We start from the raw sequence: 144,179 nt of genomic DNA on the forward strand, positions 1-144,179 counted from the left end.
AGTAAGACATGAGGATAATCTCATTGCTTCAAAGAAATATGTGTTGCCATCAGTAAAATTACACCACATAAATTTTTGGGTACACCCTTGAAGAAACTCAAAACCAAAATATTAGTTTGACTGTAAAGGATGTTCAATTAATAAGACTAAGTAGAGTTGGTTTAGTGTTGAATTTAAAAATCTTTTCTTGGAAGATTGTGGTTATCCAGTTTAAATGATTTCTCCATGGGTAAGCAGCCAATAATGACAAATATCAGCAGTGTACTGGTCTAAACCTACTCTAGTGCTATGAAAGGAATCATTGATCATTGATTTTTGTGTGTAACTCTTGATAGTTATGTTAGTTATTTTGGGCTGTAAAGATAACATACACTATGTGATGTACACAACAGAAATTTCTTTTCTCAAAGTTCTAAATCTGAGATCAAGTTTCCAGTATGGTCATTTTCTGGTGAGACCTCTCTTCCTGGCTTCCAGATACTGTTTTCTTGCTGTGTTTTCCCATAGTGGAGAGAAAGTGGAAAGCAAGTTCTCTGGCATCTCTTCTTATAAGGGAACCGATTTCATCATGAGAGCCCCACATTCATGACCTCATATAAACCTATTTATCTCCCACAGGTCCTATCTCTAATTATCATCACATTTGCTTCAAAATATGAGTTTTGGGGGGCACACAATTCAGTTAATAGTAGTAGTGCTCCTATTTTTCATACATTTCAATTTTATTTCTGCCTCAGAGAGTCTGCCTTCATTCCCTGAGAAATACATCTTTATTTATAAATGGAGTGTCTCACTATGCATTGGGGAGTTGGCTATTAAAAGAACAAATCTTCCATGTATTATTATATGTTCCTCCTTGTTGCCTTTTCCCCACCTTTTCAAGCTACTAATGATATTTTGGCTTATGTATTTGAGCTGCTATGTATTTCATTTTTTGTTACTCTGTTTGAATCAATTCTACCTACTCCTAGAAATTTCCCCAATAATAAAATTTAATCATTCAGAAAAGAGCATTAAAGTGAAAAATATTAATAAAACAGTTAACATTCATTTCAGAAAATTATTTTTTCCAAACTGTCTTTTTCAATGACAAGTATTTTTAAGTGTGTATTCAGTTGAAAGCACGATGTATTTTTCAGTTAAAATATTATGAAAATTATATAATTTATAAATAGAGATTGACTATATAAAATGAATGTCAGGATTTATTGATACCATATATTTTTTTCTTTTTAATGATTTTTATTTTTTTCCATTATAGCTGGTTTACACTGTTCTATCAATTTTCTACTGTACAGCAGTGTGACCCAGTCACACATACATACATTCTTTCTTTTTTCTCACTTTATCATGCTCCATCACAAGTGACTAGACATAGGTCCAAGTGTTATACAGCAGGGTTTCATTGCATATCCATAACAAAGGCAATAGTTGGCATCTTTTAACCCCAAATTCCCCAGTCCATCCAACTCCCTCCTCCTCACTATTGGCAACCACAAGTCTGTTCTCCAAGTCCATGAGTTTCTTTTCTGTGGAAAGGTTCATTTCTTCCATATATTGGTTCCAGATATAAGTGATATTATATGGTATTTGTCTTTCGCTTTCTGACTTACTTCACTTAGTGTGAGAGTCCCTAGTTCCATTCATGTTGCTGCAAATGGCATTGTTTTGTTTCATTTTTATGGCTGAGTAGTATTCCATTGTGTACATATACCACATCTTAATCCATTCATCTGATGATGGAAATTTAGATCGTTTCCATGTCTTGGCTGTTGTGAATAGTGCTGCAGTGAACATATGGGTGCATGCATCTTTTTCAAGGAAAGTTTTGTCTATCTTTATCCAGGTAACTTGAGAAATAATTAATCTTGATATTCATAGAAAATTTAAATCAATAACTATAAACAAAAGGCAAGAAGCATTAATACTACCATTTTGTAAATTACATTAATGTTTTAAGGATTTAGTCAAACTCTGACATAAAGAGTAACATCACTTACAGTCTTTTAACCTAACTAAAGTATGTCTTATGTGATGTTCCAAGATTATAACCTTGTGGAGAAATATTAGACAAATGGCCAAATCAAAGCCTAAAGATGACAATATATTTAGACTTTTTAAATTTAATCAAAAAATAAATTTTAATAACAAATTATGATTGCCATGTACTCATAATTTTCACATGTACTTAAAGTTGGGTTTTAAGTAATAGAGTCTCTTCATTATATTGCCAACAAATTTTCATGCTAGATATAACTATGCCATATAATGGGGTGAGGTGACATGGTTCTGATACTTGCCTTTTCTCTGTGACCTGGGCATTGCAACTTAATAAAAATAATAATAATAATTGACTTCCACCATCAAAGCACTGAGTCAGATGTTGCAGGGATAAAAAGCAAAAGGAAACTGTCAAAGTTCTCATCATGGTCAGTGGAAATGAATCTGACTAGTATCCATGAGGATGCAGGTTCAATCCCTGGCCTCGCTCAGTAGAATAGGGATTAGGTGTTCCCATGAGCTGTGGTGTAGGTTGCAGACATGGTTTGGATCTGGCTGTGGTTGTGGCCAGCGGCCACAATTCCAATTTGACCCCTAGCCTGGAAACCTCCATGTGCCATAGGTATGGCCCTAGGAACACTGTCCTCACACTCAGGGAGTTTATAATCCCCTTGGGGACAAAATATAAGAAAAGTATACAAGTTACTGCAATGCAACATAGACTTTAAATGCCTTGGAAGAGGTTATTTTAAATTAAAAAAAGGAAAACTAAAGAAAGTAAATATTACATTGAAATAGTATTCAGTGTCAGCTTTCAAATTTGTGTACAGTTTCAAAAGGGAAATAGAAAGTTGGGTTAAAATGCACCAGAGTCAGAGAAAACAGCATGAAATATTGAGAAAAAATATGTAAAAGAAACATGGTCAGAAAGAGCAAATCTTAAAGCACTCTTCCAGAGTAAGCAGATATAAAAGAATAATATATATAAAGCCAGAAAAGTGGTTTAGAGTCATGTTCTAGAGGAATTTAATGGCCAAAAATTAGCTGATTAATCTCAACAATTTCAGAGACCATATTACACACTAGAAATCCATATTTTACTTTATGAGAAATGCCAGGTCTTTGGACTGTATAGTCTATAAGAAAAATAGGAAGAGATTATATCATTACATAAAAATACCTAAAACTACAATAATGTGAGTCTCAGAAGCCTGTGATAATCACACAGTTCTAGAAAATATATGGTATGAAATCTAACTTCATTGGATAGATCTACAAAAAATTCTCTGAAGAAAAAAATGAGTTCAGGAGGACAGAAGTGATAAGAGGACAAAAGTGTATTACGTGCATGTGAGAATGTGTGTGAAATGGAAGTCAGTGTAGTTGCAACACAGATAGATGTTGCCAGTTGCAGGGGAGATAAAGGAAAGATAAGACAGTCCCTTTTATTTTTTTAAGTGAGTTTGTTCTTTATTCTAAAATAATGGATAATTACTTAGGTTATTGCTAAGAGAAAATTTTATTTTTATCAGAACTTTTTTTAAAATATAAAATACCCACTGCTGAGTGAAGTAAAGTTGGTAGGGACAGAAGAGTTGGAAGGAAGGAAATGAAATTTTGTTACAGTGGACCAGTTGAGAGCTAACGATTGCTTCAAATAAGTACTTTAGAGATAGGTATAGTCATAGTAATTTAAGAAGTATTTAAGATTTAGGGGAGTTCCCGTCGTGGTGCAGCAGAAACGAATCCGACTAGGAACCATGAGGTTGCAGGTTTGATCCCTGGCCTCGCTCAGTGGGTTAAGGATCCAGTATTGCTGTGAGCTGTGGTGTAGGTCGCAGATGAGGCTTGGATCTGGCATTGCTGTGGCTCTGGCATAGGCTGGCAGCTACAGCTCTGATTAGACCCCTAGCCTGGCAACCTCCATATGCTGTGGTGTGGCCCTAAAAAAGGACAAAAATACAAAAAAAAAAAAAGGAAAGAAATATTTAAGATTTAAAATGGAAAGTACATTGTGGAAAATTAGAAATTAGAGAGACAGGAGTTCCCGTCGTGGCGCAGTGGTTAACGAATCCAAATAGGAACCATGAGGTTGCAGGTTCAATCCCTGCCCTTGCTCAGTGGGTTAAGGATCCAGCGTTGCTGTGAGCTGTAGTGTAGGTTGCAGATGCGGCTCGGATCCCGTGTTGCTGTGGCTCTGGTGTAGGCCGGCAGCTACAGCTCCGATTCGACCCCTAGCCTGGGAAACTCTATATGCCGTGGGAGCGGCCCAGAAATGGCAAAAAAATAAAAAAAAAAAAAGAAAGAAATTAGAGAGACAGAGTTTTCACAAATTACTCTTTGTTTCTAGGTTATGATACTCATTGAATAATGGTTATATTCACAGTGATAGAAAATTTAGGCAAGATTGGACAATAAAGTTCTTTAAAGAGGGAAACTATAAGCTTATTTTTCAATGCCTATGAGATTCCTTTGAAGTAGACATCCAAGCATAGACCTAGATTTGCAATTTCAAAGAATGAGGATAGACTGGATATAGAAATTTGTGTGTGACCTTTACAGAGGTTGGATTGGTAGTGGGACTTTGCTAGGGAGTAATAAGTAAAAATTTACCTCAAAATACTGACCATGTGTCCTGGGATAAGGCTGAAAAAAGATCAAGTCGGGAGCTTGGGCTTATCAGACACAACTTAGAATAGATTTACAAGGAGATCCTGCTGAATAGCATTGAGAACTTTGTCTAGATACTCATGTTGCAGCAGAAGAAAGGGTGGGGAAAAAATGTAATTGTAATGTATACATGTAAGGATAACCTGACCCCCTTGCTGTACAATGGGAAAATAAAAAAATTAAAAAAAAATAAAAAATTTTTAAAAAAATAAATAAATAAATAAAAGAAGGAATCAATGATGTTTAAGAGAAAGTCTAGAATGTGATGCCACAGAATTGCTTTAATAAACAGTCAACAAGAGCAGTAACTACTGAGACAGCAAGTAAAAGTATATTGAGCACTAGCTTTCCAGGTAGAGAAAATCGTGGACATTTTAGGAGCCCTATTTCAGAGAAGTTATGGGAAGAAAACAGATTGTTCTGGGTTAAGGTAAGAAAGGTAGTGAAGAAATAGAGCCAGTGTTCAAAGGTAATCATTTCAAGAAATGGTTTGTACAAGGAGGTGACAGAGCATCCACTGGAGAAGTATATAATTAAAATGGAGAATTTTTTTTAATGGCCTATTGAATGGAAAAGTGCAGTCAAAGATAAATGGGATTATATTACATTAGGTACATGAGGTAAATAGTTAATTTTTCCTAATAAAAATGACAAGATAGAAAATGTCATTTTGAAAATTAATATAACTAAGGTAAAATGATGACTTAGAACTAAGTACCTCTTGAATGAGATAAGAACAAATGCAAAGGCTGATATACATGTGTTTAAGTGGACTTTTTGTCTTGATGCACATTGATGAAAGACGAGAAAGGAAGAATAAGGAAACTGATGTGATAGTTTTGAAAAGGTAGAATCTACTGCAACTGGTAAGTGGTTTTACCTAGAAATTGGAGCTACTAATTGAGAACCATAGGCAGATATCAAGGATATAATTGTTGGCATCTGAAATTATCTGAAGAAATTATTTATAGGATGGGTGTGGTACTTCCTCCATATTGCTAAGTCCAGTGGTCAGTTGCCTAACTTCATTTTGCTTAACCTGGTGGCAGCATTTGGTAAATGTTATCAGTCCCTTAAAATCTTTTATTTATCTGGCTTTAAGAAAACTCCTGATTTTATCCACAAGTATTGAAATTATTTTCTGATTTCTTGACAAGATATCTGGAGAGATCCAGAGCTCAGTTCTTGGAATTCTCCCTTTCACTGTTTTTCTATGTGATATTTTCCATTAAGTAGCTTGAAGTGTTTTTGATAGGCTAGCAATTCTTAGATTTTTATCTCAGTCCTGAACTCTAACAATATATCTAAAATACTATTTGACTTCTTTGCTTGCATCTTAAATAGGTGTCTCAAAGTTGACAGGATCCAAACTTATCTCTTAGTTGGAGCTCCCCCAATAAGAGCCTGCCAATCTTGCAAACTTTCTTCCTTAAATTAATAAGTACCCTACCCTTCTTGTTCTTCAGTCCATGATGTTGAAGTCAGCAGTCAGAGCTCAAATACATTCCATCAGCAGGTGTTTTTGTTTCCTGGTTCAGAATATATTCTATATCTGAACACTTCTCACTGTTTCTACAAGTCTCCTCCTTACTTCTGTTACTGCTCTTCTTCAGACACAAAGACTCTATCTTCTTTTGGGCATCAATTAGGCATGCTCATCCCTTGAAAACTTTACATTTGTTCATCTCTCTGCTTGCAATGCATTTGTCCATCATATCTGCATAGCTTGCTCTCTCATCTTTGTTGCTACACAAATATATTTTAACAACATTCTCCCTGAATGCCATTATAGAAGAGATTACACCTCAACCCCACATTTTCTGTATCTTTTCCATGTTTTATTTTACCCTATGGTAATATATCATGCAGTGTACGGTTTAATTTCACTACTTATTCGTTACTTCCAGCTTGAGCAGTACTATCTAATGGAACTTTCTGCATGATGGAAATATTCTGTATCTGGGCTTTCTGAATTGGAAGCTGCTACTATGTGTGAATTTTGATGGTATGAAATATAGAGTGACTAAGCAAATTGATCATAACTTTATTTAACTCACTTTAAGTTGTAATTTAAATTGCTACACATGGCCAGTGGCTATCAACTTGAACAGTGCAGATCTAAAATGTTAAACTATTATGGCAGTTGTTTTTCCTCTGTTTAGCCTCCTCTTTTTATTTTGCATAGACCTTTGTCTAAAGCACAGTAAATGGCCAATACACATATGCAGTAATGAATGAATGAAAGTAGAAGACCAATGATTTGTTGATAATATTATGTCTGGATTACAGGAGAGAGAGGCAATAAAGATAAAACAGAAAGTTCATTAACAAGATTTATTTTAGGGAATTACTCTGGTGGCTCAGTTGGTTAGGAACCTAACTAGTATCCATGGGTAAAGATCCCACATTGCACTGAGCTGTGGTGTACGTCACAGACATGGCTAGGATGTGGCTTTGCTATCGCTGTGGTGCAGGCCAGTAGCTGTAGCTCCAGTTTGATCCCTAGCCTGGGAACTCCCATATGCTGTGGGTGTGGCTCAAAAAAAAAAAAAAAAAAGAAACAAAGAAAAAGAAAAAGAAAGGAAAGACAGAAAAGAGTATGTGCTCTAGTGAAGGGTGAAAAACTAATCAGAGTTAAAAGTTTAGGGTGCTGTTCGACTAGAGAGAGTTAGGTAAATTAGGCAAATCAGCACATTAGCCATTTATTAAAGACTAGAAGGAAAAAGATAAAGTTATAACACTGAGGAAATATTGTACTTATTTTTTTAATAACAATTAACTAATCATGTGACTATTGGTGCAAAAGTAGTGAGAGATATTTGAAGTAGAATATAATTGGTAGAAAGGCTCTTAGAGGAGATGCCTTTAGATTTACTCAGATTTCACAGATCTAAACTGGCAAAGAAGAGATTTCCTTTCTTTCTCTCTCTCTAGAGGAGGAAAGGGAATGTTAGGGAAGTAGTAAGCAGAAAGGATAAGGTTAAGAAATGCCTTTTCAGTCTTTCTGCATCATAGCAGAACAGAAGGAAACTACTTAGTTTAAGTAGAGGGTAACACTGCTCTGGAAAATATGATAGGAATTAATAGAGTGCTATTGAGTAACCCTGCAAGTCCAGCTGAGGTTAAAAATCATGAAAAAATCACGTTTTTGTGAATATTGTCAGTCATATTTGGCAGCTCTGGTGTTAGAAAACAGAAAAAAGCTGGGGAAAACAAGAGAAGTTTTAACTATGTGATGTTGTACATAATGTTAAAATTAATCTGTGGCAAGATGACAAAGAATTAGAAAACCTGTACAGAGAAAGATGAATATATTCTGATGATTGAATTTTCTGGAAGAGATAGTACAGTGTACGATAACATGTCTGAAGGACCCTCCTAAAGTGCTACAGTGTAAAGCAAGCTGCATGTGTTCCTGTCCATTGACAGATTTAAATGTAGAAGTAAATTTAGCTATTGCATCTATAACTGCCTTAAATTAAAAAAAATACCCAAAATAACACTGATTACAATAAGCTTTCAAATTGCTAATCTATTTTTCACACAGTTCACAGTGAAATATAATTTTTTATATATTACTCATCTCTTCCATTATAATATGAATTTTTTTCAGGGCATTGAGAACAGTTCATTACTCAGAAAATAAATCCCTTTCCATAATCAGTGAATGCAATTTAATTTCTCAGTACGATTCTTCACCTATTAGAATGGAACCTTCACCCTTAAACCCAGACTACATTCTCTGCACATTTGAGAACATCTTGATGTTTGAATTTTCTACCTATCCTGTGCCTGTGTCTGCCATTAGGGGTCTCGACCTGGCTTAATCCTCCCTTTGGCCTCTGAGGATGGTTCTGGTTGTTTACAGTCTAGTCCTTATAACTGTGAGACTACAGGGTAAGTTTAAGTGTAAAAATTCACTGAGCTAGTTCATGGTAGCACCAAGATTAGCATTTTGGCCTCTGTACTGCCTTGTCTGATGTACCCTTTTTGAATTTCTTTGCATAGAAATGGTAAACTCAAGCTTTCTGATCTGACATTTCCAACCACTCAAGAACACCTCCCTGCATAGATTGATGATTTATACACCCCAGTATAAAATTCTCAGACCAGTTTGAATGCTTTCTTCTTGGGCCTCATATGTTCCTCCTTGGTTTCATAATTGATTTTGTCACAACCCATCTGCAATGGACTGAATGTTTCTGCCCTCTGTCTCCTGAAATTTATATGTTGAAATCCTAACCTTTATTGTCCTTGTGTTAGGAGGTGGGATCTTTGGGAGGTGACTATAATTAAATGAAGTCATGATTGGGACTAGTATCCTTATAAAAGAAACATAAGGGAGATCTCAGGCTCCTCTGCCACATGAGGTTTCAGTGAGAAGAGGGCTGTCCACTGAGGAAGTAGGTCATCCCCAGACACCATATCTATTGGTGTCTTAATCTTGGACTTTGTGGCCTCCAGAACTGTGAGAAAAAAATGTTTATTGTTTATAAGCCACCTGTTTACAGTATTTTTTATAGAAGACTGAATGCACTAAAATATCACTTCAGTTAACCTGCCCAAAGCAGTTTTAGTGATAGATTTATTAATATTTTCATACCTGAAAATGTCTTTATTCTACCTTCTCCACATTTGTTTGTGGTTTGGTTGGACGCTGATGTTTGTTCTCAATTCTGTTAACTTCATTATTTGAAACCACTCTTTCCACATTCAGTGTTCTGGATGGTAGTTTGGTGACCATCTTTATTGTCCCTGCTTGTTTATTTGGTTATATTTCTTTCCATCTATTTAATTTTCTCTTCAAGTTTTCAAAATCTTATCTAAATTGAAAAGAGCTTATAATTTTATTGGTTTTGGTCACAAACACCTTTTTTATAGATACAATTTCTTCTTGAGGAATGCTTCCTCCATCAGTTAGTAAACATGATATGTCTCTATGTTGGATTTAATTAATTTCTAGGGCACAATGTATAGTAATATTGACACTTTTGCTCCTGAAATTTTGTTTTTAATTACTTGGTCAATTCTGGGTGGACAAAAAGAGTCTGGAAAAAGATGATTAAGAATGGATACCCAGAAGATAATTTGATGTTGGTAAATTCCCCATTCTTTCTAGATACATCCTACACATTCTGTACACTATCTTAGTTCATTCAAACTGCTGTAGCAAAATACCATAGACTGGATGGCATATAAACAAACAGGAACTAATTTCTCACAATCCTGAAAGCTGGAAGTCCAAGATGAGGGTGCCAGCACGGTCAAGTTCTGATAGGGTACTCCTCCAAGCTGCAGAAAGCTGACTTATTAAGTATCCTCACAGGTTGGACAGCACAGAGCTGAAAGCTATTAATCCTATAATCTTATATAATCTTATTCATGAGGGCTCTGCTTTGACTTTATCTAATCCTAATCACTCCCAATACCTTCACCTCCTAAAAGCATCACAGAGTAGGGGTGCAGTTTCACACATGAATTTAGAAGGAACGCAATCATTCCATAACCCACACACACAGAATAGGGAGAGCTAGGAGGAAAAAAAGGGAGAAAGAGATTTCTGGAAGTTGGAAGAGATGAATAAAGAAAAACAATAGCTATAAATTCTGAATACATGTATTTTTTGTATAACTGGAATCTCTATAATCACTTTTACTGCTTCATTCTAGTTAAAAAAAAAAAACTTGATTAGTCATTTTGTCATAGTACTTTTGAATCCTGTTTATAACAACTCATTCTGTTATATCCATTTCCTAATACAACTCTATTTATGCAAATGAGACCATTATTTGCAATAATGCTTGGGCTTACCTTCAAATGTTCTCATTCTTCATATTATAATTTTGTTTCAAATATATCATACCTTATTTTTCAAAGAGAAAGTTGCAGACTTTGAAACTGTATTCTGATTTATGATTAATATGTCATTGCTTTATTATCTATTCCTCAAAAGTAAAAACATACTACGTAATTGTGGGAGCATGCATATGTGTGTTCTTTCCTATAGCACCCAAATTAAATATTCACATTGTTAGAAAATGTATTTTAAAAGAAGTAATAAAATTATATGGCATCCTTTAGACTTCCATAAATGCAAAATTTCTTCTGGAATGATTATGAGTTTACTTCCAAAAATCGCTTTTATAATTTTGCTTGCTGGTCAAAGGGATTTGGGATCTTAGCCTTATAAATATATTTTTTTCATTAGAAAAAAAGTGATTAATGAAATATAATGATTTGATAGCTTTCTGTTGGAAAGTTCTGCTTGTCCCTTTGGAAGAAATGAGTTACACATTGGGAACAAGGTAGTGAAATGGCATCATATAATGTTTTTTTTGAAATCTTACATTTTTAAATGGCTTTCCAGGAAATATTTTCTGGTTATTTTCCATTTTCCACTGTATTTCTTCCCTGGCCCTGTGGTCAGCACTAGAGGCTGCCCTTAACAGCCATATTATCTAAATCCCCATTGTCATCTTGCTTCAGTGGGCTTGTGAGGAGAGATAGTTTGGGTCCCCGCTCTTCTTGCTCCTTGCTTGCAGAGAACAGGTCTCCTCCTGGTGGAATTTCCCCAGCTGCTGGTTGTGGGGGTCTCCCTCTCTACCTTTCTTCTTAGATTACATTAATAGCTTTTCCCCCTTTGTATCCTCAGAATTGACATGACTTCCCTCACCACCATTTCCTATTGCCGGTTCTGGATAATTTACCATGTCTTGTTGGTTCCGTTCAATAAACCTTTAAAGAAATTAGCATGATCATGACTGCATAAAATCACTCACAGTTTGTCTCTATTCTAATAATGGCATAAAGGATAAGATGTGTAATTATTTTCCTTGAAGTTATTTCTAGGCTGAGCAGGGTCCTGAAAGAATCATTCAAATGAAGTGGTTTACTTGAAGCAACAAATCTCAGCAGCAGAAAAACTAAGATCAAAAAATATATGTTTAATGGTGTGTAAAATTGAGGTTGAGAGAAAAAATAACATTTATTTTGTTTCTGAATGTTCAAATTCTATTGTTCAAAATGAAATAGATTAAAACAAAGAGTAGGATATTTTTAATGATCTGAGAATGACATATGGCTAGAATATGTTTATATTGATTTAGTTAATTCTTAAATAGACAATTCTCAATTTTTCTTAATATCATATCTAGTATACTATATGTTTTCAATTTATATAAAGTCAATGATATTTTATGTAACATTGTATTTGGCATTTACTGTATAGTCATACTAAGCCCTTCCTAGTTCAATTAGGGACAGTTATTAATCCCATAGATTAGAAATTATTAACAACTAAAATTTATTGCCCAGAAATAATTTTAACAGTCTAAGGCAATATAAACAAATTTAGGAGGATTTTTTTTTTTTTTTTTTTGTCTTTTGTCTTTTTGTTGTTGCTATTTCTTGGGCCGCTCCGGGGGCATATGGAGGTTCCCAGGCTAGGGGTTGAATCGGAGCCGTAGCCACCAGCCTACGCCAGAGCCACAGCAACGCCAGAGCTGAGCCGCGTCTGCAACCCACACCACAGCTCACGGCAACGCCGGATCGTCAACCCACTGAGCAAGGGCAGGGACCGAACCCGCAACCTCATGGTTCCTAGTCGGATTCGTTAACCACTGAGCCACGACGGGAACTCCCCAGAAGGATGTTTTGATTTGAGATCCTTGACTTCAAAATTTTTCAAGTAAATTCCTTCTTGACACAAATTGGATTTTTTTTAAATTTATTTTTTATTTTTATTTTTTGGCTTTTGCCTTTTCTGGGGCTGCTCCCATGGCATATGGAGGTTCCCAGGCTAGGGGGTCTAATCAGAGCCGTAGCTGCTGGCCTATGCCAGAGCCACAGCAACGCGGGATCCTAGCCGAGTCTGTGACCTACATCACAGCTCACAGCAATGCCTAATCCTTAACCCACTGAGCAAGGTCAGGGATCGAATCTGCAACCTCTCGTTCCCAGTCAGATTTGTTAACCACTGACACAATGGGAACTCCACAAATTGGATATTTTATGTTTCATTGTTTTACTGCAGTTTACTAATATTTTATCAAAAATTAACTAAATAATATTAACAAGTACTAATAAATATGTTTCTTTCAACATAATCTCAAATTTTCATATTCTGACTAAAATATTGAATATTTGTCATTCTTAAAATATTTTGTATATTTCAATTTTTAACTAAATAATGGAAATAACATTTCCATGTATTTTTAAATGTCACATTTCAAAAAACTAACTTGGAATATCCACTCAATTTCTCAGTCTTTGATTTTGCAGTTATATTTAAATGACTTGTTACAAATGTCTGTGAGTTATCTACTCCATTTTTAAATTTTTTCTTTCTCTATAAAAATTAGGACATGCCTCGCTCACAATTTCCTTGTAAATTATTTAAACATGAAATAGATTAAATATGACATTCTGTCTTTGAAATTCTATTTCAGAAACTTTGACTTATGTTCATTTTCAGTCAATCATCAAGTTATAGCAGTTCAAATTCTCTTATTTGCAATTCTTCATTCATAAAGTAGCTAGCAAGGAGTTCTTGCTCTGGTGCTGTGGGTTAGGAAACTTATTGCAGCGGCCTGGGTTACTGCAGAAGCATGGATTCGATCTTTGGCTGGTGCAGTGAGTTAAAGGATCCGGCATTCCCTCAGCTGCAGCTCTAAGTCAGTCCCTGGCCCAGGAATTTCCACATGGCATGGGCATGGCTATAAAAAATAAAAAAATAAATAAAGGAGCTAGCAAATGCTATATACCTGTTTAATTACCTAAGTAACTCCTGCTGAAAGGGTGAGTTGGTAAGTGCTACTCAGGTGACATAAATTTTTTTGAACCCTTTGAAAATTCTGAGATAATACCTACACACAGAAGTAACAAAAATTTTGTGGAATTGTAAGATAAATATCATGGGCTATCTGTACAAAGTGAAGATCATTTTTATCAGTGTAGAATAAACATAATCATTGCTTGCATCAGAGCTCATTCAATTCTCTGTGTTCTTTCTTTTTCTTTTTCTTTTTTTTTTTACCTTTTATTTATTTATTTTTCTATTGTATGGCATGGTGACCCAGTTACACATACATGTATATATTCTTTGTTCTCACATTATCATGCTCCATCATAAGTGACTAGATATAGTTCTCAGTGCTCAACAGCAGGATCTCATTGCTAATCCATTCCAAAGGCAAGAGACTGCATCTGTTAACCCCAAGCACCCCATCCATCCCACTCCCTCCCCCACCCCCCTGGCAACCACAAGTCTATTCTCCAAGTCCATGATTTTCTTTTCTGTGGAAAGGTTCATTTGTGCCATATATTAGATTTCAGATATAAGCAATATCATACAGCATTTGTCTTTGTCTTTCTGACTTACTTCACTCTGAATGAGAGTCTCTAGTTCTATCCATTTTTCTGCAAATGGCATTATTTTGTTTCATTTTTATGGCTGAGTAGTGTTCCATTGTGCATATATACCACATATTCTTAGTCCAATCCTCTGCCAATGGACATTTGGATTATTCCCATGTCTTGGCTATTGTGAATGATGCTGCAGTGAACATGTGGGTGCATGTGTCTTTTTTAAGGAAAGTTTTTTCTGGCTATATGCCCAAGAGTGGGATTGCTGTGTTCTATGCATAGTTTTCTAAGGTACCTCTATACTGTTCTCCATAATGATGGTACCAGCTTACATTCCCATCAACAGTGCAGGAGGATTCCCTTTTATCCACATCCTCTCCAGCATCTATTATTTGTGGACTTGTTAATGATGGCCATTCTGACTGGTATGAGGTGGTATCTCGTGGTAGTTTTGATTTGCATTTCTCTAATAATCAGTGATATTGAATATGTTTTCCTGTGCTTGTTGGCCATCCATATATCTTCCTTGGAGAAGTGTCTATTCAGGTCTTTTGCCCATTTTTCAATTGGGTTGTTGGTTTTTTTGCTGCTAAGTAGAATAAGTTGTTTGTGTATTTTAGAGATTAAGCCCTTGTCACTTGCATCATTTGAAACTATTTTCTTTCATTCTGTAAGTTGTCTTTTTGTTTTCTTTTTGGTTTCCTTTGCTGTGCAAAAGCACTGTGTGTTCTTACTTTCTAACGGTAATAATAAATCTTAGATAAAATGGATTCCATATCTCAGAATTTTGTGGTTATTAATTTTGTTAAGTTGGAAGGTTTTTTTTTAAATAGAAGTTAACATTTATATTGGTGGATTTTGAGTAAGCAGATTGCCTTCTATAATGTGAGTGTGCTTCATCCAATTAGTTGAAGGCCTGAATAAAACAATACCAATATACCTGAGCAACAGAGCATTTCAGCAGGTTGCCTTCAGCCTTCCTCTGCACAATTGGCTTTCCTTATTCTTGAGCCTGCTGACCAACTGTGCAGATGCGGACTTGTCTATCTCCACAGTCTCTGAGAAATCTAATAAATGCAGTTGCACTGCTCCATATACAATTAATAAGAAATTTTGATACGAGTGTAATTCATATGAGTCTATTATTTTTAGAGAACTTGCCTAAATTTTATTTGTCATTATTAATGAATGTATAAATAAGAAAAAGCACCAAGTTAAAATACAATTAAGTTTGGAGGATTCCACTAATGGTGGTATGGATATATTGGGCAATTTCTCTCTGAGAAAACATTAAACGATGAACAAAAATGTTAAAAACATCTGTTTGAAAATACAGTAAGGCAAATAGAAACTTGAGAAAATTTCACTCTTAAAAGAGTGCTATTATATCTACTTAGACATGAAATCTGCCAGCTCTTTTAGCCTTCCTTCCTTAGCCCCCATGTGATACTCCACAGCTCAGGTGATAAAAAAGAACAGCATTAACAACTTGAGGAGGCTGATGATGGATTTCAAAGCAGCAGAAAAGCTAGCCTGTGAAGAGGAATAACTGAATCAAAAATGACATCCTAAGTATATAAGGAAACAAAGACCAGATTAACAGTTTACTTCTTATCAGAAACAGCGGTGGGCAAAAACTTTGTACTCAAAATGTGGAATAAAATTACTTTCAACAAACCCTTCTATAGTCAGTAAACCTATCCTTCAAAGGAAAAGTTGAAATAATGGCATTTTAAAACTCATTGTTACCAGAGCTGCACTTTAAAAATAGGTAAAATACTTGTGGCTGAAGGAAGATTATACTGGATTGTAAATTTAATACATAAGAATAAATATATAACAATATATAAGATAAATATAGGGTGGATTACACACACACATTATAGGTTATATAAAATCTACTATAAATGTATAATCAACTTAAACTCATTTTAACCTAAAAAATATATATATAATCCATTCAGTTGTATAAAGAACATAATACTGTAAAGCAAAAAAAAAAAAAAAAAAAAAAAGGGAAGGAAGGGGAAAAAGAAAAATAAAATCAAACTCCTTATATGTTGGAGGAATGAGAAAATCATTCTGAGGTCAGAGGAGTTAGATAACGCCTATTAGTTGGGGATGGGCAAAATCACTGAGAACCCTTCTCTCTTGAGACACAGAGACAGGATCTGCTCCAAAATGAGATTGCACCAGCAGAGCAGAAGCCCTGCAACTGCCCTCTATCACCAGGGGAGCAAGCACTAAAGATCAAGAAATCCTAGTCTACAACTGGGAAAAAGAAAAAAAAAGCATGAAGAGATACTCCAAGTATAGTAGTGTAGGGAAGACCTAAAATTGAGGACAGTGTAAGAATATTGGAAAACACCTTCGAATACTGGGAAAACGAATTAGTCCCCACTCCATGCAGAAGCAAATGCTAGGGAAATTTAAGGATAGTGTTATATTGAAGTTGTGATAGTCATAACAAGATTAAAACCCACATCAACTTCTGATTAGATTGTTTGCCTCCTCCCCTCCCCACCCAGTAATAGCCTAGCTTAAAGAGGCATGCTTATTTTTTCAAAGAAAAAATACAATTTATTTCATTCATTGCCATTCCACACACAATATCCAGTATTCAATTAAAAAAAGACACAAAAAATCAAGAAAGAGTATACAATGTCTAGAAACAAAAATTCAACATTACTAAATTAGGTTAGATGTTGGAAATATTAGGCAGTAATTTAAAATAAAAAGAATGCTGTGTTAAAATCTCAAGTAAGAAAGGTTGGCAGCACACATAAAATATGGGAATTTCAGCAGAGATGAAACTGTGAGAAATAATTAGATGAGAATGGTAGAAATAAAAGACACACAAAGTCAAAAATCACTGAGAAATTTGCCCACTTGAGACACAAAGACAAGACCTACCTAGGAGCAAGGCTGCACCAGTGCAACTGAGAACATGCCTACTGCCCACTCCCACCATGTATTATACACATTAATATGAAATAAAATAGATTTTAAGTCAAGAATTTTTACGAAAAATAATCAGGGATATTACACACACACACACACACACATACACACACACTCCCCCCAAATGGTCAAAGAAAATGGAGTTCTCTTGCTGTGCAGCAGGTTAAGGATCTGAAATTTTTATTGCAACGGCTTGAGTCCCTGCTGTGGTGTGTGTCCTTCCCTGGCCCAGGAACGTCTATGGGCCACAGGCAAAGCCAAAAAAAAATTAAAAAAATAAAAATAAAACAGAAGAAATATATGAAAGAATATATAACCTTAAGATAGTGTTCAAAATTGATGAAGAAAAACCTAATAGGATTAGACGTAGAAACACATGTTTTTAAATTATTATTTGGAGGTGGTTGAAGATTTCCATGCTCTTCTATAAGAGAAAAATTACATACATATAAATTATATATGTATTTGTATACTATTAGCTAGGGTTTCTTATTAGTCATGATGACATCCGATGGCTCCAACATCCCTGTGTTCACAATTTCTTATAGCCCTCTCCAGTATTTTGTCAGAAATTGTCTGTATGACCAATAGCATATGCAGAGGTCATGGTATGTTACATCAAACTATAATCAATGCAAATGTCCTTCAACTAGTGTATGGCTATTAAAGCCTGCTCTTCTCTCTGTATCTTTGTCTCTGTCTGTCTGTATCTCTCTCATTTTATTAATTGGTCAAGACTTAACAAACTAATTTTCAAATGTATAAATTTTATTTTATGTAAATTATACTTAAATAAAGCTGCTAAATGTCACTCTTAAAAAAAGATAAATTAGACTACACTGAACTTAAGATTTATTTATCAGAATACAGAATTAAAGTAACGAGTGAGTAAGACAAGCCACAGAATGATGAAAGATCTCTCAACATCTATACCTGGAACAGATACATATCCTGAACAGGTAAATCATTCATACAAATCATTAAGAAAAAATAGAATCAACCTACTAAATAATTTAAGATGCATTAGTGATATTTAAAAGAAAGACAAAAATCAGAATATTTAGGAGTTTCCCCAAGGTGCAGTGAGTTAAGGATCCCACATTGTCACTTCTGTGGTTCCGGTCACTGCTGTGGCACGGGTTTGATCCCTGGCTCAGGCACTTATGCATGCTACAGGTGTGGTCAAAAAAAATAAAAAAGCCCTAAAAATTTAAATGTTCAATTAGTGAAATATTATTGTTATTATTAGTCATCAAGGATGATCAAATTACAACCATGATATTATCTTACTGCATACTTCCAGCAAGTAACTAAAACTAAAAGGGCAGAAAGGCCTGATGTTATAAAAGATGTAGACCAGCTTGAAGTCTCATATATTCCTGGCTAAAGTAAAAACTTGAACAACTATTTTGGAAAACTTTTTTTCATAATTTTGAAAACTTTTGAGCAAAAGATATCAGACATATCATGTGACAAGATTTTTAAAATGTCAAAGACAAGCAAATTAATCTATGGTGATAGATCTTGGAGAAAGTAACCAAAAAGGTGCATGAAAGAATTCTGGGTCACAGAAGTGGTATCTTGTGGAACACAGTGATTTTCTGGGTCTATAAATTTGTAATACATAATCAAGCCCCAAAATATGTTTTACTCAACAATAACAAAGTAAATAAACATTTTATGTTGAAAGAGTAAATATAAAATTACTCTATATGAGAAAACATCTTTTATCCAATTTTGTACTTTCCTTAAAATAAAGAATAAAGTGAATAAAAAAGGAAAATGAAAGCCTTTTAAAAAATTGTTTCCCTTTATACATAACATCTATGTTTAATGAGATAATATTTAGAGTACATTCTGAAAATGAATATATAGTCATCTGATTATAATTTTCATGTGATATGGTCAGATTAAAATTTGAGAAAATTAAATTAAATTGAGAGTAAAATATAAATGCATTATAAGTATAGCTATAAGTCCAGTTTATTATAGATAGTATCAAAATTAATATCATTTTAGAAGAAATTCTGACATTGAACCAGGAAATCATTTGGCTTTTTTCTGTACTGCCTGGTATTCACTTGCTTTGATTAAGAGCTGATGACTGATAGTTATCTCCTTTAATTAGGTTCACATACTACATCCATTATTTTAAGATGTTGTTATTGTTGTTGTTTTGCATCTGATTATCCCTATAGAATTTATCTTTATTACAGGTACATTTCAGAAATTTAATGTAGATTATTGAAAAAGCTCTTTCCTCTAAATGTTTCCTGGAATCAATATTTCTATCATAATCTTGGTGTCATACAATTATGATAAATGTACATAAGAATAGCCTTTTAATCAAGCCAAATTTGTAAAATTTATTCTGAAATATATGAGCCATATTTTGAAATATTTGGGAAATGTTTAGAAGTAAAAATAAGGTGAAGAGCAGAACACATTTTCAACTCTAATGATATTTTTCTTTTATCAGTAAGTGAGCATATTGGTTGGAGTTATCAAACAAGTAAATATGTTAATAATAGAATTGCATTAAATAAATACGTTTTTGATTCAAGACTAAAACATGTATTCATAGAATAATTCCAATTAAAGTGGTGATTTTACTGAGCAAGAAAAAAGCTTATGCATCATACAAAATCTTGGAACATTTCATTAAATTACCAACTCATTTTATAATCCCATAGTTGGCTTCCTTATCTTCTATACTTTCAAATTCAATACAAATTTTGACTTTGGAAGAAATATGAATATTAGATAGATCGATATGATGAAACTCTGTATTTAAGGAAGCACTAAGCAATATAGTACTATGGTTACTTTTTTTGAATTCTTTGTGACAGAAGATAAAGGAAAAAAATTACAGATGCAGGTGAATAATAGCCTGTCAAAATGAACATGGTAAATGAAGATGCCTGTGAAGCTGTGTTTTAATTTGAATTATTTACATAAAAAAGGAATAATGAATTTGTTACAAATGGTTTATTTTAACACACAGGACAAAATATGTTGCAATTTCTTTAACTTGTGGTTTATATAGACAGGTAGACTGTGTTATTACTTTATGTCCAATATGGAAAGAATAAGAATCCATTTGTACTTCAGAAATTCTTCGAAGAATGAAATTTGAGAGCGAAATTTATACACACTTAATTGCGAGAAAAGGGCAATAGCAGTTCTGTCAACTCTAGATTGTCTTCAAGGAACAATCAAACTACCCATACCCATTTCTCCTAGATCACAGATTACAGTTTATTTTCAGCATGTGATGGGGATGAAGTGGTTTAATACAAAGGAGGTAAGATAAAGTTGAGTGAAAAACCAAAACCTTAGGGCTTATTCTGCAGGACACTTGAGGCATTGCCTTGGGAAATATTATGAAAGAGCTATGTGGACTTGATAAAAGAACCATTTTTCAGCTATCAGATTGACAGAGATGAGAGTCCTTTTGTGTGTGCAGTTACTTTTTATAGTTATTTTAGGTAATAACTATGTACAATAGTTATAAAGCAGTAAAATTTAACTGTTACATTTATTTCTTTCTTTCTTCAAACTTTTAATGAAAGCCCATGGTGTTTATATTTTAAATTTTTGGAAACATAAAAAAGAGCACTGATGTTTTACCAGCATAATTATCTTTTGTGAGTAAATATTATAATTTACCTTTAAGGTATATCCTACCCACCCACATACTAATTGTACAGATTTAGACATTTTTTCCCATAATTCTAGTGTTCAAATACACTACACATAAAACTTATTTTTCATACTTGAGAAGGGAATGGAACTCTATGAGTACGTGAATTAATTCTTTTCTGGACATTTCCTCATAGGAAATTGAAAATCAAGAGTAAACTGTGACTGAAGGATGTGCAGGTCTCATGTGCTTTGAAAACCACAAAGAATCTTATACATTGACTTGGGAAAATGACTACTTAGTAATAGCCATTGTTTCAATTAAATTCATACATTGGAGACTGCTTTCCAGATCAGTTCAAATTCAGCCTATAACTACTTCTCTTCAAGGTTTGCTGATATAATTAATGGATTTTACCTCCTAGAAAAAGTTCTTAGACTTCATTAGATCACAGACCACTCTGCGTATCTGAATAGACCATTGAGCCAACCTTCTAATAAATGCAGTGACTTACAAATGTGATTATATATACACTTTACAGTGTTTCACAAACTTTTTATACAAAATCTCTATGAGTTAGGGTTATCTATGGAAAGATAAATAATGATAGATGATAGATAGATAGATAGATAGATAGATAGATAGATAGATAGATAGACAGATAAAAGATGTTTATTTTATAGAAGTGGATTGGCTGGAAGATCCAAATCTTGATGAAGGCTGCAGGCCGGAGGCCCAGGAGGGCTGCTATTGCAGTTCACACTTGGAGGCCATCAGAATTTCTATTTGATTGATGGAGGTCAGTCTTTTTCTTCTACTCAGGCCTTCAACTGATTGGATGAAGCCCACCTACATCATGGAGAGTAATTTGCTTTACTTGACATTACAGATTTAAATGTTAATTCCATCCAAAAATAGTTTCACAAAAACATCCAGAATAGTGCTTGGTCAAATATCTGGGCAACACAGTCCAGTTAAGTTAACACAGCTAATTAATGATCAAGTCCAGCCCTTGTCCAGTTGTCACTCATATACATTTTCTTAAGCCATACCTAATCACTAAATAAAGATAATAATATGGTTATACTTTGCCTAACAACAGTAAAATTATCCTGCACATGACCAAAAGCATACTAGTAATATTTAAATATTATGAGATAAAGTCAAAACATTTTATGTTACATGGTTAGGAAAAAAGAAAGGGAGGAGAACAAAGCTATTTGCTTAATGTACATGAAATATATACTAGTAATAGAATAAGAAAGACATATTCAGGACAGTTACACTCCTCATTTCTATAGCTGGTAACAGATATTTATACATTTTCTACTATCCATTTTGTATCTTTTGCCCTCAATATGCACCTCAGCTAGTTGTGCTTTGTAACACTAGACAACCAGTTACTTTCCTCAAAAAAAAAAAATTCCCATGTAAGTATAAGAATTAAATATGATAATGAATGTAAGACATGTTTCATGCTCTCATTCAGCCTCTAGAGTAGTAAAATTAAACATTAAACACACAAACATATAATATATATAATAATTACATGAAATGGTCTCTATAAGAAAAACTTGTTTTTAGAAATTATAAAAGTCAGTCCGTGGTTGCTTTAGAAAAGTAGGATATGAGTGTTTTCAATATAGAAGAAATGAGGAATGGAATTGCATCTTATTAAGGCAGAAGAAAGATAGTCTGTCTTCAGCTGATTGCTCTACTTGGAAAATAAGGGACAGACTAATATGGATACAGAAAGTGATACAAGGTGTGTGACAAGTGGACATTGAGAAGAGAATTTTGAACATGGTGGGGACCATTTAGAGTATATTTGAGTAAGTTAACTTTAAAGTGATGCCATAAATCATACTGTTCAAAAGGACATAAGGTAGCTTTCCATTGCATGCTGACCAAGGCATACAAATGTTTCATAACCAGCCAGAGAAATCAGAAGAATCATATGAGTTACCTGTGCTATTATAAAATCTAAATGTTGTATTCCTGATTGTTCACAGAATGTGTCTAATTCCCTGCTAGATCATCATCAGTAGATTCATGAGCTGTCAATCCAGCTCCAGTTTTTGGAGCTGCCCTGTGGAACCCGCTGACCTCCTCCTCCTGGTGAAAATATTTCTTTGAGGTATCCAAAGCAATGTTATCAAAGCCCACTTGACCATTCCATGAGTGGAGACCTAACTGCTTTCCCCTAACGACGCCCCTTTTCAGCAGGAAGAAGTTAGAGCGGTCGTCGCCCCTTTTCCCACAGTTAGAGTCTCCAACTCAAAAGGGGGGGAATTAAGGTAGATTTTTAACTCAGGTAGTCAGTGTAGGGATATGGGCTTTGATGCATTCTTTGTGGCTATTTATTAACATTTGTAAACTGAGGGTCGCATAGCAAGCCCAACTGCTATAAAGGTTGCGGGTATTGCCCCATGGATCCATCACATCAGAGTGAAGAAGGTTGCATCCGCTGCTGACATGGACACTGGGGAGGCTGTACAGCACCTCGAGAATCTCTTCATGGTCAAGTTCCAGAGATTCCCTTCGCCATCATCAGAGTGCTAAGCCCTGCTCTGGCCACCCGTGGAAGCTGGTCAGTCTATGCACAGCAGAAGCCTGAGGAGTTCCACGTGAGACTTAAAACTTGAACTCTGAGACTTAATTTGGACTGTGTACTAAGCGAATAATTCAAGAAGAAATGAAAAAAGGTCGCAAGACCTATTTTTGTCTTCCCACAAAAACAAAAAGGGGGAGATGTTGCAAGACATGTTTCCTTGAAAACTCCATCTTGTCCTTCTTTACTTTATCCCATCTTCTTGTCTTACTTTATCCCATCTTCCTTCTTGGAAAAACAGTCACAGTGCTGATAAATGACTTAAGCTTAAGAGCAAAGACCTAAAGGCATAAGTGACTTAAGCTTAAGAACTGTTATGTGCCTAGAGGTCAGAGTAAGAGCTTAACCCTTTACCACCTAAGAGGCTTTTTAAATAGTAAAAGAACTTATATAATAGTAAACCCTGTATGATCCACCCATAGCCACTCCTCACTTAATCTCACAATAAAAGCAGTGTGGTTTCTTGAGGCAGGGCTCTTGGTCCCTGAGATCTGGAGTTCCCAGGCGCTCTTGGTCCCTGAGACCTTGAATCCCCCGGCTCCCACCTTTACTTAAGATAAATGTCTCTGTGTCTTGTTTTATGTTAACTATTTTTCCTTAAGTTCCACAGCACCCGTTCTTCCCCATCCTGCTGAGCTGGCCCCGGCAGTTACACTCCTCATTTCTATAGCTGGTAACAGATATTTATACATTTTCTACTATCCATTTTGTATCTTTTGCCCTCAATATGCACCTCAGCTAGTTGTGCTTTGTAACACTAGACAACCAGTTACTTTCCTCAAAAAAAAAAAATTCCCATGTAAGTATAAGAATTAAATATGATAATGAATGTAAGACATGTTTCATGCTCTCATTCAGCCTCTAGAGTAGTAAAATTAAACATTAAACACACAAACATATAATATATATAATAATTACATAATTAAAGTATTCTTAATAAAAATAAAATGAAGTGTCTAATTAAACAGAGAGTTGGAGAAATTGCTCTGAGCAAGTAATGCTTAAGAAGAAATAAGAGTTGAATGGGAATTAGGGAGAGAGTTAAGAAAACCATTAGAAGTAAAGTGAGCCATATATAAGGTCCTAATGCAGAAAAGAGTTTAACACATTCAAGGAACTGAAATGTCTCATTCTCTCAATAGATATCTTGTGAGAGACACAAGACTAAAATGATTCTATAAGTTACAACAACACTAGTTGGTTGTGATGGTTAACTTTATGTGCCATATTGGATTGGCTATAGGACACAGTTATTTAGTCAAGGCCAACTTTATATTTTTCTAAGGAGGTAATTTGTAGATATGCTCAATATGTATAATCAGTATCTTAAACAATAATACCCATGTTATTGTAGCTGTGCTGAGGCACAAATGTGGACTACTGTTTACTACTTTTAAAATAAATAATCCATAAAGAAAAGTTTACTGAATTGGGAAAGGGTATAATTTGATAATTTTAGAATTAGATATTTCCACAGTTCTCTTTATGTTTACCTTTAACATATATTATAATGCCAAATCTCTTTATAGAAAAAAAGTTACAGTCTTTATATCTTAGTAGTCTTGGAGGTTATAATCACTCTTACTTTTCCTAAACCTGGAGACATTCCCAAAGCTTTAGCAGGGTCTTTATTTTATACTTGTGGAAGATACTGTCCAATATCTACTATACTTATTTTCCCTGACTTTTTTTTACCATGCAATGGAATTCCATTTTACTGAGGAAAAATAAGAGACACTACTGAGACCAGCTCAGCAGGATGGGCCTGAAGAACGGGTGCTGTGGAATTTAAGGAACATAAAACAAGACACAGAGACATTTATCTTAAGTAAAGGTGGGAACCGGGGGACTCAAGGTCTCAGGGACCAAGAGCCCTGCCTCAAGAAACCACACTGTTTTTATTGTGCTCTTGAGGATTACATCAAGTGAAAAGGGGGTTGTAGGAGCAGGATATAGGTTATTTTTATTATTTTATAAGTTCTTTTATTATTTTAAAAGTCACTTAGCTGGTAGATGGTTGAACTTTTACTCTACACTTTAGGCATTTAAGAATCATTAGATTTGCATCTCTCTAATAATGAGTGATGTTGAACATCTTTTCATGTGTTTCTTGGCCATCTGTATGTCTTCTTTGGAGAACTCTCTGTTTAGATCTTCTGCCCATTTTTGGATGGGGTTGTTTGTTTTTTTGGTATGGAGCTGCAGAGGTGTTTATAAATTTTGGAGATTAATCCCTTGTCAGTCGATTCACTTGCAAAGATTTTCTCCCATTCTATGGGTTGTCTTGTTTAGGGTTTCCTTTGCTGTGCAGAAACTTTTAAGTTTGATTAGGTCCCATTTGTTTATTTTTCTTTTTATTGTCCATACTCTGATAGGTGGATCTGAGAAGATGCTGCTGTTGTTTATGTCAGAGAGTGTTTGGCCTATATTTTCCTCTAGGAGTTTGATAGCGTCTGGTCTTATATCCAGGTCTTTAATCCATTGGGAGTTTATTTTTGTGTATGGTGTTAGGGAGTGTTCTAATTGCATTCTTTTCCATGCGGCTGTCCAGTTTTCCTAGCACCACTTATTGAACAAGCTGTCCTTTCTCCATTGTATATTCTTGCCTCCTTTGTCATAGATGAGTTGGCTGTAGGTGCGTGGGTTGAATTCTGGGCTTTCTATCCTGTTCCACTGATCTATATGTCTGTCTTTGTGCCAGTACCATGCAGTTTTGACGACTGTTGCTTTGTAGTATAGTCTGAAGTCCGGGAGCCTGATTCCTCCAGCTCCATTTTTCTTTTTCAGGATGTCTTTGGCTATTCTGGGTCTTTTGTGCTTCCAAACAAACTTTAAAATATTTTGTTCGAGTTCTCTGAAAAATGTCCTTGGTAATTTCATAGGGATTTCATTGAATCTGTAGAGGGCATCTATCCAGAGAAAACCATGACTCGCAAAGACACTGATGTACTCTGATGTTCATTGCAGCACTATATACACTAGCCAAGACATGGAAACAACCTCAATGTCCATCGACAGAGGAGTGGATCCAGAAGATGTGGTACATATACACAATGGAATATTACTCAGCCATTAAAAAGAATGAAATACCAGCATTTTTTGCAACATGGATGGACCTCAAAACTATCATGCTAAGTGAAGTCAGCCATACAATGAGACACCAACATCAAATGCTTTCAGTGACATGTGGAATCTGAAAAAAGGACAGACTGAACTTCTTTGCAGAACAGATGCTGACTCACAGACATTGAAAAACTTATGGTCTCCGGAGGAAACAGTTTTGGGGGTGGCGGGATGTCCCTGGGCTGTGGGATGGAAATCCTGTGAAATCAGATTGTTATGATCATTATACAAGTACAGATGTGATAAATTCATTTGAGTAATAAAAAAAAATGGAAAAAAAAGGAATCATTAGCATTTGAGTTAGCTATCTATGCATAGCATTTCAGAGAATCCTCACTGTGCTTCAGCAAACGGCATGCCTATTTGTGGCAACCCTGTGTGCCTAGGTTTGCACCTTGGTTCTCTTTGCTAATGCCTATTCTGCTAACGACCACTTCTAAACCACTTGGCCATGAGTTTCCTCTTTGTCTTATTCTTTAGAGGACATATCATGCTTGTGCAAATGGCGTGCCAATCTGCTCAGATCCGGCGTGCCTAGACCAATGTATTATGTCCTCATTCAGCTGACCCCATGAATAACCCATGCCCTTAGGTCTTTGTTCTTAAGCTTAAGTCATTTACCATCACCGTGACTGTTTCTCAAGCAGGAAGACGGGACAAAGTAAGGAAGGACAAGATGGAGTTTTCAGCAAAGAGCCTAGGAAAATATTATAAAAACATGTCTCGCAACAAAACACTAGTTCTTAGAGAAAATAAATCCCTATCAGAGCCCTAGGGGATGAATCATGATTAGTTGAAGCCAGTAAAAATGATCTCATTCTACATTTACAGTTGTTAGTCTAATGGTATATTTATTTATAATTCAGCACTAGTCATCAGAAGTCAGCTTTATTACTATTGGAAAACAAACAAACAAACTTCCCAAGGCAAAGCTTCGAAAGCAGTTATCTGTATAAGCTATATTTTCCTTACTACTATCTATCTAAAATGAAGGTTTAAATCCAGTGTTTTCTGAGAGTAGGTCAAAAGAATGACATAGATATGATTGCTGAGTGGCTGATTCAACAATGTAGCTAACTTTCAGACAGGTTCAAGGGACAACACATCTTATTTTGACTTGTGACAATGCTAGCTTGTTATTGAAAGTTCAAAGAATTTACAAAATTTTATATCAATACTGACAAAATTAAAATGTTATTCAAGAATTATCGAATCCATATTTCAGAATTATACACATTGATGACTAAAGATAGTAAAGATAAAAACTTGGTTTCAAACTATGTCTTTGGAACTATGATCAGGAGAAAAATTGTCTAATGTGTTTAAGCTATTCGCATATTATCTCAGAATTTTTAAATCAGGTTTTTGTAGAGCAAACACATTGTTATGCCAGAAAAAGTTGTAAAAAATTTGGCTGCATTATATAAAGCTGATTAGGGAATTTTTCACTTGAAAGTATCAGCTAGAATTCTTGCCTGGTGATGTGGAAGTTAGCCATAAACAAAAAAAATATATAAGTTCCATTGCAGGCAGCATGCCCTGACAAAAGGATCTAATTTTCTCATGGAAAAGGATCAAGATTCCTTGGTTAGAGGGCATGTTAATTATTTGGGATCTCATCATGCAGAGATAATTGAGTCCTTCACAAAAATGACTTCTGTGTTCCATGTAAAGCCCTATGGCAGCAATGATAGTTCCATATCACATAATGAATTGGAACAATATCTGAGCTGTCACTATTGCCCCACATCATTTCAAGTCTGCTTTAAGGAAAGCATGAAAGCTGAGGTAATCCAATGGTGGTTTTTTGTGAAAATTTGACAGCAGCACCCATTAAGTATCTTATTGTTCATCATGTATGGAAAAGTCTCTAGATGGAGACTACATTTTCCTGGTCCATTGTTGTATCCCCAGTGTTTCAAACAAATTCTGATGCATCGTAAGTACTGTTAACTGATTGCTAAGTCAACATAGCACACCCTATTTAAAATGTTCTTGATGTGCCTGCATAAATAATGAGGTAGGTATGAAGGATATAGACAGCTAGTTATGAAACAAAGAGAAACACCACCGTTTTTATAGGCACCACCCTCCATGGCTCTGTTTTGCTTCAGCTTTTTCTTGAACTGTCAAATTGTCTAGATTGGACTTCTCACTCTAAAACAAAATAGAAGTCATTTATTTCATGTTAAAGAATACACAAATTGTGGGAGTTCCTGTCATGGCTCAGTGATAATGAACACAGTTAGTATCTATGAGGACACAGGTTTCATCCCTGGCCTTGCTCAAGGGGTTAAATATTGCTGTGAGCTGTGGTATAGGTCACAGACACTGCCTGGATCTTGCATTTCTATGGCTGTGGTGTAAGATGGTGGCTACACCTCTAATTTGATTCAGCCTCTAGCTGGGCAACTTCCATATTCCTTGGGTGCAATTCTTAAAAAAAGAATACACACATTGCAAATACAGTACGTAGGCAAAGCCAACAAATAAAACATCTACATATTAAAAATATATTAAGTAATGTCAAGCAATCAAAGTAAAAATAAACCACTGGGAATACATAGAATTAAAAAGCTTCTGAACATCAATGAGACAAATGAACAGAGAAAAAAAGTTACAAAAGGGATAATATATTTGCATACTATATATCTAACAATCAGCTAATATTCAAAACATAAAAGGAACTCCTGCAACTCAACAGCTGTGTGTGTGTGTGTCACAAACCTGAATTTAAAAAATGGGCAAAGGACTAGAACAGATATTTTCCAAGAAGAAACATCCATTGCCAAAGGATTAAAAGATACTCAACATCAGTAATTTTCAGGGAAATGCAAATCAAACCACAATGAGATATCACCTCACACATGGGAGGATGGCCATTATTTTTTACTTTATATTTATTTATTTATTTTTATATGATGATTTTTTCCAGTATATCTGGTGTACAGTGTTCTGTACAATTTTATGCTGTACAGCATGGTGACCCAGTTACACATACATGTACACATTCTTTTTTCTCACATTATTATGTTCCAACATAAGTGACCAGGCATAGTTCCCAGTGCTACACAGCAGGATCTTATTGCTAATCCATTCCAAAGGCAAGAGTCTGCATCTATTAACCCCAAACACCCCATCCATCCCACTCCCTCCCCCTCCCCCTTGGCAACCACAAGTCTGTTCTCTAAGTCCACAATTTTCTTTTCTGTGGAAAAGTTCATTTGTGCCATATATTAGATTTCAGATATAAGTGATATCATACAGTATTTGTCTTTGTCATTCTGACTTACCTCACTCCCGATGAGAGTCTCTAGTTCTATCCATGTTGCTGCAAATGGCATTATTTTGTTTGTTTTTATGGCTGAGTAGTATTCCATTGTGTATATATACTACATCTTCTTAATATAATCATCTGTTGATGGACATTTGGGTTGTTTCTATGTCTTGGCTATTGTGAATGATGCTGCAGTGAATATGTGGGTGCATGTGTCTTTTTCAAGGAAAGTTTTGTCTGGATATATGCCTAAGAGCAGGATCGCTGGGTCATATGGTAGTTCTAGTTATAGATTTCGAAGGTATCTCCATACTGTTCTCCATAGTGGTTGTACCAGGTTACATTCCCACCAACAGTGCAGGAGGATTCCCTTTTCTCTGCACCCTCTCCAGCATTTGTTATTTGCGGACTTATCATAGGTATCAAGAAGTTGAAGGATGGAGTTCCCTGGTGACTTAGCAGTTAAGGACTTGATGTTTCCACTTCTATAGTGTGGTTTCGATCCCTGGCCTGGGAACTTCCACAGGCTGTGGGCTTAGGCCAAAAAAAAAAAAAAAAAAAAAAAAAAGACATTGAAAGAAAAAATAGGACTACATCAAAATAGGGCTACATCATGACTCACTGAAAGCCTAGAACCTCTGGTTCCTCGACTAAATATTTTGATCTGCAGTAGTGTAATTAACAAAGCAAACTATAAGTTACAGCTGCCAGTATAAAATGCTCAAATTTTGGACAATCACAATCCAATCCTTTCATTTCTTTATGTATATTGCTCTGGCCAAGGTCAAAGAGTGATATTCTTTATGATTCTAAATTCAATGTCGCTTTTGGGTACTTACATCATCTGAATTTTTAGCAACAATCAACAATGTTTACAACTTCTTGCATCTTAAAACACTCTCAGTCCTGTAAGTTTAAAAACCTAAATATCAGTTTTTCACTCTGGAGGACAAAGATGTTCCTCTCTGAATCAATTCTTTCTCTAATGCCAATGCTGAAGACAGTGTCCAGACACACAAAAATGTTAATCAATCAATCAATCAATTCATACATACAGGCATGCATACGGCAGTTTCTGAATGAATGAATGAATAAATAAATGAATGAATATAAGCAACTCTTTGACATCTACATTTGGACAGATGGCAAATATCTTCAATGTTAGTCTAAAAATATCCATAGATCATACTTTGTAAAACATGACTTTCCTCTTCTAAAATTCTACCATTTGGAACCACCATACATTCCAATCCTAATAAAGAAACCAAAGACTCATCCTTTAGCCCTCTCTGTCCTTCATGCTTATATACACTTATAGCCCCCATGAAATATTATATATTCCACTTAATGTACACTATTTTTCAATTTTTATTTTAGTACATTTCTGTAGCTATTGCAGTTAGAACACTTAGGATGATATTTACTCTTCTAACAAAATTTTAATTACACAGCACACTATTATTAAGTATAGGCTTAATGTTGTTCAGCAGATCCTTAGAACTTAATCATGCTGGACCACTGAAACTTTATACTCATTGAATAGCTATTCCCCCATTTCCCCTTCCCCACTGCCCCTGGCACCCACCATTCTACCCTCTGCTTCTATGAATTTGACTATTTTAGAAATAGAATCATACGATATTTGTCCTTTTGTGACTGACATTCCATTTAGCATAATGTCCTCCAGTTTCATCTGTTCTTATCACATATTGAAGGATTCCCTTCTTTTTTTTTAAGGCTGAATACCATGCCAATGCTTGTTTCTACCATATTTTCCTTATCCATTCATCTGTCAAAGGGCACCCTTTAGGGAGCCAACTTTTCTCAGCAAAGAGAGAATATTATGAATAGATAAATTATATAATCAATCAATTGATATTGATTAAATATATAATATGTGATATAGAAATATATTGTTGCATATACTTCATTTTATATGGCAAAGTGTATACTATATTAAATATTTCTTAACCTAAATAATGTATGTGTGAAAATATAAAACATAATCACCAAGTTTTGACTAAGCAATTTATATCTAGTAAAGATAACTTTTTTTTTCCCTAAAGTAGTTTAAAATAGGATATAAAACTGTTTGACTTGGTTAATTGATTAGTTTGTTTTGTGAAAAGCAGCTTAAATTCTAAATTTTCATTTCTTTCATTTTCGTAAAGCGTTGTGTATATGTAAATGGATAGAGCAAATATTTCTCCTGTTTCTACAGTTTATTCTGACTATAGTTTTTAAGTATGAATACTTCTTACTACATAATGTACCCTTTATTGGCCTGTAAACCTTCTTTCAATTATTTCAATTTTTTTATTATTAAACATGTATTTCTTATTTGTCAAACTCAGTGCTAGTTGGCACATTCCCCTTTTTTCCAAAATAATGTGACAACCATGAAAAATTTATATCTAGTTCACTCTAAGTTAGTATGTCATCATACTGAATTTCAGTACTAAATATTTAATTTCTACAGAATACTACTAGGCAGTCATAATTAATTTAAATTTATTGACATGGTTACCATTTCCATTGCCATCCATTCCTTTCTGTTGTTTAATTCCATCCTTAAGATGTTCTATCTGCTTATCTCTGCCTTTAGGATTCCTACTGGTGCTGGCTTGCTCTCAAACTTTCCCACAGACTTCGTTTCTATAAACATGTCTATTTCATGATAAGAGTTTGTATTATTAAAATCAAATAATTCATCTTTTAAGATGTTGCTATGCTCTTTTATGTTTTAGTCACCTAACAAAATCTTCATTTCAAATTCTATCTCCTTTATAATGCCAGTATCTGAAAACCCTGCAGGTCTATTTCCACTATCTGTAAAGCTTGCTTCTTGTTAGTGAAAATTTCTTTCCTCCTCATAGGCATGGTCACTTTGATAGTGTATGGAAAATGCATACAAAGCATGTTTCCAAATATTAAGTACCAATAAGATGTTATATTTCTTCTGATACAATGGATTTGCTCTTTCCAGACATCTCAAGCCATTAATAATCCAAATTCATGATATTTTAATTTCAAGGGTTAAAATAATTCAATACTAGCTTTTGGTTAAGTGGAAGAAAATTTGTGCCAGATTCTTTCAGGGTCACAAAATAAAGGTTTTGGGGGGAAGTGGTTAGCGGAACCCCCTTGCATGAGCAAGTCTGGTCTCCAGATTTTGTTCCTGTTAAAGACATCTCATGTTGTTTGCTGCCTTCTTCTTAAAAGGCAAATAAATGTATGCTAGGGAAAATAATTCTGAAGCTAGGCTGAGATCTCAGAATATATGCTGATTTGTCCCCCAGGAAGATGGCCGAGACATTCTTGGAAATTTTGTCACCTCATTGATGGCTACAAGCAGATTTTTAAAGTATCTATGTTGTACAGTTTTATCAATTGCCATCAGTAGGAAAATTGGGTCTCAATGATCTGATCCACCATTTCTATACCAGATATAGAAATCTTACATATTCTTTGAAGGATAAAAGAATCTGCTATTTGATTGTATGTAATAACAGGGCAAAGAAAATAAAAGAACTCCAATAAAAATAACTTGAAAAGAAAACTCAGAATCTGCTTTTTTGAAGTTTTTCAAGAATTCGTCTGCAATTGAACCATTTTCTTTCTTTCATGATATCTAATAGAGTGTTTTACATGCAGTAGATACATTTCATGAAAATAGACAAGTTGAAATACCATATGTTCTAATGTTTTAAAATTTTTGTGCATTATTTTTATTTACATGGGAAAATTCAGTCTATGAACTTTCATTAAATGTCTTGATTTTATTTAATAAAGAAAATATGTTAGAACTTAGAAAAAGTAAGAACTTCCATAATTCAACCTGCAGAAGTGTTAAATGAATTCTGTGTTTTTTTGTTTTTTGTTTTTAAATCTCTGTACGTCTAGTAGCAGCATAGCCTTCAGGAATGTTATATGATTAACATTTCTTTTTTAAAAAGTCAAATAAAGGAAAAAAGAGGTCATTCAAATTAGATTAGTTTATTCCAATGATCTACTTCATGAATTTTGTGGCTTGAGGTGAATATATAAGAATTAGAAAATTTAAAAGAACAATCCCACTTCAAAGTGCATACCCAAAGTGAAATAGTGAAATATGTGAAAATTAAGTATTCCAGATACCACATATAAATGAAATCATATAATATTGTATGATTGTAGAAATAGTGAAATATTCACTTTGCATGAATAAATATAAAAATATTCTCTAGAAAATTCAATAAGGAGAATTAGCAGAATTGTATTTTCACATAAAGGAGGAATCATGTAACATGTAGCTACCCTCACAGTATTGGTTCACAGTTTCAGATCCAAATGCCTGGTCTTGCAGCATCACCTACACCTGGGGACTTCTCTGGCCTTACTCCAAATCTACTGAATCAGAATCTCTAGTCAGAGCTCAGAGATCTGATGACTTTTCACTGAATATATTTTGAGAAATATTGCCATCCAATTTCCAATAAAAGCATAAGTAAATCAAGTATTCATTATGGAGAGAAATTCAACTTATATCAATAAATTAATTTCAGAGTACATTTTATTTGAGAGCAAAGCATTATTTCATTCACCATTCTAATGTAATGTTATAGAAAGAGATTTAGTCACATATCACATTCTTAGATATATTAGAAACATAACATCATATTGTGTCTTTCTCAGAAAATTAAGAGATTTGAGATGTTGATGACAATAAAATAACTTCGAGTGCTATATCCACACATCAAAAGTATGTTTTTTTAAGTATATATTAAAATGCAAGATTGAAAATTATGGAAAATAATAGAATCTGCAACCTTTATTTCTAAAAAGTAGAAACATTTAAGAAAGTAACTGAATTAAAAACTGCATTGTTTTGCAAAATGATCTAATAAAAATATCAAGGTTGCTAATGGAAAAGACATTAGACTCATTTTTAGGCATATGGTCAGATTGTTTCTTGCTCTGTTATTTATCAGGTTATGAGTTTGAGCAGGTCTCCTAGACTGGAAGCTTTATGTGACTAGAGAATCTCACTATAAAATTATGCAATTAGTTGATCCACAGATTTTTTTTAACACAAAATATTTGTGTAGGTAGAATTTCAGGTTAAAGAGAATGATATCACTGTAAGGCAAGATTCCAATTTAAAGCCAGGTTTTATCTGGAAAAAGAAATTACTCTGGATTAGAATCTCTAACACTGTCAGATCTTAGAAAGCTAAAATCATGGAAGATCATAGAAAAAATAGTAAAAATAAAACCAAGGAAAAAAGGAAAGATGGAAGAAGATAGGAAGGAAGGAAGAGAAGGAGGGAGGGAGGGAAGGAAAGATGAAAAAAGAGAGAACAGTTTAGGCAGTGGGTATTAAGAAGAGTCATGCCAAGTTGTTCTGGACATGGTAACAAGTCCAAATGAAAACAGGTATGAACTAAATAATTGAAAGAAACAATTGGGCTAATAAAAATGGAAATTTCTATATGGGTAAATAAACTGGTAACTATATGCAATAGAGGGAAATAATCATTAAGTTATTGAAATATAGAAACAATGTGAAAAAAAATTCTTGTCTGTAACTGACTTGTTCTCACTCATTGGCCCCATCCATCCAAAGGCAGAAGAAACCTAACACATATATTTAGGATAATAATTTTGATTTAAAATGACTTCCACTTAATTTACGGTTTTGAAAGTAAATATTTAGTTCATTATACTTCAAACTTAGGTCAGTGCTTTTCATTCATCTCCCTAAAAAGGCATCTGCATGCCGATTATGTAACCACTTATTGATCTTGGGTGAATGAATGTGTTGCCCTTTTATGCTCTACTAGTCTCAGGTTTACGATGATACTATTTTAAGATGATCTGGTCCCTAGGTGTCTAGGATCAATGCTCTGAAACATTATTTGTGCCACCAATTTGCGTGTTTTTTTTTTTTTTTTTTAACATCTCTACCCATGCATAATATTTGAAGTCTGTACCTACCAGGATGCAGTGGCCCACTGTGATTTTCTTATTCTTATCCTAAGTCATTTCTAGTTAACTGGTTGCTTCACTATTTCTACATTCCCATATTGAGGTACCTATTTCATATGCCACCTTTAGTGATTAAGGTCACAACTTTCAGTCCATCCTTTGTTAAGCCCTACTAGATGCTTTATGTATCTGGTGTGATGTATTCCCATAGAGGTTGACATATTTGAACTGTATCCTCTAGGTTCTCTTTCCATATACTTTCAATTTGTGATCATCCAATGAGGTGAAAAATGAAGTATTATTATATAACTCCGATAAGATCTCTACTTTAATGAGCATGCACTAACTTTAGGTTATTCTTGGGGGAAAAAAAGAAGTAATCCCCATTAATTGGAAGGCCATTCAAACCTATGTAATATGTTTACCAATCTTGGCTCCTCATTGGGGATTTTTACTTAAGGTGAAAGCTAAGATCATAAGTTCTAAATTCTCCTATGTTTCTTCCTCATCCTCACTTCTCCCTCCCCTAAATATCTTTCTAGTCTGCTCTTTTCTCTTAATGGAAGATGTTCTCTCATATTGTTTTGTAGGCATCAGTCCTCTGCTCTTCTCTGATGAATGAGATAAGGAGTCAGAAAAAAAAAAAAAAAGGAAAAAAGAAAAAAACAATCCCAGTGGAAAAACAAAACATTGTGATAAAAATATTTTTTAAAAGACCAGCAAGATACAAATTTTGAGGTCCAGCATTCATAGATGTGATGAATAATTTATTGTCTTGGCCAGGTCATTACAGGAAAAGTTTAAATCACTGTACTTGATAAGATTGAGGAATTATAAGATTAGAGTGTTTTATACATTTAAATGTGGATTACAAAAAGTAAGAAAAGGAAAATGTGGGCCAGCTGCTTACTTTCTCAAAGATATTGAAACATTGTGGATATTTAAAAAAATAACAGAATTCATACTATTTCATAAAATTATATGGATATAATTCAAGCACATTATGAAGTTCACCTACTTAAAGTGTATAGTTAAATTGTTTTATTATATTTTTAAATTTGTGAAATTACTATGTTATTTTTAGAACACCTTCATTTCATAAAGAAACCTCATACCTATTAGCAATCATCTCCCAATTTTTGAGTCTCCCTAGCCTGGGTGACTTTTAGTCTACATATCTATACATTTGCCTATTCTGCATATGTGATAAAAGCAAATAGTGTCCTTATACCACTACAAAGACACTGTATAGATAGAATGTAACTTATACATTATTAAAATTTAAAGCATACAACTCAAAGAGTGTGAAGAGAGATAAGGTAGAGTATAAGCATAAATGAATTCATTAATTGAAAATTCCCTATATGGTATACATTTTGATTTTCTTACTTTTTTAGAATAGATTCAGGATATGTTATCAATAATTCCCATAGTCAGTCATGTTATTTAGATGCCATTTGTCCATATTCTCTCACTTCTACCAGTTAATTTCAAATATGTGTATAATTGAATATTATATATCTGCTATTTGCATTTTATATGTAAATAAAATCTTATTTGGATGACATGTTTCTTACTCATAATATCTGGCATAGAATCAGTAAGTGCTTTGTTTAGTTGTTTCTTCTAACCATCAGTTTTGCAATTGAATTTTGTGCAGAGTTCTTACTATCTGTATGTTAGTATCTACATATTTTTTGGTCTCTGTCCCTATCTACTTCACACTTATTATCTATAAAGATGAAAAACAAATAAAATAAAAAAATCAATAGTTATTCTCATACAAAGGTAAAGAATATGCAGTGTGTAGCTTTAAGAGATTTTTCTACATCACTGAATAGTTTTGATTCTACTGCTTGGTATAAATGTCATCAGCAAAATCCAGTAACACTAGATTAATTCTTGCTTTAAATTATTTTCAAGATGCATTTAAAAACCCTAGCTGAATATGATATGATTCCAGTGAAACTCTGATAGAGATTTCAATTTCTAAACCAATCATTTGCACTAATGATATCCATTAAAGAATATAATTTTCTCACTAATATTTTTGTGAAAACAAATTTCATAGCAAATTCCTATATTGAGTTAATTTTGCCTATGTGACAAGGTGATATAATGAGAAGAGGATCAAATGTTTAGTCTGGTCAGTTTACTTCCACAAATATTTTTGAGGTGCCTGTATTTGGTTGGGCATTTAATGCTAAGTGCTATGAGTTAAAGAACATGGGAAAGAGAGTCCTTACCTTGGAAGTGATACAGTGGAAGTTCTTACTGTACTTGAGGAGTGCCTAATACTTGAACAGATGTCACCATGATGTGATGAAGGGTATTCATGCTGTTAGTGAGGCATAAAAGAAGACATCTCTGTCTTTTATTTTCCCTGGTGTACAATATAATGATTCACTGTTTCTATACATTCCAAAATAATCACCACCAGCCTACTCTTTGAACTTATAAACATATTAAATAGTTATTAGCTTTACTTCCCATACTGTACAGTTCATAACTGTGACATTTATTTTGTAACTGATAATCTCCCTCACCCATTTATCTCATCCTCTTAGCCCCCTCCTCTATGGAAACCACATGTTCTCTTTGTCTATGACTCTGTTTCTGTTTGTTATATTTGTTTATCTTTTGTTTTGTTTTGTTTTTTTTTTTGGTTCCACAGTAAGTAAAATCATACAGTATTTGTCTTTCTCTAGGCCATCTCTGTGTTACCTATGCAATTGACTCTTTAATAATAATTCATTAACTATATTTTGATATACATGTAATAACAAGGTGAATATAGGTGGGAAAAGTATTTTTTTTCTGGTAGAAAAATAAGAATGGACAGAAAAATAGACTTGACAAACAGCACAATGAAGGTGGGAAATTACATTGTTTTGTTAGTGACCATTAAAATGTATTTTAGAGAGTGAAAGGTAACCTGGTTTCTGGCTTGAATTTTGTCTTTATGAAATTCAGTTTTTCTCAATTAAAATTATGTAATTGATGTGTTTTTCATAATTCCAGAGTTATTTTGTTGTAAAATGAATAGTGTGGAAGTATTTCTTCATTAGAAAATCCCCACTTATAAGTTCTTAAAACTACAACTGTTTATTGGACATGAAGAGTTATTGCCTTAAGCAAAATCAGTGGTTTTATGCATGATATATATCTTTCTCATATATATACTGTTATAAATTGTAAAATCTCAAACTACTCCATAAGGTAGCTGAAATATGTTACATATAAAAGGAAATTTCATATAATCCCTATTTATTAATATCTACTACCAACCAATTTTGGGGGCGGGGGACTGTGAATATTTCCAAATCACTTGTCACAATGGAGGTTATCTCTTAGCAAGTGAGATAAAGTTAATAAAATAACTGTTTTTTATAGTAATTCAAAGAATAGTAATTCAATGTAGAAAATGTCATGGAGAATAAAATTTTAAAAAGTGCTAGGGGAGATGGTTCAATTTTTAATGGGAAGGATAAGGAGAACCATCCTCATTGAAAAGTGATTTTCATACAGAAATTGGAAAGATATGAAGAAGAAAACTATGTTTTTCTGGATTCAGTACATTCCAGGCAAAAAGATAAGCAAGAGCAAAGACCCTGAGGCAGGAATGAGTGAGTTGTTCTGAGGCCCATGTGACTCTCTTGGAGGGAGTGAGACAGAGAGTAGCAAGAAAAAGAAGTGAGAAAAAAAGGGAGGATAGTTTAATGCTTTCTTGGCCATTATGGAAGTGTTGCTTTTTCCTTTTTTGTGGAGAGAGGAAACAACAAGAGAACACTGAGTTGAGAAATGCATGACAATATATTTTAAAAAATCAGAGTGTTGTATTTGGAATAGCATGAAAGCAGTCAAGGGTAGAACTAAGGGCACAGTGAGAAGACGTTTTACTAACTCTGTTGGAGAAGCCCCAGGGTCTTGGACCTCAATTCATGATCAACTCATGAGAAGAAATAGGATTTACTGAGCACCAAGTTTGTACAGCTAAAGAGTGTAGGAATAGAGCATGCTTAATGGCAGCCTGGTGGGAGATAGGGGCCTCTACCCTGGGAAGTATATAGCCAAAGGAAGATGATCTCATCTCTGGAAAGACGTCAGTGTAAATGTTACTTCTGCCTTCATGACTTCCATTGCCCAATGCAAATGAATTTAATCAGTTTCAATTTATTTTCAATAACCTGTACTCATCAGTTACAGATAACTGAAACTAATCAGTTTCAATTTATTTTCAATAACCTGTACTCGTCAGTTACACATAATGGAACTAATCTCTATTAGATACACAGCTACTCCCGACAGTGCCCATAGTAGGGCTTATCTTGGAAACAGTACACTAGCCTTAGGCTCTCCTTGAGTTCATGTAGCAAAGATTCCACCAAGGTTTAAAAATCCAAATGTTGTGAAGCTGGAAGAAATATTATAGATCTTAAATGATACATTTCCCCACTCAAAACCTATCTTAACCAAATTTAGGATAGACTGTCAGAAGATTTTTGGTAAGTTAGTGATCTAACTCATAAAAGCCAAGTGGCTTGGTATTTAAAGTCTTCCTCGATGGGAATTTTATGGAATCTCTTAAGAAGCTGTCTTTTTTGGTTAGAAAAATATTTGTTATTTTTCTCCATTTCTTTTTATGTCTAATATGGCAGTCAAGGCAGCTCATGGGCAAACAAAACATCAACAAGAAAACAAGAAAAACATTATCCAAGTTTCCATTTCAATATCAGTACCAAGATATTGTAAGCAAGCAATTATCATGCTGGAGAGTAAAATGCCATTTCCCTTTCTTTCAGCCAATTCTGGTTTCTGTGAATAATTTTGTTCCCACTCTGGGGAAGAGATTTCTTCAGTTGGGGAGGTACATATTACTGCTACAAATTCCTTTTATGAAATATTCTGTTATGTATATGTATTTGGCAGGTAAGAATTCTGGACAGCTTTTGCTATCTGAAAATATCCCGTATAGTTATTAAAAACTAGGAATAATCATTTCCCATTGTCCTCAACTTTCAGCTAAAATTCTGAGGTTATAAAATATAACATTTTTGATGTTCTAAAATACTACCCTTGACTATACTTATAAAGTAATCCCATTTTCTAACTTTTCAAATCCATGTAAGATACTGCCTTTCCCTAGCTGTTTGGAAAATACACAGGATGAAAGATAAGTAGGGTAAACTTGCCTCAATGATGAATGTTGTGCTTCATCAAACACTTATTCAGCAGAATTAAAGACAAGAAAGAGAAGTCAAATTATTTGCAAATTTACCAATGTAAAATATTTTTCTTATAAAATATGCAGTAAAATATCATACTTCAAAGAATATAATAAATTATTTTCCATTACTTTTTCTCAGCACTTGTAAATGACACTTTATTCTCTCAAAAATCTCATCATCATGACTCACACAAATCTACTTAGTTAAATGATAAATCACTCTGTATAAGATGAGAAACTGATTGTCAGATTGCTGTTTGTAATTTGTTCTGTAGTAGACTTTCTAGCACCATTCTCAATATTTGTGCCAAGGTTTAAGGACTAGATTAGAAAAGATATGTTGGTACTTTTAGGTAATTGGCTCTTCTACAATATACTCTTTGGGAATGAAACATTCAAATAGAGATCTACAAAATCAATACCTCTATTAGTTTTTGGAATCAAATCTCTGATATGTAAAATATAAATAATGGCTAGAGTTGTGTTCATTAATGTGTCCATTTCACTGAAAAATAGAAATTGTTTCTAAGAAAAAAAATCCCTATAAATATTAGAAATTTTATTCAGTGTGTCCATATTGAGAATATATTAGTTTTTTATATTTAATTGTCTTTGAAAAAATTAAAATTTAGTTATGCATGTAATTTATTAATTGGGATGACAGTTAAAGGGTATTTAATTACTATATAGTGAAAGGTACAAATAATTAGTTAATTAAGAAAAGAAAAAAGAAAATGACATGAACTTAAATCAATTAAATAATAATTTTAAAGTCTTTCTTCAGTTTCTACGTAACTCTAAATTATCCCTACTCCAGGATCAGGTTTAACTGGGGAATAAAATATGAGTAAACGCACATTTCTCCTCAAAGTCCAAATGATTATATAACAAAACTATTTCTTTGAATTTTCACATAGTTCCTATTAAAGGTATTTTATTTTATTTTATTTTATTTTTGAATATAGTGATTTTTAATTTTTTTCCATTATAGTTGGTTTATAGTTAGTATTTTATTAAAGACATCCTATAATGTGACTAATAGTGTACAAGTATTATTTCTGTTTTTATTTGTCTAAATTACAAGAAATCTATATGATTAAAGATGATAAGGATCAGCTGTTTATTACTAATGAGTAGGAAGGTATCTAAGTTATGGTGAATTGAAACTCTTCATATGTTTGAATCAAATGTGTGCATATTTGCTTGGAAAAATGTGGTGTTGAAAAGAATCACGGCAATACCATTTCCACAGACAAAACAGCATCTCAGTGAGGAGAGGAGAAGACTCTATCCAGAGACCATAGGGAATACTAGGAGAGTGGAGGATATTTGTTTTTTCTCTGTGACTCAGACAGTAGATATCACAATTTTATTTTACACTCTTATCACACACACACAAAAAATCTATATGCAAATATTCAGGGACAGAAAATAGTTGCATTGCAAATAATTTTTTAACTATATTGACTGTACTTCAGTTTTAAAGTTTAAAAAAAAGCATATGCCTTATAGCTAGCTATTCAGCACAAACTTATTGATGTCAATCAGCAAATTTGTTACAGGGACAATGCTTAATGAGCTTTATTTCAGAAGTCTTTGGATTAAGTTTTCAGTATTGGATTACTAATTACTATGTGTTATCAAAATGTATTTTAGAAATTAAGATTTTCAAGATTCTGTTGATAAATCATAACTAAAATATATTTAAAGATTGCAATGGGTCAGGAATTTTTGTAGGAAATGGTGACAGAAACATTTTTATAATATGGTTTGCACTGTAATGAATATCTCATGTTAATAAAGAGAATAATATTAGTAAGTATTTGCTATAATTAACATAGTATTCAATTATAATTGTGTTACAAAATAAAAGGATTTGGTATCTTTTAAGTAGTTGAAAATCCAGAAGTAGCCTGTATCAAATAAACTATTGGCTCAAATAGAATGCCTGAAAATTAATTTTTATTCATTTCACTGTTATAACTGAGAATTTTTGGAAAGCAAGGGAGATACAAGGCAACACAACGAGCAATGGTTAACACCTATTTTTTTAGGTAGTAAAAATAAAGAAATAGCCTAAGAATGAATTGATTCTGCTTAGGAGGATCAAGGATACAAAGAGAAAAAAATATTTGGGTTGAGTAACTGAATAAAGTGAAAGAAGTTGTGTAATCATAAATACAGTATTTGTGTAATACACACTCTCACACACACATATATATACACCTATGATACTACATATGCTGTGTGTATGTGTTTGTGTATGCTGACAGAGGTAGGGATCCTTAATAAAACTGTGCTAAAAGTTAATTCATGAGAAAATTCAATGTTGTTAAGACATAAAGTTAAAATTAAATTCTATTATTTTCTAGCTGTGAGTGTTCAATGAGTTAAAGTTTGCATTTGTCAGTTTCCACATTCATAACACAGTATTAATAATGGATAACTTCCTCAAAGAGTTGCTGTAAAGAGAAAATGAATTAGTATGGCTAAAGTTCTTAGAATAGTGACTGGCAATAATAAATGTCATGTGAATGTTTATTAACATATCAGCAAATACTTTTAAATGACGTTTATTGAATATTCTTTTATTGCATCTAAGGAATATGATCATATGTTAAAAAATAATTTGCAAATTGATATTTCAATGTTGAAGTACAAAATGAATAATCTGTTTTATTTTCATTTTCCTTTCAATATTATGATTTAATCTCATGGATTGATAAGTAATGTAATGTTTCCAAAAAAATAAGTTGTGTCTCAATATGTATAGATTTATTTAAATGTTAATTTGACCATTTGGAAGGTCAAAATTGTATTTTGCATTTATTGATATTACATACAAACATCTTGGAAGAAGCCATCTCAATTAAGCAAAAGTGTTTGACATTTTAAAATGTTAAGCCAGGTGCTTTATTGTCCAATATAATGAATAGATTGCCAAAATACTCATTCGATTTTGAATTATTTTAAAAGAAAGAGCACAGCATGAATGACAGTGTTTTTCTTGCAATTTATAAAGCCCAAGGCAATTAAACAAAACTATTTTATTACAGCTAAAATGAGACAACCCCATTTTTCTAAGGCTTAGAGATCTGTTTGTCCTGAAGCAAAGTTTAATTGTTTTTAGAAAGTAGAAGTCAGATATAATTGGGGCTGTTGATTGTAATTCAAATTTCTTTTTTCTCAAAATTGATGTAAATTTATAATGAAGAAGAATAAAACTATATTTAAAACATTAAAATTTGTCTATAATCCAGACTACTCAAGCCCTTTTATTTACACGAGTTATAAATAAAGCTTCCTTACATAATTACTTTTAAGAGCTTTATTGAGGCATAATTAATATACAAAGAACTCCTAATATTTAAAGTGTACAATTTGATAAGTTTGTACATATGCAAACATTCATGATGTCATTGCCACAATCCAGGTAGTAGGCATATTCAACAACTCCAAAGTTTTCTTGTATTTGATTTTGTTTTGTTTTGGTGGTAAGAACATTTAACATTAAATCTACTAACCTAACAAATTTTGAAGTGAATAATACTATATTTTAATTACAAACATTGTATTGTATAGCAGATATTTAACAATTATTCATCTAATATACCCATTGACCAATAACTTTATACCCATTGACCAATAACTCCCTATTTCCTCCCCTCCTTGCAACTACTATTATATTACCTACTCCTGAGAGTTTAATTATTTTAGATACCTCATGCAGTATTTTTCTTCTGTGACCAGCTTATTCCACTTAACATAATGTTCTCCAGTTTCATCCATGTTGTTGCAAATGGCAAGATATCTTTTTTTCATGGCTGATAATAATCCATTGTACCACATATTCATCCTTTCATCTGTTAATGGACAATTCAGTGCTTCACTGAACATTAGAATATAGATATCTTTTTGAGATCCTGATTTCAGTTCTTCTGGATGTATATCCAGAAGTGAGTTTGCTGGATCATATTGTAGTTTTATTTTTAATTTTTGTGGCACCTTAATTGTGTTTTTCATAGCTGCTGCACTATTTTACTTTCTCCATAACAGTATCCAAGGGTTCAAACATCTCTACATTCTTGCCAATATTTGTTAACTTAAAAAAAATAGTCAGCTAAACAGGTTTGAGGTGATAGACGACTGTACTCTTGATTTTCACTTCCCTAATAAATAATGTTTTAGAGCATCTTTTCACAGATGTTAAGTCTTTTACCCATTTTTAATTTTTTTTAGAAAAAAAAATCTCAATTCACAGATCTATAAAAGACCTAAGCCACCTTGATAAAAAGCAAAGCAGGAGGCCCCACACGGGAAAACTGTGGTGTAGGTCTTGTCAACGGTGTCTTGGATAAGATACTAAAATCACAGATCATGAAAGCAAAATTAGAAAAGTAGAACTATATAGAAATAAAAAGCCATGTACAGCAAAGAAAACAGTCAACAGAGTGAAAAAGCAACCTATAGCATGAAGAAACTATTTTACTTGTACAACTTATATCTGATACAGGGTTAATGCCTAAAATATGTAAGAAATTCCTATAATTAATTGCAAAAAAACCCCTTCAAATAAACCCATTTAAAATTAAATTATTTATTCAAAGAAAAAAGTTTGGAATGGAATCAGCTATATTGGTATTTCAGAGTGGTTCGGGGCTGACATTAGTTATCTACAGTGCATTTTATACAGCTATTAAGACTATATCTTTCAAGTACACTGTATGTACAAACGTGTTTGAAAGTGAGGGAGAAAGAAAACTATATCGTAGGTCCTAGAGGAAAAAAAGTAACAGATAACTGATATATCTGACAGCCACTTTTGATTATTTCCTGGACTCTAGATAGCGTATTGTTATGTTTTAGTTTCTTACACACATCTTCATCTTGACCATGGCTGACAAATAATATAAATTGTGGTAGTTCTCCTATCTATTAATGGAACCTGATCAATCCCAACCCTCCAGGCTTCTAATCCAAAAACTGGGGAGCAGAACCCACCCTTGCCAGGGCAGTGACAGCCAAGGAATAAAGAGGCACTCTGTCCTCCTAGGCTCTAGATTCCCCAATACCAATCGCACCTCCTGTAAAGCGAATAACACCCAGCACACCCTGAGGAAAGATGTGGCTGGTATCCACACCAAAATCAGCCCTCACGCCCAAAACCCTGAACACACACAGTCTACACAGGGATGCTCTTATATTAAAAATACCTCTTCAAAGCCGCAGCAGATAACTCCTAAATTCACAGAGACAGAAAAAGTTAAGTAGAATGATAAGGCAGAGGAACTACTTCCAGTTAAAAAAATAAATGAATGAACAAATAATGAAACAGACATTTTTCTCTAAATATTTCCCATATGTATTAATTAGTATTTAATTTCCTTTGGTTGCTTTTCATTTGAATATATAATTAAATGTGAAAATAGCAAATGTACCACTTGCTATTTGGCAGTCATTTGAATATTTTATTTTGAGAGGAAACTTTCATGTACGTTGCATCTTTTTTAATGCACACACACATGCACTAATACAAATATATTTGAGGTATGATTTACATACATGAAATGCATGGTCTTAAGTGTACAGTTTGATTTGACAAACGCATATCCCTTGTAACCCAATGCAAATATTAAAATATCATTTCTATAACCCCAGATAATTCCCAAATTCCTTACCCCTCAATCACTGAATGCCCCCCAATGAGTCAAATGCTTTGCTTTTTTCCACCAAAATAGTTTACACTCTAAAAAAACTTTACATAAATGGAGTATAGACATTTGTATGTACAGAATCTTAATATTTTTTAGAATTACTCATATTGTCTAGAAAATATGTTTTATACTAGAAATGTGTTTCTTTTTATTGCTGAGTAGTGTTGCATATTGTGAATACGCCACCATTGTTTATGTACTTATTACCTTTTGATGGAAATCTGGGATTTTCCCAGTATTTGGAGCTATGACTAAGGCTAATGTGAATATTCTTGTAGAAATGTTTGTGTGGGGGGGATGCATATGTCTCACAAATACTTATGAGTGAAATTACTGTTTCATAAGGTAGGTAGGTTGTAAGTTTAAATTTCTAAGTAAAGGCTGAACTATTTCACAGAGTACTTTAACAAATTTACACTCCCACAGGCAATCTATTTTAGAGAAAATATCTTCCACATCCTCATTAGCTTTTGATTTTATCTTCATTTTGTATTTTATTTATGCTATTGAGTATGTAGTGTTAACCCATTGTGGATTTAATTTACATTTTCCTGAAGAATAAAGGGAATTTTTAATATAATTATTGAGAATATTTATATCTTGTTTTGAGAAGTTATCTCTTCAAGATTTGCCCAATATTAGTGGATGGCTTATTTTCAAAAATTATTATGCGCACATATACATAAATGCAAACATGCATCTATAAAATATTCATTCTGTTCCTTATGAAAATATATACAAATGTTATAAATACTATTTATACATCCATATATGAATGAGCTCATATTTTCATATATGTGAGATTACATTTGTTTAGACTTGTCATTTATAACTTATCCTTAAACAACACAGTTTTGAATTGTGCATGTCCACTTTTATGTGACTTTTTTTCAATAAGTGCTATACCTTCTAGAGGGTTGGTTGATTCTGTGGATACAGAACCTTAAATTTGAAATGCTGGACTATAAGTGCTGACAATAAATGCATTTTCCACCATATGGTGGGTCAGGGCCCCTAACCCCTGTATTGTTCAAGGTCCAACAGTATTTTGTTACTTGGAAATACATACTGGAGATAGTTTTATACCAGCACACATATTCTGTTAATAACTATAAAGGGGAGTTCCTGTCATGACTCAGTGGAAAGGAATATGACTAGTATCCATGAGGACGCAGGTTCTATCCCTGGCCTTGCTCGGTGGGTTAAGGATCTGGCATTGCCATGAGCTGTGGTGTAGGGATCTAGTGTTGCTGTGGCTGTGGTGTGGGCTAGTAGCTATAGCTCTGATTCGACCCCTAGCCTGGGAAGTTCCATATCGTGCAGGTGCCTCCCTAGAAAGACTATATATATATGAGAATATTTTCTTCATTAGCTCATCATTATTTAACCACTCCTTTATTGTTGGAAATTTTTACTTCCAGTATTTTGCTGTTACAAACAAAGCAATGAATATCCTTAATCTATTCCCCTTATTTTATAGATTAAATAAAAATTTGATAGTATAATGTATCCATTTTTTTTCTGGTAGACTTTAGGGCATTATCTTTGTATCCTTTTTAGTAACACTATAGTTTATTGACTGCACCCCTCTCCTGTCCCCACAAGGAATTTGCACAGGGACCTGTCAACTGGCTTTCCAATGTTTTCTATTCAGCATTTCTGCTAATCAAGAACATATCCAGAACACATCTGAAGTAGGTTATTGTCTCATGATACTTTCAAATATTATTAACTTTGAAGTGGTCAAAAGGCATTTTCCTTTTTGGCCTTTAGTGCAATGATGTCATAACATGGTTCAAATAGAAATGGGAATGATTTTCTATTTAGGTTTCATAACTAGATTTTGGTTCTTCTCTCAGAAGAATATTTCTGCTTTGGTCTACATTTCTGAATTTCTCTTGTCTTTGACTCCATGCGAGAGTGATTTTCCAAAGTCTGTATACGTTTCCACTGATTATGTGAACCAGATACCTAGGGTTCATCGCTTTCAGTATAGGGACAATACAGATGAAGTTTTAGAAACATTTCTGGATCTTCATTTTCCACATTAAAAATGCCACCACGCAATGGAACAGTAAATATTATCATTTTTATGTTAACAGAATTGATTTGCAGTAGAAAACCTGTGGATATATGGTAAGGAGTTTATCTTATTTCAAATTCAAACTTCCACATGTAGGCAACTGGTAAGGATGTCTGGTTTGAAATCTATTATGCATTTATGAATATTGTGATGAGTGATTTTCAACATTTATGTTTGGTTGCTAAGACCAGTGAGTGGGAGAGGTTAAAGGTAGGTAAGGAATCATTTTTATTTTACTTGGATATGTTTCATTTTTTTGTTTGTTTTTTGAAAGTTTGCTTTGATGTCTGAGAGGTTACTTGGTTCCTCAGGACAAAAGGACAATGGCTCTTTCACAAGTAGTTTAAGATAACAGAAGTCTACTATTATTATTTATAGCTTGGGAGTTAAGTTATTTGGTCTTTCATCACTGTACATAGAGAAGGAGGAAGAAATGTAAACAAATGTGTGGAAAGAGGGCAGTTTAAAATTTGACATATCAATATGTAAGACACATATCTTGTCTAAGGAACATGAATGTGGATAGAATCATTAGATATTGATGGCTATGGGAATATCAGAAGAGATAAAACCTCCAAATTTTAAATATGGAGTCATAGAAGAACCTCGGTAGGGAACATGTTCTAATACTTAGGACTTGAGGTGCAAACAAGAATCCAAAGACAAAAAATTAAGAATGTCATATTGATAGGAACCATTATTTTTATTTGCATCAGAGAGGTCTGGAAAATCAATATATTAACATAAACATTATATTACAATTAAAACATTATTGATTCTTTGGGAAAGAGTAGCTTCAGTAGAACAGTGGCATAGAGCTGCATATGTTGCAACCAGTTGTCAAAAAAATAGATGGTGAGAAAATGGGGATTATGCATAAAAATCATTTTCACTTTAATCTATACAGAGAGCAAGATGGTGTAATAGGAAGTCCCAGCCCTCGTTCTGCCACAGAAACACAAATTTAACAACAATATATGGACCAAAATCCCTTTATGAAAGGTCCAGATAGTTAAAGAAAAATTAATACCAATCCTTCTCAATCTGATCAAAAAAATTGAAACAAAGGGAATACTTCCAAACCCATTTGATGAGTTCAGCATTACCCTAATACCAAAGGCAGACTATGATAAAATTGTAGGCCACTATCTGATGAATATAAATGCAAAAATGCTCAACAAAATACTAGAAAACCAAATTCAGTAGTACATTAAAAGGATCATACACCATGATCAAGTGCAAGGATCTATCATTACATGCAATTCAATTGATATGATATACTACATTAACAGAATGAAGAAGAAAATTGCATGGTAACATCAAGATATGCAGAAAAAAGGATTGACAAAATTCAACACTATTTCATGATAGAAAATTAGCAAACTAGGTAGAGAGGAATTTATAACTGACATAATAAACATAATAAAGGAAAAACCCACAGCTAACATCATACTCAGGGTGGAAAACTGAAAGCTTTTCCTTTAATACCAGGAAAAAGGCAGGGAAGCCCAGTCTCACTACTTCCACTTAACATAGTACTTGAAGTTCTAGACAGAGACATTAGGAAGGAAAAAAATTAAAATAATCCATTTAAAAAGGAAAAAGTAAAATTATCTCTGGTTCCAGATGACATACATTAAGAAAACAACCAAATTTATATAAAAGCATCTGAACTTAACCAGGAGGTGAAAGGCTTGTACACAGAAAGCTACAAAACAATTATGAATGAAATTAAATAGACATTCTTTGTTCAATAATTGGAAAACCTAATATAGTTAAAGTGTTGTTTATATCCAGTGAGCTACAGAGTCAAATGCAATCCCTGTCAAAATCTCTCTTTTTTTTTTTTTTTAGTATTTCAAATATGTTTAATGTGCACATAGTTTTTTTTTAAATACTTTTAATGATTTTTATTTTTTCCATTACAGTTGGTTTATAGTGTTCTGTCAATTTTCTACTGTACAGCAAGGTGACCCAGTCACACAAACACATATACATTCCTTTTTCTCATTATCACCCTTCACCATAAGTGTCTAGATATAGTTCCCAGGGCTATACAGCAGGATCTCATTGCTTATCCATTCCAAAGGCAATAGTTTGCATCTATTAACCCCAAATTTCCAGTCCAACCCACTCCTCCCCCTCCTCCTTGGTAGCCAAAGCCTATTCTCCAAGTCCATGCATTTCTTTTCTGTGGGAAGGTTCATTTGTGCAGTACATTAGATTCCAAATATAAGTGATATCATATGGTATATGTTTTTTTCTTTCTGACTTATTTCACTTAAGTATGAGAGTCTCTAGTTCCATCCATGTTGCTGCAAATGGCATTATTTTGTTCATTTATATGGCTGAGTAGTATTCCATTATGTAAAAATACCACATCTTCTTAATCCATTCATCTGTCAATGGATATTTAGGTTGTTTACATGTCTTGGCTGTTGCGAATAGTGTTTCAGTGAACATGAAAGTGCACGTGTCTTTTTCGAGGAAAGTTTTGTCCAGATATATGCCCAAGAGTGAGATTGCTGGGTCATATGGTAGTTCTATATGTAGTTTTCTGATGTACCTCCATACAGTTTTCCATAGTGATTGTACCAATTTACATTCTGACCAACAGTGCAGGAGGGTTCCCTTTTGTCCACACCCTGTCAGCATTTGTTATTTGTGGACCTATTAATGATGGTGTGAGGTGGTATCTCATGGTAGTTTTGATTTGCATTTCTTTAATAATCAAGGATAAGCATTTTTTCATGTGCTTGTTGGACATCTGCTTATCTTCTTTGGAGAAATGCTATCAGGTCTTTTGCCCATTTTTCAATTGGGTTGTTGGCTTTTTTGCTGTTGAGGTGTATAAGTTGTTTGTGTATTTTAGAGATTAAACCCTTGTCAGTTGCATCAGTTGAAACTATTTTCTCCAATTCTTTAAATTGTCTTTTTTTGGTGTGTGTGTGTGGTTTCTTTTGCTGTGCAAAACTTGTCCTTTTGATTAGGTTCCATTGCTTTATTTTTATTTTTATTTCTGTTGCTTTGGAAGACTGACCTGAGAAAACATTCATAAGGTTGATGTCAGAGAATGTTTTGCCTATATTCTCTTCTAGGAGTTTGATGGTGTCTTGTCTTCCGTTTAAGTCTTTCAGCGATTTTGAGTTTATTTTTGTGCATGATGTGAGGGTGTTTTCCAGTTTCATTGATTTACATGTGGCTGTCCAGTTTTCCCAGCACCACTTAATGAAAACACTGTCTTTTTCCTATTTTATATTCTTGCCTCCTTTGTCCAAGATTAATTGACCATAGGTGTCTGGGTTTATTTCTCGGTTCTCTTTTTTGTTCCATTGGTCTGTATGTTTGTTTTGGTACCAGAACTACACTCTCTTGATGATTGTGTCTTTGTAATATTGCCTGAAGTCTAGGAGAGTTATGCCTCCTGCTTGGCTTTTGTTCCTCAGAATTGCTTTGGCAATTCCTGGTCTTTTGTGGTTTCATATAAATTTTTGGATTGTTTGTTCTAGTTCTGTGAAAAATGTCCTGGGTAATTTGATAGGGATTGCATTGACTCTGTAGATTGCTTTGGGTAGTATGGCCATTTTTACAATACTAATTTTTCAAACCCAGGAGCATGGAATATCTTTCCATTTCTTTGAATCCTCTTTAATTTCCTTGATTAATGTTTTAGAGTTCTCAGCATATAAGTCTTTTGCCTCCTTGGTCAGATGTATTCCCAGGTCAGATGTATTTGACTTTTTGGGGTGCAATTTGAAAAGTTATGGTTTTTTTGTATTCTTCTAATATTTCATTGTGAGTATACAGAAATGCAACTGATTTCTGAATGTTAATCTTATATCCTGCTACTTGGCTGAATTTGTTGATCAGGTCAAATAGTTTTTGGGTTGAGTCCTTAGAGTCTTCTATATATAGTATCATGTCATCTGTCTCTTCCAATTTGGATACCTTTTATTTCTTTTGTTTGACTGACTGCTATGACACCTATCAAAATCTCAATGGTAATTTTTACAAAATGAGAAAAAAAAAATCTAAAATTTATGTTGAAACACACAAAAAATAAGAAAGCAATTTTGAGAAGTAATAACAAAGCTAGAGGCATCACAATTCTTAACTTCAAAATATAGGAGTTCCTGTCGTGGCTCAGTGGTTAACGAATCCGACTAGGAACCATGAGGTTGCAGGTTTGATCCCTGGCCTTGCTCAGTGGGTAAAGGATCCGGTCTTGTTGTGAGCTGTGGTGTAGGTTGCAGACGCGGCTCGGATCCCATGTTGCTGTGGCTCTTGTGTAGGCCAGCGACTGCAGCTCTGATTAGACCCCTGGCCTGGGAATCTCCATATGCCACAGGAGAAGCCCTAGAAAAAAGGCAAAAAGACAGAAAAAAAAAATTTACAAAGCTAGAATAATAGAAACAGCAAAATATTAGCATAAAACAGATATATAGACCAATGGGAAAGAAGAGAGAGCTGTTGGGCTGCACAAGACCAAAGAAACAGCCCAGTCTCAGCCATAGAAACATTCATGCTTTAATGAATAGGAGATCTTATAAAGCCAAAAGGGTTTTAGAACAACACCCCTCTGTGGACAGTAGGGGGCGAACAGGAAAGGGCAGCAGTCTTCACTACCAGGGGAAGAAGGAGGGTACCAGTGGTAGGGAAAATTGTTATCAGATTAGCTCATGGGTTACCAAAAAACCAGCTTTGGAGGAGCATGCCCTTCACTGCCTCTTTGAAGGTGCTATCACAGTGGAGATAAAGATTATGTTAAATATTAGAACAGTCACTACCTGGGGCCTGAGGCAAGTATGTAGGCACTTACTGATTAGGCTCTGTGATTAAGAAGGAAGGTCAGTAGTGTGAGGAAGGTGTGGTTGAAGCAGGGACAGGTCCAGTAGGGGATATACAAAGAGCAAGAGAACAACCATCATGGGGGTTGTGCCTGCCTGACTATATAAAGCGTGAAATTTCTTTCTGACATTGCAGTCTCTCTAGCAGATTGCCTGTGATTTCACATCAAATCCTGCTTTAAATCTTATTCAGTGATGAAGCTGTTTTATTTCTCTTCTACCTTTGCGGAGAGGTTTTCCTGAATTGGTAGGAGATTTTTTTTTTTTTTAATTCTCCATGAATAATCTACACATTCCAGAGTCAAAGAGAAGGATGATGTTTTCTCTCACCTTGGCACAGTAAAAGTTTGCATAAAGATGTCATTTTGAAGTCTATGACAAAAATCAATCTCGTTTTAAAGTTTAATGCATTGCCTTATGTGATAAGATTGTTAGAGCAATGATAAGATTGTTTTGGTAGAATGAAGTTTTAGGAAAAATGTGCATTGACCTTTTAAGAATCTTATGTATTATTCTTTATGTGTGAGTATCTTCAGATAGAATATTAAAGACAAGAAGGAAAGTGGCAATTCCTAGAGATATAGTAAATTTTTAAAAATTAGCTAACAAGTCATGCAAGTAGTGGAGTATCTTGGAACTAACAATGAAAAGGTCATTATCTCAGATATCTAATTAAACTGACCACATTTCTGAACTGACCAGGCTTAATTAGTTAGAAAAAGCACATTTTTTTAACCAGCTGGATCAAATTTTAAAGACAGAATATCACTGAATTAGGCCCCTATCATGTATAAAAATGTTCCTGAAAACATCTGGTAAGTGTAAAATTGGACAAATCCCATGGGTTTTATTGTGGATTAACAGAAGATTAATACAATTATGCCTACCTGAAAATTGTCAGCAGGTGGTAAAAATATGTGTAAGATGTGGTTAAGCAAATACATCAATGATGTGATTTTGTCTTCACTTTTTGTTTTATTGTAAATTTCATATGCATTTTCTAACATAAGTCAGTGATTATTTAGAATTTGCAAAATTACAGCTTTATGCATTCTCCTTGATGAGAAATCTCTGAACTGATCCTGCCTACCCTTCAAAGGCAGTATGAAGCAGAAAGCAGGGATGTGAATGATAAACCAAAGAGAGAAAAGAAAGTAGAGAAATTATGAAAACTCAAACGTATTTAATGGAAGGTTGAGTACGGGGGTCTGGGTAATTGGTCTGGGGAAAGTGATATGTAATTTAGTTTAATAATAGGATACTCATATATTCATATATGTATGAATAGTGACCCCCAGAGAGTTTAAAAAAATTGCGTGGAATTTTTTTTCTTAGTTTAGGCTAACAGAAAAGGGAATAAAACTTGTGATCATCCAGTGCTAACTGACTATACCATTAAGCAGGTATGACAGTGAAGTCATCATGCTATAAATAAAAGCCATCTGCTATAAATTTAAGGCAGATTTCATGCTTATGAGACTTAGAGAACTAGGGAAGATAGCAATATGTGTTTAAAGCCATTGGCAGATCTTTTTTTTTTTTTTAAGATATGAGAAGCAGGAGAAAGAGACATTCTAGGAATGCACGGCTTCCAAATACAGAGGAAGAATATTTGTGAAAAAGCATTTTATAGATGTTTTATTTGAAAAGGGCCAGTAAAATACTCTTGATTTAATAAAGTAACCCAGGAAAAACACCATATTAAAAATGGTCCTCCTGTTTATTTATTTTTTTTTAATCCAGGTAACTGCTTGTGTTTTTTCATCAGCTAGTAAGAGAATGAGAGAGTTATGGGGCCAGAAAGCAGGGAAGTAAAACATACTGGACATCTGTGTCCAGAAAATAATTTCAGGTGACAGTAACAAACGGATCAGTAGTTTCTGAAGTTTTTACAGATTTATCAAAGAGACCATTAATTCATCCAAAAAAGACTTTGAATCATTAAGATTTTTAGGAGAGGGAGACCTCTTTATAGGCCCCTCAAGGAGTACCTAGTCTCTGTCCCCCAGTTCAGATATGGAAAAAGAGAGACATGAACAAGGAATTTTCAGAGGTCGGAGGCAGGGTTCAAAAAGGACAGTGGACAAGGGGTTCCTTCCAGGGAACAGAATCAGAGTGTAAATCTGGGAGCTTTATTAAAATCTCTTCCCTGTGGAATATACATTACTGTTTTCCAGTTGATATTACACACCTCCATTCTTTCCCTTCCCAAATGGGAGTGATAGCTGTGCGTACCCTGTGCCTGCTCATTCACTGCATGTGGTGTGTTTCCCCTGGAGAGGGGAGATAATTTGCGTTTAATTGTGTAGGTCTGCAGACTACAGGGAGTCATTTCTGGACCTGATGGCACCTAGAAGCATGGACTCTGAGCAATAATAAGTGGCAGACGGGATTTTACATGGTCTCTCTCAGGAAAAGGTGAGAGTGGTCTGTATGTGAAAGCAGAATGAAATGATCTGGGAAACAGAATGCTCCATTGAAAATAATAAGATATATTCACACTCCTCTCTTCTTGGGCACACAAAAATCTGACTTTTCAAATCTTTCTTGCAGTTAAGTCAGAGACTATATAATTAAATTCTGACTAGTGGAATACAGGCATATGTAATATAAAACACTTCCAGATTTGGCTCTTTGTATGATAGTCTCCTCCCTCTTTTTTGTGCATTAGCACAGAGTTTGGATTCTAAGTGTTCCAGATCTACATCTGCACAATGGAATGACCTGATTCCTAAGTCACCAGTGAGGAATGGCTGGCCTGCACCAGACTTTGTTATGAGTGGGAAATAAAACTTTACTGTGCTAACCTGACTGATATCTTGAAGCTTATTTGTTATAATAATATAGCCTACTCTTTCCTCTTTAATAAAATTATATAAAATATTGATTTAAAAATGCTAAACAAACAAAAGGACAGCATGTCCTAACAAGAAGATGATGACAAAAGAAAAATGCCCTCAAAACTCCATGTAATGGTCTTCTGCTGTCACTAAAACAAAAACCAGCTTTTGTTTTGTTTTGTTTCTATTGTGTCTATTTTGAAGAGAAAGAAGCACAGTTTCTGGTTGCATGTTGGCAATGGGAGGATACAACTATCAAATAGCTTATAGCATTGGCAAAGGCTCAGGAGTGCATCCTGAATTGAAGGATTATACAGTGCTCTTTTATTGAATGGAATAAATCCTTATACGGTCCTTTCAGTTCAATAACTAAAAAAATGTAGAGAGCAAATCCAACAATTGATATTACCAACAGCCCAGCTGAGCCCTGCTTTCCAAGGCCATGGGAAAACAAAGAAACAGACACCAGTTACTCTCCTGAAAAATGAAGGACTGATGGGAAGGGACACAGTGGACCATCATGAGTGGGATGTGAGATGAGAAAGAAAGGAAGGAAATGCAGAACACATGGCCAAAGATGATATAATAGGAAGGGTCTATTGAGTTAACAACCCAAGGAAAAAAAAAAGTGGTAGAATAAGATAATAGCAATTGAGATACATCTTAAGGAAATAATTTTAATGAGGCATATTCATTTAGATAGAAAAGTCTATTTAGCTATTTCACATGTATATGCAGAGAAAAATGGCTGAATGAAAAAGTTAGACCAAGTGTAAGGAGAGACATTATTAACTTCAGATAACATCAATTGAAGGACAAAACATTTGACTATAGAAACATAAATGTTCAAATGTTATAGAATAGATTCTATAATGCAGATATAACTTGTAAGAATATATACTAAGTAACATTAATAACCAAAAAATACATAAATTAAAATCTTCAAATAAAAGGCAGAAGACACAAAACAAAGACAAAACTTAGTAAATGAACTGTATCTATATCAGAACATAAAGTAAAATATTCGGAAAAGAAAAAATGAACTAAATAATATATGTAATATCTCTAAGCAAATATACATATTTTACATATGCCATAGTTAAAACATATCTTTTCAAGTATACATTGTATTGAAAAATTAATCATAAAGTGCTCCAAAAACCTTAGGCCCTTAAATTCCTTAAAACAAGCATCAGTAATTCCAGTTATATTTTCTGAACATACTGTAATGAATTCCACAAGATATTTGATTTAAGGGTTTGGTCTTTATTGTATAAAAAGTTTATTAATGATTTATACAGAGTTTTATAGCACATTCAATATTATTTTAATATAATGATATCATTTATTTTCAATTTCTAAAATATTGAGGTTTTTTTTTTCACTTTTTTAGAGCTGCATCTGCAGCATGTAGAGGTTCCCAGGTTAGGGGTCTAATTGGAACTGTAGCCACCGGCCTATACCACAGCCACAGCAATGCCAGATCTGAGCCATGTCTGCGACCTACACCACAGCTCACGGCAACACTGGATCCTTATCCCACTGAGCAAGGCCATGGATTGAACCCGCAACCTCATGGTTCCTAGTCGGATTAGTTTCCACTGCGCCCGGACAGGAACTCCCTAAAATATTTGTTTATAATAATAACTTTTTATTGATTAGATTTTCATTTACAAAGTTAGAACACATTCTTGACTGTAAAGAAATTCTTAAACTTCAAAAATTTGAAATCATGCACAGTATGTTTCTGACACAAATTGCATTAAGCTAGAAATCAGTTACAAAGGATAACAAAAAAAGAACAACTGCTTGGAAATTAAATGATGTATCATAGATAATTGGCTAATAAAAATATCAAAAATTAAACAAAAATCATTTACATTTATATATACTTTTCCTATTGGTGTAAATAATTTCAAAGATTGTGGAATACAGCTAAAAGAATAAATTAAGAAAATTTATAGCTCTAAAAGCATATATAAAATATATAGTTTTGAATTTTGCTGTGGCACAATGGGATCAGTAGTGTCTCTGAAGTGCTGGGACGCAGGTTTGATCCCTGGCCCAGTACCGTGTGTAAAGGATCCAGCATTACCACAGCTGCAGTGTAAGTCACAAATGCAGCTCCAATGTGATCCCTGGCTTGGGAACTCCATTCACCCTGGGCTAAAAAAGGAAGAAAAAATATACACACACACACACACACATTTACATAATATATGTATATAATGCCTATGTAGTATAAGATATATAATATACAAAGTATATGATATAAGGATGTAATACATATTTTCAGAAATATAATACATACATATGTCTAAATACATATTATAGAAAATATGCAAGTATGTGTGTGTGTGTATACACCATCAGACACATGATTTAGTGGAAATTTTTTCAATATTTTGCTGTCATGTCACACATATTTTATGCATTTGAAGAGTCACATGATACTCTAACAATAATTTTTAGCATTTTATTTGTTCACAAATAATTTTAACTCTGAAATTCTTTCAGTGACTAATTTCCTCCTGAAATATTTCCTTTATATTTTCTTTTAAAGAAATACTGGTCATAATGAATTCTTTCACTTTAAGTTACTTGCAAATATTTCATTTCATCAATAATATTAAATGGTAGATTTTCTTCTACGTATACTTTTCTCACAATTATTGTAAGATATCATTTTACTAGTTTTTTGTTTCCATTTTTTTCTCTTAAAAATGATTATTTAATCTCATGATTCCTCCTATTTAGACAGTCATTCTCTATGGCTGATATTAAATGGCCATTTCTAGTGTTTTGCAGTTACTTTTCAGTTATAGATTTGTTTTCCACCTGGAATACATTGTGAGTCTTAATATATGGATTCACCTCCTTGTTCAACTTTGGAAATCTCTCACATTATTTACCCTTTGCTTCTCTTTCATTTTTCTATGGTCTCTCTCTATTACTAATTAAGCAGATTAGGTCTTTCTATAACCATACCTCTTAAATCTCTTACATATTTTCTGTGTCTCTCTGATGATCTTTAGCTAAGTCAATAGCTTGAGTTTTAGATTTCCCACTCAGTGCTCACGGAAATTTTTACTCATGATTAAACACTGCTCTAGGGTCTTTATATCCCTGGCAATGTTGTTCTTACCCATGCTGATCCTGAAGAAAAAGTCTTTAATCAAGAGTTTCAGAGGCTTACAGTACAAAAGAGTGAGTAGATACAGAAGAAGCCAATGCAACGAAAAAAATGGGGAGAGAGTTCTGTAGCCATAATTATAGTTGCTCTATATAAAGTGAAGTTTCAGAATTAGTCAGAGTAAAATTGCACCCTATTGTTTCTACAGGAATGATTCAAATGTGAAATCATTCTGGATTGCAGAAGGTAAAAGGATAAAGTGAAATTAGAACAGGCAATTTCAGTCCAATTACTAAGAATACAATAAGTAATTTGACAATTCCAGAAAGCTACTTTCATAATAATTTTAAAAATCATATAATTGTCTTATATGCCAAATAAAAAAGCTTTTGATTTTATAGAGGAAGAAATGCTGAAAGTTGTGGAAAGAAATCTTTGTATACAAAATAAATATTTACTCATTACATTGATAAATTAGGCCCATGAAAATAAGCATAGATATAAAATAAGTGTGCTACACTGGCAGTACACATTTTATTTGAAATCAATCCATGATGATAAGCACACACATTTATCCCATTACTTTCATTATTTCATATTATTTTGAATTATCACATTTTACCTATTCTATTTTTATTGATGAATATTTAGGCTAAAATATAAAATGGCATGCTTTTCATTACTCCAAAACAATTTATTACATAATTCATGAATTCCTCATATTTGTAATGTGATTGCTACCGCATGAATAGTTCAGGCATATGATTCTTTTATCCTCTGATTATTATTATTATTGTTTGCTTTTTTTTTTTAAGGGCCGTACCTGCGGCACATGGAGGTTCCCAGACTAGGAATCCAATCGGAGCTACAGCTGCTGGCCTACACCACAGCCACAGCAATGCCAGATCCGAGCTGCATCTGTGACCTACACCACAGCTCAGGGAAATGCCAGATTCTTAACCCACTGAGTGAGGCCAGGGATCAAACCCACAACCTCATGGTTACTACCTGGTTTCGTTTCTGCTCCTTTATCCTCTGATTATAATTCTACTGCAGGGATTGGTTTTCTACTCTTTAAAAATTCTTGTATTTTTTGCAATAAACTTCATTTAGTAATGATGCATTATTCTTTTAATACAAAGCTTAATTTTATACTTCCTAAAAAAAGCATTTTCAAAAGAAAAATTAAGGACCCTAAATTTTTTAATTCCTCATTTAGTAATGATGCATTATTCTTTTAATACAAAGCTTAATTTTATACTTCCTAAAAAACATTTTCAAAAGAAAAATTAAGGACCCTAAATTTTTTTTTAATTCCTCTCCTCCTTCTCATTTTCCACCATGGATATACAATTCTTTTAATATATGTTTCGTTACTTTCTTTTCTTTTTGTCTTATACTCTCTAACACCATTCAAGTGTGGAGATTTTTTTTAACCCCTATTTTATTTCATCCTCCTCGGGTGCTAAACTCCTTATCTAAATTAATGCTCACATTGTTTTGCTTTCTATAGTGACTGTTCTGAAAACTGATATGGACTCAAGGTGGAGTTACTTGAAGGGATGGTCCTCCCATATCCCCCTACATCCATAACTCTCATATCACTTTCAGTGCCAGTGACCTTTCCTGATCCTGGTACCTGCCTTCTCTTAGCTTCAGACAGCCATGGATCAGATTCTTTGTTTTGCATCAGACATGTCTAGGGCTTGTCAACTAAACATGTCAAGGCATGTCTTTGATTTAGTTCCCTTATTCATTATTATATCAGTGTTTTGGGGCAAGTGTCAGTATTTTGACTTTAGGTAGAAAGATAAAATCTTAAAAACATTACCAAATTTGGAACAGCAACAAATATACTTAAATCTTCAATGAAATGATATGTCAACCATGAGAAGTAACCACAAAATGTGCACTAGTATAGTACAAATAAGTGTTGAAGCAAAGCAGAAACCCATGTTCTTACAAATTTCTTGAAGTGCAGAGTTTCTGAAAATAGAATATGCTTTATGAGGGTTAAAAATCAAGAAATCTTCCTTGATATGTCCAGATATATGTCTACTGAATTATTTTGTAAATGATAGCAGCACCAGATGAGAAAAGAGGCAAATATTTTTTTTTTTTCTTCCAGAAATAGATGTTGTGGAAGACAGGATATAGAGATTATGGTCTACAGTCTTGCCATTGCAGATTTAACTAGCTGAAACAATGTTCACCATGCAATAATCACAAAAACATTCTAAAACATACATCTACTGTAGGAAGGAAGCCTTCTCTACTCAGAGCAATACCTGTAGTATATGGTCTGGCTTAGAGTAGAGGTGATATGTTGGTGAGGAAATTTTTGTCCCTGACCTAATGCCTGGAGTGATCACTGGAAAATGGTCAGTATAGAAATTAAATAAATCTATTGCATGAAAATAAGTAGGATAAGTTGATAGCATAGGTGAAGAAGTACAAATAAAGATAATTACACCATGAACCATATGAAAATTGACACGCATTCTGAAAATAACCAAATACATAAAACAATATTTAAGCTTATTAAATATGGGATAAAAGATGTTCTTAAAAATTGTCACTAAGGATTTTCCTTGTGACTCAGCAGGTTAAGGATCCCACATTTTCATTTCTGTGGCTCTGGTTATACCTGTTTGGCTAGTTCAGTCCCTGGCCCAAGAATGTCTGCATGCAGTGGATGCAATCAAAAACAAAAACAAACAAACAAAATACGTATTAAGGAAAAAGTCAAGAAGAAGACAGAATTCATACATATACTGAATGTGAGACTTGGATGAGGAGATTAAAACAAATAATAATAGTTAAAGAAATACTAATAATGCAGATCTGGTTCTTAGTTTTCTTTGTAAAGCCATGGAATATATGGAATACTCTATTAATGACTGTCCTAGTAATGTAAGTTTTTTCTTTTTTTTTTTTTAACATTTTCCCAAGGCATTATCATACATGACATCTTATAAAATTGAGCTTTTAATATATTTGATTCATATATTAACTCTGTCTCTCTTCTTCTGCAGGCTAAACTTGCTTGTTCCTTCAATTAGTTATAATGAGACATGAATTTCAGGTTCCTTCCTCAGAATAGGTATCACATGTTTTATGAATTTTCTATAGGTATTATTGTTATAATTGAGTGAATAAGACAGAACACAAATATTTCAGGGGTAGTTTTATGAGACCATAAAATAGATAGACTTATCATCTCTTTAACTCTTAATATTGTACAGCTACTAATGCCATATCTCACACTTAATCACAGAAATTTGAAATCTTCCACTCTTTTGATACTTGTGGCTGCTAAGTAATGTCTTATGAATCCTAAGCTTCTGGATTTTTAAAAAAATTAAGCAGAAAGGCTTTTTTTGTTTTGTTTTGTTTGAACCCCCCCTAAGATAACTACAAAACTATTTATAAAGTTTTGCTCTGTTAAGGTCTCCATTTGCTCTGTGCTTAAACACGTTTTATCATTTTTGGTTTAACTCACTCTTCAATATTCATTTCATTATTTGGTTAATGAGGGAATAAATGAAAAATTTTAAACTGAGAGCTCCTCACAACTCATTATACCAAGTAAAAACAAAATGTAAAACTAACATTCATAAAATTAACATTTTTTTCATATTATGAGTCATATGCTAATTTTAAGTTGTATCATGTAATAACTTTAAATGTTCCCCCATTGTATTCCAGATAATTTCCAGAACATGTTTTAATCTAAATTAATCATTACATTTAAAAAAGAAAAAAACTTATAAAAAATTGTTTATACAAGCTCTGTTCCTTCTCCAGTAATGGACAGTGGTAAGGTATTTTAAACACCATCCACATTTATTGTACTTGCTGGTACTCAGTGTGGTGGTCTGTGCATGTGGGTTGGAAAAAGAATTTTCCAGATATAGTGGGGTGAAAAGAAAGAAGAATTTATTGGTATTAGAGATTCTGCTAGTGCCGTGGTGTGACTTCTTAATAGTCAGGGAGAGCCCACCCTGGGTACATGGTCATGTCTGTTTTCATAGCCCAAATAGAGGTCTCAGGGTACACATGCTCACATGCTGATTGGTTGGAGAAAGAAAGATCTTAAGGTACACTTGCTGATTGGATTGGGGGCACATAAGGCCCTTATAGCAGTGTGGTGAGGAGTGGGACACATACCTTTCCTAGTGAGGGATAAGAAGGAGTAGGCCAGGTTGCTCAGGTGAGGGAGGGGGCATTACAATGAGACAGGTGGGGTGATGATAAGGGTCTGATAATTCTTGTCTTAGCCAGACAGAGACTTTGAGTTCCTTCTCCTTGGAGAGGCCTTGAAGTCCAACACTCTGGCTTAATTTTTATCTCATTCCTGCAAACTCACAGCTTTTTTTCCTCTTTCCTTTCTTTACCTGTGTATATATTCTGAATATTCTGCATAAATACACATATATTTTTTGTGAAGTACTAAGTACATAAAGACAAAATTAAAACATTTTTATTGTATATGTGTTGAGCTATCACCTCTCAAAATTCTTCATTGATCTTTTTAGTCTCTAGGTGGCATTCATTGTGCCTGTTTGGTGAGGACAAATTAAGATTTACAAATAGATAATAAATAAAAAAGAGGGAAGTATCATATAATCACACCAAAATAAATATGATTGCGGTATGAAGAAATAGTGAAAAACTTAGGATAGCTGGAAGTTAGAGTATCTGTTAGCAATTTGTGTGATGCATCTAATGTCACGTATAACAGATGGTGAAATCATCTATAGGATAAAATTTGTTTCTTTATTCCAACATATATTTTTAGAATCACAACTTATGGTAAAATTCTGGAATAACACCTTTTAGGAAAGAAGCAGTTTAGAAGGAACATTATACAAAAGAGTATACAAGAATTATGTTCCTTGATGGCTTGATTTATGCATACACTGTGAAATAACAACCACAGTTAAGGTAATTAACATGTCCATCACCTCACACAGTTACATTTTTCTATTTTTTGTATTTTTTTCTTTTTTGGCGGTGAGAACACTCAACATCTACCTTCTTAGAAAATTTCAATTATACAATACAGTGTTGTTAACTGTTACATTGTTGTACATTAGCTCTCTAGAACTAATCTTACATAACTGAAACTTTTGCCCCTTTAAAAAATATTACAGTTGATTTACAATATTCTGTCAATTTGTGCTTTACAGCAGAGATCCAGTTACATATATATTCTTTTTCTCATATTATGTTCCATTATGTTCCATCACAAGTGATTGCATATAGTTTTCTGTGCTATACAGTAGGATCTCATTGTTTATCCACTCTAAATGCAAAAGTTTGCATCTACTAACCCCAAACTCCCAGTCCATCCCACTCCCTCCTCTCCCCTTTCTGGATCAACATTCTATCCCTGCCTCCACCCAGCTGCTGACTACTACCTACTCTTTACTTCTATGAGTTTGATTATTCTAGATGAGAAATAAAATGCTGCTTGTCATATCAGTAAGCGAAGGATGTCACAGTCATCAGTGATTGCAGCCACCTCCAATGGTGAGCTACTGAGCCCTGAGGGAACTGAGGAAGGAAACAAAGAATACCTGCCATCCAGCAGCTATCAAACTGCAGCCATTCCAGACATGATCCCTGAGGAAACTCAGGCTATGAAAACACAGGATACTGGATAACAAATGAATGATTTCAGTGAGCCCAGTCCTTCACATCTTCCCATAATACATAAAGAAGCACAAAATTCCTTAACTTGAGATATCTAGTTTTCTGTTATTAACAATAATCTTTTCTTCCAAATACCTGCCCTTTGTTGGAAAACTCCTGTATATCTTAGTTCCCCTGGCCTCCTCAGAGCAGTTTTCTCAGGGTTACTTAAGATGCTACCTCCCAGGCTTAAGTCCTCAGTTTTGTCTGCCAAATAAAACATAACTCTCAACTTTTTTAGACTGTGCATATGTTTTTTTAGTTGACATAGATTTCATGTATAAGTGAGATCATGGAGTATTTTTCACTTAGCCTAATGTCCTCTAGGGTCATCTATTTTGTCACAAATAGCAGGAAACAACCTAAATGTTCATCAACAGATGAGTGGATAAAGAAATGAAGAATATATACACAATAAAATAACATTCAATAAATTAGCATTTTTAATCTATACTGATGGTTATGAGGTGATTGCAACAGTTCTTAGCAGCATGAATTTACACAAAAATATGGAAATAGGATAACAAAATCTTTAACCTTTTTGTTAGTAAAGAAAATGCTATCCAGAGTATTTCAGATAGAATTTCATTTTAGCACTGAATGTGATGTGAGTTCTATGTGCAATTACTGATTTTTTTCCAGTGATTATATTTCTAGGCTGGAAATCAATCAATAAACTATCAAAAGAAAAAAGCAAGACTAAGACAAAGGAAGGTCAGTTTAATTTTAATATTGATAAAAATGATAGAGTTTGAAAATATAATGATCTTCTTATGACTGCACCCCAAAATTGAACATAAATCACTCATAGTCAGTGTCATCACTGTTGTTGAAACTCGGCCTCGGCCTCTGCCCTCTGGTGCCAAATAGAGCTTTAACAACAGAATTTTGGGTGAAGGAGAAAAAATACCTTTTATTGCTTTACCAGGTAAAGGAGGCCATAGCATGCTAATTCCTTAAAGATTGCGCCACCATTTGGGGAAGAAGTGCAAGGAGTTTTATAGTAAAAAGGAGAAAAATAGGGTTTCAGATAAGAATAAGAATTAGGGCAAATATACATTCTTCTTTTTTTGGGGGAATCTTAGTCATCAAAGCTGGTGTCAGGAGATCTCAGCATGATCCTGGTGGAGGTCTTCTGTGTTACTGCCTAGTGTAACAGTACTTGCAAAAAGGGCATATTGATCAGAGATTAGAACAAACTAGGAAAGTTCCTGAACTTGTCATATGCTAATAATCTTTAACCCACTGGCACCTGTGCTCAGGGTGCCTAATCTTTAGCTTACAAGTAATTGGGATTAGGGTGCAATCAAATGAGGGAGAAGTACAGGGAAATGCTCCAAGCTGTTTGATTCTGAAGTATTCATTTTGAAAAGAAGCATAGGGATATAAATCTTCTCTAAGGTGTATAAGATGCCTACATCATTATGTGTATCCCTTGAGAGGGAACCAGGATCTTGCCCCAAGGCTGTACTATTGTTGCATTCTTTCCTTCACTTTGCATCCCCTTCATTCCCTGATCAACGACTGTCTAAACCTCCCCCTTGGCACAAAGACAGAAATATAGATCAGTGGAACAGGATAGAAAGCCCAGAATTAAACTCACGCACCTACAGCCAACTCATCTATGACAAGGGAGGCAAGAATATGCAATGGAGAAAGGACAGCTTGTTCAATAAATGGTGCTGGGAAAACTGGACAGTCACATAGAAAAGAATGAAATTAGAACACTCCCTAACACCATACACAAAAACAAACTCCAAATGGATTAAACACCTAGATACAAGACCAGACACTATAAAACTCTTAGGGGAAAACATAGGCCAAACACTCTCCGACATAAATGATACAAATATCTTCTCAGATCTGCCTCTTAGAGTAATGACAGTAAAAACAAAAATAAGCAAATGGGACCTAATCAAACTTAAAAGTTTCTGCACAGCAAAGGAAACCCTAAACAAGACAACCCACAGAATGGGAGAAAATCTTTGCAAATGAATCAACTTACAAGGGATTAATCTCCAAAATTTATAAACACCTTCTGCAGCTCCATACCAAAAAGACAAACAACCCCATCAAAAAAATGGGCAGAAGATCTAAACAGACGAGTCTCCAAAGAAGACATACAGATGGCCAAGAAACACATGAAAACATGTTCAACGTCACTCATTATTAGAGAAATGCAAATCAAAACCACTCTGAGGTACCACCTTACACCAGCCAGAATAGCCGTCATCAAAAAGTCTTCGAACAATAAGTGCTGGAGAGGGTGTGGAGAAAAAGGGACCCTATTGCGCTATTGGTGGGATAGTAAATTGGTGCAACCACTGTGGAAAACAGTATGGAGATTCCTCAGAACACTCAAAATAGAACCACCATTTGATCCAGCAATCCCACTCCTGGGCATCTATCCAGAGAAAACCACGACTCGCAAAGACACATGTACTCCGATGTTCATTGCAGCACTCTATATACACTAGCCAAGACATGGAAACAACCTCAATGTCCATCGACAGAGGAGTGGATCCAGAAGATGTGGTACATATACACAATGGAATATTACTCAGCCATTAAAAGAAACGAAATAATGGCATTTTTAGCAACATGGATGGACCTAGAAATTATCATGCTAAGTGAAGTCGCCATACAATGAGACACCAATATCAAATGCTTTCACTGACATGTGGAATCTGAAAAAAGAACAGACTGAACTTCTTTGCAGAACAGATGCTGACTCACAGACTTTAAAAAACTTATGATCTCTGGAGGAGATAGTTTGGGGGGTGGGGGGATGTCCCTGGGCTGTGGGATGGAAATCCTGTGAAATCAGATTGTTATGATCATTATACAACTACAAATGTGATAAATTCATTTGAGTAATAATAAATAAATAAATAAATAAAATAAACCTCCCTCTTAGAATTCAGGGAAGGCTATGGAGGCTGATAGAGGCCCATTTCCTAAAAATAAGAAATGTGGGACCAGAAAGTCTTTTGTGCCCAGGAGCCCCACAAGGCCCTGCTGTTACATGACTTACAAACTACCTTACAGGCTGAGGATGTGACTGTAAAAGCTTTTAAATGGAGTACCAGAAGGAATCTCTCTAGCAATCAAGTAGATTTTGCAAAAGAGAACAGGAGGGATTGCTCTCTTTTCTCAGTTTACCCTCACAGATTCATCTACTGGAGCCATGACACCATTCTGGGACAAGATCCACCTGTATTTATTTAGTGCAGACAACCTTGCTGAAAATATGAAGCTAGGAGAAAGAACTATTTTATGATTAAAGAATGAATTGTATTTATATGTACCTTTCAAACATTCAGGTAATGCTGACAGATTTTTTCCACTGAGATAGCTTGTATATATCTTGAATTCCTTGCTCCAAATAAGCATATTTTATAGAAAATATAAACATTTTTCATACAAATAAACACAAGTCACAACTTATATTAATTCCATCTTGCTCACAAAATATTTTACCCCATGGGGAAATATATTTATATAAGCCCTCACTTATTAAGTACATTCAATGTAATATGTATGTATACACACATAAAATAAATAGGATTTCTGATAAGTATGTAAATTTTATAATGAGTTTTCAGTGAACTATCTGACAACTTCTTTTTTCTTTATGAAGCAGGAAATGAAGTCATCTGCTAAAAACAGACAATGAGGGTGAAATCATAAGTTTGGACACACTAAGTTTTTAAATTTCTTTCATTTTTTAAAATAATTTTTGCATTTTAGGGCTGCAACTATGGCATATGGAAGTTCCCACACTAGGTTTCAAATCAGAGCTATAGCTGCTGGTTTATGCCACAGCCACAGCAATATAGGATCCAAGCTGTGTCTGCAACCTACACCACAGCTCACAGCAACCTGGAATCCCTGACCCACTAACCGAGGCAAAGGATCAAACCTGCATCCTCATGGATACTAGTCAGATTCATTTCCACTGAGCCACAAAGGGAATTCCATTTATTTCATTTTTTATTCTGATGATTATTTAATTCTATAAACCTAAAGTTCTCATAAGTAACATAACAGTTGTACACACAAAATATTTTAACTTTTGAAATAGATATTTTAATCTTTTATTAAAATATACCCAGTTGAATACATTAAGATTTTTCCTCTAAATTATCAAATTCTAATAGTATGTCTCATGGAAGTCAGTATATTGTGGAAAGTTTAGCTTGATGCAAATAATTAAATCTAAGGTCCATCATATACTTATTTGTAACTAATTGCTTTTTTAGAAACATGTATTCCTAATTTCCTTTTGTTTCAGAAAACAAAAGCCAATCCATTTTGCCATAGCTATATGAGTCTGCCAATTTTATAATTGCCAAAAAAATAAAAATAAAAATGTAGGCAAACCAAACTAAATTTCCAAACCTTTGATGGAGTAAAAATTATGTATATATTTCATGGCTCTTATAATGCCATTTTATTTCATTGATTTAAATTATGCTTTCCTGGCAAATAACATTGCTATTAAAAGAAAAATAAAATAAAAAAAAAACACATACTCTTGCATGCACTACAGTATTTTGCTAAACTAGATTTCTGATCAGAATAGGTTTTAACTTAGGAGTTTCTGGAACTTCCATTGTGGCACAGTGGAAACAAATCCAACTAGTACACATGAGGATGTGGGTTCAATCCCTGGCCTCGCTCAGTGAGTCATGTATCCAGGGTTACCATTGCTGTGTCATTGCCCGGTGGTTGTAGTTCTGATTCAACCCCTAGCCTGGGAACTTCCATATGCCACAGGTGCGGCCCTAAAAAAGCAAAAAAAAAAAAAAAAAAAAAAAAATATATATATATATATATATATATACAGTTTTAACTTGGAGTTCTCTTGTGGTGCTATAGAACTGCCGGTAAGGATCCAGCATTGTCACTGAAGCAGTTTGGGTCATTGCTGTGGAAAATGTCTGATCCCTGGCTCAGCAACTTCCACATGTCACATGAGTGGCCAAAAAAAAATAGGTTTAACTTTTTATTTTAATTTAAATCCTAGTGAATTATAAACCTTTAACAATGTAAAAAATATTTATACTTAAGTCTGTACACCCCATTTCAAAATTTAAATATATACATGTATGGTTTAAAAATGTACCTATATTTGATATGGTTCTTGCTTTTGTATAACTTTTAAACTATTCTTAGCAAAATTAAAAGTGTTGTTATTAGATTAGTAGTTCCCATTGTGGCTTAGTGGTTAACGAATCCAACTAGGAACAATGAGGTTGAGGGTTCAATCCCTGGCCTCACTCAGTAGGTTGAGGATCTGGTGTTGCCATGAGCTGCGGTGTAGGTCACAGATGTGGCTCGGATCCCACGTTGCTGCGGCTCTGGAGTAGGCCAGCGGCTCCAGCGCCAATTAGACCCCTAGCCTGGGAACCTCCATGTGCCCCAAGTGTGGCCCTAGAAAAGACAAAAAAAAAAAAAAAGCTTTATTATCAGATTAAAAACAAGCATCTAATCCAAATATAGTTATTGATTATTACCATTATATGTATTACACAGTAATATACTATGTTCTTGATAATGATGAGACTATAACTGTGTCATTTGTTGAAAATGCTCACAATGTATTTGTAGATGTGTGACAAAGGCAATGGGATAAATAGGTGACATATGTCAACTATATGGTTTACATAGAAATTCAGAAAATAAAATAATTCCACTCAAATGTAAATCCTTGAGAGATAAAATTATAGTTGTCTATTATACTTTCAGGGCCTAGTTTGACATCAAGTACTCTTAGGTATACCATAAACACATAATAACAAAATAATGGTAAGCCTATGAAGTTAAGATTGATCTTAATCTAGGCATTAATCTAGGCATTTGAACAGCAGACTTCATACAGTCATAATATTGTTTATAGAAATGCATATTCAGAAAATAGTTTATAGAAACATATGATAAGTATAATTAGACACCGTGTTTATTATGGTGGTCACCACACTTATACCTAAATTTTAGATTTAGCCATATTTTCAGTACAGGAGAATAAATTTTGTAAGTATTCCATTAATTTTTAAATGCCTATTTTAAAACAAATCAATTAATCATACACGTAGATTAGAATATATATGTAATTATTTAATAATAACATTCATGTGTATTTCAGGGAAGAATTAGATTTGTTTTACTTTTATTTTTTATAGAGAGATAAATATTATAAACACCAATGAAAAAGTATATTTTCTCCCAGATAGTAGATATAGCCCAGATGAGAAAGCAAGATGGTAATAATAAATTGAGCACAAGTAACTGTGCAAAAGCCAATCAGTTTTTAATGCTGGAAAATTACACATTAAACTAGATACTTAAGATGTTTACATTTGATATAAAGTAAATAAATGCTATTAAACTGGCTTTAGAATGTTGTACTATATGTAGCAGAATGGACACTGAATTGGGTGAATTATTCTACTCACTACTGGCATGAACTTTGGAAACTCTTACAAATTTTCCATGCCTCAAGATTCTAAGATATAAAATGGGGAGTGTGGATTCGACTATGTCAAGGCTCTTAGACTTTATGAACCAGATTCATTCAGTTCATAAACTGTTCTTCACTATTAAGAACAGTGCCTTTGGAAGCTGCATTAATTCTTTCTAGCTAATTAGTTTAATTTACGTGTAAGGCATAATTTTATATGCAGGGATATTTGGCTTCATTGAATTCCAATTATTTTCCCTTATGCTAAACTAGTTACTTTCCACTCATTTTTTTGGCCTTCTTCCTCAAATGAGCTAAACTCATCACAACATTCATAGCAAATGAGATGAACCACTTGTATGAAAACCATTTGAAGGGCACTAATCAAGGAGTCATTCTATAATGTATTATTTACATTTTCTTTGCATTGACTACTGGTTTCCAAATATCATAGGAAAGAATGGAAATAAATTATCCCAGATATTTAGCTTAAGCTCTACATTTGGTCTTCAATTTCTAATTATGCTTAGCCTTGAGAAAATCCAAATTTACTTCATTATCACCTTATCTTAATTTTTGCACAATATAACAGCAACATAAGCATCCTGTCTTTCAAGAGGGCCAACCATTTATTAAAATGTATAAATAAAATCCTAATTTTGTTGTCAATTTTTTTTTGTATTTTTCACCTTGTACCCAATTCTTTATTGTTCTTTTTGCTTTAACATTTATTTCCTTTTTTTGTGCTTGTTTTTTATTTGTTCACTAATTTCTAGTTTCTGAAAATAGAATTATAAAGTGTAAGGATTCTTTTTTTTAAAATAAGAAAATTTTAAACTTTTCTTTAACATTTCTTTAAAATTTAAAACTTTTCTTTAAACCCTTAGCACAACTTCAGCTGCATTATACTAATTAATTTTGATATGGTATGTTTTCATTAGCATGGACTTCAAATTTTTGCAAACTACCTCATAATTTCTTCTTTGAACATTAGTAGCTGACTGGCCAAGTCAGGATGGGCAGAAATGCAGCAGCTCTTCTTCCATAAAGGGTAGACTTCTTTAAGAAGGAAGGGCAAAGACCCATTTATGCCCACCAGCCTTGTCAGTAAAAGTAACAAACTCAGCTGGAACCTAAGGGAGATAAAACAAAGCCTTAAAATCCTGATCAGGGTCCCAGTTAGGAGAACAGGAGACTAGCCCGTGATTTAATGAGGATATTCTGGAAATAATGAGAGATACAAAGGTTTTAAATGAGCTTTCTACATACCTCTGACTGACCAGGAATTATAGGCAAGCACAGGGGAGTAGTAAGAGTGAACAGAGGGAAGCTAAATGTGAAGCACACTTTAAACTCTCCTGACTTCGACTGCAACATAAACTCAGATCCACTGGCAGTGACAGAAAACTTATGCACCTACAGTGTTTGCATACAAATTTTGCCCAGTCATTGGGTGGCCAGAAACACAGGCAACTCCTAGGGCATGAAGCTAAAAAAATCAAATAATAAAAACAAAAAACTAGAAATGGAGCAGAAAACAAACAAAAACCCCAAAACAGCAATGGGGACTTCTTAATTTTTTTTCTTTTCAGGGCTGCACCCACGGCATATGGAAGCTCCCCAGCTAAAGATTGAACTGGAGCTGCAGCTGCTGGCCTACGCCACAGCCACAGCAACGTGGGATCTGATTCATGTCTGTGACCTATACCATAGCTCGCAGCAATGCTGGATTTTTAAACCACTGAGCAGGGCCAGGGATGGAACCCAGTTCATTACTGCTGAGCCACAATGGGAACTCCCAATGGAGACTTCTTAAAGAATAAGTTCAGGAAAGTTATAAACATGTAAATAAATAAGTAAATAAAAACTAATTCAGAATTCAGAGTTGCTACAATATGCTACCTAAAATATCCTAGGAAAAAAGAAAAGAGATGAAAACAATATTTGATGTGTCAATGTTTGATGAAAAAACTAGTCATAGTTTAAAAATGCTAATGAACCCTAAGTAAAACAAATGCAGAATGTCCACACATACTTAACTACAAAGATTAAAACATCGAAAGTCTTAAAAATAGCAGGAGAAAAATCTTATTGTATAGGGAAACAAGAGTGCTATAAATAAGTGTGTTCCCATCAGAAACTACGGGAAAAGAAACAGGACAATGGAATAAATGAACTGGAACTGGAAAAGTACAAACAAAAGCTGTCAACCAAGAATTCCATATGCAGCAAAATATCTATTAAAGTAAAAATTGATGTGAATAAAAGACATGCCCAAAATAGGAAAGACTGAGAAAAATTGTTACTGGAAATACCTACCTAATTTACAAGAAATGCTCTAGGTAATCCTTCAAATGGAAAGAATATGCCTGTGAAAAATATTGCAAATGTATATGAAGAATCCATAAATGATAAATATGTGGGTTAGTATGAAAGATACATACATACATCTTTCTATGTCCTTTTTAAAGTTCTTTAAAAAGTTACTTGTATAAATCATTTGTTGTGATGCTTTATTGTTTAGTTTATGACATGTATAGGTATCAAATGTATAACTAATATATGACAAGAATTGCTAAAACCTGGGGAGGAGAAGGAGCTATATTTTAGCAAATTATATTTTAGTCCTTGGAGGAAACACACACATACACACACCTATCTCAAACTATCATTAAAAACTGTCAATATATGGAAGTATGCTTCATTCTCTGAAATGTCAATGTACTATTACATATTATAGACATCATCATTTATATAATCATTCCTATATTGATTAGAGCTATTTCTAGTGTTTTTATTTTACAATAGTACCACATTGGACATGCTTTCTACATATTCATACTCTTACTATTTCTAACAAGAAATACATTTTTAAAATAGAATTGACATAGATAATGTTTAAACATTTTAATTTTGAGAGGAATTTAAAATTGCCCCCATCAGTAACACTAGGAGAGAACCATTTTTCCTGTTCTTTCCAATATTGATCATTATGAAATTATTGTTTACTGTACCTGTGAATATAAGAAATATATTTCATGAAACATATTTTTTAATTCCCCTAATATTAGGTTTAAGTTAAACTAGTTTTCACTTTCATCAATTTTTAGTTTTTTTTTATCATGAAATTCCTGTTTATGTTTTTTTTTGGCTATTCACTATTATTAAATTATTGGTCACACCTCTTTTCATTGTCTTTTACTTCAGTTATTGGCCTCTCATTGTGGAATGATGTTACCTTTTTCTGTAGTTAAATATGTCAATATGTATCTTGTGGATTAGTTACGACAAAGGGCAGTAGAAACATCTGTGAATTAATGTTTCCAAAAGCCCAGAGCTATGCACTATCACAATGAAGAGAGTGGCAGAAATTGGAGAAATACACAGGAAAGGATTTTAATGTAACAACAGTATCCAGGGTCAGGATAGTTCAGCTGCAATAGAAACTCCTAGTCAGGCACAAGCAATTCAGTGGAGGAGAGGAGCTCTGGTGTTTGGAACAATGTAAAACCCTCAAATTTTCCTAAGATTAAAGAAAGAAGGGTACTATGTGCACACTGTGGTATATGGAATGATTGGAACTGCTGCATAGCACAGCAATATTCTGTGGTAATCTATATGAGAGAAGAATCTGAAAAAGAATGGATGTGTGTATGTGTATAACTGAATCACTCTGTTGTACAGCAGAAATTATCACAACCTCGTAAATCAACTATACTTCTATAAAATTTTAAAAAATGCAAAAAGTGTAGACAAGAAGAAAAATCTGTGGTTCTACATTGCGGATTATTGAGGTAAGAAGGTGATGAAAATATTATGTAAACTATTAAGAAGATACCTATATGAGTTCCCCTGTAGTGTAGTAGGTTAATGATAAGGCATTGTTACCTCAGTAGCTCAAGTCACTGCTATGGTGTGGGTTTGACGCCTGGACTGGGAAATTCCTGTAAAAAAAGAGAACTGTAATACATTATCTTTTAAAATATTTTTCTATGTAAAGATACAACATAGAATATAGACAAATATCGGTGTGTTCTAAAATAAATTTGAGGACAATATATATGTAAAATTTTATAGTCTGCTTATTTTAATTATCAATAAATTATAAAGCTTTCTTCAAGTCATTGACCATATTAACTTTAGAATGTAATTTCTTATGAGTTTATGAAACATTATATTACTAGATTATCTCTTCCTTATCTTTGATATTTCATTTATAGCAACCTTTATTGTTTTCTTTTCATTGATGGCATGCATTATAAGAACTATCTTAAATAAAATTAATTTTAAATATCATGTAAAAATAAACCTATAAGTAAAATTTTACAGGATGTTGCATAGGTAATAGATAAGCTTAAGCAGTAACATATTCACATTAGAACTGAAATGAGGCTCAGGATAACTCACCCTGACCTAATATTCTACTTGATAGGTAGTAGCATACTAGTAGAAGAGAACTTTTCTCAACTGTCTATTATGTGTTAGCACTGAGGTTAATCTAAACAAAATTTAGTTAAGATAATCTCAATGTGGTTGAAACGTCAAATATATAGTAAATAATTCACTTAGACTTGACATGTAGTTCACTTCATTATGCTTTCAAAGAATTCAAAATTCAACATTTTAACATCACTTCTGTGACTTCAGTGAGTTTCCCATTATGAGTTCAGGGGAAAAAATAATCTATTTAGCATTTGTGCTATGTTTACCAGCAGATTAAAACTTTACAAGATGCCTTTATCTGCTTTTATTTAAAATGTGAATCAACATTTTGTTGAGAGGTGGAACTAGGTGAGAAGATTTTGTTTCAGTACTCAAACTCTTTTCAACCACTCAGTTTCCTGACATTTTTCCCCTTCCTGGGTAGCATCAAAGGGCAGAACTGTGAGTGTTCTGAGATCTTTATATCTTCTCCAATTTCTGGATTAATCAGGCTGTTGGATGTAATGTGGATATTGAGAAATGTTTCTTTCCTCTGTGACCTTTCTGATTATTTCCCTTGAGAGGTAGTTAACAAAACATTGACCAGAATTTCCAGGCATAGAGTTGCTTTGCTGATAAACATGCAGTGCTCCTGATGTGTTTTAGGATGCTATGTGTTACTGGAAGCAGATACAATCATACTCTTCTCAATGGCCTAAGAAACCTCAATATCTCTGCCTGTGTATGTTGGTTTTAAAAATATGCCTTAAATTTCATGTTGAAAATCACATTTAAGATCTTGTCATTTATTAAGAAAGCATGAATGATGGCCTTTATACCTCAAACAAAAACCCCCAATACTGAATTAACAAGTGCATTTTTATTTAACCCCAAAAAGTCCCTCTCACAACTATTATTAATAATCTTTAGAGTACCATCATCAAAAAAGAAAGAATAGAGCAGTACCCCATGCTAAATGTGCTAAAATAATAGAAACACTTTTGAGCCAAAATCTTGTAGGGATGTTTTAAACCATATTAAGAAAATAATTGTAAGCACATCAAGTTGTGGAAGTTAGTTCAATGTCAATACAAATTATACTAGGAAGTAAAACACAGATGGGTAAGATTATAGAGAGTTTATATTATTATTTTATTCATAGTGATCTGCTGCATGTATATTAACAATTTTGCCATGTTTTACCTTTGTGCTCCATAAAAATAAGGGATTTTATGATTTTCTAATATGCCTATGAAAATGCTAAGAAAATACATGACTTATCTAGAAATTATATTTTAATTTTATGAAAAGAATTTGTGTTGTATTCAAATTAGAAAACTCACTTGGAGTTCTTCAAATTAAAATTATATCTATGGATAAAAAATTGATACCTATTGGATTTTTTTCTTTTTTTTTTTGTCACACCTGAAGCATGCAGATGTTCCCAGACCAGGGATAGAATCTGTACCACAGCTGTAACCAGAGCCACAGCAGTGACAATACTGGATCCTTAATCCACTGAACTACAAGGAAACTCTCACCTGTTGAATTTCTTAAAGGAAAAATAATCTTGTGAATTTTTTTCATTTTCTTTATTCACTTTTTAGGGCTGTACCTGTGGAATATGGAGGTTTCCAGGCTCTGGGATCTAACTGAAGCTGCAGCTGCAGGCCGCAGCCACGGCCATAGCAAGACCAGATACGAGCCACATCTGCAGCCTATAGCACAGTTCACGGTGATGCCAGATCCTTAACCCACTGAGCAAGGCCAGGGATTGAACCCGTATCCCCATGGATACTAGTTGAGTTCATAACCCACTGAGCCATAACAGGAACTCCCATGAAAAATGTTTTAAATCAAGTTTTAATCTATATATCTATGTACCTTCTTTTTGACTATTTTATGTTTTTTCTTTAAAAACTGCATCTTTCATCTTATATCTTCTCTGAAATATGTAAATATAATTACATGTATTAAATCATTCCAAAATCAGATTGTAAAGCTTTAGCAGCAAAACAACTTTATTAAAGATAGTTTCCCTTGAGCAGTTTTTAATCTACTGAAGTAGGCACTGAAATATATGACCCTATTACATAGTAAGTTCTATAATGAAGATACACAGAAGACAGTGGAAAAAGAGCATGTAGTGAAGATACATTTTCCTAGTCAGAAAGGGGATTGTATACACATGTTAATTTTTCAACTTGAAGTATTTAAGTTTTTATGTAAATTTATTTCAGGAAAAGAGAGCACACTTTCTAAAGCATGGAACTTAAAATACCCATTACTTCAGGTCATGGCACAATACTCTATGTGACTTCAGTGGAAAATAAAGCTAGAAAAACAATAGGTAGCTGGGAGCTTTGAATGCCTGGCTAAAGAGATTTAAAATGGAAAACCTCAGCCTGTTTATAATGAGAATGAGTAAGCATGAAATCATTAGATAAGGGCTGGTCTTTAGATAAATAACTAGGAGGCAGTGTAAACAAAAACAATATTTTATTACTTGTATTATATCTGCCTAATAGATAAGTTCTATATATATAAAATCTGAGTTAGCTATTATCTTGAAACTAACATGTGAGTATGAGCTGTCTTAAGGTCTTTATATCAAATCATCCTATCCCAGGGTTATAAGCTATTCTACATTACCGTAATCACTCTGCATAAACATACACACTCACACAAACATGACAATTAGCATTGTCACTCATGCATGTAATCATCATTAATATAATTGTCAGATATGAAAATCTTGATAAATTCTGAAAGTAAGATATTTGATCTACCCCATAATAGTTTAACTTTCATGCTCTAAATATTTGCAGTTATTTTCAATTTGAAAAATAGGTGCAAATAGGACAATAGGGAAAAACATACTTGAAACTCTTGTAAATAGATTCATTATGCACCAAACTCTAAAATTGCATGCATTCATATTTTTTTACCTACTCATTTCTTTCTTTTTTTGCTTCTTTAAATTGTGATAATAAAGCTGATTTTCTAATATGAAGCATTTTGTTCAGATAAGCATTTAATTTTATTCATGAAATAGGTATACAAAATTGTAAGAAAATTCATACCATTAGATTAAATCTGGATAATTTATATAATATCTTAAGTTTATTAAGAAGCGTTACTACAATTCAGATGGAATAGCATCTTATATATTGTATAACTTTCCTATGACTGCTGTAACAAATTACTACAAACTTGTTAGCTTAAATAATAAATATTTATTTTCTTCCAGTTTAGGAGGCCAGAAGTTTGACAGCGGTGTCACTAGGCTAAAGTTGTTTCATCAGGGCCACAGTCCCTCAGAAGGTTCAAGGTCGAATCTGCCCCTTGATTTTCCAGCTGATACTGCCAGCATTCTTTGGTTTATATGGCATCTGCCTCCATGGTCACATTGCCTTCTTTGTGATGTGTCTCATCTCTCTGTCTCCTTACATCCTTACATGGATACATATGATTAAATTTAAGGATCACACATATAATCTTGATAAGCACCTCATCTCAACTGCTAATTTTAAGCAGTTTTACAAAAGCTCTGCAAAAGCCTTTTCTTTTTCCCAAATTAAGTAACATATACCTTAGGAGTATATGCTCAGGGAATTAGATCTTATATTCTTCTCTCTGGCTTCCAATGATTCATATTTATAGCACGTGCAAAATATATTCACCCTATTCCAAATCCCCCAAAGTCTCAACAAGTTAAGACATCAACACAAGTCCAAGATGTCATATAGGTTCATTTTTTTGGTGTTTTTTCTTGCAGTTTATTTACAGTGTTCTGTCAATTTCTGCTTACATCAAGGGGACCCAGTTTTATATATATACACACACACACACATATATATATATATTCTTATATCATCTTCCATCATGTTCCATCACAAGTAATTGGATATAGATTCCTGTGCTATACAGCAGGACCTCATTGCTTATCCCCTCCAAATTCAATAGTTTGCATCTACTAACTCCAAACTCCTCATTCATCCCACTCCCTCCCCCTCCCCCTTGGCAACCACAAGTCTGTTCTCTATGTCAATGAGTTTGTTTCTGGTCTGTAGATAGGTTCATTTGTGTCATATTCTATATTCTACATGTAAGTGATAGATGTTATTTATCTTTCTCTTTCTGACTTACTTCATGTAGTATGAGAATCTCTAGTTCCATCCATGTTGCTGCAAATGGCATTATTTTGTTCTTTTTAATGGATGAGTAGTATTCCATTGTGTATATGTACCATATATTCTTAATCCATTCAACTCTTGATGAACATTTAGGTTGTTCCCATGTCCTGGCTATTGTGAATAGTGCTGCAGTGAACAAAGGGGTGTATGTATATTTTTGAATGAAAGTTTTGTCCAGATATATGTCAAGATGTCATCTATATATAAAATTTGAATTAGCTATTGTCTTGAAACTAACATGTGAGTATGAGCTGTCAAAGTCTATAGCATTAGTTCCAAAATTCCAAATCTCATCATATAAATCATTTAAATTAAGAGTGTAGGAGACCCTAAATATGATCCATTCCGAGCCAAATTTTCTCTTCTCTCTATACCGTGAAATAGGGAAAGTTTTCCCTTGATTAAATAGAAGTATGGGATAGACGTAATACAATATTTATAGACATTCCCATTCAAAAAAGAGAACATGGAAGGAAGAAAGGATTTACAATTTGCAAGCAATTTTGAGGGCAAGCAGGGAAAATTCCATAAAGTTTTAAGGCCTGTGAATAATCCTCTGTAGCTCAAGACTCTGACATCTGCAACACAGCTCCATCAGTTGCTGTGCTTTTGGCTTACATCTCTTCTGAGCCCATTGCTGTGACCTCTGGGCCCAAGCCCTCAGAATTATCTTTCCTTTTACTTGAGGGGGAGCATGTGTGTCCATTTCGGTAGCTTTTCCTTTCTATTTTCTGAGTTTTGTTTGTTCATTTTGTAGTTCTAAGGCCTTTCTTCATTTTATACTGTGTAATACATTTTAGTCCAAGCTGGTAGTGTTTTTGGTGGTATGGCATTCTCAAAAACCTTTGCAGGTTGCCCATGTAATATCACAGGGCTTCACACCTTTAGATAGACCTCCACAGATCTTTTTTTTTTTTTTTTTTTGAATAATCCTGTCTCTATTCCAGGTTTCTGCTGACTGAGTGAATTTATTCATTTCAGCATTAGAAACATGTTGTGCAGCCAAACCATTGATTGGCCTTCTCACTAAAGTCTGCTTTCCTAATAATTTCCTAAAAATCACAATTTTATCATACTTTGCCATCTGATAGGCTAAGAATTTCCCAAATCATCAAATGCTGGTTTTCTTTTGCTTAAGGGTTTTTTGTTTGTTTTGTTTTCTTAATTTACAGCTGTCTGCTTGCATTTTGTTGTAATAAGCTAACACCTTCAGTGTTTTGCTGGGAAATATCCTCAGCTAAATATCACAGTCCCTTGCTTACAAGTTCTCCTTCTCCAAACAACTGTAGAACACAATTTATCTATGTTTTCTGTCACTGTATAGCAAGGTTTGCCTTTCCTTCTGTTTCCAATAATATGTTCTTTATTTCCTTCTGAGCCCTTGCTTTTAACCTACGCTTCTACCAACAATCTGTTTACATACGTATTGGTTATTTTCTGTCATGTGCCACAAAATTCTTTCAGCCTTTACGTAGTATTTGATTCCAAAGCCTTTCCACATGTTCAGGCATTTATTACATAGTATCCCATATCCCTATACCTAAATCTATAGTAGTTTTCTATAAGTTGTTTAACAGATCACTACAAACTTGGCGACTTAAAAGAGTGTACATTTATCTCATTGTTCAGGAGGCCAGAAATCCAAAATTAGTGTTACTAGGCCAAAATCAAAATGTTGGCAGGGCTTCACTCCCTCTAAAAGCTCTAGGGGAAAATACGCTGCTCATCTCTTCCAGCATTTTAGTGGCTGCCAGAATTCCTTGGGTGTGCTGCAGTACTCCAGCATCTGACTTCATCTTAGCAATACCTTCTCTTCTGTGTGTATTTCAGATCTCCCCTACCTCTTTCTTGTAAAGTTAAATATGATTGCATTTAGCACTCAGGACTTAAGAGCCCTGTCGTAAACCCATGTGTGTAAAAAACACCAGTCTTTTTCCTAAATAAATTGACATTTACAGGAAAAGCAGTTTCATTTGACTTAATTTCATAAAAATTTTTCTATTATTACTCTGCAGATTTCAAAAGTTTTCCCATCCTAGTAAAGCATAATCTTAGTTACTGAAATGAGTAGACAAGAATCATTTTTTTTTTCAGAATCCTCATTAAATATCATTTAAAGGATGTTAGAGCATGCACTATTTGATTGTTTTGTTTTCATATTGCTCTATACCATGTAGGCTTTTCTAGAATAATGATACTTTCTCAGTGGGCCAACTGTTATATTTATTTGCCTTCAATTTTCAGACATTTGGTAAATGGTTTATCATGTGATTATCATTAAAGACTTACATTATGACATTATAAATGGAACATTCTATTTGTATTTTAAAACACATGACACTTCATTACCCTTTGATAAAAGGCACAGCTAGAACACTAATGCATATATTTAATATTCCCTGTTAAGTAGCAAGTTATTTCCAGACAACCTGCTGATTTGAAGCAATGGGCTAATACAAAAACATGGCAATTATAGGTGTACTATGCCGCAGAATTGCCAGTCCCTTGTATTTCAGCTCATTATCCACAAGCATCTTCGAAAGACCAAATGAGTCTTCATCACTTGCTCCTGGGGAATGAGGCTGCTGCAATTTGATTTTTGGAGCAATACTTTCAGAAGTATGAAATACTTGTATTTTGAAATGCAGATACTTACTCTCTCACAGATATGCCTGGCCATAATCTCTGCTCATCATAAATGAACATTCAGTATGAATCACTTAAGAAATCTGAACCAGTAGAATGCAAGATCCTTTCTGCTTGCTTGTTAGTTAAATGCAAGTGAAGAGAGTAATAAGGGTCTTGTCTCTGGGATATAAGATTATGGGTATTTGAATAAAGAAGTGTCATAACACAAAATAGTGTAAGACATAGTAAAGTGGACTTTGGAATCCCATAGCTTGAGGTAAACTCTCTGCATCTGAATAGTGTCTGTATGACACTGATCAATTTTTTTTTTTTGTCTTTTTGTCTTTTCTAGGGCCCCACCTGTGGCATATGGAGGTTCCCAGGCTAGGGATCTAATCGGAGCTGTAGCTGCCCGCCTATGCCAGAGCCACAGCAACGTGGGATCCGAGCCGCATCTGTGACCTACACCACAGCTCACAGCAATGCCGGATCTTCAACCCACTGAACAAGGCCAGGGACCGAACATGCAACCTCATGGTTCCTAGTCGGATTCGTTAACCACTGAGCCACGATGGGAACTCTGTGAACAAATCTTTTTTTTCTTCATTTCAGTAAAATAGGAAAAATGCTATGGTCGATGGTATTATTATTTGAAATTATTTTCTCTTCACAAAAGGCTCATACAGCACCTGCTGGTATCATACTGCTTGCAATCTTACTTCATATGGGAAGAATATACATCATCATACAGTTGAAATCAGATTTAATCATGTGACTTGCTTTTGGCCAATAAAATGCGAATGGAGTGGTATGTATCACTCCACAGCAGAAGCTTTACAAAACATCATGAACTTTTCTTTCACCAACTCTCACTCTTGCACAGGCATAACATGTCTTTGGGTAGAAATTCACCCTTAAGCCTGAGTCTTAGAGTAAAGAAGCTGTGATAGGAGTTTCCTATCACTGTGGCAGAGTGAGTTACCTTGGGTTGCTGCAGAGGTGCGAGTTTGATACCCGGTCTGGTGCAGTGGATTAAAGGATCCAGCATTGCCATTCAGCGTAGGTCACAGCTGTGTCAGATTCAGTCCCTGACCTGGGAACTTCCATATAGGATGGGTACAAACATAAAATTTAAAAAAAAAAAAAAAAGCTATGATAAATAAGAGTCACTCCACTGCTAACTCACAGATACTATATAGCATACAAAAGTATAAAGTGTTCTTTTGTAAGCTATTAAAATATTGACAGCAGTGGAGAATTTCACATAACCTAGCAAATCTGAATAACAGTAGTATCTACTTCATGTTATATAACAGTAGAAACTGACTTTTGAAGGTGTGAGTTTTCAAAAACTCATGAGACTTATTCACTCAAAAAAATAAGGTAAGGAATTCCTGTTGTGGCTCAGTGGGTTAAGAACCCAACATAGTGTCTGTGAGAATGCAGGTTTGATCCCTGGCCTCACTCAGTGGGTAAATGATCCAGCATTGCCTCAAGCTGCAGCATAGTTTGCAGATAAGGCTCAGATCCAGCATTGCTGTGACTGTGGTGTAGGCCAGCAGCAGCAGCTCCAATTTCACCTCTAGTTTAGGAACTTCCATACTCCATAAAAGAAAAAAAAAATCAGGTTATCTCCTGTATCTTTCATATTTTAGACAATTCTGCTACTGTCCCCCAACCCCAAGAACAACAAAACTGGTGGATGCATTATTTCTGGTGATGTATTCATTCTTTGTACTCCCAAATATATTTGACAAGATTTCATTTGGAATAGGCTAAAAGTAGTTTTCAGTAATGATTCTTTAATAGTTAAATGTATTATTAGGATGATTAGATGCACTATTCACATAACATGCAGGAACAAAAGGGGATTAAAAAAAAATTGTTCTAGAAAGTCACAATAATGCCCTGTTCTGCCATCAAATTCCAATCCTAACCCAAGAATCTCATCTATTTGAAATTGAAATGGCCACACTTGTCTTCTGAACTTCAAAAGCCTCCAATTTAAGCACAACTGATCATACATATGTCACTGTCATTTTATTCATTGTTCTCTAATTTAACATATATCACTTTAAGTAGATCAGTAGATCCTTATGAGCAGGAATTGATCCTTCTATTACTATGTACTTATCATTGGTACTGGATAATAGTCAAATTAAGTAATTGGTTCCATTTCATCCTATACATTAAAAAATTACAGTCACCTGTCATATCTGCAGGTTCTGGATCTGCAGCTTCAACCAACTGCTTATTAAAAACATTTGAAAAAAAAAGTTCCAGATGGTTCTGAAAAGCAAAACTTGAATCTCCCTGCCTCAGGCAACTAGTTACATAGCGTTTACATTTTCTTTGGTGTTATAAGCATTCTAGAGATGATTTAAAGGCTACAGGAGGATGTGCATAGGTTACATGCAAATGCTATATGATTTTATATGACTTGATTATCCAAGGATTTTGGCATCCTATGGACATACAGGAACCAATCCCATGTGAAAGTAAACTGTCCTGGATATGAAATATTAATATGGAGCAACTAAGAAAAGTGTTTTATTTCCTATTTCTTATGGCATGCTTGATTCCACTGATTTTCAAAATCTATCAGCCTGACTTTCTTGATGGTATCTCTTTATAAATGAGGAATTTCCAGATTCTCAAATGTAGAAATTTGCTTTTGGTACCATTTTCCTTCTAGAATGTTCATTAAATCTAAAACTCAATGTTAAGTCAAATAAATATTTGATATGCAAAGGAGCACTTATTTAAATATTTATAATCAATGTAAAACTAATGTTGGAGATATAATTGATCTGATAATGTCAAATGACAGCTGAAATTTCTAACTTGCTATAATTGCCACATAGAAATTATGAGTATAAATAAATTGAACTTTTCCAAGGGCCGATTGTGCTTTTAAAAGACTTTATTTATTGATAATATGTGCTGAGTGCCAGTAATACACGAAACATTATAAGAGAGCAAAATGTATACATAATGATCATCTGATTCTAAAATTACATAAAAGAGACTGTAATGTTGCTTTAGCTCATATCTATAAAATAATGATTTTGTTCCAAGTAGTATGTTAGGTATATGCATTTCCTCATTTAACCAATGCAGTGACTCAATAGAGTAGGTATAATTTTAATATAGAATTATGAAGCGGTTAAAGAGCCTTCAATATCTTTATAAAGCCCATAGAGATAGTACTTCTCAATCAATGGAAGATAGATTTATATGCTTTAAAACAAGTTTTTATCACTTCAAATTCTGAGTTTTAAATGTTATAAAATTTGCCTTCTTTTACTTCAGTCATACAATGTTGGGTGAAAAACAGGCTTGGGCTTTTGTTTTGGTTTTAGGATGAAAGAAACGTGTTCATTTTAGAAATATTTAAAAAATGTGAATAGCATAAATGAATTGAAGAAAGAAAACATAGAATGCCAGCAGCTTGAGTATTTCCCTCAGTCTTTTTTCCTTTCCTTTTTTGTTATAGGTCAGACACATATACATACACACACACATGGTCTGTAACACTGTATCTCAAAGCTCTTACCTAGTATTATGTTATATGCAGTTTTGAAGTCATTGACTATCCTCATAAAATACTGCAAATTTGATGCATAAGAACTTCATCATGTTGTTATACACAATAAATATCATCTTACTGTTACACTTAAGAATGTTTTCTTTTTTATATAATGATTTTTATTTTTTCCATTATAGCTGGTTTACAGGGTTCTGTAAATTTTCTACTGCACAGCAAGTCGATCCAGTTACACATACACATATACATTCCTTTTTCTCACATTATTATGCATGCTCCATCACAAGTGACCAAACATAGTTCCCAGTGCTATACAGCAGGATCACACTGTTTATACATTCCAAAGGTATAGTTTGCATCTATTAACCCCAAATTCCCAGTCCATCCCACTCCCTCCCCCTCTCGCTTGGCAACCACAAATCTGTTCTCCAAGTCCATGATTTTATTTTCTCTGGAAACTTTCATTTGTGCCATATATTAGATTCCAGATAAAAGTGATATATGGTATTTATCTTTCTCTTGCTGACTTATATTTCAGTATGAGAGTCTCTAGTTCTATCCACGTTGCTGCAAATGGCATTATTTTGTTTTTATGGCTGAGTAGTATTCCATTGTGTATATATACCACATCTTCTTAATCCAATTATATTTTTTTGGAAATTTAGGTTGTTTCCATGTCTTGGCTGTTGTGGATATTGCTGAAGTGAACATAGGGGTGTATGTGTCTTTTTCAAGTTAAGTTATTTCTGGATATATGCCCAAGAATGGGATTGCTGGGTCATATGGTAGTTCTATGCATAGATTTCTAAGGTATCTCCATATTGTTTTCCATAGTGGCTGTACCAATTTACATTTGCACCAACAGTGCAGGAGGATTGCCATTTCTCCACACCCCCTCCAGCATTTGTTATGGTGCTGGACTTATTAATGACAGCCATTCTGACTGGTATGAGGTAGTACCTCATAGTAGTTTTGATTTACATTTCTCTTATAATCAGTGGTGTGGAGCATTTTTTCATGTGCTTATTGGCCATCTGTATATCTTTCTTGGAGAAGTGTCTATTCAGGTCTTTTGCCCATTTTTCAATTGGGTCGTTGGCTTTTTTGCTGTTGAGGTGTATAAGTTGTTTGTATATTTTAGAGATTAAGCCCTTGTCACTTGCATCATTTGAAACTATTTTCTCCCATTCTGTAAGTTGTCTTTTTGGTTTTTTTATGGTTTCCTTTGCTGTGCTAAAGCTTGTCAGTTTGATTAGGCCCCATTGGTTTATTTTTGCTTTTATTTCTGTTGCTTTAGGAGACTTACCTGAGAAAACATTTGTAAGGTTGATATCAGAAAATGTTTTGCCTATGTTCTTTTCTAGGAATTTGATGGTGTCTTGTCTTCCGTTTAAGTCTTCAAGCCATTTTGAATTTATTTTTGTGCTGAGTATGAGTGTGTGTTTCACTTTCATTGATTTACATGCAGCTGTCCAGTTTTCCCAGCACCACTTGTTGAAAAGACTGTCTTTTTCCCATTTTATATTCTTGCTTCCTTTGTCCAAGATAAATTCACAATAGGTGTCTGGGTTTATTTCTGGGTTCTCTATTCTGTTCTATTGGTCTGTCTGTCTGTTTTGGTACCAGCACCACACTGTCTTGATAACTGTGGCTTTGTAATATTGCCTGAAGTCTAGGAGAGTTATGCCTCCTGCTTGGTTTTTGTTCCTCAGGATTGCTTTGGCAATTCCTGGTCTTTTGTGGTTTCATATAAATTTTTGGATTGTTTGTTCTAGTTCTGTGAAAAATGTCCTGGGTAATTTGATAGGGATTGCATTGACTCTGTAGATTGCTTTGGGTAGTATGGCCATTTTTACAATATTGATTTTTCAAACCCAGGAGCATGGTATATCTTTCCATTTCTTTGAATCTTTTTTTCTTTATTTTTATAATGATTTTTATTTTTTCCATTATAGCTGGTTTACAGTGTTCTGTCAATTTTCTACTATACAGCAAAGTGACCCAGTCACACATACATGTATACATTCTTTTATCTCACATTATCATGCTCCATCATAAGTGACTAGATGTAGTTCTTAGTGCTGTACAGCACAATCTCATTGCTTATCCGTTCCAAAGGCAATAGTTTGCATCTATTTGCAAAACAAAATAGAATGTTTTCTATTTTAGAAAAAAAGGAAGATGCACTGACATTACAAGTGTGTGGCATTTAGGCATGTGCTTATTTTTTTCAGAATGCCAAATACTAGGTCAAAGGAAATGAACAGTTTTAAGCCTCTAGACAGCTCTTGAAAATTTACATTTTTAAAAGATACTTGGAATACTCTTTAAAATGTAATAGTGGAATAAGTAAAAGATATAAAGAGATGCAAAGAAGTTAAGAGTAACTTTTACCTAAAGAAATGTTAGGACTAATATAGAGAAGGAAATCTTTAATGGAATCTTTAAGGATAAGTATTTCAGTATAAAAATAGTTCTATCAATCCTTATTAAGTGCTTCTCACAAGCAAGCCATTGAATTATGCAGTCATTTGTCCTTTTACTGAGTCATCTGACTTTTGTCAACCATTTTATCATTGCATGAGAAGATTTCCATGAGCTAGAGTTTTCTTTTTTTCTTTTTTTGCTATTTTTGTCTCTTTCTTTGGCCATTAATTCAAAGTACATTCCAGTATGAACTCTAATGACAGACATTGTTTTAGATGCTAGAATGTAGTGAACAAAACAAAAAGTCTCTGGCTTTCATGTTGCTTATGGATAATGAAACCCTTGACCAGACAGGAAGCAGTAAACATTTTTGTTAGTGAAGCTATAAGTTCCTGGGTTTATATATCTTCTCCTAATATTCTCTTCAAATTATTAAAAATAGTAGATAAAATGCACAGTCCCATTAGTAATTTTTTCAGGTAAAAAGATAAGAAGTGAGATCCAGAGAAGAGTATGTCATGGGACAAATGTATAAAGGGCTCATGATTTTCAAGTAACAATAAACATTAGGGTTTGAGAAAATATAACCATACACTGATACACTGAAACTGGATATAATGGTATGATGCACATTCTGAAATTGTATAAGTGAAGGGAATTATCAGACTTTTGTTCTAAAGAGAGGTAATTTTGGTGACTATGGGGGCTAAGTTATGAGTCAACAAGGGGTAAGACCATAGGTGTAAAAAGACATTATTCAACTACCACTAAAGTCAAAACATAACTTGATGGTTCTGAATTAAGACAATGGCAGTGGAAATGGAGAAAAAAGAGATGATCAGAAGAAAATAAATATTTGGTAAAAAGAAGCACTTAAAAAACTTGTTGCAAGACATTTTGAGATATGGATGTATTTCCATGTCAGTGGTTTTCTCATATCTTGGGCAGTCCCTCATCTGTGCTTAGTGCATTCTTCTTTGCCAGGTGCCAAGGGCATGGTATGGTATTGGAGCCAGAGGAACTTCATTTGAAACACTGTTCTATCTTCTACTAATTTTGTGATACTTAGACTCAATTGCATAGCTTACTGGTTCAGAATCTTAAAGTAGAGAAATAATACACTATACTCATAGTAGTTTAGGCATATTAAAAAAGATTACATGTATGAAATATTTTTTAATATAGAAATTGCTATACACAATTGCACTGAGAATAGAAGAAAATAATTATAATTATTATAATTTATGCCTATTAATAAATTATAATCTATGCCTATTAATAAATTATCCTGATACTTATCCTCTACTTGTAAATGTATTCAGGGTTATTTAAAACATTGCTTGTGAATCTGTTTTGTAGATTTTATGGTATAAATGTCTCAATCCCAATATGGCAAATGTCAGCAAGAAAATAAATTCATTTTTTAGGATTATTGCATTTTTCTACCCCCTGACTGACTTATAGCACAATTATAGTTTAGATTGCTAAAGCCAGCATCTATGTTTTGTGCCTACCTCTCTGTGTCTATTCAAACATTTTATCATCTAAGTGTCACTGTAGAAGGCAATAAATTAATTCTTTCAGCTGTTTCTAATTGATAATGATCAACATGGCAATCCTTCCATTTTATTTGCTTTTAATTTTGTCATTTTCATAGTAAAAGTCATAACAGGGGATCATGGGAGGTATTTTTGGACAATAGTTTCCTTCCTTCAAATCCACATGGTGTAAAGAAGAAAACGCCACACAGTTACAGGATTTTAATTACTGGTGGAGATTTCTACATAACTCAGGTGCCTAACTGCAATTTTTCCTTGCTTTCTCAAGAGGAGATTAGTAGATATTATATATATATATTTTTTTTTTGTCTTTTTTTTTTGCTATTTCTTTGGGCCGCTCCCACGCACATGGAGGTTCCCAGGCTAGGGGTTGAATTGGAGCTGCAGCCACTGGCCTACGCCAGAGCCACAGCAACGCGGGATCCGAGCCGCATCTGCAAACTACACCACAGCTCACGGCAACGCCGGATCCTTAACCCACTGAGCAAGGGCAGGGACCAAACCTGTAACCTCATGGTTCCTAGTCGGATTCGTTAACCACTGCGCCATGACGGGAACTCCGATATTATATATTTTTATCATTTTATGGTTAAAAGTCATATTATTTTCAAACAGTATATTTAAAAAGAGCCATTGAAACTAGACATGTAAGCAAAAAAGGATATGTAAATGCCTAAAACAAATGAGAATGTATTTAACTAATATTCATACAAATAAAACATATAATTTCTACCAGTTAAATTCTCATATTAAATAACTTTTTGAATCATATGATAAAAAGGCATTGTATACAGCTGTTGATTAAATTGATACAAAGCTCTGGGAGTTCCCATAGTGGCTCAATGGTAACGAAACTGACCAGCATACATGAGGATGCAGGTTCAATCCCTGGCCTCGTTCAGGTGTTAGGGATCCAGGGTTGCTATGAGCTGTGGTGTAGGTTATAGATGCATCTCAGATCCTGCATTGCTGTGGCTGTGGCATAGGCCAGCAGCTGCAACTCTGATTTGACCCATAGCCTGGGAACTTCTATGTGCCATAGGTGCGGCACTAAAAAGCAAAAAAAAAAAAAGAAAAAATTCTCTTCCCAAGTTTTTACTAAAATCATATATTGTCTCCCATGATTAAAATATAGGCTAAGGCAACTAGGTAGCCATGATGGATTCTTAAGCAAAAGTATAAAAATAAATTTTGCTAAAAGAATGCCAATAAAGATAAACTATAGTACTGTTGAATTTTCTGCAGTGTTTTATAAATCCAGACTGTTTTGTACAGTAGCCAGAGGCCACATGTGGCAAGTAAGATTTTAAATATGGGTAATTATTTCCTTTAAATTTAAATATAATTGCCTATGGCTCATGGATATTATGTTGGACAGAGCAGGTCTAAATTATGAATGAAACAAAACTAAAGGAAACAACATTGGGAAGAAAAAGGTAGTAAAAAAAATAGTTAAATAGGCTATGAAGAATGAATGTGGAACAATCAAAGTTAATGGTTAAAAAAACCAATTATAAGTAAAATTGTAAGGATATTACGAAGAAGAAATCAGTACAAATTAATGACTGGAAATAGGAAAAGGCACAGGAGGAATGTGGAATCTAAAATTATTAAGTCATGGAAGGCTGAGGAAAATGATTAAAAATCAATTCATTATAAAAGAACAGATCCTTTACTATTTGTTCTCATTTCTCACTACTTGTTCTCACTAATCAAGTTTGCATGCTTGCTTTTTCCTAGTAAAAATGTGTAGCTAGGTTAATTCTAATTTCCTAATGCATTTTGGGAAGCTATCTCATTAAAAATGTTATGCAAATTGAAGTTCTAATAGATTTTATAATTTACTAGCTACTCTAAATCATTTACTACCTTATTTTTTTATCATGTTTACTTTTGTTATACTTGTGAGTTTTTTAAATGGTATGTGTGTGTTCTGGCATTATTTAAAATAGGTTAAAAAGTACTATATTAGTTTTATACAAGATGATTCATATGAACATAAATCTATTATCTCTCATTTTTTATCTCAGCGTTAAAATTATGTAACGAGTAACTGGTAAAATCATATAAGGAATAACTATGGTACTTTTTAAACTCTTATTATTATATTATTATAGCTAAATGTAAAACATAGAATTACATTTTCTGCATATAGTAAACACATGCATTAAACTCTACCAATCAATTTTTGGGTCATGTTCAGCTTATTGATAGATATGACTTTGACCATGTTTTATTGATTTCTGCTGCGAGATAATTCCCAGTGAGTAAATAGAATAAAAAGTACTCAAATGTAACTTAGTTACTCTAAAATATAATAATATTTACATATTTAATGGGATATAAGTAACAAAATTTACAGTTTCATACAAGTGGCTTTATGGCTTTGCTTTTTGAATATATATGTTATGAATACATATATATTACAAACACGTATACTATATATAATTTTATTGCATTATAGTTCTTTTTAAATTTAAGATATAATAAAAGAAAATCACAAATAAAGTAACCAGTTTTAAATTAGAAAATCATGGATTCAGTTGCTCTCTCTCTATAGCTAACAATTTTAATTTTAATAGATGGGGATGAATTATTCCAAACCTTACTGAACAAACTTATACATACATACTTTCCTTATAATAATAATCTTTAACTTTTTATTCAACTGTCTGTTTTCACTGTATTTTTCATTAACTTTTTCCTTTGCTTGTTAATCCGCTGACTTTAAAGATTATATAGTATTCCAGAGAATGCACATGTCATATTCTGTTTAACCAATGCCTTCTTAATACACACTTATTTTTTTATATTTAAATATTAAAAAACAAGGAAGACACATGGAAATTTTTATGCCTATATCTTTGCACACATAAGTAATTAATCCTTGGAATATATTTTTAAAAGTAGAATGCCTGATTCAAATTATAGTCATGCTTTAAATTTTATTCTCAAATTTCTGTACCATTTCAATTTTAAATAGTTATATATCCAATCTCATTTTTCCCTGTGCTCATAATAAACTCTGTAATAAAATATTTTTAATGACAATCACAAATAACTTCTTAGATTTTCACTATTTTTTGATTATTAAAGTACTTGAACATTTGTTTATAAATTTGTTAAATGATTTTGGAAAATAATTTCAAGTTTTTAATTTTTAAATAATTTCAAACTTACACAAATCTGTAGGAAAATTGTAGCAACATTAGACTAGACATTTTTTCCTTTCTCCAGTTGGCTTGATGTTTAGCTTTGCCAGTAGAGAGTGCTAGAAGGACAATTTGAGACCAGAGAAGAGGAAAGCAATTTTTTTTCACCTTCTTTCTTGAATGGGTTCTTTTTCTTCACAGTAGTCAGAGACTCTGAGGGATAGGTGGGGGAACTGACAAGCTTACTCTGCTGTGGCATGATTGGCCCTATCTGGTCTGGCACTTACCAGCAACGTTTTCCATCAGTCAGTAGTGGGAGCTCCTCCCACCTACTGTGGTTCACAGCCTACAGCTTCCATCTCCATCATCAAGGAGAGGACTTCTCTTACAGACCAGCTCTTTGAAAGCTGGAAAAAATATAGATTAAGACATTGGTTCAAAAAGAAGTATAAAAATAGAAGAAATTGATAATTACAAAAAAATAAAAAGGTGGTAAAATATTTAGCCTGGAAAATCTCAAGGTCAATAATTTTTCACCAGAGGGTAGGATAGTAAAGGTTAGCCTGCTCCAAAATAAATTTCAAGGATAAACTGGAAAAATAGAATTTTAGAATCCATCATTTTTTTAATATTAATTTTCCTCCTAAAAACTGCCTTATTACTCATTTTGCAGTTTCTCATTCTAGACAAGAAGTATCCTAGCTGGTAATTTGTCTAGGTATATAGAACTCTCATTCTGTGTATCATATCAGCTGGGGAAATGTCAAAGTTCATCTATAATCCCTATAAGGATAGACCCTCCCCTCACTTAGAACCAAGTCTGAAGGAATTTTATTAAGCTTCTTCTTAAGGACACTGATTTAGTTTCTTGGGCATCTCCTCCTGGAGTGTATTTCTAAATTTCAACAAAATATCTAATTATACTCCAAACAATTAATAGTAGTAGGCTGATCATAGTTATTTTGAGAGTCTATTAAAAAAATTCTGCCACTTTTTCAAATAGTATATTATTATCTTAATTTCAGTAACAAGGATAGGCTATATTTAGGCTATATTTCTTAATCAGATCACATCTAATCTTTCTCTAATTAGACATCTATTGTGGTACGATAGAACTATTTACCAAATCCATGGAGGTATTTCCATAAAAATTACAAAAATCAAATATTTCTAAGGGGAATAGGATAGGACCCTTAAGAGGTAAACTTCATCATGTATATTAATATTTTTCTGAACAGGTAGAAATGATAAATCTGCTGTCTTTTGGAGGTGCTACCTTTGTGACTATTAATCAAGAGATATCAAAAGGAGGCTAAAGAAACTGGAACATTATATATCTTTAAAGGAATGTGTTACAAAAACCTATAGTGAGTAATTATCATAAGATACCTGCCAAATATCTGAGAGCTTTTTCTTTATCTAGTGAAATTCTACCACAAAAGGACTGTGGTAGAATTATCAGGCTCACCCCACACTATTGAAAGGAAATACAATAATTCAGTAGGTTTTATTATAGTTTCTCATTATCCATTACCTTTAGTATAAAAGGATTGTGCATCTTCACCTTTTTTCAAGTTATTTTAAGTGCCTCTTTATGGCAGGAGTTTAATTTCCTGCCTCATTAACATCATACTTGGCCATGTAACCTGCTCCCATCAGTGAACTGTGAGCAGAAGTGATTGTATGCAGTGTCAGAGCAAAAGCTTTCATAGATATCACATTATCTGCTCTCTCACCCTAGGTCCTAAAATGAGAACACATATGGAGTAGAATCTCAGTTAACAGAGAACTGGCCTGCAAAGGAAGATATATTTTGTCTTGTTTAAATTGGGGGCAGGGAGTTATATTTGTTGCAGCATAATCTGAAGGAAGCTATCAACACACTCAATGTCCCAGCTAATGTATGGACATGTCACATAGCCTCAACCTACTGAAAACATTCATGAAATAGGGGACAGTGACAAATATGCAACACAAGTGGAGAATACATTCCACTGGCAGTTTAGCTAGATTAGCCATGTGCATTTTCTAGGGGAAAAATATCTATTGCTTGATGCTGGCAACAGAAGCAACAGTGAAAGCTTTCCTCTTGCTTTTTATAAGAAGCAGGTCTCTGTGGTCTCCATGGTAGGGTTTCCATTGCAGCTCCAGCTTCCATCCAACCTCTGTTCTTCCAGATCTAGCCTCTCATGAATTTCTGGGAGCTAACCAACAACCTCCATACATAAACCGCACAATCAGTTTCTGGGCCTTTTAGATTAATATCAATCATTCCAAAAAAAATATCAATAAAAGAAGTTATGAGCAATCATTCATGGAAGTGGAAACAATCCATTACTGATTGTCTGGTCATGTTAAAGATGAAGACATTTTGCCAAGTTCATAGATACAGAGGACAGATTGGTGGTTGCCAGAGGTGGTGATGGGTAGGAGGTGGCAGAAATGGGTAAAGGGAATCAAAATTTACAAACTTCCTGTTATAAAACAAATAAATCATGGAGGTGTAATGTACAGCATGGTGACTATATTTAATACTATGTTGCTTACCTGAAAGTTGCTAAGAGGTTAGATCTTAAAAGTTATCACAAGAAAAAAAAATTCTGTAACTGGTAACATATGTTAACTAGACTTATTGTGATGATCATTTCACAATGAGTAAAAATACTGAATCAATTTGTTGTACACCTGAAACTAATATAATGTATTTCAATTATGCATCAATTAAAAAAAAAGGATGGAGTTCCCGTCATGGCTCAGTGCTTAATGAAACCGTCCGTGAGGATGCATGTGAGTTTGACCCCAGGCCTCGCTCACTGTGTTAAGGATTCGGCATTGCCACGAGCTTTGGTGTAGCTATCAGGCGTGGCTCAGACCTGGTGTTGCTGTTTCAGTGGCTGTGGCCTAGGCCCGCAGCTACAGCTCTGATTCGACCCCTAGCCTGTAAACCTCCATATGCTGCACATATGGTGTGGCCCTAAAAAGACAAAAAAAAGAGATGAAATCATTTTAAATTCTGCTAGTCTTTTTGGGTGATTCTCAGGCATCATGGCCTGCAGCAGGAAAAAATTAAATAAATTTTAATCTATGGTCACCTGGAAAAAGGTGTACAATGAAAGAAAAGATTTAAGAGACTTAATGACCAGTCTCACAGAACACTATGAAGAATACAAATTATTTAAGGTATTTTGAGTAAGGGAATTCAGAAGAATTAGTCTTGAACAATTTAGAAAAAGTAAAAGAAAGGTAAATTTCTTAAATATATTCCTCAAGGCAATGGCTGAAGCCCAGGCTCATTCTAAAACTGTACTAAAGAACCACTTATTGTTTGGAGTATCTGGGCTGCAACAGATAACACTAAATAAAAAGTTTGAATTTGTGACTTGCCAAATGCTGAATAGGTAATGGAGCTTTTTGTTGTTTTTGCTTTTTTTTCTCCCTTCTCAATATCTATCCAAATTTCAAACATTTTAGAAAAAATTAGAATAAAAAAAATTCTGAATCCTACATCTAAAATATTAAATCCATCTTCCAAGGACCCAGGGTCTTTGCTGATATTTTATACCAATCAGATATACACACCCTAGAAATGGAATTAGAATGTACTGAAACCTCAAAAATTCAATATTTGTGTCCCTATACAGTTCAGATTCTTGATCATAGCAAAAGTTATATCTAGTTAGGTTTGGTTTTGATAATGGTAGAGTTGCATGTCCTGGGCTTACTCACCAATAAGTAGGTAGGTAGACAGATAGATAGATAGCTAGATAGATCAATTGATAGATCGATAGATGATAGATAGATGAGAAAATACTACACACAAAAAATTAAAGTTACTGGAGTTCTACAAATGGCAGGCAGGAGAAGGATAGAATTTGACTTTCAAAATAACATCATTAAGTGAAATCTATGTTGTTTTGTTTTGTTTGTCCTCTAAGGAATAACTAGTAAATATGCTTTAGATTTGATAGAAATCATGTAAAAATCCACACTCATAGGATCAACTTTACGCTTTTAAGTAAAAAGTAATGGCTGGAGGATGAAGAAAAGTAAACAGAGATCTCAGTTACTGAAAAAAAAAATTGGAGATTAAATAATCCAGAGTTATAATGCCTTGGAAAATACTCCAGTCACTCCATTAAAACCTTGGAAGGGCCCAGTAGCTACCCCAGAACTATGGATGTTAAAGTGAAGCATAAAAAATAATAGCAATGATATTTCCTAGCATGACTGATTAAGACAAAAATAGGGAACATATAAATTATCATTATTAGAGAAAAAAGAGGAGTTTTTGCTATGGCACAGTGGGTTAATGATCCGGCTTATCTCTATGGAGGCTCTGGTTAGATTCCTAGCCCAGCACAGTAGAGCTTTAAGAACCTTCATTGCTGCACCTGTGGTGTAAGTTAAAGCTCTTGTTCATATTCAGTCTCTGGCCTGAGAACTTCCATATGCCGTGGGTACAGCTGAGAAAGAAAAAAAAATTAAAGAGACATTCCTACAAATTCTTTGAGGATTGAACACATAGTAATGGGAAATTATAAACAATAGTTTGGTAATTGTATGAGCAACTTAGATAAAATAGGAAAAAGTTCTTTTCTTAAAAAGCATTGACTAAAGAAAAAATATAAAATATTAATAACGCAATAGCTCTCAAACAAGGTGAATATTTAATAGAAGACATTCCCCTCAATGAAAAATATATGTGTACACATTTGTGTGTATATAAATACAATTCTATGGCATATAAATATAAAATATAAAGTCATGTATACCCTGTAAGTATAATATACTTATAATAATAATTACTGATCAATACCTCTCACAGACATAACAGATGAATTCATGTACAGTATCAACATATCACATTAAATCCAGCAGTACCGGAAACATTTATTACATCATAACCAAGTCAGGTTTGTCCCAGAAATACAAGTTTAAATTAACCACTGTAAATTTAATCAAATTCACTTATACATTAATAAATATTAAGGCATATGATCCTTAGATATTTAAAATGTGATAAAGTTCAAAACTCAGTGACAAGAACTCTAAGGAAACTAGGAATTAAAGTGAATATCCTTATAGATTATGATTATACATGAAAAATCTTACACTTAAGCTCGTACTCAGTGGTGAAATATTAAATAATTTCCTGGTAAATATGAGGAAATGTAATCATTTTCACTCTATTACTCTCACTACTTTTTTTCAATATTGCAGTGGATGACCTAGACTTTTAAGATATTTATGAGAAATACATGTATAAAGTATAAAGGGCAATAACAAAAAAGAGAGTAAGTGTAAGAAATCAGAGTAGATATAAAACTATTCTTACTCAAAGATAAGCTATTTACATAAAATACTAAATAATATGCAAAATAACTGAGAATGAATAAATAAGTTGAGCAAGTTTGCAATATTGAGTTAACATAGAAAAATTATTGTATTTTGAAAAACAGGTAACAACTAGAAAATAATAAACAAACCAACTTTATTAAATTTTTATATTCACTGTAAAAAAGTTAGAAGTAGGTATAACAAAACATTTAAGTTCTCTACATGGTATACTACAAATACTGGTAAAAGAAATTAAGAAAACCTAACCTATTTGAGAGATATAACATGGAAAAGGAATACCAAGTATTGTTAAGAATAGTTTCATAATTTTATACAAAATGTGTAATGCAGTGTTGGTCAAAATTCCAAAAGTCTCTCTTGTAGGAATTCATGAGTATTCTAGGAGTTTTATAGAAAAATCATGACTTTCACTGTTTATTCATTTTGATGACTTCACATGTCATTGTTATATACCACAAATTACCCATTGGCTCATTTGTTGAATATCACTTAGATTCTACCACATGAAGTAAAGTTTCCTTTTCCTAGGTTTTTTTCTTTAATTGGGAGATGGGGTGGGGATAAATATTTGAATACAAAGTGAAAACTAAAAGTCAAATATTTGAATACAAAGTGGAACTAAAAGTAAATTTACATGTAGAAAAAAATTTTTTTTGGTCATGACCTTAGCATGCAGAAATTCTCAGGCCAGCGATCAAACCTGTGCCACAGCAGCAGCCTGAGCCACAAAAATGATAGCACTGGACCCTTAACCCACTAAGCCAACAGGGAACCCTGAAAATTTTAAAAAATTAAAACAGAGGGGTTGAAAATCATATTACTAATTTTGTAGAAATTTTTGTTATATTTTTTCAAAGATTGGTAGAGAAATTATCATCAGATTATACTGACACTAAAAAAGAAAGATTATCATCATAAAAAATGAAAAAACATAGAAATTTTCCAAAAGAGCAAGGATATAAATAATTACAATTTGAAGCAGAAAAAAATAAGGAACCATGACAAAATAGAATAAGAAATTATAGAAAAGAAAAATGTATTTAACTTATGTGGAACTCAAACTACGACTACATTGTATATAATATATCACCTTTAGATGATAAACTTTGCTTTTTCAAGAGTTGTACTGGGGCTCAGTAAGTTGTGTATATCTTTCCTGCCTGGGGTTCTGAAGAATTTAAGACGAATTTTAAGAATAGATAAAGGAACAGACTATAACCCCTATTGCAATAGATAATAAGGACGCTTTAGGTCTATATTCAAGATGACCTTAATGATACTGAGTACCATGTTTAGGTAGCCTTATCTACTCAATCATTGTGGGTAATGGCTTGGGTCTTATCTGTCCCCAAAGGTGAAGAGTGTAGAAGGCATTCCAGAACCTGCACATGCTGTGATCAGTGCTTTCTCAAGAGGACATTAGTAGACTCTGAGTTGAAGATGCCCTGTTATTCTTCTAAAATTTTACAATTACATAAAGGTTCACCTTACCAAGCTCAAAAAAAAGTCATGGAGAGGTTAGTTTGGGTGGTCCTTTGGAAGAGCCCATTTGAATTTGAAGCAGTAATGGGGAAAAGTTATTTCTTTTACTCTTATTTTCTTAGTCTTAGTTTTAACCATTAAATCAAACCATTAAATTTTAACCATTAACAAGAATGGGCTATTTGCCACAAAAAAAAGGATACCAGAAGCCTATCCGATCTCTATCTTCAAGAGGCTGCCCTCCAAATACCAATGACTGTAACTTTCAGAAAAATCAGTGACCCCTGGAGGACTATTTTACACAGCTGTTAACACCCATCTTCCCTACCCCATCTGTAATATAAAACCATGGAGTTGTAGGTAAGATTCGAAACATAATTTTGATACTGAGAGCCCAGGGCAGGGTTAGGACAGAACTTTCCCTTCAACACTCTCCTCCTCTTCCTCTAGGACTTGATGGATTCAGATATCCTGCAGAAACAGTCGACTCTCTTTCCTGTTATTTTCTCCCAAATTTAATAAAGAAAGATACTCTACTTTCTGGGGTTAAGAATAGATAAAGGAGTGAATGGGGGTCAGGAATGTGTTTGGAGAACAAATTTCTTTTTAGATAAATCAAGAAGAGAAAAGAGAAAACAAAAATCTGGCAAAGACATGCCATGTAAATAGAAACTGAAACAGAGTTAATATGTAATATCATGATTTAATATAATAATTAATAAAATATGGAATTTTGGCAAAGGAGTGTCAAATAATACAAATTATTATTGAGAATGTCAGAAAATTAATCCACCTAGGGAGTTCTGGTTGAAGCATGAATTGTGATAGCCTCTCTGGAAAGTGATATGACAATAATTAATGAAATTAAGTCTGTATCTACCTTACAACACAGAAATTCCTTTCTTTTTTTTTTTTTTTTTTGTCTTTTTAGGGCCACACCTGTGGCATATGTAAGTTCCCAGGCTAGGGGTCAAATCAGAGCTGTAGCTTCCAGCCTACACCATAGCCACAGCAACACAGGAACCCAGCTCTCTCTGTGACCTACACCACAGCTCATGGCAATGCGGGATCCTTAATCCACTGAGTAAGGCCAGGAATTGAACCCTTGTCCTTGTGGATACTAGTCCAGTACGACTGAGCCACGATGGGAACTCCCTGAAATTCCATTCTTAAGATTCCATTCTTGAAATTCCATTCTCTAGAGATACTTACATCCTGGGCCATTTATGTCAGATACAGAAGGACAGAAAAAAAAATGGTTTATAAGAACAAAAAATGCTAGCTGTATATCATAGAATGTTTCAGCATTTAGAAACAATGAAATAGAGGTACATACAGTACCATGCACTCATTTTTTCAAATGTAGTTCTCAATAAATATGAAACATGGAAGACATAGACTCTATAGAGCCATAATATTTATGTTTATTAGAACACATAAACACTTAAACAATGCTATCTATTTCATGATGATACATGCATATCCACACATATTTCAGACAGTGGTGTGAAAACCCAGGAGAACAAAGAAAATAAGAAAGGAGCTTTGCAGTGATCTGTGAAATTAATTTGCCATGAATCAGAAGAGTCAATGGTCTTCACCAGAGATCCCCCACAAAATAAATTGTGAACAACAGCAAAAGTTGACCATTCCAGAGAAAAATATACATGTACTAAATTCAGGAAAATTGTAATGGAAATACAATGCCAATGAATATATTAAGAAATTATCAGAATCTCTGATTGGAGCAATGCAAATAAAAACATTTTACCATTACATTTACTAAGATAGTAAAGATGGGAAGGTATTTCATGTTTGCAAAGATGTCTGTGAATAAGAGTATTCTATGCATATGAAACTATAAATTGTAATATTCATTTTGGAGAAAAAGAGGAAAATGATGGAAGAATTAAAAGGCATTTCCATTACTATTTCATATCATGTACATATGCACAGGGCATAGAAAATATAAGAATATTCATTGTAACATTGATAATAACAGTGAATAATTAGAAAAAAATAAAGGTTCATCATTATATGAACAATTCAATAAATTGAAGTATTCCCATAATTTAATGGTAGTTTAAAGGAATATAATAGATAGATATATGTTAAAATAGAAAGTTTCATAAAACCAGCAATATACTTTTAATTTACATAACAAAACAATGTATTATCATGAGAAGAGAGTATGTAAATAAATATGAAGTTGCCTAGAAGGAAGGACATCATACTAGAAAAAAACTACATCTAGTAAGAGGGATGCAATTAAATTTGTTTAAATAGGACTACGTAGAAGGCATTTAAACACATGTTGAATTAAAAAAAAAAGAACAAATATACAACTAAAGAATTAAATTAAGAAATAGGGACACCGACTTAATTTCTTCTTCTTTTTTTTTTTTTTTGACCTAACTGCAACGCATCTACCAACAGCCTTTTCTTTTAGCTATCTCAGATCTCATCTATAATGTGTATGTTCATGTTTTCCTTGTGGTACTGTCTATACCTGGTCAAGGATTCATATTACTTCTAACTCATTGATTTACCTGGTGCCTTAGTTGGGACAAGCTAGGTTAAGCCTGTTGAACAAAAAACTTCCAAATCTTTGTGGCTTATAAAATTGAGGTGTATTTCTCACCTATCCTACATGTCTACCCCAAGTTAACTGCATATCATTTTCATTTAAGAACCCATTTCTGTATGGATGGGACTGCCCAATAGAAAAAATAAGACAAACTGTATTCTGACTCTTAAAATTTCTATTTAGAAAGTGAAATTTCTGTCTATATTTACTAGGCTAAAGTAAGTTACATGGCAATGTTGAAACTATTGGAGTAGGAAAGTATCATTCTTTCCTAGGGTTTAGTAGTGAATAATTTTAATAATAGTACAATCTAATATAGCTGGTTTATGAAAGTAGTCTCTACTATACAGGAATAAGAGTGCTAAAATAAGATTCATTTAATTCAGCACTTAAAAAGTTTTCTAAACCAGTTGTAGAAAGTTGTATAAACACAAGTTGTATTATAACAGCTCCACAAGCAACACCATTTGCAGACAGTGATGACAATGCTTTGTGACTAATGGCATCAGAGCTGGAGGGGTGGTGAAATCAGATTGTTTACTGATAATTCTTTTATTTTCTGTGTATTCTGAAGGGTTCTAGATAAGAGATACTGTCAAAGGTAAACACAGATGTACATTATCTAAAGTGGTGAAAGCAGACTATTGTAAGTAACTATGGAAGGAGCTGAGCTGCACTGCAATTTGTGTAGAGTAGATCAGGGAGAAGGAAACAGTAGAATGTTTCCTAGGACCAGGAGTGTGAGGGAATTGGGGAAATGCTGACTCAAGATACAAACTGCAAAATACAAACTCGTAATTAGAAAATGAGTAAGTTTTCCAGATCTAATATATAGCAGAATGATTATAGTAAACAATACTGTACTATATACTTCAAAACTCAAAGAGACAAGATCTTAAATGGGCTCACCATGAAAAAAAAAAGATAATTGTGTGATGTGATAGAAATATTAGCTAATTCTAGACTGGAAATAGTATTACTATATATAAAAATATCAAATCAACAAGTTATACATTTTAAATTTATGTACAATGTTACATGTTGATTATATAATTCAGTAATTAATATAGAATGAGGCAGTAAGGAGGGGGAACGGCAAAGCCTTGAACAGAATCAGCAAAAAGAAACAATGCAAAAAGCAGAAGGGAAGTTATTGAAGTTAGCTCATACCATCTCAGGACTGAGAGACAGTGGTCCTTATTATCAGGTGTTGTCTGGAACAAACAGTGAATTATTTTGGCAGCCTAGAGTTTTCTCAGGCAGGCTGGTGTCATCCTGAGGATATAAACTTGAGCTTTTAGAAACCATCTTAGTGTTTGCTTAGTATGTGTTTAAGCCAAGTTGAGACCTAGTCAAGGTGAGGGCTTAGGGAAACATGACTAGAGTTGGGTCAAGGAGAGATTGCTTTTAAATACCTGTATATGGAAACTTTTCTGTTGCATCCCAGGAAGAAAAAACTCACTTTTATATATTTTTTTTCCTCCAATATATAAGATCACTTCAAGATTAAACCAAAATAATGCAATTATATAGCTGTGGTCCTATACATCCTATTTATCACCATTAGTCTTTAATTTTTCTAATGGGATATACAACTCTTTGAGAAAGAGATTTTCCCCTTTTTATAGTTATCTGAGATTCTATTATTGATTGATTGATTCATTCATTCATTCATTCATTCATTGCTTTTTAGGGCCACACCTGCAGCATATGGAAGTTCCCAGGCTAGGGGTCAAAACAGAGCTGCAGCTGCTGGCTTATGCCACAGCCACAGCAACACAGGATTTGAGCCACATCTGTGGCCTATGCCACAGCCACAGCAACATAAAATTTGAGCAACATCTGTGACCTATACCACAGCTCATGACAATGCCAGATCCTTAATCCACTGAGCAAGTCCAGAGACTGAACCCACATCCTCGTAGATAGTAGTCAGGGTCATTACCACTGAGCCACAACAGGAACTCCTGAGATTATTTATATTATTCACATTTATAACTTGTTCGATAATCCCCACTGATTGATAATAATCCTTAGGGTTTTTTTGTTTGTTTATATGTTTGTTTTTAATTGTTTGGTGATACTGTAAGCTTGTGGTAGTTCGGATCCAGAACCCAAGCTATTGCAGTGACAATGGCATATAGTTATGCTGTAGGCCACAGGGGAAGTCAAGATCTTTTTGTAAAGTGAAGTATAGTTGATTTACAATATTGTGTTGATTTCTGCTGTATAACAAAAGTTGTATAGCAGAACAACTGTTCAGTTCATATTATTCATTTATTACATATGTAATATATATAAATATAAATGTGTGTATTATATATACATATATTATACATGTATTATATGTATATGTGAATATATAATATATTATTCATTTATTATATATGTAATCTATTTTTATATATGTAGTATATAAAAATATATTCATTCATTACATATGTTCATATTATTCATTTATTATTCATTTATTCATTTAATACATACATAAAAATATATATGTATGTATTATATATACATATATTATACATGTATTATATGTATATATGTATATATAATATATTATTCATTTATTATATATGTATTATATATGTAATATATTTATTATATATTCATACATATACATTCATATATGAATGTATTTATTATACATTCATATATGAATGTATTTATTATACATTCATATATGAATGTATTTATTATACATTCATATATGAATGTATTTATTATACATTCATAATATATTATATATTCATTTATATATGTATTATATATGTAATATATTTATTATATATTCATTTATTACATATGTATTATATATGTAATATATTTATTATATATGTAATACACACATATTTTGTTTATATATACATGTATGCATATTCTTTTTTAAAATATTATTTTCCATTATGTTTTATCATAGGATATTATATATAGTTCCCTGTGCTATACAGTAGGACCTTGTTGTTTATCTTTTCTATATATAATAGGTTACATCTACTAACCCCAACCTCCCACTCCATCCCTCTCCATCCCTCCTCCCCCTTGGCAACCACAAGTCTGTTCTCTTATATCTGTGAATCTGTTTCTATTTCTTAGATTGATCAGTGCCATATTTTAGATTCCACATGTAAGTGACATATGGCATTTGTCTTTCTCTTTTCTGGTTTATTTCACTTAGTATGGTAATTCCTATTTCTACCCATATTGCTGCAAATGGCATTATTTCATTCTCTTTTTGCCTGAGTAGTATTCCATTGTATATATGTACTACATCTTTATCCATTTATATGTTGATGGACATTAAGGTTGTTATCTTGACTTGGCTGCTATGAATTGTGCTGCTAAGAACATTGGTGTGTGTGTGTATCTTCCTGTATTTTTTGAATTATTATTATTAAAGTATAGTTGATTTACAATGTTTCATTAAGTTCTGTTGTGCAACAAAGTGACCCAATGACACACATTTCCCTGTGCTGTACATTAGGATCCCATAGCCCATCAATTAATTATAATTTTTTATGGACACATGCCCAAGAGTGAGGTTGCTATATCATATGGTGATTCTATTTTTAGTTTTCTGAAGAACCTCCATATTGTTTTCCATGGTGCCTGCACAAAATTACATTCCTACCAATAGTGTAGGATAGTTCACTTTCTTCCACAACTTCAGCATTTGTTATTTTCATACTTTTTAATGATGGCCATTCTGACTAGTGTGAGGTTGTACCTCACTGTAGTTTTGTTTTTCATTTCTCTAATAACTAGCAACAATCCTTACTTCTTGAATAATAATCCTAGTATATATGCAATACTTTTTTATTGTAATTTATCTGAGTAATTGGCTAATAGTCATGATTTGAGCCATTACAAACCAAAAAATGGATGAAACTAGGACCCTAAAGATAATATTTTAAATTATTAAAGAAAAATTTAATTATCTACATTTGCCAAAATATTTAGGATAATATAATTTGTCTCCTTTCCTTAATATAGAAATACCTCTGAAGTAAAAATTGGCCTATGACCATTCCTAAAAACAAAACAAAGAAAATCAATCGAACACAAATCAACGACAAAATATCCCCCCTTATGTTTCCATTTAGTCCCAGAGTTCTAAGACAACTGAGATTCATGACAGAATTGTATCTTCCTAGGGAAACCAACACAACACTGAATTACTGGGGCAAATGTCAGCCGTTCCTCTAAGTGAAGAAAATCTCCAACTCCTCCTCCCCCTAATATTTCTTTCCCAGAAATAGAGTTTTCAGAAAATAGCTTCAGAAAGCCATGCATCCTGGGTGTTCCTCTGTGACCATTTTAACCTCTTCTTTCCTCTGGTGATTAAGGGTGAGCTTTGAGCACATAATTCTCGTGGCCTTTTTCCTGATGTCACCCTCAGATGTACAATTGCTTTCTAAAATTAATTCACTTTTGGTTCAATGAAAAGTAGAAACACAATTATTCTAAAATCAACTGGTTGTATGGTTCAAACTTTAAGCGAGGTTTGAAATGACTTTTTAATCCTAGTTGCACTTAGAGGGAAGGAAATCCCAAATGCAACTGTATACTTTAGTCCCATTACTTTAGAAGACAGAGCTGGTGAACTTCTTTTAACAGGCAGAAGTGTCTTTATACTCAAATCGTCCCAAGAGGCCCATATTAAATAGAACTGAATCTGACAAAAAAAAAAAAAAAAAAAAATTTGTCACATCTCCTAAAATTATATTAAAAACAACCATAAATCCAATAAAATATATTCTACCTAATCTGGATGATTTTTTTTTTTTTTTTTTTTTTTTTTTTTTTTGCTTTTCTAGGGTCGCACCTGCGGCATATGGAGGTTCCCAGGCTAGGGGTCTAACGGAGGTGTAGCCACCAGCCTATGCCACAGCCACAGCAACTCCAGATCCTAGCCGCGTCTGCGACCTATACCACAGCTCACGGCAATGCCGGATTCTTAACCTGCTGAGCAAGGCCAGGGATCGAACCTACAATCTCATGGTTCCTAGTCGGATTTGTTTCCACTGAGCCACGACTGGAACTCCTGTTTTTTGTTTTTTTTTTTTTGTTTTTTGTTTTTTTTTTATATGGGAGATAAGCAAACTAGGGCATTTGAGTTCTTGGATTACAGTTATTGATGGAGTCAAGGTTACTTTCCCCCTTTTCCTTTACTTCTTTCTCCTCACTCTTTTGCACATTCTTTAGCATTTCTACTAAATTACTCATGTTGGTCTGAAGTCTGAGCCACAAAAGTATTGTTTATAAACACAGATGGTGCTAAGGGAGAAAGACACACCACACTTGGAGGGGCTGTGGTGGGGTTGTGCACCAACCCTTGTGCATAGGCCAATAGAAAGTGACTAGTTTCATGGTAACTTTGAGATCAAAATTTATTTGCTCTCCCTTTCCTTCCTTCCCAATTGAGAAATTGACACAGTGGCCAAATGAAGGAGAATGAACAGTATTTGGGTTAATATGGGTAAGCTAGTAAGCTTGAGAGCATAGTTTAATTCATCCCCAAAGTGAATGTGGGGTTTCTTTAGTTTTCAGATTCAAACCAAGACCTCGGGAGACATCAGAGAGAAAGACATTGACACAACTAGTTTCATGGATGTCTCTGGTTTGTTTCAAAACCCAAGGTGTCAGCAGAATAGAAAGGATCTGAAAAAGATAATAAATAAGCCTAATGGTCATGTGAATCCACTGGTCCTATCCTTTATTTTGCTTCTTCCCTGGGCATTCAGAATTGCAAGTCTAAGTAGAATCAAGTTTCCTTCCTCAGTGACAGTATTCTAGGAAGATTGAACTATTACAATAATTTTCTATTTTGTGTACTATATTTTAAGGATGCCATATGGATGTAATTATTAAAAATATCTTAGAGTATAGAGAAGGTGATTTTTAATTAACAATTTCAAAAGAATAAAAATAAAATAGATAAAACACTATATTTTGTAATGGGAAGAATATTAAGTAGAAAAATTATAATTAGCATTACCAAATATATTTAGATGGGAACAACATTAGGGTTATAGGCATAGAAAATATAAGGAAACTTTTCATGTTAAAGTATTAAAACCAGTTTTAAAACATAATATAGAATATTGTACTTTTGGAAATGTTTTTGCTTAGGAACCACTTGCCTTATAAACAGTCCTCTGTATCTGGGACCAATTCTAATTGCACATTATGTTTTATTATTATTTGTAATTATTCAGTTATAATTCCCTTGAGATTGTAATCAAGGGAAGAAAAACATTTATCACCGCCAAATGTAACTTGCATAATTTTTAGCTTTTTTAAAACTCAGCATGTGGTTGGCTTTTAGTCAGCATGCAAATGCTTTTATATAACCAACTTTCTTTTGTTTTTAAAAAGTAGTCATTTCCTGTGAAAATTCCAGGAATTCAAGATGTTAGCTGTTATTTTATTCAACCTTCCATCAAGTGAAGGAATCACTTTTTCAATTTTCTAGATGTATTATTTACCTTTTTGCCCCTTTTTCTCACCTAGGTACCCTCTGTCATTTCACAGGGATCAATTAAATGGATGTCTAAAGTAGGGCTCTGCTGTAATGACACATCCTTCTCCACTTCATCCCATTCTATTCCCCCATCGGACATGCTCTGCCTTTCCATTTTATCATTTCATGAAGAGATAGGGCTATTCGTTTTGGTTTATTGCCCCACTAATGCCAAACAAAGGAAATTTGAAGTTCATAACTGTTGTGTTTCTTTTGCATTCTACATATTAGTGGATAAATTTTAAAAAGATATTAGTGTACTGTGCCATCTTCTTTAATGGTGCTCCCCAATTTACAGGATATTTCCATCTTCATTATGTATTACATATTCTTTATTTTTCATTATTTTTGAGATCTTTCTCTTCTTTTCTAAAATTTTTTCCTTTCATTCCAAGTACCTTTTTCTCCTAGTTTTATTCAGATATACTTAATGTACAGCACTTCTAAGTTTCAGGTGCACAGAATCACACTTTAACTTAACCTAATCTTGAAATATTTACCACAGTAGGTTTAGTAAACATCTATCATCTCATATAGACACAACATTAAAGAAATAGAAAAAAAAAAGTTTTTCCTTGGGATGATAACTGTTGGGATTTACTCTTTTAACTTTCATATGTCATGTATAGCAATGTTAATTATACTTATTGTGTTGTACATTACATCCTTAGTGTTTATTTGTCTTATAACTGGAAGTTTACACTTTCTGACTCCTTCTTCCAATTTCCCTACCTCTGGTAACCACAAACCTGATTTCTTTCTATGAATTTGTTTGACTGGTTTTTAGGTATAGTTGACCTACAACAGTATGTCAGTTCCTGTAGCACAACATAGTGACTGAATATTTCTATACATTTTAAAATGATGACCATGATAAGTCTAGTTACCATCTGTCACTAAAAAAAGATATTATATGGTGTTTCGACTATATTCACCACACTGTGAATTTCATGCCTGTGACTCATTTGTTTTTTATTTATTTATTTATTTATTTATTTATTTATTTATTTTTTGACTGGGGGAAACCTTTAAAAATTACATATCCAACAACTGTGTGCAGAATACATGGATCATTTGTTTTTTAACTAAAAGTTCTTACCTCTTAATCTCCCTCATCTATTTCTCTCCTCCCCCCACCAACTTTTAATAGATTAATGATTCACCTGATGACTATGCTTATGGCTCATATATGTCAAAATAATCCTTTTCCTATTATATTTTTAACTAAGAATTACTATGTGAACATTTATGTTCATAAAATTAAGTAAATGACAAAACTAGAAATTTTAAAACCGTCAACTAATGATAAACTTAAGAGAAAAATTTAAATAATATGTCATTGATTAAACAATAAATAAGTTTTTGCAAGAAGCAATCAACTTTATGAGAGGGAAAGCTATAATTTAAATAGCTTACTGGGATTTTCCATCATGGCCCAGCAAAATAAAATCTGACTGGTATATATTAGGATGCAGGTTCCCTGGCCTCACTCAGTGGGTTGAGGATCTGGTGTTGCGTCAAGCAGCTATGGTGTAGGTTGCAGATGTAGCTCGGATCTGGCATTGCCATGTCTGTGGTGTAGGCCAGTGACTACAGCTCCAATTTTTCCCCTAGCCTGGGAACCCTCATATGCTGTGGGTGTGACCCTGAAAAAGACAAAAATAAATAAATAAACAGTTTACTCACTGTAATATATTTACTTATGTTAAAGAACTTCTGTCTATGGAGAATCAAAGTAGATGCAATATAAAAAAATAGAGCTGATGCTTCCTCAAAGACTGTAATAAAGCAAAAATTCACGAAAAAGGTATATCTCATGAAATTTTCATTAGGTTAAAATATTTACATATTTTGAATCATAACTTGTGCCAAAACTCTAGCATAAGCAGTAAGTATAATTAATTAATTTTTTTGAATAACTATTTATAGGTCATATTTATCCAAATACACTTGTGTGGAATAGTTGGGAGAATACAGGTAAATAGTTAGGATTTTTAAAAAGCCTACAAATAATTTTTTTTCTGTCAAATAAAATGTATACTAGCATTGTTGTTTGACAGATTGTATTTGTTAAGTAGCTTTTGAAAATTACCGACAGTCCTGAAATACTAGTATTAGAAAAAGGAAAAAGTGATGTCTGAATATATTAACAAAACCTTCCTTTTTGAAAACAATGATTACCTGTAATTTTTGATATGCTTTACATTTTTTTCATTCTTCTACACTGCTTTTTAAGCACTGCCAACTCTAGTTCAAGAATAGAATATATTTTTTAGTTAAAAAAGTGTAATAAACAATTTTCTTCTGTTAAGTAACATTCATATTTGACTAAAGTTTCTTTTCAGCTCTTTTACTTCATTGTCATGTCATTATGGGTGGCACTAAAATCTGTAGGCATCAACTTGAGCTTTCTCATCCTATTTAGCATAATGCTTCTTGATTTCCTAGTATTTTCCTTTTCCATATACAAGATCCAAAATAATAATTTCAATATCTCCATTAATTTTTCAGGGATTTTATTTTAAAAACATGATTTCTTTCTTTAAGTATAGCATGATCTTAATGAATAAAAAATATTATTTTGAGACGAGAAATCAAGATGTTTTTACTTGCTTAGCATTTTTTTTTCACTGTTGTTGATAATAGGAGTTTGATATAGTACTAAGTTTCTATACTGAGGTTTTTGACTGTTAAGTTAGTCATTACATATAACACATCTAAATATGAATGTATCTGATAATTTTGCAAATTGAATAAAATTTGCATGGATTAGAATATCTATAAAACTTTTCATTTTAATATATTAGAGAGAAATGACATTGTGTTTTGTTTTGGAAATTGCAACAATGAGGAGCCTCATATTGTTTCTTTACTAACTAAATCAATTCCTGACAGCATCTTGTATTTTTTTTAATTTGAAACATTTTTCTTTCACAGAACACCATATCTACTCTCAAGTATAAATAAAAATAGTTATTCTTAAAAGAATTATGTTAAATTATATACTAGTATAGGCCTGAACTCAGCAAGGTGATTTAATATTTATACTGTCCTTAACTCTGGAGTTCAGGAAACCATTAAAGAAGAAAAAAAAAGCAAGGAAAGAAAGGAAGATATATACTACAATATTTTATAACTCATAAATCTAAGAAAATTTTCCTATAGTGGTAGTAGTGGTATTTTACTTAAAAAAAATTATTTTTATGGCCATACTTGTGGCATATGGAAGATCTCCTGGCTGGTTATTGAATCAGAGCTACAACTGCAGGCCTACACCACAGCCACAGCACTACCAGATCCAAGCCACATCTGTGAGCTACTCTGCATCTCATGGCAATGCCCGATTCTTAACCCACTGATCAAGGCCAGGCATCCAACCCGCATTCTCACGGACATTGTTGGGTTCTTCACCCACTGAGCCATAAAGGAAAATCCATGGTAGTCATTTTAAAACAAGCTTAGTTTTTTTAACTTCTTGGCTTAAATGAATGATGATAAAATGCAATCATTTAAGAACTTAAGCTATAAAATATATGGTGCAAAAAATAGTTTTGTTCTTTTTATCTCATCTTTGTTCACTCAGATTTTACTATTTCCTTAAAATTCCTTAAAAGTAAACTCATATAGAACTGGTTTTTAAAAGTCAAGTAAGCACTTCTCTTTATTTTGGGGGCATCTGACAGTTCATACCAATTCAGGAAATCTTTTCTATAACTGTACACACATCCCTTTAAACTATTACTGTGCTTCTTTGTGATTTAAAAACAAAATGAAACAAACGAAAAACTTAAGATAAACCCACTTTAAACATAAGATTTAAGCTCATGGGAATGGCCAGTGGGGATGGAATTCATCATAATTTTGAAGAGCCTAATTTTGTATTTGGCTAAGTATGTTTTTATGAATGGACATGTTCAAGAAAGAAGTTTGGGGTCCATGGGACCCATTTAATAAGACTCTCCAAATTCTTGGCTTCTTTTAATTCTTCTATTGAGTAGATCAGATTATGATTTGAATCTGTTGATGAAAAATCTCATATAAATGTCTCCCTCATCCAGCTGATGTGCTTTGTTCATATGAAAGGCAACAATTTGTATACAATACCCTCAACACATGTATATGCAGTCATAAAAACACCTCCTTTTTAAGAAAACATGTTTTATTGCACTATAGTTAGTTTAGAATCATTTGATAATAAAAACTCCTCCTTATAGTAATCAACAGTCTTCCTCTCTTGCTTCTATCCAGTCCACAACCCAAATTTCAGATCTTCTGGTAGATTTCTTTCTTGCCTTCTATTCTGATATTAATGTATTATCACAGCAAAAGAACAATTTCCTACTCCCTTATGCATTTCCTATTTTGGAATTAAAAAAGAAAACTGAACATTAACATTATATTTGCATTCCATCATATTATTTGTAATTGTCAAAGTGGCAACACATACTGTCATGACTGATGAGGGTAAGTTCATTGTAAGAAAGTAGGAAGAGTACTTTCAAAAATCCTTTTTCGAAATAGTATCGCACGAGAACTGACTATACATTAAAAATGTAGCGATTTTAAGATTAGTTGTAATATTGAGTCAGTATCCATTATCTGTCTTGAAAAGTATCTAGATCTTGTTTGTTGTCATTATTGCTCATGCCTTACTTCCTTTAATTAAATATCTTTTTATACTTTGTATATTGATGTGTTTATTTTTCCCCCATCTGCATCCTATACCGCTTCAAGGTATAGGATGCCCTGGCTCTCCCTGGACACTCTGCATCTGGTAGGTTGATCTATACTGATAGCATCACTGAGGCTACTGTACAATGAGACACAAAGATAAACAGAATTTCAGAGGGTAGAAGAAGTGTTTGGATATTCTTCTCCAGCTTTTTGTCTACATTGGTGCTGGTTTTCTGGCACGTTCTCCATAATTCTATCTAGCTCTGGCCTTAATGTTCACTCCTTCCTTTCTTAGAGACGTTAGCAATGGAAGTAACAATAGCTTTTTAATTATTGTTGATCACTGAATATATCCACATTCTTTGCTCCCTGAAATATCATAAAAAATTATGTTAGCAGAACCCTCATTAAGATCTCTTCACTTTTTGCCTCTTCTCCATAACTGTTTTCTTTTACCCTAAGTCATTTATTTATTTATTTTATTTTTTTTGTCTTTTTTTTCGGCCTTTTCCAGGGCTCCTTCCCGCGGCTTATGGAGGTTCCCAGGCTAGGGGTCGAATCAGAGCTGTAGCCGCTGGCCTACGCCAGAGCCACATTAATGCGGGATCCAAGCCGCGTCTGCAGCCTACACCACAGCTCACGGCAATGCCGGATTCTTAACCCACCGAGCAAGGCCAGGGATCGAACCCGCAACCTCATGTTCCTAGTCGGTTTCGTTAACCACTGAGCCACGATGGGAACTCCTATATCATTTATTTTTATGTTTTCTTAATTCAAATAAATTAAGCCTTTTGCCATAGATTTCAAGGCTGCAATTTCTTTTATTATAATCTAATAATTAATTCCAAATAAAAATAAAATATTTATCAGAATAAAGGACAGTTTATGATTTTATTCATTTTTTTAAAATTTAATTTTTATTTTATATGAGACTGTAGTTGATTTACAATGTTGTGTTATTTTTCATTTGTATAGCAAAGTGATTCCATTATGCATATACATATATCCATTCTTTTTCAGATTTTTTTTCCACATAGGATATTACAGAATATTGAGGAGAGTTCCCTGTTCTATGCAGGAGGTTCTTGTTGATTATCTATTTTATATATAGTAGTCAAATATATGTTAATTCCAAACTCCTAATTTGTCTCCCCCCCCAATTATCTTCATTTTGATTCAAAGATTTTAAACTTGGCTTCCCAGTTTATTGCTAATTGTTGTGTTCTCCCGTAACTTATAGATTGCTTGGTGCTCTGTAGATAGCTCACTTAGCATCTTCTATAATTATTGTCTTGAAGATTGTATCCCAACATGGGAATTTATGTATTACCTGTATGCGGATGACTTTAGAATGTAACAAATCACTTCAAAACATTCTGGTAAAATACTTTATTATCTCTCATGGGTCAGGCTGGCTGACTAGACTCAGGTAAATTGTTATCTTTGGGGTCTTCAATGCAGTTGCAGTTAGCTGCCAGTAGGACTGGTTGGTGTCATCTAAAGGCTTAATTAAACTTTTCATACAAAATGTCTTTTTCACTTATATGTTTGGAGTCAGGGCTGCTATGGATGGACCACCTGGGGGCTGTGCAGACATTTCTTTCTCTCCATGTGGAAAACTTGCACTTCACAACATAATAATCTTAAATTAGTCAAACCTCTTAAATGCAGCAGGCTTCCTCCAGAGAAATGTTACAATAAATCAAAGTGAAAGCTGTAAGACTTTTTATCTAGGCTTGAAGTCATGAACCATCACTCTGGTCACATTCAGCTGGTAGCCACAAGACCAGTCCAGATTCAGAGAAGGGAGCTAATCAAAGATCATAAATACAGGGGAATGTAGTCATGAGAGTATGACATCTTGAGGAATTAGCAACTGAAAACTTCAGAATATATCTCCTTCCCTTACTCATTGATATGGACTGAAATATGTCTCCTCAAAAGTCGTATATTGAATCCCTAACCCACAATGTAATGGTATTTGGAGATTGGGGCCATTGGGAGGGAATTATGTTATGAGAGTAAGCCCTTTTGATCAGATTAGAAGAAGAGATACAAGGGAAATCTCTCTGTCATGTGGGCACACAGTGAGAAAGCAGCTCCCTCCAAGACAGGCATAGGGCCTTCATCAAGTACTGAATGGTGGGCACCTTGATATAGCCTCCAGTAATACTCATTGTAATTTTGTGGAAATTTTCTCAAATATCCAGGAATAAACTGTTACTTTGTAAATTGGATAATGAAAGATAAAATTGAAAGGAAAATCTGAAAAAAATTAAATAGGATAGAGATAAAAGGATAAGTGTTGGAATAACTATGAAAGACAGAAAATTGAGATCCAATGTTAGAATTGCTCATTCTAGGAAAAAAACTAGAATAATTCAAGTAGAGGTTGTAAATGAATATAATAAAATGTTCCAACCCTTATAAAAGATTGGTAGTATATACCAAAATTTTCATTAGCTTTGAGAATAAAATAAAAGAAAGTCATTCTTATGTATTCATTCTGATAATGTGTGAAGTCATCAAAAACTAAAAATACTTCAATTATTGAAAGGGAACACTATTTTAAAAGAAAGTCTTTTTAAATAAAGAAATAAACAAATATATGCAAATCTTAAGTCTTAAAGACCTTAGATTTTCCTTCTGAAGCACTGATTTGGAAAGTGTTCTCTGGTTACAAGTAATAGAAACTATAGTAGTAAACAGGAAGGTTCTGAGGAAGAGAAAAGCATGACCAACACAATGAATCAAAAAGATGAAGACAATAGGGGAAATTAACATGAAACACAATGGAGGAAACTTAATAGGAGAGAAAAAGGGATGTTACCTGTGGTAAAACTGCTGACTGTCCTGAATATCCATTTTCTGCTACTTCCTTATAGAGAATCCCCCAATTATTAGCTAGACTTTTCATTTACAAACTATTACCTTATTTCCATTTCACTTATTTATTGTTTATAGACAAAGTTTGGGAAAGTGGGATGTGAAAAGAGAGATGGATAATTTCAAATTATTTCCTTACATTCAACTTTGTCCTAGAATTCCTTTCATTCACATTTCACAGTCTGGGATAGGAATCTGAAACTCAAAGAATGCAAATAAGGGAAAACTTTGAGAAACATTTGGACAGAATAATGAAAAGGACTGGATCAGAACCAAGTGAAACTTACTTCTATTTTTTCAACTACTGTTTGTTTTTTGTTTGGAAGGGTCTATTTAATGAACTATCATAGCTTCTTACAAGTGATTCTTACAAGCCTTGGGGTAGGCTTGGCAAAGTATTAAAGAGATAACCAGAGAAGTAATAATATAAGATTTTCATTTTAGAGAGATTTCTCTGGCTACAGAGTAGGGATTTAATTAAAATGAATGACCAATGATGGAAATTGATTTACTAATACAGGCAAGGCAGGTTTGTAACTCAGTAAATGAATGGGGTTGATATAATTTACAGAGAAAATAGTAGAAGGGGAAAAGTTTTGGGAGGAAGAAAACACCAAGGTTTTAAAGTATGTGAGAAATCTAAGTTGTCCAGGAACACCATGGAAACACAGCTGTGGAGTCTATAATGTTGGAAAGACTGTTGGAAAGATGGCTGAACTATGAAAAACAGAGTTATGTGTACTGTGCTGCTGATTTATTCTAATAGCTAACAATAGAACTTAAAACAGTACAAATTGGCAATAAAACTAAGTGATTTTGTTTTATTTTTTTTTTAGAAATAGCAAATAATAGCATTAGGAATGACCTGCACTATGTAAGCCAAGGGCCTAAATATTCCAGTTTTGTTTTTTGTAAAGATGCCCAGAAGATGTTAAGTTAATGGAAGTTATAAAACAGTGTCAACTTTAATAATAATATTACTTTGTACCATGATCCAAATTCTAGCATTTGAAAGGTCATCTTGTACTTAAGAAAAAAATCAAAATATATTAGGGCAATGTTGAGGTTGCAAATAATAAAGCAAATGTATGATTATATCTACTCCTATTATTTTTGTGACCAATTTGCATGTAAATGTGTGTATTTATTTGTTCCAAAGGAATGTGATCACTCTTTTATGTTATTATGACAAACCTCTATTTGAATATATACAGAATTCCATAATCTACAATTTACTAGAAAGTAGGTTTGTCATCAGTTTCTAGAAAAATAGAATAAAATCACACATATGCTGAACAAAATTTTTGTTGAGATAATTATAAAATATTAATCTGTTTTTTTTCCTGCTGTTCTGGTAAATGTTAAAGAGTGAGAGATGTATTTTTCATTTCCTGTCCTAAAATTGAAGCCAACCCTCTGTGTTGTGAGATGTGGATCATTTCTCAGGGCATAGTGGGAATGGGGAATACGAGGTGCTTGTGTTTCAGTGATGTCCTGAGGAAGTACCATGCATGTGTAGGCAGTCAAGAGAAAGAAGTTAAAGGGTTTGGAGGAAATAGAAAAGGTATTGTTCAAGAGAGAGATTAAAGATAGTCAAAGATGGGATGGTTTTACCTAAAAACAACTATAGGAGTTGCAACCAATTTGAGAGGTGTTTTTCGCCCTTGGTAGGTTGGAGTATCTGTCATGGCTAAGGGAAAAAAAATTCAGCACTTAAGAAGTGGAGGCCTTTATCTTGCAATACATCATGCACATGTCAAGGATGTGATCTCAACGATCAGCATAATGGAATGGAAAAGATTGTCCCCCTTTCCCAATTTTCTTGTGTTGTCCTGGAAAAGGAAACTGACTTCTAAACATAATAAGTTGGATGCTGCAACTCTGGATTGGAAGACCAACAAAATATAGTTAAATCGAAATATTAAAATTTTTACATACAAATATACAAATAGAAACATTTATTATACCTCCTTCATGTGTGAGCCTTATTCTTTAAAACTTGAGACTGGAATTTTAAAAAATGGTCCTATATATCATATGCTCAAATCATCAAAAGCTGCTTGAATTATTTGATTACTGCATAGCTAGAGGTGTAATTCTTTTTAAAACTGTGAAAACAATTTCTGAGTCATGGTTCAGCAGGGATATGCTCTTCCTACTATGGAAGATTTTGTATTTGCAACAACAAGAGTAAGTGCCAGGGTTTACTATATTCCAGGGTCACTCATGCAGGAGGAGGGGTGTAGTTATATAAAGGGAATTTTAATTTGAGTTTAGGTGTCTATGGTTCTTTTATGATTCTTGTCATTTTACAAATCTCTGTTTAGAGGGTTGCAAAAAAATAAACAAATCCCATCTAAGTCAGATCTAGGAAATTCTATGTTGTATAGTCTTCATGACCTCCTTTAGTGGAGAATTTTGCTTTCCTGATAAACCACCTAAGGAATTTTGTGATACATTTAATGGTATGAAGAAGACTTCTGTAAATCTAGTGCCTCACAAACCCAAGTAATTGTCAACCACATGTATTATTATTTTATTCAAATGTATCTTCCCCTTGTTTCTAACAGTCATCTAATAGTCATTATCTGTTTCTCTTTGATACATGCTTGTGAAGAAAGTATCTATTTTTTTTTTCTATTCTTTCCTTCCTTCCTCCCTTCCTTCTTTTTTTTTTTTTTTTGTGTGTGTCTTTTTGTCTTTTTGTTTTTTCTAGGGACGCATCTGCAGCATATAGAGGTTCCCAGGCTAGGGGTCCAATCAGAGCTGTAGCTGGCGGCCTACGCCAGAGCCACAGCAATGCCAGATCCGAGCTGGGTCTGCGACCTACATCAAAGCTCAACACTGGATCCCTAACCCATTGAGCGAGGCCAGGGATCAAATCCACAACCCCAATGTTCCTAGTCGGATTCTTTAATCACTGAGCCACCTGGGAACTCCCTAGAGAAAAAGTGTCTTGTAATTGGCCTCTAGAATTATCTTTTCTGTAACATGTTGATAATAAAACTTTGACATTATTTTTCCAAAATTTGTTGATTTTGTTTCATTTGAAACAAGAGCAGAATTCACTAAAGTTTCAATAAAATGTGATTAAACATGGAATATACTGCAACCTCGAAAGAAATATTTGGAAACTTATGTATAAATGATTACATTTTCTATTGAAATTATTATTTTGCATTATATGATTCTACTCTGAATTGTGCAGCTTCCTAAAAATACTTTAAAAGCATTATATATAATAATAAAATTTAACTCATTAAAATAATATTTAAAATATTTTGCACAATGTGGTACTATGTTCTATCTGATATTGTAGTTTTGTTGTTTTAAATTTTAAATATCCATGTTTTAAATATATATTTTAAAAAAATCTAATAATATAGGTTAATGCCAGAATAAATACCCCAGATTCTTAAACATTTAGTAACTGTAATAAATAGATGGAAGTATTCATTTTCAATAGAGAAAATGCATCAAAAATAGTTTTTGTAAGGGTGGACTATAAAGGTGAGCCTTGAGATTTTGTTGTTATTTTGGGAGGAAGAACTTGACTATGTTTTCTTGGTCTGTTAGATATAAGTCTTGTACTTGCTTCTTGCCTAAAGGGTAGCATTTTTCATAAATGCCAAATGACTTTAAATAGCTAATCACGGGGGGGGGTTGTTTGGGTTTTTTTGGTTTGTTTTTTCTTTTTAGGGCTACACCTGCAGCATATGGAGGTTCCCAGCTATGGGTCGAATCAGAGCTGTAGCTGCTGGCCTACACCACAGCCACAGTAGTGCCAGATCCGAGCTGCGTCTGCGACCTACATGACAGCTCATGGCAATGCTGGATCCTTAACCCACTGATCGAGGCCAGTGATTGAACCTGTATCCTCATGGATACTAGTCAGATTCATTTTCACTGAGCCATGGAGGGAAATCTGCTAATCACTTTTTATTCTAAAAGTAAAAGCAAGAAAATAAAATACCATCTCAGATTTATAAAAGGAGACCTTCATTATTGCTGCATCAGAAGTTACCATTTACAAAAACATCTTGGTAACTGCATCCTTTTGAAAATATTTTACTAAATTCTTCAAAAATTTTGATTATTTCTCTTTATAACTTAAAAGCTTTGAATAAATGTTTAGCTTCAAAGTACCTAAAGACAGAGCAATATATGGCCTCACATTTATTTGAGTGAAGGAAAATGAAGCTGTCATTTTGAAACCAACAGAATATTTTCCTTTAAACTGTGATATTCAAGCATAGGTTTGTTATTTTGAATTTCTTTATATGACCCAAATTTGTTTGTAGGATGAAATGACCTTTGTTTTTCCTTGCAGGGTGAGAAATAATCAGAAAAATTGTATAGTATAACTTGGATCCTCCTTTTCCCTTAGGACATGGGATGCATGCTCTCTACTGAGAACGGATTAGAAGAAAGCTCTCAACATATGTTTCCCCAGATTATTTTAGTTTTGTTTGTTTTTGTTGTTAACAGCCTTTTTCAGTCAGGGTTTTAAAATTTTCTCTCCAACTGGGAAATTGATTCTCAGCTGTAGGCATTCAGTATAATAAAGTGACCCAAATGAGAAGGGGCAAATTAAATTCTCTTTAAGTACCTAGCTAAACTTGTCTCTCATTCTTGTTTTATAACAGAGGGAGTTGTTAGGAGAGACACTTCCCTTTATGAAATGTTTGACCACACCTAAAATGGTGAAAGGAGTTGAGAGAAGAATTTTGTGGCCAAAGAAAAAAAATGATTATGCCATATATAAACAAATGAGAGGTAGACAAATTGCAGACCACTAATTATATAATGTTTTTCTTTGATTTTAATTTACTTGATCAGTGTTGACTTTCAAAAGAGGACTCAGTAAAAACAGCATTAGAAAGCTATATGTAAAATAATATTTACATATTATGGAAAACCATTTTGGTCATTGTTTTATTAGAAGTAAATTAACATGCTTATATAATATGAAAATGTAATTTAATGTTAATATGTAATTTTCATATTTATTAAATGTGAAATTAAGCCAGTTTTAAAAAATATGAATGAATACATCCTTCTTGGAATTTATCACTACATATTGAATAGGAAAAAATGACTGGTTTTCTATATGGATTCTTTTATGAAACTCAGCATTGTATATGGTGCTACCTTTTAAAAGTTTATGATGAAAAAGAAAAGTTAAAGACCTGTTCACAGCTTTCGTAAAAATTGCTTTATAAAAGTCTGACCATAAGGAGATATAAATATAATAAAGTGAGTCAAAAGATACATTTTATGAATAGAACCAACAACATCATACATTTATGGGATGCTGCAAATCATCTGAATTTTAGCTTAGATTTAGAGACAATAATCTTTTCAATTTTTCAACTCAGTATTACTTGGTAAAGTAGTTTTGTTGTATTTTTAAAAGTATGCTTCCTCCCGTACACTTGTCTGTTTCATTCAATATATTCAATAGCAAATTTCGTGCATCCATCTACAGAAGAAAATCATGGTTAAAAACATTTTAGGGGTGTGACATAAAAGTCATAACATTTCAGTCATTGACATTATTCCCTCTGGTTATTTTCTCCATTTTATATTTAAAATAAAAAAAATGACTCAGGTGAAATTTTTGAAAACTATGAATATTCTGTAGTGTGCAATTTATGCAGCTGTGCTAAAAGATATCTGTTGCTTTGTATTACTGCAATTACGTATAGTTGTTTGTCCCTACTATTAAATAATCATTACCAAGATCATAAATTCAGACTAATCTGGGGCTAACCAAAAGCTTTTGACAGACAGATGGCTATGGGAATTTACAATCCTGTGGTAAGCACTGGGAGTAGTACAATGTCAGAAGGGTTACCTCACTATGGATCTTGGCTCGATGGGAGACATGGGAACATAACTATTAGCCCTGGAGAAAACTAAGTCTGCATGTTTCAAATTTGAATTCTACATTGAAGTCTTTATTCAAAGATTAGAACAAATAGGATTAGGTTTATCTTTGATTTGGAAGCCACAAAAGGCAATAGAAAATACTTAATTTTTTATTTTTTAAAAAAGTATTGGGGGTTCCCGTCGTGGCGCAGTGGTTAACGAATCTGACTAGGAACCATGAGGTTGCGGGTTCGGTCCCTGCCCTTGCTCAGTGGGTTAACGATCCGGCGTTGCCGTGAGCTGTGGTGTAGGTTGCAGACGCGGCTCGGATCCCGCGTTGCTGTGGTTCTGGTGTAGGCTGGTGGCTACAGCTCCGATTCGACCCCTAGCCTGGGAGTCTCCACATGCCGCGGGAGCGGCCCAGGAAATAGCAACAACAACAACAACAACAAAAGACAAAAGACAAAAAAAAAAAAAAAAAAAAAAAAAAAAAAAAAAAAAGTATTGAAGTATAATTGATTTACAATGTTGTATTTATGTCTGCTGTACAGCAAAGTGACTCAATTATCCACACACACACACATATATATATATACACACATACATATTCTTTTTCATATCCCCTTCCCTCCCTGACTTCCCCTCCCCCTTGGCAACCACAAGTCTGTTCTCATTTTTGTGAATCTGTTTTTGTTTCATAGATATGTTGTTTCCTGTTGTGTTTTAGATTCTACCATATAGTATCTGTTTCTCTCTGTCTGACATCATTTAGTATAATAATCTCTAGGTCAATCCATGTTGCTACAATTGGCATTTCATTCTTTTTAATGACTAATATTCCTTTGCATGTGTACCACATCATCTTTATCCATTCATCTGTCAATGGACATTTAGGTTGTTTCTATGTCTTATAGTGCTGCTATGAACATAGGTGTGCATGTATCTTTTAAAGTTAGAGTTTTGTCTGAATATATGCCCAGGAATGGGGATACTGGATCATATGACAACTTCATTTTTAGTTTTTTGAGGCACCTCCGTACTGTTTTCCATAGTGGCTACCCCAATTTATATTCCCACCAGAAGTATAAGAGGGTTCATTTGTCAAAAATTGACGATATAAAATGTGTTGAAATTGGCCTAACATAATTAAAGTATATGAACCATTATCTCTAGTGAAATGTCTGAGTTTGTTTCTACTTTTTTATTTAAAATGGAAGAATTTATGCTAATAAGTGATTATCAGCTTTAACTTAAAAAATATTCGTATGTGTTCTAATTGTCTGAATTTTCTAAGTCTTTTCTCATTCTAATTTTTAAATTATTTTGTTGAAGTGTTGTTGATTTACAAGGATGTGTTAGTTTCTGCAGTATTTCATTCTAATTATAATTAGGCCCAAGATGTTTAATGATGCTCCACACAGTATGTTTTGTTGTGGTTAGAAATCTGAGTAGAAGGAACTTTAAAAAATTAAACTTTGACCAGAAAATACATTAAAAAATCTCAGCATTGGTTGGATTTTATAAGTATTGTGTTGCAATATAATCATTTAAAATTTTTTATGGGTTCATTAAAATTGTCTGTTTTGTCTTTATAAGTTATCAAAGCCATACACAATGGTCATTGATTTTCTAGATTTTTTTTTTTTTTGATTTTCTAGATTCTTAAAACAGCCCCAGCATCAATTAGCTGTGTAATACTGAGAAAATTTTTACATAAGCTTTCAAAATTTATTTGTCTCATATTGTAAGTGGAGATAATGTTTGGTGTCTAGCTCATAATACCAATTCTGAATATAAAATAAATTGTTTGTTATTAATGAGATAATTGTCAAAATGTAAAATTCTTAATTTTGTACTTCTATCATATTGGCATTATAATATATTTTCCCCCCTGCTATATGTGGTTAAGTCTTTTGGAATTTCTAAATCTTAAGTAGTACCACAAAATATCTCCAACTTCGATTGTCATTGTTGCTGCTCATATTACTACTCATAGTATCATTACCATTTCTTTTATTTTTAATTATCTAAGAAAAGCATCCTACATAATTTAGGGTCTTCAAGTACATATACATACATATATACAGAAAAAAAATCTATATTAACATCATTTCTTCATTTTTATAATAAAAATATAGTTGATTTACAATGTTGTGCCAATTTCTGCTGTGCAGCAAAGTGTCTCAATCATATATGTATATTTACTTTTTTCTTAATGTTCTTTTCCATGATGGTCTATCCCAGGATTTTGAATATAATTCCCTGTACTATATAGTAGGATCTTATTGTTTATCCATTCTAAAGTTTTCATCTACTAACCCCAAACTCCCAGTCCATCCCACTCTCTCCCCATTCCCTCTTGCAACCACAAGTCTGTTTTCTGTGTTGGTGAGCCTTTTTCTGTTTTGTAGACAGGTTCATTTGTGCCATATTTAAGATTCCACATGTAAGTGATATCATATGGTATTTGTATTTCTCTTTCTGATTAACTTCACTTAGTATGATAATCTCTAGTTGCATCCATGTTGCTGCAAATGGCATTATTTTGTTGTTTTTAATGGCTGAGTAGTATTCTCTCCTATATAAATACTACATCTTAATATAGGCATCTGGAGTTTCCATAATGGCGCAGTGGTTAACGAATCTGACTAGTAATCATGAGGTTGTGGGTTCCATCCCTGGCCTTGCTCAGTGGGTTAAGGATCTGCTTTGCCATGAGCTGTTGTGTAGGTTGCAGACATGGCTGGGATCCCACGTTGCTGTGGCTCTGGCGTAGGCTGGCGGTCCCAGTTCCGATTCGACCCCTAGCCTGGGAACTTCCATATGCTGCAGGTGCAGCCCTAAAAATAGGCATCTGTCAATGGGCATTTAGGTTGTTTCCTTGTATTGATTATTTTAATAGTGCTGCTATGAACATAGGGGTGCATATATATTTTTTTTATTTCCCCAATACGTTATTTTTTTTCTACTGTACAGCATGGTGACCCAGTTACACATGCATGTATACATTTTTTTTTCTCACATTATCATCCTCCATCATAGGTGACTAGACATAGTTCCCAGCACTACACAACAGGATCTCATTGCTTATCCATTCCAAAAGCAATAGTATGCATCTAGTGTACTTTTGTCCAAATGTAGAGCCCAGAGTGAAATTGCCGGAACCTATGGAAGTTCTATTTTTAGTTTTCTGAGGAACTTCCTTACTGTTTTCATAGCAGTTGTACCACTTTACGTCCCCACCAACAGTGAAGGAGGGTTCCCTTTTCTCCACACCCTCCCTAACATTTATTTGTAGACTTGTTAATGATGGCTGTTCTGATTGGTGTGAGGCAGTATCTCATTATAGTTTTGATTTGCATTTCTCTAATAATTAGCGATGTTGAGCATTTTTTCATGTGCTTACTGTCTATCTGTATGTCTTTTTTTGGAGAAACGTCTATTTAGGTCTTCTACCTATTTTTCAATTGGGTTGTTTACCGATGAGAAAAAAAACAAAAACAAAAACAAAACCCTCTCATTTTCAATAATAGTAGGTTAGGTTATTCTCTCCTGCTTGATAGTATAAATGGATGTATGAAAGGCATATTTTTGTAATCTATGGTATCTAACAGAGCATATGGACTTACCAGGTCACAACTGGAATGAAATTCAAACACAGAGAGAAGTAAACAAGCATGGAAGCCAACTTTAAATTACATTTGCTAATTTGGGAAAATTGAAACGTTTTTTGAGAATCCTATAAGATGAAAGAGACAAAAATGAAAACTCAGCATCTAAATAACTTTGGATAGTTTAATAAAAGATGTTCTCCCTAAAAAACAAACATGCAAACAAACTCTAAATTTGAGGCAAATAATGCATTGCCCCAAAAGAAATTTTAAAGAATATATTTAGGCAGGAGAACATAAATTGAGGATTTCCCATTATATAAACAGAAGTGAAGTGCATAGAAAGAACTAAATATTTGGAAACTCTAAATTAATAATACATAAATATTTGGAAATTCTAAATTAATAATACATAATTTATAATTATGTAAATGTAAAGTACTTTGGGCAGAACATACATCTATGGCATATATATATATATATATATATATATAGAGAGAGAGAGAGAGAGAGAGAGAGGGAGAGAGAGAGAGAGAGACAGAGAGCCACAGCTAATGGAGGTATATAGTTGAAACACTTTAGTTTTATTCAGAAGGAGAGTACAGGTACTAATTACATTTTAATATGATGACTTAATGATGCATGCCTTAAAAGTATGGAAACAATATGTCTTCTAAGTGCAAAATTAGTGAAGGAGAAAATTGCAATGATTAAAAATAGTTAATTATCTTAAAAGAAAGCATAGTATCACAAAAATCAAGCAACATAAAGCAAAAGAGATAGTAAACTGAATATTCCAAAATAGTATCCATTGTGTTGCTGAGAGACGGGTCAGAATATACAGATAAGATAAATGAATCCCAGAATTTTAAAAATCAAACTGACATGTTAAGATCTTAAAAGTTAACATTCCATTCCTTAAAAAAAAAAAAAGAAGAAGAAAAAAGCTGAAGAAATTGAAAATCAATAACTTTTCTAGGATCTTTCAGAGAAGTGAAGTCACAGGCCTCAGTCCTAGAGGCCTCGTGAGGGAAACTCCTGAGGGTCACAGTCTTAGGGAGACCTTCACCCTTTCATCGGTCTCACCTCTGGGAACCCCATCAGTTTCTGAAAGTAAAGCGTCAATAAAAGTTCTCTCTTCTCTGTGGCAGTGGGAGGGAAAAAATAAACTTTACTAAATCTCTGTAGCATTCTTTCCAAAACAAAGGCCTATTACCAAGAAAAAGCCTTTTCTAGGGCCTTATCCCAAATGAGAAAAGGGAGCTTCCCTTACTCAAACCTCTTCTATCCTTTCTATCTCAACTAAGAAAGGTGAAAATCTAAGAAAACCTAGTGAAGGTCACTGGGCTTCTAAAAGTCTGGTAATTAAATATAATTTCAGGAAGTGTCCACTTTCACATACTTTTATCAGCAATCAACAGGGCCTCAGTATCATAACAGTGGGTTACAGGTGAAAAAGCTACATGACATAAAATGTAAGGAATAGTCCTTAGTGAATTCAAGGACAGCATGGGAGTAAAAGGCAACCATACTAGAGGAAGGGAACATAAACATAACATATAGCTGATCATATATTAAAGTTCCATGTAACTTAAAGTGTATTTAAATGAAGAATGGCCTTCTAGAGATCCTGTTTATTCAGATAGATGTGGGACTGGGAACCTATCCTTTTGCAAGACTAAGAATAAGCTGAAAATGCAACATCACAGGAAACAGATCCTTCAATTGCCTTAGGATTCCACTGAAGACTGACATCAAACATAATTGGGTCCTTTCATCTCCGACTTAAGAAAGTGGTCAAATTTTCTCTGTATGTGCCTTGAGAGAAGTTGACCTGCCTTTATGTATTTTTAATATGAGAGTTACTTTGTACAAAATACTAACCTCCAACTTTGTAACTAAGCACCTAAAGAAGAATAGGCAACTTGTACTTAAATTGTACATATGAATTTGACATATTATCATCAATTTTTGCTGTTAGAAATTTGAGTTTTTCAAATAAACAGTTTAAATAATTTTTACTTTTATTTTATTTAACTCCTAAGACAATGTATACAGCTTAATATTGGTAATAAAACTCCTATCTTTAATCCTAATTAGAATGATTCAAAGAATTATCTATTAGAGTAAATTTAGATTGAAAAAATAAAGATGTCAATGATTTTCAACTTGTTACTATCTTACCTTTGATCTAACCTCTCTATTCAGAGCAAGTGCTATATATTCATTTAATAATAATACTTCATTGCAAAATGTTGTATTTCCCATTATTATGATGATGAATACTATGTAATCTTTGTCAGAATTAATAAGTTAAGTTACAGAGAACATACCTAACATAAAGTTGTATTTACTAAATACCAATTTCATAAATATGGATGACTTTTAAGCCTCTATAGGGTCCTCTTATTTCTGTTAAAATTTAAAACAAATGGAGACCAGCCTTGAAAAATTTCCCAAGAAGAGCTTACTTTAGCTTATTTGAACAGCTAACTTGACCTGAGCCATTTCTTGCTTATGTCTTTGGAAATCATAAGGAAATCTTAAACTGTTTGCCACAATTGTTATGAGGCAACCACTAACTAATTCCCTATTATTAAAAAAAAAATTTAATATTACCTCCAGTCACTGGGAAGAATAAATAGTCACTGCCTTCCCACTAGATAAGATGCTAGGTAACAGCATATAAAAATATGTCTTTGAACTTCATTCCCTGTTTTGGTTTGAGTTGTTTCAGGAAATAAATTGTCTTTTTGGTGTATTCACAATAAACTTTTAGTAATTACCCTCGGTGATTCATTGGTTTTACCTCCGCTATTCTTCAACTTTTGTCATTTCTCATTCTACATGTAACAATCTTGAAAGTCACTATCCATCATAACAGCAACAAAAAAGATAAATAGACTGAAAAAAATCAACAACTCTTCTGGGACCCACAAGAGAGGAGAGGACACAAAGCAAGCTTCTGTCCACATGATTGGAGAGAAAGCCAGGCAAATACATGGAGCCCCCACTTAGCAGAATAGAAACTCACCAGGGGAAATCAGCTCAGGAGCCAGGGCCAGTGGAGGAAAACCTGAACTTTAACCAACAAATTTAAGCTAAGTGTGGACAAGCCTGAGAGTTTAAAAAATCCAGGGGGGCCCATTCACAGGGGACCCCCCACAATATTGTGAGATTTAGCTCCAGGAACTCAACCAAGTTTTTATAATAAATATTGGAGAGACATCCCCTCGGGGTTTTGGCAGGGGGAGAGGAAAGAAACCTTTCTGACATATATCAGGGTACATCTGTTCTTTAACAAGCTGGTCCCTCTGGTGAAACTAGTTAACCAGAGCCTAATCTGTTGATGTATATTCAGAACCTAAGAGAACTGGACAAAGGGAAATACCCAATGTCAGCTCATTCGAGTCACCATCTTCCACATAAAGGGGGGAGAAAAATAAAATGAGAAACACTGTGACTTCCACAGCCCAGAGGCACAGGCTCACTAAAAGACTGAGATTTAGTCATAGGACTACAGAATTCTTCCTGTCCTCCCACACCCTCTCACTACGTCATTAATAGAGACCCTTTTTCATCAGTTCTTTTTACCCTGTGCATTAGGTCTGACTATCAGGAAAAAATACAGGGTAAACCAAAAGGCAAAAAAACCACATTGGCTGAAGTAGAGAAAGCACCAGAACCAGACATGGCAGCAAGGATATTGGAATTACCAGCCTGGGAATTTTAAAAAACTGTGATTAATAGAATGAGGCCTCTAATGGAAAAAAATAGACAGCATGCAAGGGCAATGTAAGAGAGAGATGGAAATTCAAAGAAAGAACCAGAAATAAATACTAAGGATCAAAAACACTATTGCAGAAACAATATTTTATGGTCTTATTAATAGATTAGATGCAGCTGAAGAAAAAAAAAATCTCTGAGAGTATATCAATAGAGTCTCAAAAACTGAAAAGCAAAGAGAAAAACACTAAAAAGAACTTTGGGAAGACCGCAAAAGTTATAACCTGTGTATATAAGAAGGAGAAAAAAGAAAGGAAGGAGTGACTAAAATATTTGAAATAATAATGACTAAGAATTTCTCTAAATTCATGTCAAATAACAAATCACAGATGCAAATAACTCAAGCATAATAAATGCCAGAAAGAACACATCATGGCATATCATTTTCAAAATAGAGAAAATCAAAGAAAAAGTTCTGAAATAAGCCAGAGGCAGGGGTGTGTGGGGCGGAATATGTTACCCAGGATTCAGAATTGCTTCAGAAACCATGCAAAAAGAAGATAATAGAGTGAAATATTTAAATTTGGGAAAAGTTAATTATTCAAATATCAGAAAATACCACCAATATAGAATTCTGTACCAAGTGAAATTATCCTTCAAAAATGAAGGAGTTAAAGACATTTTCTGATAAATGAAATTATGGGAATTTGTTGTCAGTACACCTACCTTGCAAGAAATGTTAAAAGAAGTTCTACAGAAAAAAATATTATGCTCAATATATCAGGTCTACAAAAAGTAAGGAACAGTATTGAAGAAAGAATAAGTGAAGAATAGAATATACTTATTTTTTGGCTTAATTGATCTAACAACAGTTTATTTAAAATAATACCAACAGGAGTCCCTATTGTGGCTCAGCAGGTTATGTATCCAACTAGTATACCATGAGGATGCAGGCTCAGTCTGTGGCCCTGCTCAGTGGGTTAAGGATCTGTTGAACTGTGGTATATGGCAGACATGGCTAGGATCCTGCATTGCTATGGCTGTGGCTGGCAGCTGCAGCTCAGATTTGACCCCTAGCCCAAGAACTTCCATATGCTGCAAGTGCAGTCCTAAAAAGAAATAAAATAATACAAACAATGCATAAATTCTGCAAACTTATGTCTATAGCATATATATAATTGATGCCTATGCATATTTATAGGTAAGTAGAATGAATGACAGCAAAGATACATGGGACAGGAGGAAAAAATTATAATTGTTTTATTAGTGTTAGGTACTTACACTATTGTGAAGTGGTATAGCATTTGAAGATGGACTTGGATTAAGCTGTATAAGTATGCTGCAAAATCTAGGGCAAGCATTACCAAAAGTTAAAAAAAAAAAGAAAAAGAAAAAAATAATATCCTATATCCTGAGAGGAAAGAAAATGCAGTCCTATAAAATGCTAAATTGAAACCACAAATGCAAAAATGAGTGGAAGACAAAAACAGGAACAAAGGACAAGAACCAAAAAATAGAAAACAGTAATAATTATGGTAAACATTAATCTAACTACATCAGCAATCACTTTGAAGTTCAATGGACTAGATGTACAAATTAAAAGACAAAGATTTATCAAAGAAATAAAAAAAAAAGACATTGTCACAGTGGATCAAAAACCAGGACCTGAAAATACATTCTCCACAGAAAACCCAGATTAAATATAAAGACATACATAGATTAAAAACATACATACAGAGAAATATATTTCATGCTAATAGTAATCAAAATGTAGCAGGAGTAGCTATATTAATTTCAGACATGGTAGACTTCAAAGCAATGAAAGTTGTCAGGGATAAAGAGGGTATTACATAAAAATAAAGGAGTCAATTCTCCAAGAAGACATGACCACCCTTAATCTGCATGCACCTAGCAATAGAGCATCAAACCATGTGAGTAAGGGACATGGCTTTATATTCCAAGCTTGACCAGGCACAGAACATATGCTGCTTCTCCTGGAAGGTGCATAATTTCTGTCTATGCATTTTCCTAAGCTAAAGGATGTTTCTGGGAAAGAATTCAGCTATGAGGTGTCAGCAAGCAAGATTTCAAGCTTCTGAATTGTTAAAGGACTCTGTCCTGAAGGACAGATCTTGTTGGTACACTGAAGCCAACCTTACATGTGCTTTTGAAAAGGTAGTAGAACATATTCTTAAAATACCTTTTTCTCTTTTGGAAGACATTGCTAATTTCCATGAGAAGTTGGATTGTGGACAAAGATGAAGAATTTCTTATTAAAATTAGATTCCTTGATATGGCCTTTTCTAGCTCGGTGTTTATTTGGACAGAAAATAATGCCAGGGGGTCTATTATCTGCTCTTCTTCATTGAAATAAGACATCACTTATGTAGTACTTCAAGTACACATGCAGGTTTAGCCTTCCTCTCAGCAGGAGAAAATTAAGCACCTTTGTGTGTGTACACTGAGATCACTGCCAAAGTGCTAATATTCTGTGCACAGCTGGTGGAGCTCTGTTAAAGTGTTGTGTTTGTCCTTTATTTTGAAAGCAGCAGTGGTACAAAACCTGCCATGAACCTTAATTTGCCCCACTTTTAATGCAATTAAATAAGTGAAATTGATACAATTAATTTCATAATTCCTCATAAATGTGTCCAGCTTCATTGGACATATATAAATCATGGAATATATTTTGCAAAATACATCTAGGATTTAAATTGTTCATAAATTACTCAAACATTTGCAGTTATTTTAATGTGTTAAGGGATTTCGTTGTTTACATAAAATCAAATTCCCTGCTTGTATACCCAAATTAAATTAGCAGTTGCATTTGGTTTTTTCCTTCAGGTATTTCCATTTGAGATTAAAACCATTGTCTTCATTTTACTGGTTATCGATCACTGAATAAGTAACAGCCCTAAAACATAGTTACTTAAAACCACAACATTTTTTTTCTTTTTTTACACAGTTTTATAGATCACTGATGTAGCACAAAGAATCAGATTGTCAAATCAGACTCACAGAGGTAGATGTTAATTGAGCTTGAGATTACTAATAATTGAGTCAATGAAGCAGCTCAGACAAAGCCAGTAGTGGTTTGGGACATCAGGAACTGCTTCCTGGTCCATGATGTACACATTGAATATGTACTCTGGCCAGAATAATAGATTTGGTTTCCAGGTGCTTCACTAAAGTTGATTATCCCACACAGCAAGAAGAATCAGTTAAGTAAGGAAGCATTTCCAAATCAACTATAACAGAAAAAATAAAAACTTTACCAAAAAAAAAAAAAAAAGAAGGAAGCATTTCCAATTCCTAAATGGAAGGAAGTTTTGGCCTTATTTGACATTCTCTAGGAATCTGTGCCTCATAAATCCATATGTCCTGAATTTATCTACCATCAATAACCCTTTGCCAGGATTATCCATCTAAGGGCATTCTATATGTAGCAGCTCTTCCTCTTAGCAAATACCTCTTTGCTTCTCAAATTTGGGCTGTCTTCCCAGTATTAAGAATGGATGGATCACAAGCTGAACTGTTTTAAATCCTTCCTTTTGATTCAGGAGATGCTAGGCCTAGAGTGGCATTTTGCCGCTAGTGTTATATTCTATAGGTCAAAGCAGCCACAGGCCGCTCAAGACTCAAGAAAAGGAAAATCTGATGTCACAACTCAATGAGAGAAGTGTCAGCAGGTTACTTTAACTCATTACATTTATAATTAAGATGGGATGGAGTTAATAATTTGAATGACTTCTTATGAATAACCTTTTGCTATAGTAAACCTTGCTAAGTGTCTTAAATACAGTCTAATTTGGATTAACTCTTAGATATAATGTCTTTTAAGGCAGTATCTTTATAAGTACATGTTGTGATTATTATAACTTTTTGAATTATTTCCAGGGGAGGTATATATATATATATATATATAATTTTTATAGCATTCTCTCATGTATCCATTCATTTATTAAAACAGTATTTCATGAGTAGTAGCTTTGTAACAGGAATTTTTCTGGGCAGTAAAAATAAATATATTTTATAATGAATGGAACTCTCTGCTCATTGGTAACCTCTAGCAGAGAAATTATTGAGTGAATAGGTATTTGCAATACTGTGTGATATACATTATACCAGGGAGAAACACAAGATTTTAAGTATATAGGAATGATGTCTCACCTGGCTTGTTTTTAAAAAGGCTTTTCAATAGAATTTGACACAACTACCCATTTTCCAATTTAAAGAAGCTTTAGAGATTAAAATGTGAGTAGAGGAAAAATCTATAATACATTCTATCCAGAGTTGATTCAGAAGGATAACACAGTGGGATGTGGGTGAATACAGATATGTATCTGAGACTGAAATAAAAGGTGGGAAACCACAAGTCACCATTTGTAACAATATTAAAGTAGTTTGCATTATATCTCTGAGTCAACAAGGACTCATAACAAGCATAGAGGCAGAGTGGTGGCTTCATCAAAACTAAGTTGTACAGGAGTTCCTCTGCAGCTAACCAGGTTAAGGACCTGGCTCTGTGACTGCTGTGTTATGGGTTCTATCACTGGCCTCAGAACTTCCATATGCCGCAGTTTTGGCCAAAAGGAACCCCACCTCCAAAAATATATAAATAAATAAATACATAAATAAATAAATTGTGCAAACATTCCTCAACCTTCATCTTGGAAAGTGTATATATTAGAGACATGAATTGAGGTTAAAAAAACTGAAAACAAGAGTTTTAGGGTAGTTGTAATTTTGGGGAAAAACAATAATTGCCTTAATGAAAAAGTTGTTTCTTGAGTGATACTGTCTTAAACATATTTAAGAGATATTAAGAAGGTAGACGACAGATTTGAATGCTTCATTACTAATTACATAACATAGAAAAATGTGTCAGATTTGGGGCTGGAATTCTAAGATTTTTTTGATGGTTCACTTATTCTGGTATTTCAGGCTGACTGCTCATGATATTAAATTTACTTTATAATTACTAGTATTGAGGTGCTGGTATAAAATCTAGTAAGAAATTGTATAAAATGCTTAGAATATAAGGAAAGCACTTTGTTGGGAGACACAGAAGAGCTATCAGGAAAGAAATGACTACTGAGGGCACAGAAGTGGGTAAGAAGGCATGCAAAGTGAAAGCAAAGAAGGAAGTAAAGACCAGATGCTGAGTCCCTGAAGATGCTGATATTTTGGGGACAAACTATGCCCCAAAGAAACAGTAAGAAGGTCTAGAAAGGCAGGATGAAAACATAAATATATAGTACCTCGGAAACAAATGAGGACAGCATTTTCAAATTAAATTTTATTTTTATTTTTAAATAGGGGTGTAAACATATTTAAGTATTAATGAGAAAATTGATAAGAGGAACAGGAGGGCATATACGTATTTGGAGATATTTGTACAAATGGTTAAACTGTTGAACAGCAGGAGAAACATCTTCTATTGGATAAGGGAAATCTGTTAGTGGGAAGGACAGCTATCATGTTAATATCTATTGAGGGAAATACTATATGATTCATTAAAATATTTTTAAAAAATATATCTATAGGAATATTGCATTTATAGCTTAAGTATATAATACAAAGCATAGACATGGAGTAATAATTATTTCTCCAGTGATTTAAAGAATTGATATCAGTTTCTATATAATTTGAACAAAAAAATATTGATATGGGGAGTTACTGTTGTGGCTCAGCAGGTTACGAACCCAACTAGTATCCATGAGGATGTGGATTAGATCTCTGGTCTTGGGTTAAGGATCCGGCATTGGTGTGAGCTGTGGTGTAGGTCATAGAAGTAGCTCAGATCCTGTGTTTCTATGGCTGTGGTGTAGGCCTGCAGTTGCAACTCTGATCAACCCCTAGCCTGGGAACTCCCATATGCCTCAGGTGCGGCCATATAAAGCAGAAAAATAAAACATATTCATGCAAACCCCCATACACAAACCAACACTTTTGCTTTTTTTTTGCATTTACATCATTGAAATCTGATTATATAAATGTTTTTGAAAATTCCCTTCATTCATAAAAGAAAGTTTATGGATATATTCAGTTAGCATCTGTATTAGCATCCTCATTAGAATTAGCTAAAATGCAAATGTAAAATAATCTAGTCAGTCATTTTCCTTATGCTGAGAATATTCAAATTGTCACTAGTAAAATAAAGTTGAATTGGTTATTGTCTTACATAAACCTTTTCACATATGTGTGGGTATTACCATCAGGTAAATACCTGATAGCAGAATTGCATAGTCAAATAGTAAGACAACCATGTGCCAATTAATATAACTATCAATATATAAATAATATATTCCAATGCATATGTACCCCTCAAACATAATGCATATATTTTTTTGGGGGGAACTCATTCATTATGTAATCTCTATTGTCACAAAAAACAAATGATAAAGAACAAACAATTAGTGCTTGCTTTCAGTTGTAAAAGAGTCAGAGAGAGAAATGGCTAGAGAAAAATTTCTGGGGGGAAAGAGAAGATTCTTGAAATTTACCTGATTTAAGGCAAGGTGTAGGAACTTGACCAATTTGTGATGTCACAAATCATGAAATAATCACGAAATTGATAAACAATGGCATACAGGTACAACGCAAAAAAAAATTTTGATAATCTGAATGTAATCACCCTTAGTGAATGCTATGAGATAAATCACAACTCAATTTAGGGCACTGAATAAAGAGTTTCTCTTCATAGAATAGAAGCACAACTTGTACTGAAATTTTAAACTAAATTATTTTCTACTCACCTCACAGCCAACAAAAAAATTAAGTGAATTTCAAGTGAAGTCAGATGAAGTCATTCCATATTCATGATTCAATGTCTACCAGACAGAAATAGGATTATTTAAATTAGAATTTTGAAGAATGTAATGGAGGACTATATTAATGATTTGTGAGAAGTGATCCAATGGTTTGAAAATGACACAGCTAAATAATGTGTAGTGAAAATTTGGTTCTCACATGAATATTGCTACAGAGGATTATATTGACTTAAATTATAACCTGTGCTTAAAGAAAAGAAATAAATATAAGAAAAGAGTAATTAACCCATGCCAGCAAATTTATGTTAATTGCATTAATCCTTTCCAGTTTATAAATAAGTGCTTCTGAGATACTTCTTTCATTTTAAATTGAAAGTGTCGAGCATGCAATCTTAAAGGCACCATTTTGTTTTATTAAGAGCTCAGTGATTTAAGTTTTTTTCAATTTTAATCCCGTATGAATAAAGCATGAGACAGTATACCTGAACAATTTATTATGATACATTTATTGATAGCAACATTATATATATAAATTTATTGTGCATATGTTATGCATCTATGTGTGTGTGTATATGTATATGAAATGTATAATTATTTGGGAAATAATGCATATGTTTCCCAAAGTAAGTAAGTTTATATAATAAAAGTCAATGACATCAGTTCCAATATTTCTTCAATCACCACTTCTCTTCTAATAGAAAACAAGATTTAACTCCTTTATTCCTGCTATGTTAAAATTGGTCTTTTGGATTGACCTCATTTTATTTATCCATTAAAATTTTAGTGTTATTAAAAAAGATAAATTAAACTCGATACTTCAGGTACAAATATGTATATTTACATATTTTTATTAAATGAAGTATTTATAAAAATTACTGAGAATTCGGAAAATACAAATTAAAATAAATAGAACAAATGTTATTAATATTTTCATTATGCAGCATCATTATGATAACACCAGTTTGATGCTTATCTTCCTAGTCAATATTTCTGAGAATGCATGTGTTTGTGTGAGCATGGAATTAAGTTTTAAAAGTTCAATGATTTTGAACAAACAATTTATATTTAATTATTTTTCTTGGCAGTATATTCATTATATTTTCGGCTATCTTCAAATGTTGACTGAAAACATGCATTTAATGATTACATAATATTTTAGTGCACATATAGGTCATTTAATATGGCATAACTAGATTGTAAATAATTAAGTTGTCCAGAGATGTTGTGTCAATCTAAATATTATGGAAACAAAATGCTGTAGTTATAGAGAAGAAAAGTATTTGTTGGTTTGTAGAATCTTATCTCTGCCACTTAGTAATTATTTGACTTTGGGTATTTTGTTTTGCCCTATTATTCCTTGGTAATATTGTGTATATTTGTATTGCTAGAAAACTATAAGAGCCCTTAATAATAATGGTTTATCTACTTGTTTATTTTCCAATCCAGATCACATGGTTTAGCATATAATTTTCACTTATTCAATGACTTTTTCTCCCAACTTTATTGACATATAATTTACATTTAATATTGTGTAGGTCCTTTTTTCTCCTCTTTTTGGGGGAGGTGGGCTGCACCTGTGGCATGTGGAAGTTCCCAGGTCAGGGGTCGAATCCAAGCTGCAGCTGCTGACCTACACCACAGCCAAGGCCACAGCAGTGTGGGACCCCAGACATACCTGTGACTTGCACAACAGCTCACAGCAATGCCAGATCCCCAACCCACTGAGGCCAGGGATTGAACCCACATCATCATGGACACCAGTCAGGTTCATAATTTGCTGAGCCACAACAGGAACTCCTGTGCAAGTTTAAGGTGCATTATTTATTGATTTGATACACATATATTGCAGTATGATTACTACTGTACATTGACTAAAATCTCTGTCACCTCACATAATGACCATCTCTTTTTTTTTTTTTTTTTTTTTTTTTTTGTGGTGAGTACCTTTAAAATCTACCCTCTTAGCTACTCTTAAATATAATACAGTATTTTTAACTATAATCATCCTGGTGTACATTAGATCTCCAAACTCATCCATTTTATAACTGAAAGATCTTTAAACGAATTAAGTGAACAATCTATAAATCGGTCAGTAATTAGAATAAGACTCATTATGTACACTCTTTTTATTCTTTTTTGGCCATGCCTGTGGCATGTGGAAGTTCCTGGGACAGGAATCAAACCTGTACCATAGCAGCAACCTGGACTGCTTCAGTGACAATACCAGGTCCTTAACTCACTGCCCCAAAAGGAAATTCCTCATCATGTAGACTCTTGATGCAATCAATAGTGTAATCTAATACTTATTTTTTATAGGACAAAAATATGAATGAGTTATCTACAAAAATGGTAAGATCTTAAACAAATTTATGGTATGATATAGGAGATTCCCAGGTTAAGACATAGTCTATGCAATTTTATCCTGATTTACAAGATAGCACAATGAATTGTCTCACAGTTTTTCCACTATGCTTTGTGAGTAACATTCAGTTTTTATTTAATTATAAAATCAATTTGTTATAAGGCAAAGCCAGTAACTGCTGCAGAGAGTGTGATAGAATACCATATTAAAACACTAAAAATCAAATAATTACCTTATCTTTGTGCCTTGGCATTATGAAATCCTTCAACCATTTACCCATAAGAACATAATAGTAATATTTATCTATCCTACTTCGCAGTGACTTTTTGGGGATCAGAAGAAAAGCACAGAGAAAAGCACAGCAACTGGACTGAGTAGGGAAAAGAAGAATGAGAGTTGTGCAGAGAATTGTTACCAACCACCCTTGAACAACACAGCCTGATACTCAGGTTGGGGCAAGGTGCTGAGACTCAGGCTTCAGAAGTCAGGTCTGGGGAGAGGACTAGGGTTTTCTGTATAGAGATAGCCCGAGGGGCTAGGAAGTGGTGTGCCATGGACTAGAGAGCCACAGCCAAGATACCCACAGGAGAAGCAAGGCACTGTTGTTTGGGGATGGCAAGAGTAGGAGGGGCAGGACCATGATGAGAATATCTTTCTCAGTGCATGTGTGAGCTCACAGGTGATAAGGCACCTCTTACATGGGCTCATAGGTGGTGGGGTACCTCTTACATGGGCTATGGCCAGCAGGGGCAAACTGCTGCAGGCATCTCCAACTACAGAAGTAGGTGTGAACTTCTACCAACTGGGGTCCATGAATAGGCACCACCTACAGGCATACTTACTTCTGGATTCACTGCAGAGATGGGCATGGCAACCAAACACCACCCATTGCCCTCATTCCCTAGGGAATTCACGTGCCCTGCTATTGCCACTGCCAAAAGCTCTGGGCACCACATACATCTCTCTAAGGGTCACTTCCACTTCCCAGGGCCCTGAAACCAGAAGCATCCTGCACTACCTCCCAGGAGGTCCTTGCCACTGTCAAAGGCCTAGCAACAAGGCACTAGCTACTGGCCCTGCCCATTGCCTCCATCTTCTTAGAAGAAAGTGCAGGCCTTACACCAGCATACACCCTATAAAGGGGATGACTGCCAGCTTGGTTAGGAAGCATCCAAAAGAAAAGCAGCCTCCACACCAAAAAAAGAAAAATAAAATAAAAATAAAAAATAAAAAGAGTAAGACTTCACAAACCACCCAGGGGAGTTTTCACATATAAGTAGCCTCCAAGACTACAGAAGTTGTTTTCCCTAAACTCAAAGAATAACAAAAATATAAGCAAAAGGAAGAAGCTCAGGAACCATTCTCAGTTAAAAGAACAGGAGAATTCCCCTGAAGGAGCAAACAATGAAACAGAGCTCTGCAGTCTTCTAAACACTGAGTTCAAAAAGGAGATACTGAAAATACTGAAGGAATTAAGAGTAGATATGAATAGTAATGCAGATTACTTTAGAAAGAAACTAGAAAATATAAGGAGGAGCCAAGAAAAATCAGAAAATTCTTTTGCAGGAGTTCCCATTGTGGCTCAGTGGAAATGAATCTGATTAGTATCCATGATTATGCAGGTTTGATCCCTGGCCTTACTCAGTGGGTTAAGGATCCAGTGTTTCCATGAGCTGTGATGCAGGTTGCAGATGGGGCTCAGATCTTGCACTGCTGTGGCTGTGGCATAGGCCAGTGGCTATAGCTCCAGTTCAACCCCTAGCCTGGGAACCTCCATATGCCACAGGTGTGGCCCTAAAAGACAATAAATAAATAAAAACAGAAAATTCATTTGCAGAGATGAAAGTGGAGTTAAAAGCAATTAAGAGCTAAATGAATAATGCAGAGCATTGAATAAATAACTTTGAAGGTAGGGTAATGGAAATCACTCAATTAGATAGAAAATCAAATAAAAAAATGAAAGCAATATAAGAGATCTCTATGAGATGACATAAAGTGGGCCAATCTATGTATAATAGGATTCCAAAAGGAGAAGAAGAAAAAGAAACTGAGATTGAAAATATATTTGAAGAAATTTTGGCTGAAAACTTTCCAAATCTAAAGGAAACAGATATCATGATAAAGGAATCACAGAGGGCCCCAAATAAGTTGAACCCAAACAGGAACACAGCAAGACATATTATAATAAAAACGGCAAAAATTAAAGGTAAAGAGAGGATTCTAAAGACAGCAAGAATAAAACAAAGATTTAATTATTAGGGAATCCACATAAGGCTATCAACTGTTTTCTCTACTGAAAGAGAGTGGCATCTATATTCAAAGTTCTAAAAGGGAAAAATTAGCATCCTAGAATACTCTACCCAGCAAGAATATCATTTAGAATGGAAGGAGAAATAAATAATGTCTCCAACAAACAAAAACTAAAAAAAGATGGAAACGTTAAACCCATTCTAAAAGAAATATTGAAAGGGCTCCTCTAAATAAAAAAGAAATAAGAAGATATAGGACAGAGGAAATCACAACTGGAAAGTAATCACTTAAATAATATACATAATATACTGATCTAAAAGGAAAAAAACTCTTTGTAAAAGCAAAGAAAACACAAGAAGCAGCAAAAGGATAAGCATTAAGATGTAAAAAAGAACAACCAAATCATAAAATATGGGGAAGGAAAATAAAATCTAGATTCTTTTTTTTTTAATAATGTATTTGAGCCTATATGACTATCAGGCTAATAGGAAAGGATTAGCATACTTGAAAAACAGGGCAATCATAAACCAAAACCAAAAAATTTATCCACAAGTACTAAAAAGAAGAGGATACATGCACAAAGTAAAAAGAAATGATCCAACCAAAAAAAGAAACAAAAGAGAAATATAGAATCAATTAGAAAACAAGTTTTAAATGGCATTAAGACATACTTATCAATAATTACCTGAAATGTCAATGGACTGAATGCTCCAATCAAAAGACATGGAGTGGCAGACTGGATGAAAAAAAGAGCCTATAATATGCTGTCTACAAGAGACTCACCTGATGGCAGAGGACACATATAAATTGAAAGTGAAGTGATGGAAAAAGATATGTCATGGGAATGGAAAAAACAGGAAAGCCAGAGTTGCAATATTTATATCAAAATAAATAGACTTTAAAAAAAAAGCCCATAAAGACAAACAAAGAAGGACTCTATTTAACGATAAAAGGAACAATTCAAAAAGAGGATATTACACTCATCAATATATATGCCCCTAATATAGGGGCACCCAAATGCATACAATGAATACTAACAGACATAAAAGGAGAAATTGATGGGAATACAATAATAGTAGGATATTTTAACACCCCACTCACATCAATGGACAGATTCTCTAGATAGAAAATCAGTAAGGCAAAAGAAGTCCTAAATGACACAATATTGCAGTTAGACTTAATTGATATTTTCAGGACATTATTCCCCCCCCCCCAAAGAAAATCAGAATATATGTTCTTTACAAGTGTACTTGGAACATTCTCAAGGATTGACCACATATTGAGGCACAAAACTAACCTCAACAAATTTAAGAGGATAGAAATTATTTCAGGCATCTTTTCTGACCACAGTGGCATGAAACTAGAAATCAACCACAGGAAAAGAAATGAGAAAAAATTGACTACATGAAGACTAAACGACATGCTACTTTAAAAAAAAAAGTGTGTCAATGAGGAAATCAAAAGATAAATTAAAAAATACCTCAAGACAAATGGCAATGAAAATACAACCATTCAAAATCTATGGGATGCTGTAAAAGCAGTTCTTAGAGGGAAGTTCATAGCAATACAGGCCTTTGTAAAAAAAGAAGAAAATATCAAATTGATAACCTAATACCTAAAAGCAGAACAAACTAATCCTAAAGTACACAAATGGAAAGAAATCATAAAGATCAGAGAGGAAATCAATAAAATAGAGATTCAAAAAAAGTAGAAAAAAATTAATAAAACCAAGAGCTGTTTCTTTGAAAAGGTAAGCAAAATTGATAAACTCTGGCCAGATCACCAAGAAGAAGAGAGAAAACCCAAATAAATGCATAATAAATGAAAAAGGAGAAATCTCAACGGTTACTGCAGAAATACAAAAATACATAAGAGAATACTATGAACAATTATATGCCAACAATTTTGACAACCTAGAAGAAATGAATAACTTTCTAGAGACATACATCCACCAAAACTGAATCAAGAAGAAATAAATTGTTTAAACAGACTGAATACTAGAAGTGAAATTGAATATGTAATAAAAACACTCTCTACAAGTAAAAGTCCAGGACCAGATGGCTTCACAGGCATTCCACCAAACATACAAAGAACATACACCCATTCTTCTTAAACTTTTCCAAAAGGTTGAAGAAGAAGGAATACTCCCAAAGACAGTCTATGAAGCCATCATCACCTTAATAACAAAACAAAAGATACTACCAAAAAGAAAATTATAGGTCAACATCTTTGAGGAATATAAACACAAAAATTCTCAACAAAATTTTAGCCAAGTGAATCCAACAACACATAAAAAAGATCATACATCACAACCAAGTTGGTTTCATCCCAAGTTCACAGGGATAGTTCAACATATGCAAATCAATCAATATCACACACCATATTAACAAAATAAAAATCAAAAACCGCATGATCATCTCAATAGATGCAGAAAAAGGATTTGACAAAATCCAACATGCATTTATGATACAAAAAACTCTTACCAACTTGGGTATAGATGGAACATATCTTAACATAATAAAA

The sequence above is a fragment of the Sus scrofa genome, chromosome 16 (genome assembly GCF_054392235.1).
Source record: "Sus scrofa isolate SSC_HxYL_T2T_F1_AM1 chromosome 16, Sscrofa_HxYL_maternal_Yorkshire_Landrace_v2.0, whole genome shotgun sequence".
Classification (NCBI taxonomy): Eukaryota; Metazoa; Chordata; class Mammalia; order Artiodactyla; family Suidae; genus Sus; species Sus scrofa.